Genomic DNA, 121,896 nt, shown 5'->3' with positions numbered 1-121,896 from the left:
AAAAACTTAGAATACGAACTTGTCGAAAACGAACGATAATCGATAGGTAACGACAAATTCCATCGAAACGATAAACTTAGAATAAGCCCCCTGACGCTCGTTAGTGTCACCCTCATTAGTTCCTTTAAAAAAAAAAATAATAATAATAATTTTAACACCAACCAGGCGAACTGCTTCAGAACGTTACTTGATTCCAGTAATGATAATCGACGAGAATGGGAGCGCGGAGCAGCTGGGAGTCGCGCCCGGTCTAATCGACCCTAGCTGGCAGCGTGCAGCGTGCTTGTTTTGTCTGCCAGATTGAGACGGGTGACAGGAGTGAGGGGGAGGGGTGGACCGTGGGAGGGCGGGGGGAGAGGGGGGAGGGGCACGGCCGGATGCTCGCGTCGCGCGGCCCAGTGCACGACTTGCAGGCCAGCTGCTGCAGCCATGGCGAGCGTCACGGCGGCGCTGCAGCCGCTGCTGCTGCTGGCGACTGCGCGCGCCAGCTCCGGCCTGTGGGGCAGCCGCACGTCGCAGCCCGCCTGCGTCGACATCCCGCGCAACGTGTCGCTGTGCCACGGCGTGGGCTACCGCCGCATGCGCCTGCCCAACCTGCTGGAGCACGACTCGCTGCAGGAGGTGGCGCAGCAGGCCGCCTCGTGGACGCCGCTGCTCAACGTGGACTGCCACCCGGACACGCGGCTCTTCCTCTGCTCGCTCTTCAGCCCCGTGTGTCTGGACCGCGCCATCTACCCCTGCCGCAGCCTGTGCGACCAGGTGCGGCGCGGCTGCGAGGGCATCATGCAGAAGTTCGGCTACCCCTGGCCGGACATGTTCCGCTGCGACCACTTCCCCGTCGACAACGACATGTGCATCGGACCGCAGGCCAAGCGACCGGGTGAGTCACCAGCTCCTCGCGGTGTTGTTTATTCCAGCGAGGTGATTCAGCTATTCTTTTTCAGGTTTTTCATGGTTCCCAAAATAATTCATTGGTTGCATTTCATGACGTAAGTCACTTGCTGGTATTCCACTGCTGGCCCAAACACATGCAACAAAATAACGTAAAATTGGTTTGGTTTAGCCAGCTAGTACTATGTACCGCAAAAGGATTGTCTCCTAATAATCTGTAGAAATGACGATTATTTGATTTTCCGCCGAGCTATAGTTTGCTAAACAGTGTAAATTCTGATACGTCTACGAACCTGCAAAATTCGTTCTATTTTCGTAACAAGTAAATACTGCATATGCGTGTGCACTTCAGTTTGTACTGTCACTTAATGATAACGCGAATTCTGCATCTCTCAAAGGATAACCCGAATTTCGTCACTCCTAGAGGAACTATAAGCCTATAACATGCACTTACAGAACCTTGGCCGAATAACGTGCTACCAGTTCAGCAAGATAAAATTTAACACCAGCCAATTGACAAATGTCAGTGGCTTGATTAGGTCTATCAAGACACAGGAAAATAACACGAATTTAGCATGTCCCTATGTATGGAAGGAAAATATACTTTTTCAACTCAACAAAGTTGGTTATTTTGAGGCGAATAATATACTTTCTTTTATAAAAACAGCTTCGTCTTCATTGGCCAGTTCTTTCGCTAGTAAGAACCAGAACATGTATGTTAAAAAAGAAAAGTGATGTACATCAAACTTAACAGTCACATTTTACCACATAAGTCACCAATTCTCATTTTTGGTAGTCGCGTTCCGATTCACCAAACTGTGTTCAATAACCTGTGATTCAATGTAAACGGTGATTCACGTGTACAAACATTTTGCCGTCTTGACCGTTGCCAAAATGACGTCACATTGTTGTAAAAAAATTAATTAAATTAAAAATATGTTGTACTGTCATACCGAGATGTTTCAATGCTCGCTATACAAATAACCCCCTGAAGATGGAGACGACCACGACAGTTACAAGGACCGCACATTGTCTCTTTTTTATGCAGTAGAGATGTCCCAAGTTTAGCTTTTACAAATTCCTTTGTTGATATTGTATTCTCCGTTCGCTTATTGTTCTTATGCCTGCCTACATGATTATCCTCCTTTTTTATTTTATTTTAATAGGATTATTTACGTTTACACGTGCCACCAGGAACATGTTTATAAACAACAAAAATTCTTGTAACAAACAAAATCTGTGAGGATGGGTTCGAATGTTCAATATTTTGAATGAGCTTGGAATGAGAGATCTTGGGACTGTGCTCAGATGGTCACATGCGCACTAACACACAACTTCGTTATTTAACCACCAAATCGAGGTAGACTAGACAATGCAAGTAAACAAAAGCATACAAGGGAGTCTTGGCTTCCGGGCTGGAGCTGTGTTTGCTGTTATAACAGATGTTTCGCCGTGCCTTTCAATATAGGCATCTGGGCGTTGCGTAGAACTATAAGCCTGTGGTGAATGGAAGCTGAATACCCTACACTATTTAATAGAAAGCCGCTATCACTTCATCACATGTTGAGTGTTGGTTCGTCTCCGCTTGCCTGCCTTTTGCTTCTTTTGCGTTCGATTGTCCTGGATTATCCGACTCCCGGGAAGCCGCAACGATCCGCAGTTTGACAGTTGACCACCCCTCCCTTCCACTCCCGCAATTTCACCCTAACCGCGGTGGACGGTAGAAATAAAACAAGTTTCAAACAAAGTCCCGAGCTATTAGTGAATTAAGTATGCTCCTACAAATCGGCATATTAACAATCTACACAGCCAAACATATTTTGTGATGTGGTCGATTTCTCTCACTTAGTGGAGAGCTCGAACACGTCATGATTTCCTTGCAATCAGCGTTCACTTGTTTTGTCACTCATCGTGACAATAAGTCTATGTATTTGTTCGCAAACTAAACAGTTGCATGAAAATGTACCGTAATAATATCAACTGTAGGCTATATACTGCGTCAAAACACCATTGTACAATTAACAAATTTTGACAAATTGCAGATATTTTTGAATACCAAATGCATACAAATACGTGTAACGGGACCATGTGCGGAAGCGAAACGAAAATCAGTGCGTGTCTATCTTCTGTCTTTATTTCCGTGACGACAGGTGTGACACGCAAACAAGATATAGTATAAATCATATTTATCAGAAACTTAATGTTGGAAAATGCGGCTGCGTCCCGCTTCAAGCAGACAAATAAATACGAACTCACGTAACTCTAAACATTTTTTTTGTTACAAAAAAGTAGACAAACGCCTACGTCACCACCGCTCACAGCGCTCGCTGCATAACTGTGTCTCGAAACACTTATTTTAAAACATCCCTTGGTGTGACATCAACGTTATCAGAAATTGTAGGGACGATGAATATTTCTAATAGAATATTGAGCTCTAATTTGGTTGGTAGAAATAGTTCCGCTTGACTTTTTATAGGGGAGAACGACCACAAGGTCGTCGAACATGCTTTCACTAAGTGCATCTTCGCCCTTGTGACGGGAGGAATGGGTCCTTGGTGGTAGTATTGCGTCCTTGCGCTCTTGTGCACCCAGTCTTTCAAAGGCGGTGGATACTCAAGCAAGCACAAAATTTTAACTTTTGAATGCTTTTTAATTTTTCGTCAGGTACTCTAATTTATTTCACTGTATTATCTGGCTTCAATTTTCTTTTTAAAAAATGGTTAATTGTTTTTAAAGCAATTGGGCTATAAAACCTTTGGTTTGGTACCAAATACTTTAGAAGACAACATTACCTATATGCATTTATAATAGTCAAATTTTAAAATTAATACATCTATAATTTTGATTATTTTTTATTTCAAACTTAAACTTGAAAAAGTAAACTAAATTAAAACTTCAACTTTCAAAAATTGTAAAACATTCGAATGGTAAAGTTCTTAAATTTGATAGTTACTTACACGCCGTTTTATTTCCAAATTATATTTTTGAGAGTATTCTGGCAAAGAGTAAAAAATCATCAGGGTGGGTGACAGGGTGACACCGCCTACAGTCCTACAGAGATGAACCGTCAACGGAAAGAGTGCGTGCTGAACTGATTAAGGCTAAAGTGTAGCTTGGCTTCTGGGTTGTAGCCAAGCTACTTCAGACAATGGCCGTGAAAGCCTGCGAACATTATTGATTATAGGCTACTTAAATATATACACACACACGGGACAAAAATACTTAGAACCGTATGAATTGAATTCGCTTTACAGTACTGACTTGCTGCAGGCCTTTTGAACGTTCGCAACTAAAAGAAGTTTTTTTTTGGTAATATCTCGTTCATTTTTTCTCAGGATAAGAGCAAGAGCACGCCAATAGGGTTTTCGAGATTATTTCTTCTATAAGAGATTACTATAATTAAATATTCTCCAAAACTACGTTTTAAAAGTTTTTAAAGTGTCCTGCAGAAAAAATAAGATTTAACTATGAAATTTGGAAACACCCCTTCTGTACTCGGTTATTATAGAAATGCGCACTTTAAATACTGGTATCACAATACGTCTACGCGTAGAGAGAAAGGTCTACGCGAGCCAGTGACGAAAGCGAAGATGCGCTTAGAGAAAGCCCATATTTCGACCTTAGACCTTGTATGTAGTAATTCTCCACGGTACAAGGTCAACACACGTAAAAATCTGAGATTAGGAAAAGATACAGATGAAGCATGGACCGTCAAAATTGAAGTCTTTTTTCATCATTTTTTCTTCAGATTTTCACAAACCAATATGTTTTGGTATCAGCAGTTATAGCCTGCTTTTATTAACGACTGTAGTTAGGCTGTTCGGAAGAAAATTAGATCAAAATATTACTAGTTAATTTATTTATACTTTTAAGTCCAAAACGAATCTTCATGATACATATATAATATGAGTTGACAATTTCCTCCAATACAGGCACAGATGATACATGTGTAAACAAATGGCCTCCATATTGGTACGAGTAGCTCACTGAAATCCCCTCCCCTTTTGGTTTCATCCCCCTCGCCCAGAATCTGATCCTATGCTCCATCTGTATATTTTCGTAATCTCTGGTAAAAATACGGCACCGTTTCAAACTAAATATGGCGTTGTTGAAGACGCGATACACTAAACGCAACCGCGTTAAAGTTTTTTTTTGTCTGACATTAACTTCATCAAATCAGAATCCAAAACGTATCATGCAAAGATGAAAAAAATTTCTAAATATTGAATCATGCGCACTGTTTAAAAATACAGTAAATTTACGAAATTTGAACGAATAATCTAATAAAAATAAACGAAGAGTTCGTAATCATTTCAAATAACTGATTATATGTAGATACTTTGCCGTATTTTGTTTGACATCCCCGTTGTTGTTTTTTAATTCGTTCTAAACAAAGATAAACACATGATTGGACAAAAGAATATTGTTCTTGCTGTAGAATTAACCAGTTATTAAAGGTTTTGCTAATATACCAAGAATATTCTTTTGGATTAATGTTCAAAGTAATTGAACTCAGTGTCCATAGATTTACGAAGTTCCCTTGATTATTTGTAAACAGCGTTTTTCGTAAATTGGAGGTGAAATTTTTTAACATTGTGGTTTAGCAGTGTATAAGTGCAGGTTACCAAGTAGGCCTACATATATGATTATACATTGGGACATTCGATTAACTACCCTTAGTTTAAAAAAAAGTAAAAAACACATGTTAAATGACTAAAAAGATGTAACCAACATAACTCTACAAAATTATTATTGTCGGTAAAATTATGTCCCAATACCGTTGCAGTTTTCCAATTGGTTTGTTTCATATCTCTTACGTAAGCTGAAGCCACACTAGTTTATTTATTGTAAAGTTTATCGTTTACCATTTATCGTGAACTCGGTTGTATTTGGGCCTTTATTTTTCGTTTTAGTGAGTTATTAAAATTATTTTAACATGTATTTCAGACACGCGTTGCTTCTTAAATGCTGTTCACACGAGGGCTTCGTGTGCAAGTAACAAGTGCAGATGTATCAGCCGAAACCCCCAGAGTTCATTAGCGCTCGACATAACAGGCCAGCAGATTGTCGTGTGAGTCATTGGGTCAAACTTTGCAGTTTGCATAGTAAGGTTGAATGCGATAATGCCTCCTGATTGTTCCGGGGTCAGTTTCTTACATTTAAAATTCTGCGGTGTGTTTGTGTCTCTACCATCAATAGTTTCGGCACCTAAACACATGAGTTTAATATCCTCGCGGTTAAGGGGGTGCCTCCCATTTCAGGTCAAGATGTTATTTTTACAGTAATTACAGATAAACTTGTAGACTTTTTCAATTGTTTAACTTTCACGAAATGAAAAATATATGCAGCGCATGCTTTTTGCATAATTAGTTGCCAAAGTTACATTTTTAACGTTTTTGGGTTGTACAAATAAGGATAATTTAATTTATTGAAAAAATGAAACGTTTTAGATATAACTACAATGCCACTGGCTACTCTAAGAAATGGTTTGAATTTCTTTCAGAAAATATTGATTAATTTTACCTGGCATTTCAAAATTCTCAAATTTGTTACGATTTTGACAGCCAAGAATCATGAAATGAGTTTTTGTGATTGAAATGCAAATCATAACATGAAGTAGCCAGTGGCATTGCAGTTAAACCTTAAAAAGTTTCAGTTCTGCAATAAATTAAATTCTCCTTATTTGTACAACCCAAAAATGTTAAAAATGTATCTTTGACAGCTAATTAGGCAAAAAGTATGCGCTGTATAAAATTTTCATTTCGTGAAAGTTAAACAATTGAAAAAGTCTCAATGTTGAACAGTGATTAATATAAATATAAATTCATGACCTGAAATGGGAGACACGCCCTTAAACTTACGATCTGCCGTAAAAAAAAAAAGTTAACTTTCGCGTAACTGTTCATTAATATACTTATTAATAAAAAAAATTAAATAAGGAATTTTTTATAAACTTTATTTTACAGTTCTTAAATAAAATGTTTGATTAATTAGTTCGATTTTCCGAATACGTGTAACGCTTGTAATAAATTATTTTTTTATTTTATTTATAGTTACGTTCCGTCGACCATGAATGAGCAATTGCTCAATGGTGTAGAACATGTCAGTATATACAATACAATACAAAATAAAACATAAATCCATAACATAGTAAGATAAAAGTTATAAACAATATCATGATTAAATACACATATCACAATTAAAGGGGTATAGCATACATATATTATACACATATAATATTAAGGTGTCCGTACACAAAGATATTTTAAACATAAACACACAAGTATACACATAACTATTATATATATATAAATAAATATATATATATATATAAATATAAATAAATAAATATATATATATATATATATATATATATATATATATATATATATATATATATACAATTCAGATGTTAACACACAAGTTATGATTATCAATACAATTTAAAAATTCATCAACAGAATAAAATGTTTTTGAGATGAGATATTCTTTTAATTTATATTTAAAATTTTTACTTTTACTTTTACATAGTTGTTTTAAAGTTAATGGAAGATTATTAAATAACTTCAAAGCAGTATTATATATGCCTTTCTGCTGTAAAGTAGTTCTTGCCCGAGTTATATGCAAGTCATCACATTTTTTAGTTTCGTATGGATGTATTGCTGAATTTGGCTTAAAAATATTCAGATTTTTATTTAAAAACACTAAAACTGAAAAGATATATTGACTTGGCAATGGGAGAATATATAGTTTATTAAAAAGTGGTTTGCATGAATCTCTTTGCTTGCTATTACAAATAATCCTTATGGCTTTTTTTTGTATTATAAAGACTTTAATAGCTTCCGAGCTCTTTCCCCATGAAATTATACCATATTGCATTAGTGAGTGAAAATACCCGAAGTACATTAATTTCATAACCTCAACATCAACTTTCCCAACCATACAGCGAAGAGCAAAACATGCAGATGTTAGTTTATTACATAATACCTCTATGTTCTTTTTCCAATTTATTTTTTCATCAATTATTAATCCCAGAAATTTCGCATAATGAGACTGATGTAGATTTTTATTTAAACAAGAAATATTAATATCTTCATACATTTGGTTTCTTGTTATGAAGTTAACAAAATTTGTTTTATCAAAATTTAAAGTTAATTTATTAGTAAGTAAAGTATTGTACAGCGTATGTAAAGTTATCTCAACTCTTGTAGATAAGTGTTTTACAAACAACTTAAATACATATATATATAAATATCTTTGAAAATTTAAATATATTGTTTTTTGTTTGAAATTATTAAATAATTAAAAATTTAAAGTCTTGAAATATTGGTGTAATTCCAGTGTTTTACACATTAGCTATGTACACTTTCTCTAAAGTTATTATCAGGAGTTTAGTTTTTAATTTTCTATTTAATAATTGTTTTAATTGACTACATAATATTTGTTTGGTGTTTGTAAAATTGTACATTCTTAAACACTGCTTTAAAGAAGCTAGAAACTATTTTTTTAACTATTACAAATATTATTTTATTGTGTTTTTTTAAGAAATATATATTTCTTCATTCTAATAAGTACAATCCATTAACTGAATTCAGTGAACTAGTTATAAGTGAAAAGAGTAGCTGGGTATTTTTTTAATTATCGTTTCTAACGATGGTAAAAATATAGTTTTTAATCCTCCTAATGGAAAGCTTGAGAAAGTTGACTGTTATTAATGTAAATTTAATTGAAAAGCTAACGAAAACATTACTAAAGAAAAAAAAAATTATTAGAGCTACGATTATTTTGAAAATTATTTTCGTGACAGGCTAAACTCGTTTTATTTGTATAAAAGTGAGCACAAATGATCAGTACACATTCAAATAATCATTTAAAAAAATAAACGGTGGGCGGATTCACCTGAAACCTGTTTCAGTCAATAGAGAATCTCAAAGTTTTTTTTAGAAGTTACAGTGACTCAATATGCGCTTCTCGAGTTACGCGGCAAACATCGAGGCGGTATTCAAACTCGTCCCACACTTTGTGCAATGTGTCGGCGGTGGGGAAGCCTAAGATGTACATCAAGTTCTGTCCTTGCCCGAACACGCCCGAATATTCGTACTTCGGCCAACCTCGGGTTTATTTAAATATATTTATATTTCTCTGTTTATTTGAATGTAGCTATACTAACCTAACTAACCGTCCGTAGTGTTTTAAAGTGTTTTAATGTAGCTAACCTAACCGACCACTTTTAATATTTGAATTAATTTTTCCTGCGCAAAAATAAAACAAATCCCGAGGTTGGCCGAAGGTGAATATTCGGGCGTGTTCGGGCAGGGACAGAGCTTGATGTACATCTTTGGCTTCTCGTCGGCGGTGATGGACTCAATCTCAGATCCGGCAAAGATAGCGGCAGAAGCGGCACGAACATTTTGTCATTGACATAACCCCACAGAAGGAAATCACTTGGGGGTTAATTCCAGTGATCGCGGTGGCCACATTCGACGCAAGACAACTTCCAGGGAGACGTGTGTTTAGATTCTCCCTTCACGTTGAATAACAGTCACTGACTCCCTTTTCGCTAACTGAAGCACGCACCAACTCTTCTGCTGTGCGGTAGCCGTCATTATAAACACTAGCTGCTTATAGCGGAGGCATCCTGCCACGAACGAATCCGAAACATCTTTCAGGTATTCTCCATTAGCTGAAAGAAGTTTCGGGTAAAATGTCCACACCGTTTAGTTTATTGATTTTTTGAATGTGTACTGATCACTTGTGTTCACCCTTTATAATGAAGCCCTTGTAAGTATGTTCGTTGGCCGATACCAAGATCAGCTGCTCTTCGTCCTCTGGACTGTGTTGCACATGTTTGGGTCGATACTTCATCTCGTTGTTTGACATTCGCTCAAGGTCGTCCAGGCCGCCAGGCGTGTCCGTATACTACATATTGACTGCATATTGGTACGGAGCCTGTGCTCAAGCTTTTTAGTAGGCCTACATAGAAGGGTTTTACTTCACTCATTGAACCGTTTATTTTCCAACAGAACTGTAGGAACGGCGTGTCGTGGCAGACGCAACTGGTGCTTTGTTGAGGTTGTAACACATCGCATCGCTTTGCTTGTCCAAGTTTACCTGTCAATAAAGTTGGTGTTTGAGATTTTGATATGTTCTGCGTCTGATTACTACATTATATTAAATAATTTTAGCAAATTGTTGAAGTATTATTTGAAAACAAACGCATGTGTCAAAGTTTGGAACGCATGATTTTTACAGTTCTGATTGCCAAAGTAAGACGGTGTTAGCTTCATGCGTAGAAGACAAAAAAAAAGTTTTTATTATTATATATATATATATATATATATATATATATATATATATATATATATATATATATATATACGTAGTCTATGAGCGTGTCAAGAGAACTGTAATTCAATAGTGAAAGGAAATTATATGTTCGACATGTGTTTCAAGTCTGAATTCTATTCAATAAAAGTTATTTTTTAACTGGTTATATTCTTATAAAATAACAAAATATGTATGATGCTGCACGAGTCTTTTTTTAAATTTGTTTATTTTGGCACAATGTTCAGTGGTCAAAGTCCGAATGTTTGCTGCAACAGTTGTCAAAAACGTAATACCCAATCTTTGAACAAAATGGACTTCGCTACAGAACGAATCTGCGAAATCCTCATGCCTCTGCTTATTACATTACTGTGAAGATCACACAACAAGCCTTTGACAATACCATAAATTAAATCATATTAATTTTAAGTATTTTTATGTTTTTATTTGAATAAATTATTGGATTTTTATATTTTATTTTTACTTTAGGTAGGTATTAACTTTGGCTGGTAAAAGCAGTAAATTTGTCAGTTATCTTATTTCGAAGCTTTAAATAAATATAAACCAAAATAACATAATTTTGAGGCAGGCACGTTTTTATGTTACAATTTTGCAAAATAAAATAGAAAGAAAAAAAAGTTTATTTTCAAACAGATATTTATGTACACAAGAATTTCTATGCCACTTTAGTAAAATTACTTTCCATTAAGATTGAAATAAGCTCTTTGGTTTTGATTTAATTTGTTACATTAGTAGTGTACAATGGCCGGTTCTGGCCTTGGTGGTGGTGCGTGGAGGTGGACTCGGCCACGGTCGCGACCTTGGCTCGATTCTCAGCCAGTGATAAGAGTAACTAAAGCTTAAAATAAATTTTAAATTCTGTTTCTCATTACCTTTCGTGGAGTTTATTCATCATTCTCTCTACGAAAAACGACTATATACAAGATACCTGTCCGACGAAATAAATACATTTTCTCTGTGCCTACCGTGTTAGGCGTATAGGCCAAGTGTCTTCGGACCACGAGGCCAGATAATTACAATGTCAGGCGTATAGCCCAGATGTCTCCCAAAAATAAGGCCTTCTTCGTCGATACATGCTGTATATTTCAAAAAGTATAACCTAGTTCAAACAGACAAGACAAGAGTCGCTGAATCTGAACTGCCAGAACTACAGTATTGATAAAATGAATTACAAGAAAATAGGACAAATAACTAAGCAGATTTTACGCTTACTTTAGGACCAAAAATCCTGAAAAAATGTTTTATCATGGCCAAGAGGTCTGAAACATAAAATCATCAGTCCTGATTACAGCCTTGACTATGCGAATTCAATGAAAAGGACGCACATTTTGTACAAACATCAACTCCTTACGGACACGATCTCATCACAAGGATACGATTTCATCACAGGGATACGATCTTATCGCAAGGAAACGATTTCATCTCAGGGATACGATCTCATCACAGGGATACGATCTCCCCACAGGTATACGATCTCCCCACAGGTATACGATCTCCCCACAGGTATACGATCTCCCCACAGGTATACGATCTCCCCACAGGTATACGATCTCCACACAGGTATACGATCTCCCCACAGGTATACGATCTCCCCACAGGTATACGATCTCCCCACAGGTATACGATCTCCCCACAGGTATACGATCTCCCCACAGGTATACGATCTCCCCACAGGTATACGATCTCCCCACAGGTATACGATCTCCCCACAGGTATACGATCTCGCCACAGGTATACGATCTCGCCACAGGTATACGATCTCGCCACAGGTATACGATCTCGCCACAGGTATACGATCTCGCCACAGGTATACGATCTCGCCACAGGTATACGATCTCGCCACAGGTATACGATCTCGCCACAGGTATACGATACAGGGATACGATCTCGCCACAGGTATACGATACAGGGATACGATCTCAACTCAGGGATCGATCTCATTACAAGGATACGATACCATCACAGGGATACGATACCATCACAGGGATACGATACCATCACAGGGATACGATCTCATCACAGGGATACGATCTCATCACAGGGATACGATCTCATTACAGGGATACGATCTCATCACAGGGATACGATCTCCTCGAAGGGATACAGCACTTTAAACGTCACTGAAGCCATAACTGTAAACGTAATTTGTGTGTACCGCATAACTTGTAAGGTTTCCAATGAATTATGGTAGCAATCAATTTGAAATTTTCGTCCTACTCTCAGGGTGAACTCGCCATTAAGATACGTCTCCAACAGTGATGCCAACTTGGGTTTTCCCCAAAATATGGGGGTAAAAATAAAAAAATGGGATTTTATGGGGAAAAATATTTTTAGGGGGAAAAATTAATAATTTTTTGACTCAGAATTTTTTTTGTCTAACCACGTAAAATCGAGTCTTATATGGATGTCTCTGTTCCTTATGGTCTCAAACTTAACAAGCTAGACAGTAGCGACACAAGAAAAATAAATATTACAAAAAGTAGCATGTGGCCCTCTATGATTCGATTGCTGAACTAAATAGTGTCATTTCAAGAATGTCAAAGTGAAAATAAACAAGTTTTTTGGGCAGTTTCATGAAACATCGATGCTTCAAATTCCTTTTCTGGAATGAAATTTTTTTTTTTTATGATTAATCGAACGGCTCCTGTTCGATTAAAAATACTGACAATTAAAACAAAAATAGTGAGATGTAATTTTTATCACATTTTTAGTTAGGGTATTTTAGTCTGAATTTAGGGGATTTTAAAATAGGCTTGGAGGAAAACATTTCGGGCCAGTTGGCATCACTGGTTTCCAATGTTAACTAACAGCTCCGGGGTGAGCCCAGGCACCAGGTGTTTTGCCCTCTGCTTCTGCCCCCCCCTCCCCCCCCCCCCCCGAACTTTCGATGGCGCTGGGTCATGTAGCATGCAGAGTACAGGGTGTCTACTGACCCTGGAAAACCTGGAAAACCTGGAAATATCAGGGAATATTGTAATCAGGGAATAATCAGGGAAAAATCAGGGAATTTTTTTAAAAATCAGGGAATTTTTGTTTGGTAGGTTGTAGTTGGCAATACAATTTTTGTTTATTGATCAGCTTGCATTGACGTAGCATCATGTGTATCCGCTCCCATTTTTATTTTTGAATGTCAAAAAACGAACAGTTCCCACGTCCATTTTCTTTTATTTACCACCGGATTTGGAAGTGGCAACATGTCACTTGATACAAACTGGTTCAAGCTAGTCTGTTATCCTGCTGACGTGACGTGCTGCAGCATGTGCTTCCCACGTTCAGATTATACCGACAGGTGCATTTAATTATAAGTATCTATGGATGCCCTCAAAGTAAACTGGACATTTTTGTTAGCTTTGAAAATACATATCACACACACTTTTGGTGAAGATTCGCCATCGTTGCTAGAAATTGGTAGCTGTGGGCTTCATACGGTCCATTGTGCTTTCAAAACTGGAATTTCTGCTACACAATGGAACGTTGTTAATTTTTTTAGGCACAGTTACTATTTGTTTAAGCACGTACCTGCAAGGAGGGCAGATTACATTAGAATAACTGGATCAGAGCTTTTTCCCAAGAAATTTTGTGCAATCAGATGGAATACTGCAGTTGCTGAGCGTGCCATGAAACCGTTACCCCACCTAAAGAAATTTGTTAGTGAAGTTTCTATTTCATCTCTCTTTTTCAGTGTAGTGAAAGTGCTCTTGAAGATAATCTTCTAGAAATAAAATTGACATTCTTCCACTTTTTGGCATCAGAGCTGGAATTGTTTCTCACAATGTTCCAAAGTGAAGTACCCATGGCACATTTTCTCTATGATTCACTGGTAGACATTTTATTAGCTTTGGCAGGAAAGTTTTTGAAACCAGAAGTACTGAAGAGCTTTAGGGAGAAACGCAATGTATCTCGATTGGATGTAGATAACCAGGAAAATCTATTGACTGCTAACAGTATCAAGTTGGGTTATGCAGTACGCCATGCCATCAAGAAAGAGAAAGTACCAGAAAAGTCTGTCCTGTTGCAGAAAAATGATAGGACTTGTCTAAAGGTTATGGTAAAAAAACTTCAAGAAAAAAGTCCCCTGAAGTACAACCTTACCAAGGGAATTCCTGCTTATGTCCGTCTGTGGCTTTAAATTCGGGTGTGAGGAAACAGCGTGTGAAGTACAGTTTAGAATGTTGTCTTCAAAACAGGTGGCTATCAGGACAAGAAGCTGATAACATTGAGTGATCATGGAAGAGGATTTTCAGTGAATTCTAATCTGCTGACTGAAAACATGCAGGAAGAAATACTGATCGCACAAAGACAGATGTATGACTTTGTTCAATGTTCTGGAGGTGTAGAGCATGTTGATATCACCAAGTCCATGTTACAGTATGTAAGAAATGCTAGTTGTAGGGGTAAGGAAGCCCTGCAAACAAAACAAAAAGAAAAGGAAGCTACAGACAAGAAGAAGGCAGAAAAAAGAAGAGTTGAAGAGGAGATCGAGGCATTGCAGTTGAAGGCTCGAATGTTGGATTTGGCTCGTTCTGAAGTAAGTGCAATAGACGCAATAGTTGAGTCACTGCGAAATTGATGGGAGCTTCCTTTTACTAATGTTTCTTTGCAAAAGGAAGTGTGTGAAATATTTGTAGCAGCATGTTTTATTTGCCATCAATTGAGTCACTTTGATCACGTCTGGAAGAAGGTAATTTTTTTACTAATTTAAGTAAGTTGAAATACTTTGAAACCCGTCAATGTAATATTATGCAGTTTTTTTTCAGTTTCTTGGAATGTCGTAATTGTGTTAAAGAAAACCTGGAAAAATTCAGTTTTAGACCTGGAAAACCTGGAAAAATCAGGGAATTTAATTTACTAGATCTGGTAGACACCCTGAGAGTATTAGGCATAATGCATTTCAGTATGATTGCTGAAGTTCCGAAGAGTGTGAGACTGCTGGACAAATAGGTGTAAAGCGCACCGAATATAGTCGCAGAGTAGTTCTCGTGGTTCAGAGAGTCTTGGTTGGTATGCCTGTTACTGAGCCTATGGTAGGTGTGAATCTGTAACAAATCCAGACTGATCACTCTCTCTGCCTAAACTCCTCAGTGAGGCAGACAGTGACCTCATCGTCAACTCAGCTCTCGAAAAATGCCATGTTTGGGACTGCAAAAGTCAATAATTGAGCAGGACATTGAGATCATTGCTATGTTACTGAACTGGCCAAAAGAGACACCGACAGTCAAAGTGGTTTGTCCTGGGCTGTATTCGGCAAGGGGAGAAGAAAGCCTTGCAGCATCTGGAAAAGACCGAAATTTATGATTTGGTCGATGATTTAAACAGCTTGTCAGTAGCGAAATCAGAAATACTTACAGCAGGAGAGCAGTTAGTTGTTAAGTTTACAGCTGCAAGAAATTTCGTACTTGTTTAGTGAATGGAAATAAGTAAATTCATTCTAAAATAAATTCTGTATCTTAAAATGTTTTACCATTGTTTTTAATTATCCTATGTTCCTCAAGATGGTGATAATGCCCAATATGATCGGTACAAATGAAAACTAACCTTATAATGTAGTTTTCCAGGCTGTATATCATGTAGGCTATAAAGCTTTATTTTATTTCGTTCTCTGTTTAAAAATATTGGATTTTATTTGAAATAGGTATACAATGTGTGTCACATTTTAAAAATAAGTTTTGAAATTTTCCAGAAAGATACATCCACAGTAACAAACACACAAGTAGAAAACTGAATATTTTCTTAAAATGTATGCGTTGTTGACACGTGAATGTCGCTGGCGTAATCCCAGATCCTCCTCCGAGCGGGGTGACGGCAGTGTGGGAGGAAGGGGAGGGTGTTATAGCTGGCAGACGGGATGCTGGTATTGTGTTTGTGGAAAGGGCGGATGGAGGCAGTTGTTTTTAAGCAGTGTCAACATATGGATTTTTTTTTCTTGGTTGTGTACGTAAGCGTTGGTTGTTCGTGGAGAACTTGGAGGCGGATCCAGAAGCTAGTGAAGGAGAGGGCGCTTGCTAAGAAACAATGTTTTTTTTTCCTTCTTTCTTCCAGAATATGTCTTTTAATCTATGGTTTGAGGTTAGAACGTATGTCCCTGAACCCATTTCTGGGATGGCATTAATGTTTTCTTGCTCACACACTGAAGTACGTTTTTTTTATATTAAACGAATTTAAAATATGAAGTCCAGGCTGAAAGATTTCATGGAATTAGATTTTAAAATCTCAGTGAATAACTTATTTGGAGAAGTCTCTGTGTTTTTTTATGCGGGTTGATATATTTTTCATTTTGTTATTTATTTAATTTAATCGCAGTATTATAACAAACGGGCTTACATGTGTTGCTACACGAGGTCGATGTGTAAACCATGCTTCTCAGGGGCGAGGTATTCGTGAGAGCAGGTATTTACCACGGGGCCGGACAGTGGGCGAGGCTTTGATACACAGTCCGGTCGCTTTGGACTTTAATAAATGGTTGCGTACAGACACAATGTTTTTATCACGCACTAAAAATATCCCGTCAACTGTATTCACCACAACAGCGGAACATTTAGTCCACCGCGCCGAGCTTATATGTGACATTGAAGAGTAAGGAACGCCTATTGCCAACACAAACATTCGTTTGTGTTGCAAGTATCGCGCGTGACTCGTGCGGGCCGCTGGTGCTTCGTGCCGCTGGTGCTTCGTGCCGCTGGTGCTTCGTGCCGCTGGTGCTTCGGGCCCCTGTGCTTCGTGCCGCTGGTGCTTCGGGCCCCTGTGCTTCGTGCCCCTGTGCTTCGTGCCGCTGGTGCGTCGGGCCCCTGTGCTTCGTGCCGCTGGTGCTTCGTGCCGCTGGTGCTTCGGGCCCCTGTGCTTCGGGCCGCTGTGCTTCGTGCCGCTGGTGCTTCGTGCCGCTGGTGCTTCGTGCCGCTGGTGCTTCGGGCCCCTGTGCTTCGTGCCGCTGGTGCTTCGGGCCCCTGTGCTTCGTGCCGCTGGTGCGTCGGGCCCCTGTGCTTCGTGCCGCTGGTGCTTCGTGCCGCTGGTGCTTCGTGCCGCTGGTGCTTCGTGCCGCTGGTGCTTCGGGCCCCTGTGCTTCGGGCCGCTGTGCTTCGTGCCGCTGGTGCTTCGTGCCGCTGGTGCTTCGTGCCGCTGGTGCTTCGGGCCGCTGGTGCTTCGGGCCCCTGGTGCTTCGTGCCGCTGTCGCGCGCGGCAGAGTGATGATTACTGCGGCCGAACATGTAATACGGAGACACTCCACGATTGCAGACGCCTGCCAGCATCAGCAACAATGTATCAGTTGGTGCTAGACTAACGAGCTAAGTACACACCTTATCTGGTTTATTTTCCACGTCCTCATCTTTCCTTTGATTTTTTCCTGTTGTGTTTTCTCCTGTACACCCCTCCAAGGAAGCATGGATGACAATCACAAAACGAGTTTAATTTACACAAAAGCATTTGCCAAAAGTAGCCCCACTCGCATGTTATCATAGGTATTTAAACAAGATGGAAAAGGGTGCTGAAGTGCATGGAGTAAGAGCACGGTTAAATTAACTTCCTGATATTCGCATCAAGTATGAGTCATTTTAAGAAGAATTAGAAATTGGTGAAGGAATCGATGTGCATGCTGAATTCAGGGGAACTTTCGAAACATTTTATTTTGGTATTAAGACAGTGTGGTGCAATTTATCAGCTAGTCAAAAGATCGTTCACATTCAAGTATGCATTAAAAAAAAATTAACAATGGCAGTTTTCGTCATCCGATCGTAAGAATGATGTGAGGTTTCAAACCACTACATTTCCTAGTTCCGGTGGTGAGGTGACACTGTCTCATCCCTTCTATGACACATTAAGCAGTTTTATAGTAAACAAGGAAAATATTGACAACACACAGACATTTCATTATTTATTAAGTTCACTCACTTTAGATGCACACAAAGGATTGAAATCTGCCAGTCATCAGTGACAATTACCCAGATGCACAGGATTTGACTTGCCTTGGGTATAAAAAATTCAAGTTTGATTTTCACAATGTACATTAAACATTGCTGAACTTGCCATCTGTAAACAGACAATAACAGACATACAGTTGCTGACTAAACAAGCTGTGAGCAATGTGATTGCTACCTATGTCATCGCCATAAATGTACCTTTGCACGAGTTATTGATTTCGCAGTTGATACGGCAGCTGCTGCTGCTGCTACTACTACTATTGTTATTACTACTACTATTACTACTACGATCACTACTACTATTACTACTACTATTACTACTACTACTATTACTACTACTATTACTACTACTATTACTACTACTATTACTACTACTATTACTATTACTACTACTATTACTATTACTACTACTATTACTACTATTACTACTATTACCGGTACTACTGAGGGTTTAATGACGTAAATTCCAGACACTTTAAATATATTTAATGAAGAATTGACATCTACAATTGTTCATTAACGTTATTACTAATGCAAACAGGGCCTACAGTCGTTAAATAATACATAAAACATAATATATCAAGCGTAGTATCCAGCCACTCCATTGATTCTTATCTCAAATCCCAGCCCAATCCACCCCAGTCAGTTGTTAAGGATCCTGGTCTCACGACAAAATACGAATAACATCTCTGTGATACACACATGTACTCGAAGTAGCGGGCGCGCTTCCCTAGCTTTTTTATGGGAGCACGCGACTTTTTTCAAGCAGGCGTGGTTCCTTGACATTTGTCTTAATGTGTGCATGTGCTTTCTTCTGAGCACGTCCTCTCGCGGTCATCTACGCTCACAACACCACAATACTTGCATCTCAACCCAATACTGTGAGTGTGGCGGACAACAGCAAGCTAACATGTGAAGTTTGTTCTGATATTTACTTAAAGACTGTAACTGTTTTAAGTTTAAGAACGACCACAAACAGTTGGCAGTGCAGTATGTAATTAATTAAAAGCTGTTAACATTGAGCTCTTTGATAATATGATCAAATTATCAGTTAAGTTATTTGCAAACCGTCAACCGTGCTTGTTTGGATTGAAATGTGAAAGATATTTATAAAAATCAAATGTTGTAACTTCGTGGCATAACTTACTTTAAGGAATTGTTCATTAAAACTATGTTTAACATAGTTTTTATTTCCTGACTTGTGCACAGGTATATTTATTTGACAAAGTTATTTCTGGGTTAATATCTAATATCTCGTGTTCTGGCATTGCTCTACTATAACTTTAAAGGCTAAAACTTCATTATTAGCAACATAAAATTAAAAATTTCCAATGAATTATTTTAGAAACGTTAATTTCAAATGACTACCGCTAAAAACAATCATATCAATGCTCAAGATCTGTCACGAAAAATTGTGCCCGCAAGTGCATCATGTCTCAACGTTGCTGTACATTCCAAATGTTCTAAATCATTATGCTTGATGAATTTTATTTTAAAGTATTGGTATCGTGAATTTTAATTTATGAATAGTAGTAGGTAATTATAGTTCGTTCTGGCACAGGGGCAGGGGGCGCGGGATTTCGGGGATTCGAGGTGGCCATCTTGGAATATGTAACTTCCGGCGGCCATCTTGGATTACATCCCTTCCGGCGGCCATCTTGGATTACGTCTCTTCCGGCGGCCATCTTGTATTATGTCTCTTCCGGTGGCCATCTTGGAATACGTCTCTTCCGGTGGCCATCTTGGAATACGTCTCTTCCGGTGGCCATCTTGGAATACGTCTCTTCCGGCGGCCATTTTGGAATACGTCACTTCCGATGGCCATCTTGGATTACATCACCCCAGCAGCCATCTTTGATTCTGCCATTTAGTTTTCTAGAATATTCCACCGAATTATGATGTCACTTCCGCCATATTGAAAATCCTCAAATATTAACTTAGAAAATCGGGAAAAATTTATAAAAAAATATTAATGAAAATTTTAATTTAAAAACTTGACTTCGTCATCGAGCTCCTCACTCCTGTGCGTTGCACTTTTCGTTACGATGCCATCATCAGGCTCCCCACTCCTACCCATGCATTATAGTCTGCTGGAGGCAGCCATCTTGTTAAGTGGAGACCGCCATCTTGATTTCATCTGATGGATGTCGTCATCGGGTGTGGGTTTCTAAAGTATGTTAGTTTATGTAAGGTCGAGTTTATATTTCCTACCAGTGTTGTTATGACCCTAATACACCAAAACATTCACAAATTTTGTTAAAATAAATCACAAAATCCAGTCATTTTGTTGTTGTGGCCACCATTTATTTTTAAAGACATACAGTGTATGTAGGGATGTTATGAGCCTTATGACAAACAATTAAAAAAAATCCAGTCATTTAATTGCTGTGACCACCGATTTTTCTTAAAGACATGATCATTTATAGGTTTTAACTAAAATATATGTCATCAATACTATCGTTGTGGATGCGATGGTTTTAATAATGATAATTTTATTACTCCATCTTGGTGGACTAGAAATTTTTCAGAGTCCTCACAAGTCCGTGTTTGCGTACTCGTGTTTTAAAGCTGAATGGAAGCAGATATTTTAATGTTTGCGTATAATTTCATTCTTTTTAATATAATTAACTTGATGAATAAAGGTTATATATTAAAAGTAATAAGCAGTATGTAGCTATAATCATATTTATTGAAATAAGCTCGGACGCTACAAAAACAAAATTCTCAAAAAAAGAAAAATACATACACATCAAACAAAACTAAACAACAAAAACTGAAACCATATAGCAAAAATGGAAACTATAGAGCAAAAATGGAATCTTTACAACAAATGGAAACAACCACCACCCCCACAGGGGCGTAGCCAGGGGGAGGGTTTTAGGGGTTCAAACCCCCCCCGAAATATTCAAAATATCTCATTAATATATACTGAAATATTAACACTTGTTCCACGGTAATTGCTCACTATTACAACAATGTTTTGAACATGCCGCGCTGCCGCCGCACGCCGCCGATTATCCAATGACACTGCCCGCATCATCGTATTCGTTTGGTAACCTTAGACTTGATTTCGTGTTGTAACCCGCGCCGCGCATGCATCCGTTGCGTGCAATCAGCTCGGCTATCGCCAGTCTCCACCGATCCCTTGCCACCGATCACTGAATCTGTGTACCGTGTACTGTGAAGTGTGGACAATTGGACATAGTTATTTGTGTGATCATTGCTCTGGCTGTGATTTCACGTCGAGTAACTTAAGTGGCCACTGGCCATATTACAGGAGTAAGTAAATTGTAATCTTCTTTACTTACTATAAAATTAATTCGCTTCCCGCTTTTGTCTGGTTGTCTCTATAGCTGTTAGTTTGCAACTCTGTACGCCTAGATCTTCTAAACTACTCAACTTATGTTAAGGCTGTAAGGGTATATTATCGTAATATACATATACACCTTTAGAGAAATTCGAAACTTCATTCGGTGAACAGTTCCAGTCGCCGAGAAGCCATCGTGGATTAGAAAGTTGTTTTGTTTACATCAAATTTTTATTTTTTTTTTGTTTGCTGATTTCGCTTAGAAAACTTTGCTAATTCTATTTTAATATTAATTATATAAGAGTAAAATTACGTTTTTTATAACCTTGTGTTTTGTAAAACTATGAATCAGTAACGGCTTTGTTTGGAGTTTCGGGCTCGCTGCATGTGACTGGTCCTCGTCGCGGCGGGCGGCATTTCAAATGTTTGAATAAAGCTGGAATCACAATACCACGACGGCTCCGACACGACAGGTCCGACAAGCTCAATAGCCAATGAAATGCAATGTCACCGTGACGTCACTCCGTCAGAAAACGCACCCCGACGGCCCGCAACGAATAGATTTTATTTCTAATTCCGTCGTGTCGTACGGCCCGACAGAAAACAAAACGGCAACGGAAAGGAAACAGTACGGAACTAAATTTCAAAAATATTTACCTACTTCGTAATTTTGTTTAACATGCGAGTGAGTTTTATATCTTGCCTTCATCTGTTTGTACAAATTTAATCGTGTTTATGGTTAAAGTTGTTATTGTAGATTGGTGAAGTTTGAATTTAATAATGAATGAGTTTAGCGAATAACTAAATATTAATAAAGTTAAGGCTGAATCTATTTTGTAAGGCATTAGGTTGAAAAACTGCCATAATTATCCTAACAAATAGCGAGAAAAAAGCATGGGCTGTAATAGCATCATCTGTTTCTCTTTCAATTATTTTTTTAAACGTCAGATATACTTTATTTTATGAAAATAATTTGTTTGGAACGATTTGCCGACAGCCAAATCAGAAATCGTCGGGTTGAATATTGTCGTGGCATTGTGACCCTAGGCTATTAAATCTGTCGTGCTGCAATGCTGTACGACGGTTTGTCGGGCCTGTCGTGTCGGACCCGTCGTGGCATTGTGATTCCAGCTTAATAGTGCCGCGGCCCATGGCATGCTGAGACTTTAAAACATCAAAAAGTTTTGATTTGTTCCTTTGAAACTTTTAGCGTCTCCCGCATTAGGGGAAGCTTAATTTTGAACAAATAATATGTGAAAAGTGGTTTGTTATGCCAAAATACAGTAAAACAGTGCGGGTTAAGTGAAATTTGGCTGCACAAATTAATGCAAGAAATTTCATGATTCGGTGACGTAAATATTTGTAAGCTATATTTGGCCGTATTATACATGCATATTATAGTAGAGAAAATTCTAGAAAGATTTGTAATGATGTCGTAAAAAAAGTTTCTTTTTTTTTCCATATTGAATGTTAATTAATAGTATACATAGCAAATGCAATGTTCTTTAATGTTATTTCTGACGTGATAATGTCTTATACCTCGATGAACGCTGGCTGCACGAACGAAAAAGTGTCCCATTCCGTTTGAGCCGAGTGTTTCCATTGTCGTGGTTTACATTGTTTATTACAAAAATAAAAAAACCTTAAAATTAACGAGTGCGAATAAATGTTACATTTATCGAAAAAAATGTAATTTACAACTTACTCCTTCTTTGTATTATACAAAATAATGATAATTCAGTGATATAATAATTCAATTCAGTTCATAAAAGTATGCAATTTTTCATCAATGTTTTCTTATGACATTATCACGTAAAATTACCGTCCATAAACTGACATTACAGACAACCATTTAATTGGGTAATAATTTATATATTTTTTTACTATTATGATTACACATGAATGGATGAGAGACATCACTTTATTTTATTTTCCTCCCTAAAGACGACTCGCGCGGTTAGCACATAGCACTGTTGCTGTAATGTACTTAATGAATAATTTCAGTTACATTAATTTTAATATTAACTCTTATTATTTAGTTGTAATTTTTATTTTTCTTTCTAGGTACGAGTTTCATGTTGTCGAGAAATGGAGGGAAAAAAAAGAAAAGGCGATAAGTTTAAGGGTATGGACTACTGGAAAAAGTGGTGTGGTCAAGCGGTTTCCAGTAAGGAAACACATTTGGCTACTGAAACTACAACAAGCTTGCGCGCTGCTGGTAATGAGACTGTGGTGGCAAGTGAGCCTTCGACCTCAGTTACAGAATCGAACGACAAAGTCGAGTCAGTGGCACCTGTGACCTCAGTTACAGTATCTAACGACGAATTCGAGTCAGTGGTGCCTGCAGCCTGTTTAATGGGTACGACCAACCAGCCTACGTTTATTCAGGAACCGACCAGCTTGCCTGTTTCATCATCATCTCATCCTGTAGCTAAACTGGACGTTGGTTTTTATTCGAATCAAGATGAAATGGTGAATGAATATATAAAAGTCCAAATTTTAAAAGTCCCTTGGACCCCACCCAAAGATTATAAGTTTCCCATTTCCACAAAACGAAATTTGCGCTTTCAACTTAAATGGATAGAGAGATTCCCCTGGTTGTCATATTCTGAATATAAAAGTGGAGCATTCTGCAGAATTTGTGTTGTAATGGGACGTTCACTTGAAGGTAAAGGCAGCCATCAGCGAATTGGCCAGCTTGTAACCGAGCCATTCTGCAAGTGGAAAAATGCATTAGAAATATTTGAAACTCATGCAAAAACAGGATATCACAAGAGAAATTTGGAACTTGCAGAAAACTTTCTTAAAGTAACATCTTTGCAGGCTTTTTCAGTCAGTGAGCAGTTGTCTTCTGAGAGAAAGAGGCAGCAAGAAGAAAACCGAAAGAAATTAATCCCTATCGTAAAAGGAATAATTTTTTGCGGTAAACAAGGCATCCCATTAAGAGGTAAAATAGATTCTGGGCGGATTGTACCAGAGCCTGATCAACCACTGCAGAATGATGGTAATTTTCGGGCACTGTTGCGGTACGGAGCTGAGTCTGGGGATAAAGATCTTTCTGAGCATTTGGCCACTTCTCAGAAGAATGCTCTTTACACAAGCCCTCAGATCCAAAATGAAATAATAGACATTTGTGGTGAAATAATTCAACATAAGATAATCGAAGAAGTAAAGAAAGCCCGATTATTTGCTATTCTCGCTGACGAAACTACTGACATCTCGCGTGTGGAGCAAGTCTCGCTGTGTTTGCGATATGTTGATTTGAAGGATGTTGAACATCATAAAGTTAAGGAGATGTTTCTCGAGTACATTCCTACTGTTGATGTCACAGGATCCGGCCTAGCAAATCTAATTATTACAGCTCTGAAAAAGCATGGGCTTGAGTGTTCTCATGTGGTTGGTCAAGGTTACGATGGGGCTGCAGCTATGAGTGGGTATTTGCACGGGGCCCAAGCTTATGTTCGTCGAGAATGTGCTCTTGCTCTTTATGTACACTGTAGTGCACACTCTCTCAACCTTGCAATTGCTGACTCATGTTCACAAGCAGATATCCGAAATTGTGTTGGGATTGTACAGTCTGTCGGTTCGTATTTCAGACATTCCGCTCAACGCACTGCTGTTTTGAAAGACAAAATTCGAGAGTTGTTACCCGCCGATCACCAAAAAAGCCTGCTTGTAATGTGCGAAACACGGTGGGTCAACAAGCATGAAGCTGTCATGAGATTCAAAGAAATTTATCCAGCGATTGTCAATGCTCTCGAAGAACTCCAATCTAGCCATAATAAGGAAACATCACAACAAGCCGTCCAAATGCTTAACACACTTCGATCTTCGAATTTTGTGATGTCCTTAGTGATTCTTGAGAAAGTCATGAGCTATACATTGTCGTTATCCAAACAGCTGCAAACAGCTAACACCGACCTGATTACAGCATTCAGCCATGTGGATGATGTTATTAATACCTTGCAACTTCTGAGGAATAAAGTTGATGACGAGTATCCTCATATTTTTGAAGAAGCAAAGGTTTTGCTCGAAGAAAATGGCGGTATACTGCAGATGCCACGCATAGTCGGAAGGCAGTTGAACCGCTCAAACATTCCTGCGTCTGATACATGCTCGCATTACAAAATAAATTTCTTCATCCCATTCCTTGACCATACCATTCAACAATTGAACGAAAGGTTTACGAAGCACCGTAAAGTAGTGACTGCACTTTCTGGTATCTTGCCATCAAATTTCGCAGCCAGTTCTGAAATTGAAGAGGCAGTTTGTATGTACTCTTCAGTGCTTCCCGAAAGAAGTACATCTGTAGTCAAAGCAGAACTAGATGTGTGGAAAGCAGTGATGACAAACACCTCCCCTACTCCAAAATCTGCTTTGGAATGCCTAGATAAGTGCGATCAAAAACTATATCCAAATGTTTACACATTGCTACAAATTTTGGCTACCATACCTGTTTCCACTGCTACCCCAGAAAGGACGTTTTCAAGCCTAAGGAGACTGAAAAACTACTTACGCAACACAACCAGTGAAAACAGACTGAACGGTTTGGCTCTTATGAATATACACTATGGGGCAGAAATAGATGCGGATGAAGTAGTGGACATATTCAAAATGAAAAACAGAAGAATAATTCTATAAGTGTAATTGTGTATGCAGTATGCACTTTCTATTCACGTGTATATTAATGTTGCATTGTTTTGTCATTTTATTTTGTAAACCCCCCCCAAAACTGAAATCTGGCTACGCCCATGCCCCAAACTGCCAAACTGTTTACAGAAAAAAAAAATTTATTCGTCTTTTCCGATATAGCCGTGGGGGTTCGTGCGGATGCCGTCTTCACAGATTAACCGTTTGTCGTCCTCGCATGTTATGGCCAGCTTATTGCTTTTTTGTTTTATAGTTTCCGTTTTTGTTGTAAAGTTTCCATTATTTGCTGTATAGTTTACATTTTTGCTCTTTAGTTTACATTTTTGCTATATGGTTTCAGTTTTTGTTGCATAGTTTTGTTTGATGTGTACCTATGTTTTTTTTTTGAGAATTTTTTTTGTAGCGTCTGAGCTTATTTCAATAAATATGATTATACCTACATACTGCTTATTACTTTTAATATAGAACCTTTATTCCTTAAGTTAATTATATTAAAAAGAGTGAAATTATACGCAAACATTAAAATATCTGCTTCCATGCAGCTTTAAAACACGAGTACGCAAACACGGACTTGTGAGGACTCTGAAAAATTTCTAGTCCACCAAGATGGAGTAATAAAATTATCATTATTAAAACCATCGCATCCACAACGATAGTATTGATAACATATATTTTAGTTAAAACCTATAAATGATCATGTCTTTAAGAAAAAATTGTGGTCACAACAATTAAATGACTGGATTTTTTTTAAATTGTTTGTCATAAGGCTCATAACAACACCCCTACATACACTGTATGTCTTTAAAAATAAATGGTGGTCACAACAACAAAATGACTGGATTTTGTGGATTTTGTGATTTATTTTAACAAAATTTGTGAATGTTTTGGTGTATTAGGGTCATAACAACACTGGTAGGAAATATAAACTCGACCTTACATAGACTAACATACTTTAGAAACCTACACCCGATGACGACATCCATCAGAAGAAATCAAGATGGCGGTCTCCACTTAACAAGATGGCTGCCTCCAGCAGACTATAATGCATGGGTAGGAGTGGAGAGCTTGATGATGGCATCGTAACGAAAAGTGCAACGCACAGGAGTGAGGAGCTCGATGATGAAGTCAAGTTTTTAAATTAAAATTTTCATTAATATTTTTTTATAAATTTTTCCCAATTTTCTAAGTTAATATTTGAGGATTTTCAAGATGGCGGATGTGACGTCATAATTCGGTGGAATGTTGCAGAAAACAAAATTGCAGAATCCAAGATGGCCGCTGGGGTGATGTAATTCAAGATGGCCGTCGGAAGTGACGTAATACAAAATAGCCGCTGAGAGACATAATCCAAGATGGCCGCCGGAAGTGATGTCATACAAGATGGCCACCAGATGTGACGTATTCCAAGATGGCCGCCTCGAATTCCCGAAATCCCCCAGCCACTGTGCCAGAATGAACTATAATTACCGACTAATAGTGTATAAATATATCTGTGTTAGCTTTTAATTTTAGTTCTGTGTTTGTTTCTTGGTTATAGACAATGAGTGTCAGGTTTGCAGCCCAATTGAGACATACGAAAATATCCTCTACAATTTCTGCAGTGCAGATTTTGGTAAGTTCATGAATACACGCATAAGTCTATTTAATAAAGTTACCTTAGTAAAAAACGTTTGGGTAAATTTTTAAAGTCACATTTCTGTTGCCAAATGTGTAGATTATTGCAAGTTCAAAATTGTAACTTAAAACTAACAAAAAATTTTACAACTAGATTTCTGCTGCATTATAAGAGTAATTATTTCACATTTACATATTTCATGCTTGAATTCTGAATGTTACTGTCTTGCTAGTGGTTTAAAGTTTACTTTACAACAGTTGTAGGTACCATGCAAGTGTGCATTTAGCTCAAAACGAAACAGGGTCAGAGGGATTCAGCCTCTTTCAACAATAAACAATAACAAAAGGAAGATTACATAACAGATGACAACAGTGTCTCCATCTCTTAATTATGTCTTTCAAGGTGTTAAAATACCAACAACCAACCTACCCAACATATGTTTCAGTGATAAAGTGTAAGTAGGGGGAGCGTATCAGTTCTTGAGCACACCAAACATATGAAAATTTGTAATACATCACCATCAAACCCTCTCCCCCTCCCCCATTTCAAACAAATTTATTCTATTCTCCCTCCCTCCACTCCCTTTCACCAGAGACATGCCCCTCCACCCCACTCCCTCTACAATAATATTTTTTGCTATTGTTTTTCCTCCTCACTTTTACCAGAGTACATGCACTATCTGCCCCTCCCCCTCATCAAGTCATCAATCCACTTTTTTCTATTGGTTTCCTCCCTGCCCCCTTTAACCAGATGACATTCCCCTCCCCCTTATCGCAGTGACAACACCTTTATCATTATTATTAATTCAATTTCTGTTATGATTGATTGTCATACCTCGAAGGTTAACTCCACCCCTTTTTTCCCTCCCACCTTAGCCCTCCCTTCCCACTCTCCATCGAAACCCTTTTTTAAATTTCCCTCTCATCCCTTTTGAACATATTTCACAAGTTGGGGGGGTAGGTGTCAGTAGTTTTGTTGGCTAACTTGGATGTCGCCATCTAGGATGACATCAGAGGTAGGTGATAAGTTGGGAGGTAGTTGATGCTGGTGTGTGTTGTTGGGAATCTTGAATGACATCAGAGGTAGTTCAGAGTATTGCTACAAGGTTGCACCAGAGTGGCATGTTGTTATTTTATTTTATAAAAATCTGTTTACATTGACTGGGATTCGATCTATGATCACTGGAGATATCTCGAGGTTAAAAAGAGAGCTCCATTGAAGAGTAAGGAAATAAATAACATAGAAAATAGGAATGGAGGGGGAAGAAAAAGAGCAGGTGGAATAATGAAGCACAAAATTAATTTTGTTGGTGTTCAAATTAACTGGGGGAAGGAGAGGAATAAGTATCTACCAGGAGTGCTAGCATCTTTAATACCAGATATGGTGGCCTAATGGCACCTCAAGTGATGTCAAAAGTTTCAGCTAGGAGTGTTAGTGGCATCCATCTTTAACTAACAACAATGTTACCAGAGCATGCCATACTCGCACATCAACAAAGTATTCCATTTAGTGCATGTGATGTGTGAACAAAACTTGTATTTTCCATGTATGAATACAACATATCTGTATCTCTCTCCTACTACTCTGAAGATGACCCCTAGTGGCCATGTAATTAATTTGTTTGCTCCCCGCCGAAGGTGGTTTTATCATAATACGTAAACCTCTCGTCACCTGACCACGAGTTGTGGTCTAGGCTCCAAGTAATACAGACTCAGCCATAAGGCCTTCTAGTTTATCCCGCACAGGGCGAAACATGCACCACTGAATTTACCTTCATTTAATTCGCCTGTGGGCATCATTCCCACGTGGCACGAGTTTCAGGGGCTTTCCGCCCGGACATGTTAATTACTGTGTGAATTGTCACGTCTCTAAGAGCCCGGCATTCAGCGGCTAGTGTTTTGTATTTGTGACTAGGGTCGTGTAGTGTAACAACCATATCGCGACAAAAACTGTGTTCAGGGATAAGTGTTTTGTAATTGTGATGTTACATAAGCCCTGAATATAGAATATAATCATACCACAGAAGACTCCTCAATCGGCGATTAGTTTTTTTGCTTTTTGACGTGATAACGTCATATAAATCGATGAATGCCGGCTGCACGCACGAAAAAGCACGACTCATTTTCACGTTCCGCTTGAGCCAAGCGTGCAAGAGCCGGCCAACCACCGTGCGAGAAAATCTTCTATAATATCAAACAGGTTAAGGCGGGCTTTTTAACTAATTGTTCGTGATTATATTTAAACAAATTATTTAAATTAAATTTGCAAAAACTGTAAATAATATTTGAAAATTCAAAAGTATGCACTTTCTCATCAATGTTTTCTTATGACGTTACCACGTAAAATTCTCGTCCGTAAACCGACTTTACAGACAACCCCCCCCCCCCCCCCCCCCCCCCAACTTTTTTTTTTGGTTAGGACTTATGACACGCAAAAGTCATCCGGTAACAGACACTGCACCGACTCACATTTCCACATGTGAACACCGTCATGGTTCTCTATGACCGCACCTCGATCTAGGACTCTGGCCTAATTAGTCGCTAGTAGCGACTTAAGGTGTGTCGGGACGAGTTCCGGCTCCAAGATCGATCCAGTCCATGCGCGGAAACAACGCCATGTAGAAGGGCTGTGTACGTTATAAATACTGTTCTGGGAAACAATTTTTCACTCCGTACTTAGCATAGCGTCCTGAGGGGCTTACAGCTCGAGGAGTTTCTGCCGAGAGTCGAACCTGCTGCCTCGAGCCACCGAGCCACCGAGCCACCGAGTCATGTGGCCAGAAACTACCCCCTGAAAAGAGCCTTGTGTATTAGTGCATGCAAACCCCGCTAGTTGGTGCAGGGGCAAATACCACCATTGCATTAGCTGAGGAATACAGGATGACGTCAACATGTTACTCAAAATATTTCTAGAAGTAACAATCTCCAAACCATAAATATCATGCTCTGTTAATTAATAACATCACACTTTGGCAGCACTTTATCAGGCTCCATGGTCGTAAATCCTTTCGCTAAACGAAGCATTCAAATATTATCTAACATTCATACCAATAATAATTGGAAAATTTGCTTTTAATTGCTTTATCAGGAATTAAAGTTGATATTGCTAAATTTGTGAAGGAAAAACATTGTGAAGTGTCCCATAAAAACATAAATATATATATTTTTTAAAAAGTTTTTCTTCTCCAAGTATTAGAGTATTACATAAATGGACATCCGGCAGCAGGAGTAAGAGTAAGGTGCCATGTGCCGATGTCCGCCATATTGGATGATCTTGACCTTAAAATTGGCCAAAACTGATTCAAAATCCCCCAAAATTGACACAAAGTTCACAAAAATAACCCAAAATCAGAAAATTAAAATTTTTCGTTTTCTAAGGGAAATATTCCATAATAACTTATATAATGCAAGTATATTTTGTTTTAAAAGAACTTAAGTGTCCCCAAAGAGGACTAAACCCCCCATTTACCAGCCACCAGTAAGTCTCTGAATCCTTATTGGATTAAGACATCACCACTACCATAGTGGTTTAAAGAACACTCCACCATGTTTAATTGTGATTTGACATCAACATTTTTTTTTTAACTTTACACGATTTCGTTTTCTAGGACTTTCTGCCATCTTGGATTCTGACATTTTTAATTATGATGTAATTTCCACCATACTGAAACTATTTAATTAATATCCAAAAATATCCGAAAAAATTAAAATTTATAAAAACATTTCATTTAATTTTTAAATGCACATACATCGTGGTTTGGAGTCACATGTTTGAAATTAGTTAGGGGCAAAAAGAATAGCGACACATGCTGCCTCCACAGAGGCTACTGGCAGATTTATCTGCCACCACCACCAGGCCAAGTACTATGACAGTTTCGGTAATTTGAGACCTCCACCAGAACTACGCCGGTACCAACGCGGGACTATGTTGTACTAAAATTACAAAATAGAACAGTTTCCTTTTTTTAAAAAAAAAAAGAACTGCGGTCACTTTTGTCTTAATTTAAAAAAAATTAAAAAAATTTTCATACAAAAATATAAAAGGCATATGCTAAATTAATAAATGATCAATCATGTAGGTATATAACACTTACTTTTAAAGGTCATAATTTCGAGCTTCGAGCGGTTCAATTCCTGCCTTTAGAACTGGAAGGAAAATTGTGTATTGGACTGGCATATTTTTAGACATATAATGCCATACAGAGAGTATTGATGAAGAACTGCAAGATCTGCTTCCTGAAAAGTGATGGGACCACTTAGAAATACAATTACCTGTTGGGTATTACGAAGTTTCTAACATTGCAAATTATGTAACTTGACCACTACAACACTATGATGAGGTACGGCGACTGCAAGCCTGCTCTTTAGAGAACACATCCATTAGCTTCAGTAATTGTCAAATGTACAACCAAAAATTCCTGCTAGAAGTGGGATATTCATCTCAAATGCCTCATGAATTTGTGAAAGCTCTGTTTCCAATTTACTATCAAGTTTCTTTTTTAAATATCTTCTTCCTGTCCTTGTTTTTATTTTTCATACAAAATGTCCTGTTTTTATTTTTGTCAAAATGGTTTGTTGACCATAGCATTTTCTGTGATGGAACTTTGGCCTTTTTTCATTAGATTTTTTTTTACTAATTTATATTAGAGAATGTGGACATAGGTACATGAAATAAAAATATTTAATAATATCTTATTAAAAATTTTAAAGGTAGATAATTAACTAGTAATAAATGTGTTTATTAGAACTATAGTCAAAGTTGTATTTTAATTTAGTCATTGTTGCATTATACAGCATGTGTTTACCTAAGTATTGTCAAAAATAATGTTTATTTTTTTTAATGTGTTGTTCTGATATAAAATATTACTTAGAACACTCTTACCCAACTCATTTAGTTTCTTACATTTGATTTCAGTTCTTAGAACAAAGTTTCATCGTATACGTAAAGCATCACTCCTTTGTAAAAAGGCAAAAGTTTTGAAAGGATATTCTAACTTCAGTCAAGAACTAAGGTCACGTGCTATTTCCCTCCAGCCTTCTGACATTTGTTGTGAGAAGAAGTCATTAAATACCAAGAATGTATATTTGGTTATGGGAATAGCCACAAAAAACAAACTTAGTCCCATATTCATCATGCCTTGGTCTAAAAAAGTGAAGGTAGGTATAAAGTTTAACTATTTTGTTTGTAACATGTAGGAATGCAGGAATTTTTTTGTATCATGTAGGTATTTTTGGCTTGGCATGTTGTCTGCATCTAATCCAGCTAAGGTGTGTGAAAGTATCATTGTACTAAATTCAGCAGTGATTTTTATGGATGTGCATAAATTTCAAAATCAACATTAATAATGGCAGGATTAATTTAGAGCTTTTTATGTTGACATTATACTAAAAACTAACAAAAAATAAATACTGATTCTCCTTTCAAGAATATTGCTATTCAGTGAAACACACAAAATAAATGTTAAAACTTGATCTGCAATATGCTATCTTTCAAATTTGCATTGTAAAAAAATCAAAACTTTCAATTCTGGTAAAGGAGCCTTAAGAATCTGTTACTGAAAATTATATCATTGGTTCTAATAAGCCTTACTTTAAAATAAGTTTTTTTGTTCAAATGAAATTCGAGTTAGTTATACGGTAACATTATTCTTGATTATCAATAGCAAATTAAAATAAGAGTGAGAAATTTTAATGATAATTTCATTTTTTATGGGAACTGTAATTTTGATGTTATTTTTCAACTTGTTCTAGCTTTTCTGCATTGGGAATGGATATTAATGTTAATTGTTATAAATAATAAAAGTTCCTCGACTGTTGGTAGGCATGTGACAAATAAATAAAGAGGCAACCTGCATTTTTAGTTTTTTTTTGCAGTGTTTTCAAACTGCTTATAGTTTACTTGTTTGCAAATCATCATATAATTTCCAGATTGCAGATAGTACCACTATCTGATCTTTCAACCATTCTGCTGTTTACTGAGCACATATTTAAATAAACTACTTACCTGAGGTTACATACAACACTTACTACTCTTTGAAAGCAATTAAATGTTAATTATTTAAAAATAGGTGTACGGTACATAAAAGGTTTAAATTAAATTGAATACAAATAATAAAATATTCTTCTTATTTTTTAAATTTAAATGTTCACACAGGCCTTGTTCACAAAATAATATCCCTTTGAGTGACTTAAGTTTTCACATGCTTCTTGCATGCCTAAAGTTAGGTAGCCAGTTTTGGTTACTTGATGCAAATAAATTTGTATTCTCGTTCTGTATTGCCTCTTAACTGACTTAGTGTTGTGTTCCATACACACCTGTTTATTACTTTTCACAATACTTCTTACAGATCAACGCCATCACCACACTTGCGCAACACAACTGTCTCTTAGCCAGTACTGCCACACTGATAATCATAATATTCCAGCACTTCTCCACATATACCATAACATATCCCACACTATACAATTGTAATTTTCAAGCAATGCTATTGGAAAAATATGCTGTATTTTTTTTTAAGTCTGGCACCTCTCCTTCCCAAATTTTTTTTAAATGTTTTCTCTATTTGTAATATGATGTGATAGCACTATACCACACAAAACCAGCTAGCTAACTAACTAACTAACTAACTGACTAACTAACTAACTAGTAGGCCAGTACACTGTTCTGAGATTGTTTGGTAGGTATGGTTGCATTGGAAGGTTTTAAAATGTTTTCCATAATGGTCAATCTAAGAAATGACTGTTGTTTACTGTGAATTAGGTTGAGACGTGTTAAAAACAGTCAGAGTTGTATTTTACATATTTTATTGCCAAGCTATCCCGAGACGATACAGACGCGCGGCCATCTTGGCTTGCAACTAACTACAAAACAAAAACACAAGTACTACTCTAGTCACAAGAGGGTGATACATATTACACAGTATGTGTTACAATATAATATTAAGATTTAATAACCAACACCCTCCCTTAAATCTTAATTTTATCTGCGATACCCTTCCTCAGGATCAACATTTACATTTACCCTTTTATGAGACCAGTGCCTTCAAGACATTTTTCATGTTTATATTTACATAGGGGTTTTGTCAGGAAATCGGAAACATTTTTTTCACTAGGTACATAATTGACACAGATGTTACCATCCTTAACATGTTGTCTGATAAAATGATGTTTTATGTCAATGTGTTTTGACCTCTGGTTTACAATATTATTTTTTGTGAGTTCAATAGCTGCAGTGTTGTCACATAGAACTTGAATGGGACCTTTCGCAACACTTGGATCTATTTCTGTCATTAGGGCCTTCAGCCATAAGGCCTCTTGGATGGACAACGACACACTCATGTACTCTGCTTCACAGGTTGATAAAGCTACAGTTTTCTGTTTCTTACTACACCAGGAAATAACAGAGTTCTGAAGTTTGAAACAGTAACCTGAAACTGAGTACCTACTGTTGAGTTTATTTCCCCAATCAGCATCACAATACCCTACCAGATCACTTTCACCCTTTCCATCATACTCCAATCTGTAGTCCAGTGTCCCCTTAATATATCTTAAGAGTCTCTTGACTGCAGTCCAGTGAACTTCTGTGAAAGAGTCATTAAACCTACTCAACAGACTTACCGCATAGGTGATGTCTGGGCGAGAAATCTGTGACAGGTACAAGATACTCCCTATCGCCTCCTGGTAGGGAATCCTCTTCAACTTCTCTTCATCTTCTGCTTTTCTCTGCTCTGTGAGGTCCAATCCCAGGTCCAATGGTGTGCTTGCTGGTTTCGAGTGTTCCATGTTGAATCTCTCCAGGATGTCTTGAGCATAGCTCTTCTGTGCAATCCATAGCTTTCGATTTTCTTCATCTCTTGATATCTGCATTCCCAGGCATTTCTTTACCTTTCCCAGGTCTTTCATGTCAAAGCTTTTCATTAGCTGTCTTTTAAGTTGTTCAGCTAATTTGTGGTCATCATAAAATATTAAGAGATCATCCACGTAAACTGCGACAATCAGGGTGGTTTCATTGTTCTCCATCTTGTAAATGCATGGATCAACTATGGATTGCACTAAGTTCGATTGTATTAAGACTTCATGCAGCTTTTGGTTCCAGCAGCGGCCACTTTGTTTCAAACCGTAGATGGATTTTTTTAGCTTCCATACTTTTCCTTCTTCACTTTTATGCACCACTTCAGCGGGAGGTAGTACATAACAGTCCCTGTCGATTTTTCCGTACAGGTAGGCTGTGACGACATCCATGTGGTCTATGGACAGTCCCATCCTTGCGGCAAAAGCAAAAAGATACCTGATTGAGGTATATTTTGCCACTGGGGAGAAAGTCTCATCATAATCTCTCCCAGGAGTTTGGGCACACCCCTTTACTACGAGCCTTGCTTTGAACACCTTTTTGTTGTCTTGTTCCTTTACTTTCAACACCCATTTCGTCTTTAATAATTTCTCGCTTGTGGGTAGGTCGACGAGTTCAAAGGAATCATTTTTCTTTAGAGAGTCCATTTCACTTTTCATAGCTCCTTCCCAGTCTGTTTTGTGTGGCCCATTCATTGCTTCTACCAGTGTTGTCTCATGGGTGTTATTGCACTTTGTGAGGTAGGTTTCATGATCCGGAAAAATTTTTGGCTTTGCTTTTCGTTGGGATTTTCGCAACACAGGTTCACTTTGTTCTGTAACTGTCTTTTCATTTTCACTTCTATCTTGCAGATTTTTGAAGCCACGGAAGGGCTCATCTCCCGATACACTTTCTGTTTCCTCTTGGTCGGTGCTCTCCTTTGTGAACACTACAGGATTATGTTCGATTTCTTTTTCACTTGTTTTCCTTTCTAGAATTTCCATACCTTGCCTGTCTTCAAAAAACTTTACATCTCTTGAGATTATCACTCTTTTTGGATTTGTAGGATTGATTAACTTGTAGGCCCTTGACTCTTCGCTGTACCCTACAAAGATACATTCTTCACTTTTTGAGTCCAACTTGGTCCTGTTTTGCTTTGGGATGAGCTTCATTGCTTTACAGCCAAATGTCTTCAGGTGTGATATGTTTGTTTGTCTCCCAGTCCAGACCTCTTCCGGTGTCTTCTCTTTTACTGCTTTTGTCGGGCTTCTGTTTTTAAGGTACGTTGCGGTGTTGACTGCTTCGCCCCAATATTTTCTGTCCAGGCCACTGTCTTCTAGCATGGTTCTCGCTTTTTCTATCAGGGTGCGGTTCACTCGTTCACTGACTCCATTTTGCTCGGGTGAGAAGGGAGTTGTCCTCTCATGGATTATGCCACAGTCCTTCAAAAAACAGTCAAAGTTTTTATTTACATATTCTCCCCCATTATCTGTCCTCAATGCTTTTATTTTGTTTCTAAGCAGGTAAGTGAAGGTCTTTCGACTGAAATCATCAGTGAATGTTAGCACATAGAGGGCACCGCCCCACGTGGGCGTGCTCATTGGTCCGCAAACATCTGAATGTACTAATTGTAGTACCCCTTTGGATTGAATCCCTACGTGTTTGCTATAGGAATTTCTACACTGTTTTCCTTTTACACAAGCTATACAGTCACTGTCTATGTCATCGCTGAACCTCATCCCAGTTGACATGCTCCCGAGTTTGCTCATGGATTTTCTGTTCAGGTGCCCTAACCTTCTGTGCCACAAATTTCTTGGTAGACCTACTGTTGTATCTTTTCCGTAAATGTAATGATCCCTTAAGGCGTTACTTTGGTTTCGAGTGCTTATGTCGTGAAAGTTGCACTTCACTTTGTAAATACCCCCTTGATTTATAGCAGTTGTAATTACATTTCCCTTTATTTGGCATTCCTCATACACCCTGCACTCTTTGCTATCAAAAAACACTTTCAGTCCCTTGTTGGTCATCTTGCTGATAGACAATAGGTTTGCTGATAACTCTGGTACATAGAGAACATCTGATATGTTGACTTCACCCTTAAGTTTGACCAATCCTGCACCCTCAGACATAATTTTATTGCTGTTTGCAACAACAATTTCTTGTGTGTTTTCCTTCATGTCTTTTATCCAGTGCTTGTTCATCGTCATGTGGGATGTAGCTCCCGAATCCACTATCCAGTCTCCTTTGTCAGCGGTCACTGATGATAAGGCTGCGATTAGGGTGGTAGGTCTGTCTTCTGTCGCATTTGCCCTTCTAAAATGGTAGTTTTTCTTCATATGGCACTCATTTGATTTATGCCCTTTTTTGTGGCAGTTGAAACAAACAATGTGGTTTTTGCATACGTCCGCTTTGTGTCCTTTCTTGTTGCACTTATAACATGTGATAGTTGCCGAATCGTCTTTCCTACCTTTTGTTGTCAATGCGGATTCCTCGGGGCGATGTGGTTTTGCTACTTTCTGGATAAGTGTTGATCTTATATAGTCTGAAGTAGTTTTTACTCCTGTGCTCTCCATTGCCATTATCATTGGTTCGTAATCTTCTGTTAGGCCACTTAGCATAATGACGCCAAGGAATTCATCATCGATCTCGGCATTTATGGCTTCTAGCTTCTGCGACAGGGACAGAATTTCGTTCAGGTATTCTTCCATACTGCTGAAATCTCTCAGCTGTATTCTGAATAGTTTTCTTAGTAAGGATAACCTCCTTGTCAGCCCTTTGTCTTCGTAGGTGTCTTCTAATTTGGTCCAAACTTGTTTAGCTGTTTTGCAGCTTTTTACTATGGGATATAGGCTTTCGTCTATCATCAGGCAAATCTTGGATTTTGCCTTTTTATCCCTGGTTGTGTCTTCCTCGGCGCCATTTACACTCGGCCACAAGTCCTCTGCGGTGAGGTACATTTCCATCCCAAACTTCCATGAACTGTAATTTTCAGTTCCTTGCAGTTTTTTGATGCCGGGTAACCAGCTAATTTGGGTTTCCTTTGATTTGTTGTTGGCCATAGTTTGTGATTTTAACACACCCCGAGTGTTCGGACGTTTTTACAGATTTTCGCGCTTTCCCATTTGTAAAACACGGCGTGGGTCGGCCACTTTCACACCCCGATAAACTATCGCACCGAGGAAAAATGCATTTTAAACTCTGACATCGCCTGGGCCCATAACCTGTTGTTTACTGTGAATTAGGTTGAGACGTGTTAAAAACAGTCAGAGTTGTATTTTACATATTTTATTGCCGAGCTATCCCGAGACGATACAGACGCGCTACCATCTTGGCTTGCAACTAACTACAAAACAAAAACACAATTACTACTCTAGTCACAAGAGGGTGATACATATTACACAGTATGTGTTACAATATAATATTAATATTTAATAACCAACAATGACAACTATTTTATTCTCTGTGCTATTAGAATATGTATATTGGGAATTCTTATTCTTAAACATCTCTTATTTATCACTGCTTGTTCTTGACAGGATGTTGAAGTTCTTCACAAAAATATCACAGCACTTATTGACTATATACTAATTCACCAAAATCTATTATGACACATCAGTTGCATTTCTGCCCGTAATATGTGAATGCTTCATGAAGTCCAGTCAAGCTGCTTAATATGTACTTTGAATATCCCTCCGCCAGATGGCAAATTCAATATGGCCAGGTTCTAGTGAAACTGTCAAGCTGTCACAAATGCAATGACATAAGTTACTTTTACACCAAATATTACTTTACTGCTCATAAATTTGACGTAGGTAGCCAGACTTTTCTTAACTATCCCTTTCAATAAGTCTTTTAAAGTGTAGAAATTCTTTTCTTGTTTACTGCCAGCTGGACAGGGTGTAAAACTGGCTATGTTTGCTTTTAATTATATGCAGTTATGGATCTTGACTTTTCTCAATGATTGATTAAAAAGGTGTTGAGATAAGCCTGAAAGCACTAGATACACACATAATATTTGCAAACATTCTAGGTGAACAGTGTTTGACATGAGTAGGTACATGATCCATTTAAACCTTACCGAGTTAAAGAATATAGTTGCAGTCCCTTGAAGTTGAAAGACATGAATAACATGTACAATGAGCATTAGCACATCAGGGTGTGTCCTGCAAATTGTTTGTATGCATCCACACATTTATTTTTTTAACATATTAGGCATCCACAAAATTTTATGAAGGGTTCAACTGAAGAAGATTTTGTAATTATCAATGATCTCCATTATTCTTAATATTGACAGTAATATTAAATCTTCATTTAATTGGTAACTTAATTTAGATTTTTTCCTTTCTTTATAAAGGAAAGTATAAAAATAACTTGAGAAAACACCAAACAAAAAGTTTTAAGACCAACTAGAATGAACTAACACCTGTACAAAAATTAGTTGCTAAGGTGTCACAGTAGGTTATAATAAAGAAATAAAATTATTAGGAGAGTGTAAAATAACTATTTATTAGCAATTATTAAAATATATAATATTAAAAAATACTTAAATAAGTAGAGGCCCTGGCATAATACATCAATGTTCACACTACCAACACCCACTTTCTGATTCCACACCTCCATAGGTTTTATAAACCACTCTCTCTAATGCATCACACACATCATGTCTGTCACTTCCATATTCAGGGTGATTCTTTAATTAATTTACAATCTGTGGAGTAGGATTCCTTTAATAAAAGTAAGAATTATACATTTCCTCAGAAAAGTGATTCGCATAAGTGACTTACAAGCTCTTGATAATCTCATAATAAAATGGTTTACTTTCAAAATGTCACAAAACCGTTAGAGATAAAAAAATGTTATAGGTAGAGACCTGGAAATTTTTTGAGTAGCAAGTCTTAAAATTCTTGGGTAAAATTATGGAATAAAAAAATGGGTGCATGTACTTATGTACGCGCGTGAGAAGTTATACTTCTTTGGCATCATTAAAAAATAGTTTTTAATTGCATGCAAATAATTAATTACAATAAAATTATAAAAGGGCTGGAAAAAGATAGTTAACTCAGTAAATAAAGTTCAGTTTAATTTTGAAAAATTAAATGAATAAAATTTTGAGAATAATAAATATGACGTAATTTGTACTAAATATTATAAGATTCTTAATTTTAAATATTTATTATTGATTATTTAATATTTTAAAAGAAAAAAATAAATTTAATAATAAATTCAAAACATTTAATTTAAGTTTATTCATTTTTTTAAATATTAATTATTTTCTTAGTTTAATATGTATTCTCTTTTCATTTTTATCAAAATTTTTTCATAAAATTTGTTCATTTATTTTTATAAATATTTATTCAATTTAATAACAAATATTAAAAATTAAAATTTTAATTTGATGTTCGAGTTTAATTTTTATCACAATTTTTTTATTAAATGTTTTTTTTTTTTAATTTATTTCTTTTTTTTGTAAATATTAAATAACCAATAATAAAATTTAACATTATTAATTTAATAATATTTAGTATTAATTATATTAAATAATATTTTAATTTATTTCAATAAATAATACATACAGATAGTTAACCTCAATTATATTGGAGCATATGAAAAAGTATATAAGGACAATTTTCTTTTACTAATATTTACGAATAGTAAATAATATTAATCAAAATATTCAATTTAAATCACTACTGAATATAATTTATTAACACATATATAATTCGCACTTGTATGAAACTAAAAAACGTGTTGTGAATGTAGAAACTAGAAACATGTGGATAAATATTATAAATATGAAAACAGTGATCAGAAGTGATGAGCGTGCCAACATGCGTGACTAATAGAGGTTCTATTTCTATTCTGTTGGTAGCTTTTTTTTGAGACTTAATGAGTGGTTTAGGGGGCAGCTTCAACCTGTTAATTTTGTGTTACAGTGATGCGCGCGCATCTTAAAATTTCACTCATCATTTTTTCATAACACGCCTAAATAAGTATAACTTAAAAAAGTAAAAAAAAAAAAAAAATACCTACCGCCGTGTTTTGATCCACAGCCCTTCAGCATATTGACCGTGCAGTATAACCACTGCTCTGACAGAAGGTTACGAGGAAAATGTGTATTATATTGATGTAATACCAAAATAATGTTTTTTTTTAAACCTTGAAATTTACTCTTTACTATGACTATTTTAGTTTACCAAAATAAATTCCATGGTAATTTCACTATCATAAAGTTTCATTTGGCACACCAATACGTTTGGTATGTCCCCTAATGTGGGTTTATGTTCATACACGTGGGTCCGTCGTCTTCCTGTGAAAATGTCGTCACATGGTGCGCGCGCAGCTTCAACCTGTTAATTTTGTGCTACAGTGATGCGCGCGCACCTTAAAATTTCACTCATCATTTTTTCATAACACGCCTATAGAAGTATAACTTCAAAAATAAATTTCTGTGGTTTAAAAGACATATATATCAAACCAAGTGCCACATTAAGTTATATAATATGTTAAAATAAGTAAAAATAGATTAATTCCACTTATAGTATACTTACAACAAAATATTTTCAGAGAAGCCAATTTTAATTCATACTTATTAATAAAAGAAAAGAGAGATTTAATTTATATCCATGAAAAAATTAAAGGGCCCTTTGTCTTGCAAAACATACCCTTCTTAGCACCCCTCCCCACCAGAACCCAGCCCATCAGAATTCTGGAATTATTATTGTCATTGGGGACATGGAAATTGTGGCTGGGAAAAATGTTGTTGACTTGGGTGTAACTGCTGGGGCTGGCGAGACCAGGCTATTCAAGAAGGGCATATGAAGAGAAAGGGGTCGGCCAGCGCTGGACGAATAAGAGAGATGGTGTAAAGTAACGGTCATCTACTTAGTTATCTATCCTTCCTGCTTGAAGGTGGCTTCTACCATACACCAGTGATGGGAGTTTATTTTGATCCCTTTTAAAAATATATTGATGCTTATCTAACAGGTTATAATAACAATACTTATTTCATTTATGTTAATAAAACACTGTGAACGAGTGCTAAATAGTTTCTCAAATGCTAGTTTGAAACTGAGATAAATAGATAATCTCTGCCTTCCACTGCCACTTGATAACTACGGTAATAATCTTCTGCAGTCACATACCATAATTTTGGGGTATAGCATACAATCATTTCTAACGATTAATTCCATGTGGTGTACCACAATATCTGACACAATGTATCATTTTTAAGTGACATGGCCGCGGCCTAACTGTCCTTATGCTAAGCGGGGGTTTGCGTCGATACATGTACTGAGATTAATTTGTGGGCGCCACCGTGCAAGGGGCACGGACCCGGGAGATACTCTTTTTCAGGGCCGTGACGTCGCCCATGTGAGGCGTGATTTTGACCCCCCCTAAAGTGAATCCTAGTACTCGCCACTGTTCCGCTCTCAGTGTCTGGTATGCTCTTCACCTACGCAGTGGGCTCTTACGGCGTCCCACACGCCGTCACACTATGGATGTTGAAATACAAATAAAATCGTATGCTCTGGTTTACTAGTTGCTACTTCGTCTACACCTTTGATTATATCACACAACGCCTGCGGCACGAATCGGTTCACGGGGTGCGACCTGACCACGTGGTCACGCTCTACAATTGGGTTATTAGCATAAAAAGGACCATAGTGGTCACTCATACAATTATTTAAACAGTCCCCCCGACTGAGAGAAGCCCTGAGGAATTACGAACGAAAGATTTCAGATGATTAAGATTTAACAGAATTACTTAGCAGTGCAGGCAAGCGGTGAGGTCCCCGGGGTACTGATGTGTCTGCTCTCGGTCGGTGCTGGCGAAGGACAGGGGTGAGCTCAGGGCTCTGCTAGCCTATCATGGCGTCTTCACGCTGAACCAATTACTGTTATACCTATTTACGATTCCGTGCCACAGGAAGCTACAGGTCAAACATGAAACACACTTAATAATTATATTACACCTAATGCATGATAAAAACTATTAACTAAAATTACAAAAATTTATTATTAATGATAACCAGCTCGGCTTCGGCGGACTTCAGTTCGCCTCGTGCATGTTCGGTACGACGTTTCGTTGTTTATGCCTTAACTAAATATTAATTACTTAAAGTACATAAAACACTCCCGGCCGATCTGCCGTCACACGCCACTTGGGGAAAAATAAGCAAAAAAGAATTACAATATTTATCCCTAGTTAAAGGGGTGTGGTGCACTGCTTCTACAGCGCCCTCTTGACGTTCGTGGCACGCTATTCAAACACAACCACCCGGCTACGTACTCAAGACGGGGCGGCTGCCAGTACGGGAAGTGTGGCGGGGGGTGAGGGGAAAGGTGGCGGATGCTGACCAGGTTTCTGGGGCGCAGGCCCGGTTGACGTCATAAGGTTTGATTTACCATAGTTGTCGTGCATTCGCATCTATCTATTTTATGATTAAATAAAAAATTAAAAACTAACCTTTTGTGGAGATTCATGAATAGATACAAAATTTTGTGAATAAAATCATTTAAAGAAATTTGTGAGTGATTTTTGAGTCAAAAACACTTGAAGACATTTTTTATTTGCAACAAAAGACATTACCTACTGTTAAATAGTGTTTGGTGATTTTTCGCAAATTCACGAGTTGTGATTTTTCTGGGTCTCTAGCGATAGGTATTAGAGCTTTATTGAATGGCACCTCGGGTCCTCCATTGAATAAAAGGGAGCAGCAACTTTCTAGCCACTTTTAATTTGTTTAAAGTGCACTGTAAGATTTGTAATGAAATTGTGAAATTTATAAGCATGGTTCACTGACTGCAGTCTGCAGTCTGCATCAAGCAAAACAGCCAAATGGCTGCCTTGGAAGCCTCTAAATTGTACTGGTATGTAGCAGTTTTACTTATTTTCCAGTTCCATAGTAAAATTGATGTTGCAGTGTAAGCTGTTGAGGTGTTTCAAGAAGTGGGTCAGGTCAGGTTGTCCTCGCTAGGGCTACATATAACAAAAGTGTCATCCAAACATCTGTATCAGCATTTAGGTTTCTAAGTGCTGGAATAAATCACTCTCTTTTCTAAGTTGGCCATTACTAATGCATTATGTAATGCTAGTAATGAAGGTATTCATATAACTTTTCTTTTTTTCGTTCTGTGCATGTTTGTTAGTATTATTATGCCTGCAGCACTAATAAGAGCACATTTTTCTTTCAGCCATTCAAGAGAGCTGTTCGCATGTTCAGAAAAATCAATTGTTCTGATCCGAAACTTGTGTCAAGTTCTGTGATGGTTGGAGATACATTTCAGGGCACTGGTTTAGCCACAACAGTTCCTAGCAGAAGAAAAGTTACCAGTGCACATTGATGTAGTGAATAGAAAGTAGTAAATTTATCCAACATTAAATTAATTTATTCCATTAAAATGTAATGCTGAATTATTTCACCCCATCATACTAATAAAAGAAAATAAGATTTGGTGCTTTATTAAAGAAAATTTTGTTTAGCGAATAATATACTTATTAAAGTAAAGGGTGAATTTTGCAAAAAGTCTCGGCATGTCTTATGGTAATATTTACCATCATATATTTTGGTTAAATTCTTTCTGTTAACATTTGTTGTAGAAATCACATTTATTTCACTAAAATATACATTTTTTTAATTATTGTAAACATAATTATATTAAATGAAGACTCCAAACACAAAGATATCTTTCTTGTGTCAACTTTAGTTGCATATATTTTGTAACATGCTCAAACCATTTCTTACATCTTACTCATAATTGTAAGATATTTTGGTTTTTCAGGACTGTGGAACAGATTCTGTTGCATTCTCCAGCCAATAGTAAATCATGTCCAGCATATGTATTCTGTTTGATAATGGGTCCATTTTCCAGTCATAAGAGTTTAAGTTTAACTCTATATGTTTAGTTTCAATAGAAGACATAAATTATTTTGTGGTTCTGCTCCTTTTGAAAAGAGACTGTTTTGGATAAAAGTTATGTAGTTTTTTATTTAACGAATGTACCCGAATAACACATTTACAAGTTTCCATAAAATGTGTGTGGGAAAAGCATAGTGCGCAGCTTTTTCAAAACTTGACAACACCGCATGGCACTGCTGCACAGCACAAGTTCCATCAAGCTCAAAGGTTGGTTAACCTGCTATTGTTTAATGAATGATGGACATTGTGCATGTTGTTTGTGTTCATGTGAGAAATATGTTGCAATCTTGCAATAATTACTGATTGCAGCTGCAATCATCTTCTTTTGCTGAAAAAAACCTAAAATTATTAAAAAAGCTCTGTAAATAGGAAATCGTACTGCGGGAAGAAAGTACGTCGTCATGGAAATTACGTGACTGGAGGGGAAAAAAAATACCGGTTTTAGAGTAGTGATGTAGTGCAATAAAATTTTTTATTTGAAATGTGAGCATTGGTTGCATGTGCTTCTTCAGCAACTTCCCCATTAATTTTGTTATTATCTTTGTAACAAAGCATTCATTTTGGTCATTCAAGGCTGGGATGTTAATGGCGCTTCAATGCAGTAAAAACAACAGCTGTGGTCAAAAGCCATTTTATAATCATGACATCTTTTCCTCATATCATGGCAAACATTTTATCATTCACATTTCATCCCTAAATAAATTACTGCCTGATATCTTTAGAGATGTGTATTTGCAAAATGATTTTTACTGAAAATATTGATACATTTAATAGTAGTCTTGTGTTAAGATTAAATAGTGCTTAAACAATAACCAGTGCCCAGAATGTTATTAGGTTTACAGGAAATCTTAAAGGCAATTATAATATAACATTAAGTAATTATTCAAGTCCTGAATAGACATTTAATAGAAACTTGAAATATTTTCACAAGTTCTGTTCTTAAAAGTTTGGTACAAGGCATATTATAAACAACAAATAATTTTGGTTGTGGTCAAAGTATTAGTTGTGCAAGGCTTCTTCGAGGGCGCGGCTTCTACGGGCAAATATGAACTTTCTCCATAGCACTACCACTACTATTAAATAGTAGGTAGATAGGTAGACAAATGTACATCCATTTCCGATTTGATGTTGTAAGGTAGAGAAGCAAAGCTTTTGATTAGGTCTTGTTTCAAACATCTAGCTAACCCACAAATTATTATTTTCAAAAGAATAAGAAAAGGTACTAAATTACTAAATCTACTAAATGAATAGAAAAAAACAAAATATAGGAATATTTAGATATGATACCCAATGACTATCTCAAGCAAGAACGGCTGTAGAAGAACTTGTTTATGATGGAAGGTGAAAAGTAAATTTTGTGAGAAATTAAATGCATCTGAAATAAAGCCAAAAATAGGTATTACCAAACACAAGATCATCAGTAAAACAGATAAAAATGGAGATAGTAAATGCAGCAGCATATAAAAAACAGGGCTAGGCACCTCTGTATTTGTAATAAAATGTGGCCGACAAATAACTGCATATGCTTGATTGCATGTAAAGAAAAAATTTTTGACTGACACAAAGGTTTTTTTGTTGAGATAGTCATGTCACATGGGTATGCAAGCCTCTACCATGCTGCATAAACACTTGCTATGAAGTAAGAAGAGGGCATTGTGAACATATGCTTGGAAACTGGTTATCAACTGGCAAGTGAAATGTCATATCTGTGTTATTGTGATTTAAATTACAGCCATCATTGCTGATTCCAAGGAAATTGGTTAATTGTGTTACCCCATTGTTATCATTATAAACATAATAAAGGCATTTACCGTGATAATTGTGAGTGTTGGAGATTGCTCCAAGAAATTACTCACATTTCTTAATCTGCAATAAAACATAAGTTATTTTGATGGGGTGGTTATCAGATTCTGTACCCACATTTTTTTCACATTTTATTGAATATTTTATTATTTAGTAAATATAATACAATTTTCAGCCATCTACACACTTGCAGAAATAATAATAATACGGATTACGAACCGAGGCAGTGGCCGTTACAGGGCGTACAAGGTTTTCGTTATTTATGTAAAAGTTGAATTGTGGCAAAGGAAATAAATACTGACATTTTAATGCTTACCTACCTTTACTGTAGATTTTCAAACATCACCTTAGGCAACAATGCATTCAACCGTAGGCATGTGAACTGCACACTTTGTGTTCTTCACCTGTGTATGCTCTGCACAAGCTTCATATAGGTGCATTTTTATGCATCATCATAACTCCATTTGTAATGGTATTACACTTCATGTTAATATGTTTTTACTCCTTTGTTTATTACAATTCCATCACAAATCACCAATGTATAATTTAGTGCTATAAACTCAACTGCATACTTATATTCACTTACAAATTAATTACTTTGTTATGTTAGACTTACCAATTTCTGCTATAAAATGTACATTTCTGTTTTGGGATTTATGTACAGCTTCAGAAGCATTTGACCTACAGTTGTTGACTTAAGCTATTTTTTACTAGGTACTGCTAGTTTTACACAACATACGGTACAAGGTATACACCGTTACCATCGAAATTTTGACTAATCAAAGAAAAGATCTGAGTTTTAAAAATTACAAAAATCAATTTATTAAAAAAAAAGTATTATATAAATATTACAGTTTCAGTATCAATCATTTTATGTGTTTTTATTATTAACAGGAATGTATCACAATTTAATAATGAATCTTCACATAAGGAACAGTCGGTGGCAAAAAAATAGGAATAATTTTCCTAGAACTAATAATACTAATTTTGGTGGTTTCAGCCTGATTTGGTCGTTGCTGCCATTGTTTGGTGGTGCTGGAAAAAATAAAAGAAAAGCAGTTAGAATTATTTGAAAACTTAGCCTTCAATTACAAATATATAGTTTATTGGTACAAATTTTTTACCCATGAAATGTATTAGCATACAACAGAGTTAAGTACAGAAGTCAACAGTCTGCTGTGAGAGCCAGTAGTGGGTGGTTGTGTTGTTCCATGCTATACAGGCAGGTTAGTTAAAGTTTCATAAGTTATGCCTCATGTGGTAGAATATACCATCTTATACATAAAATCACATAGGATGTGTACATGTTTTAAGAAAATGCCATCTAACAGTTAAACATGTTAACACATGTGAGTAAAAGGTGAAAAAACAAAAATAAAATGGCATTAGATTTTCATACGTGGATTGAATCTAACCGGCAACTGACAGAAGACGAGCTAGTGGCTATCCAACTGGACAGAAGACAAGGTGTGTATTCATAAAACTTGCTTCCATGAAAAACTGTGGACACATTTTTCCTCAAACAGGTGGGTTATCTGTGCTGTATACGGCAGCAGTTGAATTTTTACATTTAAACATTGACATCTGTGACAATAATGTATCCCCCACAGTTGGCAAAAGATGACTACATAAAAATATGGCTATCGTTTGGGTCAAATGATAAGAATATGGTTCACGATGATGGCTGATTAGTTTACAAATGAAAGAAAAAGGTAGCATGATCCAATATGATGGGCCACTTTACAAGAATGAGAGTACCTGACTGCATACACTGGCCGTTGTATTGGAATGACCGAGCATATACATACATAGTTGTAATTATTGGAGAAAGTTTGATAATATTTGTAACTTTCTTTCGTAATATCCATTGATATATGCCTTCAGAATACATGCGTGTTCAAGGACTTGATAGGAAAATAAAAAGTATATTAACCTCTAATGTTTATTGGGGCGATTAGGAATATGGGGGTGAGAGGATCGGGTCTAAGACTGAAAATTAAAGGTTTTTGAGGACCCAGGAAATATTTCATGTAGTCTCAATGGAGAAAATCCAATATGATGGACACCAGTGGTGAGTGAGAGAACACAAGCACTTTGCCTTTTCGATGGTGCACATTAAGAAAGAAGTAGAAACTCGTGGATTTATATTACTTGAAATTTATCATCGTCTAATAAATGCTGCTTTTCAAATAAAACAATGGAAAATACAGGCAGTCATAAAAACACAATAACTAAAGTTACTATTACAAATGAGGAATTGTGTCTACACAAGATCAACTATTGCAAAAGTAGATCATATTTTGGTTCATATTTAGAGCCTAAGCCACAATGGTGTGAAATTCTCCTTTGATTACTAAAACTGTCTTTCAATATTCTGATAGCTGATCCTAAGCTCACTTTTCTAGGTAACATATCTGCACCATTATATCACACCAGATGAATATAGATGCAGGGCTTCAATATAAGTACACCTACATCCTCCACTCCCTAACTGTCCACCAGCTGGTTAGCAATTATAGTTAAAATGAAAAAGAATAACATCAAATAAAGTTTCCAGTGGATTAATGATTTCATCTGGCCCATTTATACATCATAAAGTGTATAGATACACAGAGGGGCGGGGATGTGGGGGCGATACAACCCACTCAAAATCCTAAAATATCGATCATTCCCACCACAAAATGTCAGTTAACCGCCACCCCCCACACACATACACACACACAAATTAAATTCTGCTTACGCTCTGTCATAACAGAGTTTCCATTATTGTGTAGACTTACTTATAATTTATGTTATAAGACCATATTTAGTTATTTCCGTTGAAGTAAATTGATAGAAAGAAAGAATTCGATATGATGCCCAGTAAGGTAATTTTTACGAAAATAACAAATATCTATTTTTATCTAACATAGCTTTTTAAACTAACAAAATTTTTATAAACAAATACTTTTTTTGTTAAACAGAAAAGCTGATTAAATTTTTACCTAAGCATGTAAATAACCATATATTAATTAAGATATAATACAGATAATTAGCAACATTCTTTTAAGTTCCGTAATATATTTCATACCTGTGATTGGCTTCCAAGGTGTAGTTGGCTCTGGGCTAGGAAGATATTTATTACTTGGCATTGTGTAATGTGGCTGCGTAGATCTGACTGTGCTTGGCTGATTACCAGAACATGGCCCTGGAATGATTGGAACAAACTAATTAGTACTATTCACAAGTTGTAGATTTACACTTTAACGACCTACTTGATGACTTAGCCATGCACGGGAGTAGAGTTTTACAACTTATATATTTTTGGCATGATTCAGATATTTTTGACATCAATTTAAACCAAAATTGCATTGTGCATTGAAAAGAGATACACATAGCTATAAAAGAAAAGTAGAAAAATTATTTCATGTTATTTGTTTCTGAAGGTTTTTTTTTTTCAATATTTAAATGCTTGCTTATAGAGTTATCATTAATAATTTTCATATATCTTAAAGTACGTACTATTCTGTCACTGCTACACTGAAATTACTCTTTAAAAATATTCTACACATACAAGTATAACTCTGTCATGAAAAAATTAGGAGGTGAAAAACTGTAGAGCAAACAAATTGTTAAATAAGTTGCTGTTCGCTTAGTAAAGTATTGACCAGGGACAGGAAAGTTACTTTTAAAATGTAACTCAGTTACAGTTACAAATACTCCATTGGAAATGTAACCCTGTTACAACTACAAGTTACACTACTGAAAATAAACCAGTTACAGTTATAGTTCTGAGAAAAGTAACTGTAAGTTACTTTAACAGTTACTTTGTGAAAAACTAAAAATGTGATACGTAGGTAATATTGTTATAATTAAAAGCTAATAAAACATATTGTCTTTACTAAAGTATGTTTATTTAAACTGAAAAATTTAAATAGGTCTTAAATTACATTGAGTAGTTAGTTCACACTACAAAATTGTTCGCAGCACCACACAACAAGCACTTCACAATAAGGTTATTTTTATCACTCGACCGAACTTCGAAACAATTAGAATATGAAGGCCACGGCAACGAAAATTCTGGACTGCTTTCTCGGCTTCTCGCTTCATTAGATTCTGTCATTGCTTTCGCGCATGTGCACAGGTAGGTTAATTAATTAATCAGCATAGCAGTAAACCCGCATGTCGCAAATATTAAATAAATGACAATCAAAATACAAGCGCAGACTAGCCAACAGCAGTTTTACAAGTACAAGCAATACCATCGCAAATAATATGCTTGTCGGGATTTTCGTTCTGGGATTGAAAAAAATCAACAAATCATTGTTCGTTCAATAAGAAATACATTTAAAAAAATGTAACGCAAGAAGTAACGACAATTATCGTTACTTTAAGGCAGAAAAATGTAATTCAGTTACAGTTACAGAAAACTTAATATATTGCGTTACCACGATCGTTAACATAAATAGTAACTGTTACAAATAACGTCGTTACTAGTAGCGCATTACTTCCAGTCCCTGGTATTGACACACCAATTTTCTGGTTTTATAGCCAGCCATGGAAATGTAACAAAAAAAAGCCCTGATGAAAAAATACAGCAAGCACTCTTTCTACTCAGTATTGTGATAACTGCAATTGTTTTGTATCATAGCACTGAAGGGCCCTCATAGTCAGGAGTTTTATTAGAGTACATACTTGAGACAGGATAATAAATGTAATGCTCACTGGTGCTTCTAGCGCGGTGCAAGGCTCTAAACTGGCGTGCAGTTGTGCATAGGGGAAATGTACAATTTGCGTGGTAACCATAACATTATATGGTGGAGAAATGAAGGCCCTTTTATTGCTTCCAAGAATCTGTACTGGGTATTTAATACCTAAAAAATATGCTGAAAAAAACACATTTTAGCCATTTTCACTCTTCTAAAAATACAGTGTAAAAACAAAATACGGAAACAGCACTACTCATCCCACTTGAGTGTATTCTTAAATGCTTTTCATAAAGAGAAAACACTCGGATATCTGAAATAGTTTTCAAATTGTGTGGTTTTTTCTGATGCTGAGTCCATCGTATGTGCCCTCAGTAGGCAGGGCCCATTAATTTAATGGCATTTATAATTTGTATACATATGAGCATGGGCAACATAAATGAACAATAGTATGTAATGCAAGGATTGTTTATATCAGCAATTAATATATGGCTGTGAGTATGCAAAAAATAATAATAAAGTTATTTTTTTAAACGTACCTAATCTGGTAAGCTTCATGCCATAGAAAAGAGGGTCCACATCTCGTTGGCAATGACTTCCAGCCTCTTTTATAGATATCTCAGCATCAGATGCTATAGATCCCACAAAACATTCGAAGGTTCCCACATCTTTGCGCTGGGTGTATGTATACATGTGGCCATTTTCTTCCCACTGTCCCAGACATCGATATTCTCGTCCTGAAAAAAAAAAACTGCAGTCATTTTTTTTCTCATAACAATATAATATAACATAGGGTCCTTAATTAATACATCATCTCTGAAACCATTTAAATTAATGAAATAGCATATTTTTAATGGACTACCTTCTTAATATGCTACTTAACACATTTGTTTCAGTTCTGTTAAACACTCAAATAATGTTTATAGTATTTTGGCAATGTACTTTGAAAATGATTTTTGTTAGGTGTGCGTGAACGGCTTGTTCCAATTTACAGATCCAAATGTACAGTTGCAGAATTCTTAATTATATTTCAATAAATAAAATTAGAGAGCAGCCTTTTTATATTATGTGTAACATAGGTAATTATTCAAGTGTAATAGGGTTTGGAAACCTTTTATTTATTATTTTTAACCTTTTTGACTTAAGTCATAAACAATATTAACTTTTTTTAGCCTTAGAGCATTAACTGATCTTATGAGATCACTTTCATGTGAATAGGTGTGTATATTTATGCCCTATTATTAACCTTTCTCCTGTTAGTTAATTGTTGTAATTTCATATTGAGAAGTTTCTCTGTGTATACCTAATTTAAATTTTTGTATCAATGGTCAAAATCGGTTGAAAGATCTGGAATGAAATCTGAAATAAATTCAAAAATAATTAATGTATTGAAAAAAATTGTGACAAATGTACCTAGTTTTATTTCTTAAAAATAAACTTCAAAGTTAGTTCCAGATTTCAATCATTAACCCTATTTGTATTAAATATGGTACTGAAACAATTCCACATGAAATATTTCAATAAAAAATTTGAATTAAGTCAACATTAAATTTGTCTTATTAAAATTCAATATGATCTACATTACATAATGTGCAATACTATCTATATCCTAAATATACATCCCTTTCTAAAAAAAAATGTGTAGAACAAAGAAAAATTTATTTTTAATTCTTTTTATGGTAAAAATTTCATAAAATGGCTATTAGTAATTCAAACATATTTACCTCATTTGGATTTATTATGGTATTTGAACCCTTTTATTAAGCTCATTCCAATTAAATTAGTATTTAGCAGTTTTTAAAAATTTTCTCAATAAAACGTTTTTAATTATTATCAAAGCGCAACTTTAAATATTTATTTAAGCCATAAAAAACATTTTTTTTTTTAAATACCATTTAAGAATGATCCTTTCGGTACGGTTGAACAGTCGACGTGTTTACTTTCAAAGACAAAGAAGTTGTGTGACAAAGGTTGTATGTTATACTTTTACTGTTGCAAGATGGCTACCCCACTGAATATTGTTCTTCGAGTCTTAATATAAAATCCTTTAATATAAGTTTTGTGTCTGAGAGACATTATTTAAGCAACGAATCGACGATAGTAACAAGTGTCTGAAACTTATATAATTTTGGAGCAAAATCATTTTTTTTTTCAAGAGTTTAATGCATGTCCAATTCAGACAGAATTTTGAGCTAGCCGAGGTGGTCTGGAATTGGTACATTATGAATCAAGCTCAGCTCTCTATCTTAGCCGTCTTGTGAATTGATTTTTATTATGTGATTTCCAAAGTTACTGAGAACAAAGTTAAAAGAAAAAAGATTTTAAGTATTAATATGCTTACAATGTTAAGTAAATTAACCAAAAACTAACACTTGCCACTCACTATACATGTCTTGTATTTACATCTTTTAATAACTTCAAGTCTGGAAAAAGAACCGGAGAAGAGGGGTTGTGACAAGAATTGTCAGCACCGGGTATCACCTGACCTTGCTATACCACTGACATGGGGAGAGCACCACTTAGGAAATTCACTTTAGAATGAAACTTTAGGGTGTTACCCTTTTAAAATAATAAAGCGCTCTGGCCAGCCAATTCTGAGGAGAAAAAAAAGCATAAAAATTTATACACAGTTTATATATTTTATAAATTTCACTCTGGCCAATGGCACAGCAGCCTTGGTGGTAACGTACTTGCTTGCCGCCCAGTTGCTCAGGTTTCGATTCTCGCCGACGGTCACTTTTATTGATGTGTAAACATCTTAGCTCTTGGTACAAGACATTTGGTGGGAGTAAGTTCGTGTAAATGGAATGGAAGTCGATGAACAGAAACGTGAGACAAAGATGGCAGACCCACGTGTAGCAACATGAACCCATATATAGTCACTTTCGTAAATATTAGGGTACATACCAAACATATGGGTGTGCCAAATGAAACTTGATTGTAGTGAAACTACCCTGGTAAATGTTCAAAAAACTATAATAGTCATAATAAAAATTAATCACAAATTTTAAAATACCTAAAAAAACTGGCATTACAATGATTATAATACATATTCTCCTTCAAATTTCATAAAGCTTAGTAGCACAGCGGTAGAGTGCACACTTGTTAATCTCAAGGAACATGGTTCAAATCTGTCACTGGAATTTTTTTTAACTTTTTTTTAATAATATAATATTAATAATTAATAAATCAGCTCAATAAGGTAAAGGTTTGTTTGTAGGAAGTATTTACAAACAGATTTCAGTTGTTCAAGCAAAAACCAATATACAAACATATACTTAGTGATATATGTGTTTAAAAAGTTTAAGGCTAATGTTTTAATAATGCCATAAAAATATGGTAATGTATAATGTGTGCAGAAAATTTATAACTAGTATTAACTGTTTAGTGAATTTTATCAAGAGAGGCAGTATTTTAAATAAAATTTCTTGTTTAAAATCGGGTCAGAAGCTATGGAGCATTTATAATAGTTTAAAATTTCTGATTGTTTCATGCTGCTCTGCTATCTGCATTTGATGGTGGCAAGCAACATTTACAATTCAGGTAGTGAATTATAGTTGCAGGTGCACAAAGTATGTATGTGATTCGTATCCAGAAATTTTGCTATTTGAAAAGCAAATATTTTATTTATCACTGTGCACATGTATCACATCGCTGTTTTATTGGTGATTTATCGGTTGAGCGACTCACTGATTAGTGGAACTGAGAAAGGAAGATATTTTATATTCCCAGAGTTTCAAGACAATGTGGATGGAGCAGTGATTTTTTTGGTACTAAATGAATAGGCACAGGTTAAGGTAAGTTAGTCAAGATAAAGCTGAAAGGTTTGGCTTGAAGGATTTTTACCCATTCCTCTTCTAAAACGAGATGCTGTATACAAAACTTTTAATTGTTGTAAATTATAAAATACCATCTACTTAATATCAATTAAAATAAAATCTAAATATGGTATATTACGATTTTTAACACTTTTGAAAACCAACCTTCAATAAAAATGATTGTAAGTGCAGGTATGGCATGCATTCAGTAAAGTTAGCTGTGTTGTAATGTTTTTAATTTGGCTTTAACATCTCATCGAAGTAGTCAGGTCGACCATTAGTTGTTGTGTGGTCATGGACTGAAAGGTCACGATTGGGCGATGGCTCAAAAATAATATAATTATGTAGTTGAGAAGCCAATTTTGCGGCTGTGGTCCGAGTGATGCCAATTCATAAGCATTTTCTGACTTTTTATTTAGAATTCGTTAACTACAGTCGTATGTGCTAAGCCTGGAACGAGACGTTAAATTTTGTTTCCAGTCGTCGGTAAGTCCTTGGCTTGTACCGTGAGTTTGTATTTAACCACTGGATTTTAATATCAGTAAAAAAATCTTAGTTTTGTAAGACATTTTGGTACCATTTAAAAGTAAATTGTTGTCTTGAATAAACTAACCTTTTATGAGTTATTTTGTGTATAATCTGGAGCAGTGTTGTTGTAGGAAAATGGTGGCCATAAAGCTAGTGTGGATTTTCGTAATGGATAAATAAAAGCAGTTAAAATCAGTCATTGTTCTCGAGAGACTTTACTTTCTCCATGAATCATTTGGAGCCACATTTTTTACGAGCAGTATTTTTGAATCCAACTAATTCTTTAAGTGTTTTTATGTAATGTGCAATATAAACCACTGTTGAACTAGCCAGAGGTTTGGATTGTTACCAGCTGGGTACATGTGCCCTTAAGCCACATGGTGTCGCCCATGCTGGTGTACCACTAAACCCTCGACAGCAGGATGGTCTTATTGCACACATAAATTTTGTGTAAAAATGAACTACAAATTTTAATATTGAAACAAACAAGAACCATATCACATCTATTTTGCTATGTTCATGCTACCAGTGCTTCAGCCAAGCCAGAACATCTACAAGTCTACAAGTGACATGCAATCGTGAAAAATGCTAAACTATTAGACAATAAGCTTTTTTTTTATTGCTGCATTGTGCAAAAAAGTGACAGACTTTCGAGTGCCTTACAAAAAGCTGCTGCAAATAATTAATTTCACGTTGCTTAGTATAAAGATAATTGCACTACCTTCTATTTCAGAAGTAACTTTTCGAACAGTAGGACCCAATCTGAAACTTAACAGCTTAAGGACATAGAGTAGGGTGAGACTAGGGGGAAAGGGACAGGTAAAAGTTATTTTCAAAATGTTAGTTTTGTACAATTTTTATAACCTGAGTTGATGAAGTGTTCATGAACTGCAGAATTGATATGATTTTTAACACTATTGTAATTTCCACTTTGAGTATATATTTTTTTATATTAAGCTTCATGATCAGCATCCCCTTACAATTACATGACAGATTATTCTTGGTTTCTAATGGAAAATAAAGTTCCTGAAAACAAGACATAGGATTTTAATGAAAGATTTTTATTTCACTGAAAAAGTTTTTTTAGAAGAATCTTTTTTGGAATAAGTTTTTAGTATACTGTTAATGTTTTGAATTTTTATTAGTCTTTTGTGTATGTGGTGTGTAGATATATTTGTTATTTTTAGTTCAGGCCTACAACTTATAGCTGACTGTTAGGCTACATATTGTTCTGTGAAACTTCGTACAAATTTGTACCTGAGCCATGTTTGAGGTGATTAAGTGCCATTAGGAAATTATTGTTAGATTGCTAGTTTAATGGATATTCCATTTCTTTTTTTAAAATATTTCTGAAGATGGATTATATTATTGAATTTCCAGGAATGTTGATATTTGTATTTGATGAGTGTGCATCAGTAAAATATACAGAAATAACAACTGGCTTGTATAGATATTAAGAGCTAAAAGAAATGTATGACTATTAATTTCAACATATGAGTGATATGATAAACCAGTCTATGTTTCATAAATTTTTTTATTTTTTGTATGCATGTACCACTATAATTATCTTACTATTAAAGTAAAGTAGTTTTATTAAAGACATCAAAGCAAACTAAGGTCAAAAAACCCATTCTGCCCTTATTTTATGTATGTAGTGAATTGTTTAATGCAATTTAAAAAGCTTCCGTTCAAGCTGTATGTCAAATATTTATACGAGTGTCGAACGAGTATTATGAAGAACAATAGCAGCTGCAGAGCCACTATTTTTATATTAACATATTAAGTAACATACCTCTGAAATTGGAAGATAAAAACTGTAAATTTGGTAATGGGAAAATACATTTGATGCTGAACAATAATGTGGGTAACAAAATTTCTTAACAATTAGGAGTGGTAATGCTGGAATGGGAAGTCATAAGGGAATCTCTGAAGTTGGAATTCTTGTCGCCAACTTGTAGAACATTTCACCCATGTCTTCATGTCCCTATAATATCAATCAGATTTATAAATACTCTGCAATATAAAAAAATAAAATATCTTTGAATAGCTTCTATTTGCATTAATAATTTTAAATTATACATAATTTTTACACAAAAATTTTAAATAAAATCATTTGAGATGAATATTTTCTTAGAAAAACTACAGGGTTTAAAAAATGTATTATCATACTTGTGAATTCGTAATCATTTATATTACTATAAGCTAAAGGTGACACTGGTGTACACATCACATGCCTCTACGCATCTATGCACTGGCACAAAACTGGTGTACATTCTTTTCACCAATACTGTACCCCTATGAGACTTGTAAGCAGTTAGCCTTTAGTTTTTCAGAGAAATATTAAAGATGAAGGCACCCTGCATGTACATAAACTACTTTAAACATTTGATGGTTACAAAGTTTGTAATAATGCCAGTTTTAGCTCTTTTCACTGTCCAAAACATACACAACTCAAAACTAAAAAAAATGTATATAATTTTATATAGGCTTGAGTAATGAGTCTTAATCACTTTCATATTTAGGCACCTTGTATTAATCTTGGGTGGTTTTTAAATGGTATTTTAAACCTGAAGTTTGGCACATAATTTCACTGCCCAGCCTGGTGACTACCTTAACAGAAGACCCATGAAACCACGGCAGCAAACAACATTAGCACATATGATAAAAATAAGTTTTAAAATCTAACTACATAGAAAAAATCTTTACTGTATGGAAGTTCAAGGCTCACTATTATGAATGTCAGTGAAACTTACACATTAATAGAAAAATATTTTCTCAAATTAAATTACTATTTACCTACCTTCGTATATATCGGTGCCAGAGCAGTCAGAAACAGAGTAATACATAATCTCTGGGGATTTGCAATCTGATGATAATTTTGCACACAGTCCTGTAGCATCCGGGATGTAGCCTGCGTATTCCCCAGTGACAGGGCATGGAGACTCCTGCAGTCTTTCCACTCCTGCAAAAATTGGAGAAGCAACATTAAGACTAGCATACAACATGTAAAAAGGATAATAAAAAATTTCTAAAGAAGAAATAATCTAATTTGTTTTTAAAAAGTTACTAAATCAAAAAAATACATAAAAATTTATTAGTGGTATTCTTCCTTTAAAGGTTGCTATCAACTAGGTTCACCTTATTACTACTGTAACCCTATCAAATTAGGTAGTTGGAAAAAATATTTGCTCAATCATCATATGAATTTTAATTTACGTTTTATAATGCCTAGCATAAGTCCGCAACAATAACAAACAACTAAATCAAATAAAATATCACAGTGCAAAACAAAACAATACAGATCCAGTAGTCAACAAAAATCCTAGCAGTTAAATAGACATCAAAAAATGAATGAACAAATGAATGAATGAATGAATGAATTGAGGCTTAACATCTCGACATTGAGGTTGTTAGAAATGATAGGGAGAGATGTGGATGGAGCAGTGATGGAATGAAATGGTGCGGAAAATGGGAGTCCACTGAGTAAACCTAGCAGCTTAGGGTAACATCCACCACTTTTCGCTCTCGCATAAATTTGGCTTTAACCCAGCAGGGAATCAAACCCAGCTCATCTGGGTGGGAAAAGAGTGATCTGACCACCTAACCACTGGGGCATCCAACATTATAAAAGAGGTAATGTCCAACCAAACTCAGCAACAGTATAGGTTAAAGAAGGATTGAACACCACATGTTTATGCACAGAGGCTTATGGCTATGGGACCTCCAAACACTTGGGAACTGACTTAGTGCTAACATTTGAATGATGCCAGGGTCCTGGAATCAAACCTGCAACCCTTGTCATATTATATTTATGCGTTATCAATCACAGTCACCGAGGACCCTCAGTAGGTAACAATACATACAGAGAAAATCCCTACACTGGTTCACTGAGTACCTAACATTTCTCAGATAGCAAACTAGGCTTGATAAATAAGAAATATCAGGAAAATCATGATGAAATTATCTTAATTTTAGTAGTATGACTATTTGATAGCTAATAGAATGTAAATGATGTGATCAGAGATATTTTGAAAAAATACAATGTATTAGTTATCTTTACATCACCAGATTAAGAAATTAAATAAAATGAATCTTAAAATTAAAAAAAAATTTTATAATCAAACTATTTAATTCTTTGAATCTATCAATTTTGAAACAGAATTTAGGAAAAGTAGCTTAGATGATTTTGACCCAAAAAGTCTATTTATTGCTGGGTGATGGTTGTCCCTACCTCTAAGAACAAGCTCCCTTGGCACAGACATGGCAATGATGGGAAGTTTTACCATTGCAGTTTTTGCCAGTTTTGGGAAAAGAGACTTCATGTCCTCCCAGATTTCAATAGTGTCTCTTTTTATTGGTGTAACAGGAGACGACAGGTACAGCTGAACCTCTTGTTTCGCTAACGGTTCCAGCAGATGTTGATGAATTATTTTTCATGTTTTTGTGTCAGCTGCCTGTGGTATTTTCAGATGTAAAATTCTTCCGAATATTCTTTATTAGACTCATCAGACTAGTCGTTCTTAGATTTTGGTACATTAAATTCTCTTACATATTTATTCAACTAACTAATTACTCTTGATTTAGCAACAGCATCTTTAAAATTCATGAACTTAAATCTTGGGTCAAGATTTTTTGAAATTGCCAGAATGGCAGAATGTTATATGTTATTTCACCTTCTAGCCGGTTGCTTTTTATTTTGGTTTTAAATTGAACAATAATTTCACTCCCAGGATTCATATTTTCGACTGCATCCCGAACACAATTGACTAATGGGATTTCCTCACTTACAGTAATGTAACTGTCCCCTGAAATTTCTTTAGTTATTTTTTCAAAACGTCATAGCAATTCCACTATTTCTTTGACACTCTAACTTGCTGCTAGAAACCATTGGGGGAGCCTCAGCTCTAGTTAAAAGTATCACTCCCACAATTGACACCAACTCCAAGAATCATTCTAGCATATACTAGTGCGAACATCAAGCATCATTTTTATAATTTGACCTCCTTTTAATTCTGTTTCTATCTGTCTTTTCCATAATTTGTCACTTGCATTGACACACTTTTTAATACACTTGACTATATCTCCAACCATACTTATCAATTCAGTACAGTTATTTGCATCATCAAAGTGATTGTAATACCCACAATTTATTTATTTTTTATTGTTTCGGTCCAAATGACATTATAAATGCAATAGTTATCAGTATTTTTATGTACGTTTTAAAAGATCACTCATTGACTCAAACTTATCGCCAATCCTGTTTTTTTTATTGTTTCTTGACTTGGAAGCTTTTTATGCATTCGGGTGCGTAGTTGTATTAGAACCAGGAAAGACAATGCTTGTCAATGTACTGGCAACTGTTTTTTTCTGGTGAAAGCAACACTGGCATGTCATCTGCGCTGCACGATTTTGTCGAAGAGTTGACATTTACATCTTGTTTGATGTTGCTGGAAGAGCATCATTCCTTAATTCACTATTGGCAGCCGTGGCGGCAAATACTTCTAAATAACCAGTGATTCTATCCTATTACCTCTTGACCTCTCGTTAAGTAGTTCTGTATCTTCCCATTGCAATTGCGAATGTACATTTCCAAAATGACCACGAAGATTGGTCAAACTGCTGAAGTTTTTAAGTTGTTATTACATATCTTGCACTCAGCTTCTTTGTCCATAGTCTTGTTAAAATATAGCCAAATCTTAATTTTCAATTTATTTGGTGGCATTTTTATATGTAAAGAAAAAAACAATCAATTTTAGAATTTTGTTTGTAGAATAAACTTAGCTTAAATAACAGTACATAGTTATAAAAAAAGTATTCTTGTTTCTTCTTATGTCTTCAAGTGTAAACAATATTGGCACATATTTTACTAAATAAATGCATTTCAAAAAGAAAAACAAGTTATTTAAAAAGCAATTTTAAAAAATCGAGTTTAATATTTTATGTTTTTTTTTTTAAATTCATGTAAGAGAAATTGGGGCTACATACATATGTATAATAAATGTATATTTTTGTATCTTTTTGTATAATTGAATATTTAAAAGTGTGAAAATAAAGTCTTGATGAATAAAGATTGATGCTAAGGTAGATGTTTATGATTGCTACATTAATGTTTTCAAAACATCGATGTATCGTTTGCAACCCTACCTCTCCCAAAGTTGTGGCTTTATGGCCTTTAAGAATTTTAAGGGTAGAGTCACAGTATTGCTTAAGTTAGTAAGCTTGCAGACTTGTTGCATGGAGCCTTTTATCAAGCTTGCTGCAGGCTAACATACTTGCCATAACAGCTTCCTGCAAGCATGCTATGGCCAGTTTGCAGCAAGTTTGTCATGTGTCAACTATTTTTCATCAAGCTTGATGCATGCTTGTAGGCTTATCATAGCAAGCCTGATTCAAGTTAGGGACAAGCTTGCCACAAGCTTACATGGTATGTGGGATAAAGTCCTAAATGACTGAAAGCAGATGATATAAATAAATTTCAGAATCTGCAAGAATAACTGAAAACATTACATAGGTAAGATTAGGAACCATTTAAATAACTTAAATGGAACACTTTTTACATTTCTCCTTAAGGACTTAATTTATGTGAAAAATGGATAAACACTATATTGAAACATTAAAATACTTTTGTCTTCAGTGTTGTAAAAAATACTGAAGATTTTCATCATAGCCTGTAAAAAAATCTCATAAAATCTCATAGTTGACCAAAATGTAACGAAGGTTGCTAAAACATGCTGCAAATAACTGAAAGGTTTAAAATTAGAACTTAGTATATGTGGACATTTGTTGATAAATGCAATTTCTGACTAAAACAATTTATCTTACAGTCACCCTTTTTTAAGCCCTATATGATGAAATGTGTGGTTTTCCATTGCATCGGCTGGGACAATTCATCTTTATTTAGTTTGAAGACTACCAAACAACTCTGATTAAAAAAAAGTTCAAAAATGACACTGACAGGGAAAGGAGGCCTGCATTGTTTTTTTTATATTTTCTTGATGACAGTTCAAACAGAAACTTTGTTCTTTCAGGATAGAAGAGGAGGCCAAAAAAGACCACATACTTCCTTGGGTGATCCACTGGTTTCCTTGAAAGTTTACATCAGCACAAAGACTACCATTGTAAAGTGTTCTTGACTCACCACCTAAAAACAGAGAACCCAGTTGACAGTATGTTTACATAGATTATGCTCCTTTTGCACAGTGTGTTTCTTATAAGAAGCTTGACGTGTCTCGGAGATTAACCATCTCGCCTCTTGTGAATCATCTGCCATTTTCAAGTTTTTCCACCACATGCATTTCCTCATGAGCTCACCAGGTTGAAGACATTATAAGATCTGATTGATTATGGAATTAAAAAATAATTTTTCATGTCAGAATCCAGTATGTACTTGCATATGCTGCAAAACAGCAAATAAAATTTTTTAACATTTGTACTTGGGAGTTTTTGACAGTTACCTTTAAATTAATTTTTTGTGTTTGCAATTTTGACTGGCTGAACTGCATTTTGTACTTAGGCATGCCTTTAAATTTATTACTAGTTTAAACTTTTAATAAAAATTTGATTTTCCCAACATTTTTTTTTTTAGTTCAGACAAAATATATGTAGTAATAAACAATAATTTAACACGTAATAAAGAACAATAAACTATATATTATCAGTCCATCAATTTTAAGTTATCAGAAAGAGTCTAAGAATATGAGAGTTTTTCATAAATAAAAAATTTTAAGTAAAAAAATGGTGAGGAAACAAAGGAACTTAAGTATATATAAAAGTGTTCGCTAGGAAACAATTCATAATGAGAGCAATTTTATAAATCCGCCTTTAAAACTTTAAACTCAGGAGGTGTGTTAAAATTAAAAGCAAGTTTTATTTTCATCGCAAACATGCATTACACATACATAATTACTGAACTCCACTTCAAAAAATTATTTTTCTTGAATTTGGATAGTAGATGTAGATTTTAGATTTGGCACATATAAGCTTTATCGGAGTTAATTTGTCATGCAATGACTTCCACTGGGTGAGCTCCAAGGTAAGACACTGTGTGGCAAAAAAGTATGAGAATTATCAAATGTTAACGACAGGTAAGTTCAACATTTTTCAGGATTTTATTTCATCCAATAAAAAAAACACATTGAGAGAAAGAAAATACATCAACTCTACGAGTTCTCTAGTGGATAACGTATGGCTAGTAGCAACTCTACAGTGGATTGTAGTTTTAAGTGGCCTCCGTTGCCACTGTTTGTTGTACGGAAAGCTTTATAGATGATGCCTGTCACAGTAAAAATATGGTTACCAGAATTGCTTTATATTATTATTTACACTTCTTACACCGACACATTCCTTCACTCCAACTGCACTTGAATCATGTATTTATATTGATTTGAAGAGTGTTGTATTTAAGAAGACATGCATTCAGACTCAAAAAGTTTTCTTGATAATCCTATGTATATATGTATATATAACCATTAATTACTAGTTTTAAGTTTTAACTACGACATGCCTTAGTGATTTCTTAGGGCTAAGGTAAAAGTATGATATTTCATTGTGATGGTTAGTGTACTTCAATATGTTTCAAATAATTTTACCTTACTTAGAATTTTCCAAATCACTATAAAATCTATGAGGTAGGCCTACTGAGGTTTCCTCACTTGAAGTGAATACATAATATGATTTAAGCTAAGAAATAATTTTACATTTATACCTATATCTATATTTTGAAGTTTAGGGAAAAAATGTTGTGTACATTATATTGTTATTCTCTCTAAATATCTATTTTTAATATTTTTTTAGATCCTCGATTTTGTGTGGAAAACGGAGTCTTTATAGCAATATAACCTAAAAATTAAGAACATCATTATTTAATCAAGAATTAGATTAGACTATGTCCAATGATCAAAAACTTAGTACTACAAAATATAAAACGATGATCGCTGAGGTTTTTACTAGACAATTACATAAATTTCAATCAAGAATTTTTGTTTCTTATTTCAGTTACCATAAGCCTATTGTATCGTTTCTAGAATATAATCAAATGATTGACAGTACAAATAGCTTAAATATTGTTGAAGTGAATGATAACTTAATGATAATGATATGTATATGCCAAGGTATATATATCGCCAGCTAGTATTACGTATGTCCGCCATCTTGTTTTCGTCTGCTAGAGGCTGCCATCTCGTTTTTGACTGCTAGAGTGCTCTGCCATCATGATGGTTTGATTTTTTCCCCGCTAGAGTGCGATCTTCATTATTATTATTGGGCGCCCGCCATCTTGAAATATAAGTGACATCTTGTAAATGTGTAACTATTCAGCTAGAATGCATCATTAGTGTACACAATGCCAGAATAGGAAAAAATATGGTGCATGAGTCTTGGACATAACCTCAGAACCTCACATTATTGTTAATGTATACAATAAATAGTCTTCTCTTCCAGCATAAGTACACAATTACTCACCCATTTGAAACTCTAAGACATTCATTCCCCTCCGTTTGAGCCACAAACATTTGTACATTTCTTCTCCACTGAAAAAATAATCAAAAGTACCATTCTTAAAAGTTTTTTTTTATATATATTTAATTTGTTTTTATTTAAATAATTTTAAAGTGTACCTGGGGCACACCAAATACTTAAAATCATTGCCATGCTAACAGCAGTATAATATCTTAAATACTATATTTAAAATATAGGTAATAACATTACAGTTACAAAGGTTTTCACTGTGTCTTAAGAACTAAATAAAAAAAAGCACGTATAATTCAGTACACTTGACAGAAGTGAAACTTCTTTCGCAATTCAAACCTTGACTTATAAGTATATATCATTAGGGGTAAAAAGGCAGAGAGAGAGAGAGAGGCAGAGAGAGAGAGAGAGAGAGATAAAGAGAGAGAGAGAGAGAGAAAGAGAGAGAGGCAGAGAGAGAGAGGCAGAGAGAGAGAGAGAAAGAGAGAGAGAGAGAAAGAGAGAGAGAGAGAGAGAGAGGCAGAGAGAGAGAGAGAGGCAGAGAGAGAGAGAGAGAGAGAGAGAGAGAGGCAGAGAGAGAGAGAGAGAGAGAGAGAGAGAGAGAGAGAAGACAACTTTATAAAAAAAAATTATAGGATTTAAGGAAAGGATTTAAAGTAAATGAAAACATTATAGCTAAGATATATGTTAAATTTTTGAATTTATTTCCTTGATATTTACACTAATGTTTATATTATTAATACATTGATATGAAACATAAGTTTCTGACTCTATAGATTCCAAATTTTGAGTAAAAACATCTATTGTGGTTCCAGATATTGTTTTTGCCATTTCAGAATCATTATTCATATTTAGTTTAAATTTTTCACGCAGAAAGTTTATGGTATCAAATCAGATGAAAAAATTCACATTAAAATTACCACCCAAAATAAGTTGGATTTTATCACATTGTGTGCTTAACACATTCGAGTCTGTTGCTTATGACTGGTTTAAATCACTGAATACTAGGTTTTTTTTATGGTTTTCCATTTTTTTTTATTTAAATAACATATATGGTACTTAAAATACTTTTTACATGATAAAAAACTTTAAATTTTACCATTTTTAATACAATTTAAAACATGATTTTATCTCTTTTAGTTACTGATAATTTATTTTTTATAATAAACTATGTTTTACATAAATAAAAAAATTTCTCATACACACTTCATACTATTCATTGCTATGATTTTTATTTAAATCCAGTTAAGCTAACATTTATTTCACATTTCCAAATTAATACCAATATATGAATACGTAAATAATTTTTAATTGGTTATGTTAATGAAAATTTTGATTTAGTATGGAACTTTTGGAAGCACCCTGGCACGCACAGAGCAAAGCCACAGTCTTCGCACCACCAACGAGTTTCCTTCCTCAGCCGTTTTCCACTGTTGGCTTTGCCTACATCGGAACATACTTTACAGTATCTGGTAGGGTTGAGTTTTTTTTCGGTTGGTGGAATTTTCTTCGGAAAATGTCGAGCAGACAATCGATCTGTGGATGAGGATGATGATGATTGAACGTCTGTATCGGTAGCACCATATGAAGCCAGCTGGTTCCCGAGAGCTCTCATGAAGTTTTCCAAACTTGTTTTGTTGCCATCAGCCCTGATTTTTTGAACAAAATGAATGAATTTATGATTGACATCAAAAAAAGGTGGAAAAAATTTTTTTCCCACCATTTCATTGATTTTCTTTCAAAGGGGTAGTAACTGAGTAATTGATCAACATGATCAACACCAGTTTTGTTTATATTGTAGTCAAGTACAACATCGGGTTTGGTTTTAGCAACTAAGCCACCTCTACCTCTTACAGTGACTTCACTGCATGTGGCTTTGTGCTTTGTGGAGAGGCAGTACACATCACGTGTGTCCTTCCACTTTACAGCCAACAAAGGACCGCACCTGCGAAAAATTGCTTCACCTCTTGCAAGTTCTTTGCATTTCAGTTCAGGTGGCAAGCCTTTGCGGTTTTTTTGTACCGTACCCACAGCCAGGGTTTTTTCATCCCATAACTTATAGACTTGATGTAAGTTTTTGGACATACGCCATTGCTAAGAACTTTTTCTGTTTGAAGAAAAACTAATAAATAAAATAAATAAATAAAAATACTCAAAAAAAAGACAAAAAACACACAAAATTAAGCAAACAATTGCTGTTGTCAACAAGGATATGAACACCACAAAATATTCCGAAACAGGAATATGGTCAGCAAACAAACAAAGAAAAACAAAGAAAAATGTACTAAGAGAACGAAAAAATCCCCACAAATGATGACAACACAAAAATATTGAAACCCAAAATAATTCAGCACAACAGTTGAAGCGAGACAAAAAACATGACAAAACGAAAAGACAAACAAATACAATAGTTTTACCTAAACAGTTTAGGTAAAACTATTGTATTTGTTTGTCTTTTAGTTTTGTCATGTTTTTTGTCTCGCTTCAACTGTTGTGCTGAATTATTTTGGGTTTCAATATTTTTGTGTTGTCATCATTTGTGGGGATTTTTTCGTTCTCTTAGTACATTTTTCTTTGTTTTTCTTTGTTTGTTTGCTGACCATATTCCTGTTTCGGAATATTTTGTGGTGTTCATATCCTTGTTGACAACAGCAATTGTTTGCTTAATTTTGTGTGTTTTTTGTCTTTTTTTTTAGTATTTTTATTTATTTATTTTATTTATTAGTTTTTCTTCAAACAGAAAAAGTTCTTAGCAATGGCGTATGTCCAAAAACTTACATCAAGTCATGCACTCCCATTGCACAAATCTTTTAAAGATAACATAACTTATAGAATAATGTAGGACTTGAATAAAATCTGTCCATGTAAATTGTGGGCGCCTTATGAAAATAATCATGACACAATCTCCGGACAAGACTCTCAATAGAGTTTTCCACACTTCCAGCACCACCAGTATAAACCTCACAGTTTAGGACATATCCTGTATTGGTGTCACAAAGAATATATAACTTTATACCATACTTATGAGGTTTATTTTTTATATAAACACGGAAGTGTAAACGTCCTCGAAAAGGACACATTCCTTCATCAATTGTCAGGTTTTCTGATGGCTAAAGACAGGCCTTACATTGACGGACAAAATGATTGAAAAACGGCCTGACTTTATGTAGAAGGTCGTGATTTTCTTGTCCTCTTGGTATGTAAGTAGCATTGTCATTTATGTGTAACATGAACAATATTGACCGGAATCTGTCTCTGCTAAGGAGACGCCCAGGAAATGGAGTGTGCATTATGTTGTCATTTGACCAATAATCTGTTATCTTGGGTTTCCTGACCAAGCACATGTGAATGATCACTGCAAAGAAGTAATATATTTCTTGAAGCTTGACCGTAGTCCAACGCTGCCACATTGAATTTGGTTTCAATTTTTTTGCCCGTTTCATTTTGTCAATCATGGTACCTGCATATCGATTTGTTTCAGTCTTTATATTTTTTATGACGTCTGTGCCAAAAAAATTAGAGAAACAGGTAAGTTCATCGAAAGTTTCATCAATGTCGATAAGAATGCCAGATGCTTCCTCAAAAACAGGCAGCTGTGGTTGGTTGTCCATTGATACCCAGCGATGGACTCCAGGTTTTTTATTTGCTAGTAATCGTGTTCTTGTATTGGAATCTAAAACGAAAATTGTATGTTTTTTACATTGTTTGCGTAATTTTTTTACTTTTACGTAAATGTGAAAAAAAAATGATTACCAGCTTATAAAGAAATTCAAAGGCACAAAAATGTAATATTTATGAAAGCTGGGTAACTTACCAGAAACGTTACTTGTGCTAGGTTTATCCGAGTGGTCTTGTCTATTCGCATTGCTCAGCTGCGCAATGTGGACTAGCGGAACATCGTCTTCATCTAAAAAATAATAATGTGACATTCACATTTACATGTAAGGGTCCAAGAGCTAATGTAAAATATCTACAATACACAAGGGAAAAAAATACGAACCACTATCAGTACCTGTATCAGGTGTCTGTGATGGACGAGCTTGTAAAAGTCCCGTTTTCTGTGTAAAACTGCTCTTCTGTTTCCTTATTTTTGCAAAATCTTCATCTGTAATAAAAAAAACATCCTGGGTAAGATATGTACAAAAATAATAATTTTTATACATAGGTAAAATAAGTTTCAAGCTCATTCGGCAGGTTTTGAATAATTGCATACAAACCTGATGTGTCAGAATATTCAGACGATGGTTCGTACAAAGAATCAGAACTGCAGTTATCAGCTTCTGAACCAGAAGAAGCATAAAATTCTTCATGTTCAAAAAATTTGTCACTCTCGCGCGATCTCTTTGCCATTTCTACTGCAACAAAACCGCGGTAATTCCCCTGGCACGATTAAACACGACCAAAGCAGCTTCAAACGTAAAACAGTACAGCAGATGCCATCTAGCGGCAACCGATAGTACTACGACGACTGTGGAAAGAACGCCCGGAAATCCAAGCCCGTTTATCGCTCGAGCAAGCACATGTTAGTCCATGAAAACGTGCGCTCGAGTGAGGCTCGAGCGCCGTTCATTGTATTAAAATACTATGCTCGAGCATGGACCCGAATGTGTTAAAAGAGCTGCACCACTGTGACTATATGCAAGTAACTGAAGGTGTAAAATAATAATTAATTAACAATAAATATTATTCACTGTTGAAATACACCATAAAGAAAAACTGTACATGTTAATGTTTCTTCAAACAATTCTGCAATTTGGAATACACCAAATCTCTGAATGAAATATGAAATTCATAACAGGTAGTGCTATCTATGCAGGAAATGCAGGGACTGTCTCAACAGCGCTCTCTATGCTGCTGGTTAAACAAGGAGGAACACAAGCATGCTGGTAGCAAATATAAAATTCAAGGCATTCAAAGTTGACTGTATAGGAGACCTACTATATCTATTTTCTGAAACAAGCGCATGCGCACACACTGTCTTATTCTTTCGTTCATCTATCTCTCTTGGTTCTATTTTTTTTTTTGGCAGGGACAAATAATTGCACAAAGAGGAGAACGAAAATGAGCCCAGCAATATATATAGCATAGTGCTCTCTTTATATCTCTTTGGCAAAAGTACCTAGTCACTGTCCTTTTCACATTAGAAACATTTCACAACAATGTTTCATGAAAAAGTTACATTAAAATTCGGCCTTGAAATTTTACTCTCATTGTGTCCAAAGAAGTTTCACTTAAAAATTTAATCATGAGATAGTATGTAGGCTAAATATAGAGCAGCAGTTATTTGATTTTTCTTTTCATGTACAAAATTCAGAACTGTCTCTGGGGCTAGGCAAAAGTCCTCTTATATTCAGTATTTCTTGTTGTTACTAAATTTGAATGATTATGATTCAACCCAACTTTGATCTTCTGTTAATCCTCAAATCATTTCCAAAATATACTGTTGTGTTTATAAGAAACACAGTGGGTGTGAAGGACATGTTGCTGGCAGAAGGTAACCAGTGCAGACTCAGTGGATGAGACAATGGAGTCCTGGTTAGTTTGCTTACAACACTGTGATTAATAAAAAAATGAAGAATGATGGAAATACAAAGAATAAAACATGGCACAGTCACACGAAGATTACAGGACCTACAGTTGTATGTAATTATCACCGGGTACAGCCGGTGATAATGTTTTCAGCAGCACTCCTTGAGAAGATAAATATGTTTGTGTATCATTGATTCAAGATCAATGGTTGAGACGAACAAGCTAAGTAAATTAATTCTAACAGGGAAGTCAGTTAAACCAAGTGCATTGAAGGTGGAAATTTTGCATAACATAGTCGGTGAAGAAGCTTTTGAGTTGTTTAATACCATTATGTATCTAGTTTAACTGCAATTATTCTGTGCCGTTTATCATAATATTTGGGCACAAATTTTGAATTTTAAATTTAATTTGTACTTTTTAAAGAAGGAAACCAAATAATAAATTTGCATTTTTAATTAAATTTAATTTTGTTTCCATTACTGTACACTCCGACGTAATCTTGTGCAACCCAGTGCACCTGCGCTTATTCGCAGGCTTTAATTAGATACTGTTTGCTGACGATTGGCTATCGCTGTATCTCAGCCGCGGTTCGCATCGCGTTTTCTCCCTGTAACAGAATGACTTTTCGTGCTAGCGAACGCTAACTCAAGCCCACTGCTAGCAACTTTCATTTCTCGGAGGCAAGCATAGGTAAGGGTTTTGCCAGCACTTACTGGACTAAGTTACAGCCCCCGGCGACGCCTCGGGACGATTCACATTACGCCTTTCCCAGGCGACTTAGCAAATTTAAACCCCCCTCCCCTCATCGCCCACCTGTGGCTTCACGAGAACTTCCACTCGGAGCATCGACCCCCCAGTGAACCCAGGCGGGGACTTTGTCTCTTCAAGGACTTTCGCCCTTGTCAAAAAGAGGCCCCAGCGAAGTCTAGCGGCGGGAAAAATCCCTATCCTTGCTCTGTGCGCTGGTCGCGAGCGCACTCAGTGCTCTCTAGCGGACGTTTCGGTGACCCTCCAGGCAGGTTCTCATCTTGGCCGCCAGAGCGCACTACTCATCTCTCCCATAAGAGACAGCTTGTCATAATCGACCTTGGCAGCAGTCGCAGTGCGATTGCGATCTTAGTTCGCCGGCGACTTGCGTGAGAGCGCTGCGAGTGTTTTGCAGTCTGCTTCGCCCCTTCGAGCATTTCCGGACACCTTCGGGCAATCACCCCCCCCCCCCCCCCCCCCCCCCCGCTTTCTTTGGATGGGGGCAGTTACTTTCTTTAATTAGGCACCCCGACACCATTTTTCGAAGATTCGGCGGGCAGCATCTGGTCTGTGCGGACCATGCGTCGCGATCCGCGAGAGTCAATCTCCGTTGTTCGACCAAGACTCGACACTAAGTCATGTAGTCGCCAACGTCAAGGCATAGAGGCCTCAATTTTCTTATTTTTAAATTTTGCTGACCGCAATAGTTTTTTGCTAATCTAAATTTATTTCATTGTCTCTCATCATGACTACCGCGAACTTCCGTGCCGGGAGCTGCCTTTTCTGCTCCTGGAGCCAGCCTACTTGACTTCACCCCGCTGTTTTGGGTAAGTGGTCGTCATACCTCCCCTCCCCCCCTTTTTTTGCCTTTCCCTGGGCATAGTCTTGCCCAGGCTTAGCCGCCTGTTAACCAGTCTAAGTAATTTGGGACTTTGGTTGCAGGCGGGGTCGTAGTTTATCTCCAAGTTTATCGCCAAAATTAGCTCCAAGTTGAGCTTCGAAGTTGAGCTCGAAGTTTATCTCCAAGTTGAGCTCCAAGTTCAGCTTCAAAGTTTATCTCCAAAATAACTCCAAAATTAGCTCCAAGTTTAGCTCCAAGTTTAACTCCAAAGTTTAGCTCCAAAGGCTGGCTGCAAGTTTAGCTGCAAGATTAGCTTCAAGACTCCAAATTAGAATGGAACTTCACTGTCAAATTAGCAGTCCGTGATTCGGCTCATGCAGTCAGGAGTTTTCTCCCCTCTTCGGTCGAGATACAACTTTCTACACAAAATGATTCCTTCTGGACTTTAATCTACCGAAACCTCCGGTGCCAGGACACAGGATATAATTAAATTTCATTTGAAAAGAAAATTAAAAAAACAATGTTATTGTTTCTTTCTTTTGAGCCTGCGAGCTAACTTAAAACCAGTGTTAAGTTCAAGAGGTATGATTGTTTTACTTTTATATGTATTTTGTTGCCCCGGGGCTCCCTCCTTTTTGTGATTAATATATTTTAATACAAGTGTACCTAAAAGATACAAAAAAAACTAAGTAAATTATTTTAGTAAAAGGGCAGTTATATAAATCAAACCAACAGTCTTGTTAACTCATTATTATTCATCCTCAATCCACATAGCCTCCTAGAGTTCCTATAGGAGGTTATAAATAAAATTATTTTGTACGACGTCTGGGCACCTCTGTGATTATTGTTGTTGTTTTGTTTTCTGGGCTGACGCTTCCAAGGCCTTAATTTATTTATTCATTTTTGAGTGTTTACCTGCAGCCCAGCGTACGTAACAATTCACACATAAAGTCGCCAATACCTGCTGACCAAAATTCCTACACTACACTTCTATATCCTTAATTTGTATAATACACTACCAGTTTGTTCCTAGTTTAATGTCTTTAAAACGTTTGCTGTGCCTCCCTTCATTTAGGTGGACAACTAAATCTTTCACTTCATCAGAGAGGCTCCTCCTGTGCTCTAGCTGTTGTTACAGTTTCAAATCCTCTGAAACCCTCTTCTTCCTCAATCTCTTTTGAACCAGTACTTCCAGAGGGTGTTCTTTCTCTCTCATGCCCTCTTTATGGTGTTTCTCTTGGGTGGTTTTCCTTTTGTTGTGCAATCCCCACCCCATTCTCAGGTGAGACCTTAATAACTTCATGCAAGGCACACTGCCTTAAATGGTCTCTGTGACAAAATATTATCATGCCACCTAACTTAACCCTAAGTGACTAAGCTCACCACTTCTACACTGTAACCAGGAAGCTACTGTAGCCGTTCCCCTCAAACACTTCTTACTACCACATTATCTCTCTCACCTCCAATGGAGGTTTCATAACCCCCCCTTGGCAGGGGTAAAAATTTCAGGGAACTAAGGGAACCATTGGTTTCCCTACTTTCAGGATGGACAATATGCCTTTTGACGTGACAACGTCTAATAAATCGATTAACGCCTGTTGCACGGATGAAAAAGTGTCCCGTTACGCTCATTGTACGCTTGCGCCGAATCTATCTCTCTTCCACTAGATTGGAACCACCATCGATTTGACTTTTTCGAGGCACATTAAACTTGAAACACTCCCATTCGTTTCCTACTTTTCCTATCATTGTCCTATCTTTAACAGAATAACACAGGTTGGAAGAAGTTAAATAGCAAACATGTATAAAAGATATAGTTAAAATAATCTCTTCATTAAAGTAATAAACATATTTGAATTAATGAGTGCAAATAAAAGTAGATTTATCAATTAAATTGTAGATTTAATTTCACTCCTTCTTTGTATCCATACAAAATAGTGATAATTCAATAAAAATGATTCAATTTTATTCATAAAAGTATGCAATCATTTCATCTATGTTTTGTTATGACGTTGTCACGTTAAACTATCGTCCGTAAACCGACTTTACAGACCACCAATTTTTTTAAATTAGATTTTGAATCTGTTATTCCAATACATTATTTCAGTACAATTCATAGTTTTCAAACACAAACACTTAATTTTCGAGAAAACATTCTTTCTTCACTCAGCTCTTAAATGTCACGATCCATTGTTTGTTATCCGCTTCTTACCCTGAAACTCAGAGCTCGGCTATCTTTGTGTGTTCCAGTTGTACCCGAAGCCATGCAGCCAGACTCAGGAAGCAGAACAGCGATTTGCTTACCTTGCGCCAACAATGAACGTGTTTGCAAACCAATAAATCTGTTGTTAATGACTGGCATGTTGTAAAAACATTGTCTTTATAACCACTTATTACAGCAAACATCTTTAAAATCCTTAATACACAAATAGGATTGTTAAAAGGTAGTGGAAAATGTAAACTTGTGGCATGTGCCCCATTTTCATTGCCCTAGGTAATTTTTAAGATGGAATTATTTTGGTTAAGCCATTCGTATTTGTTGTAATTTATTTGGTTACTAGTCGCTAATGGATTCTGATGTTTTGGCTGTATGTTTCATATTTTATTTTTTTAGATGGTTTATTTACTCTTTAATTTTGCAGTTGGTTGTTAGTCTCCAACTGAACGCCAGAAGCTTTGAGAATGTGTCACCTGATTCAAGTTAATACTTAATTATTTTAAAGTGTTTGATATAATTTTAATAAAGTTATTTTTAGTATTTTATTTTTGATTAATTTGCATACATGATCTGCAATCTGAATTTCCTGGACTCCTTTTTAATAAACAGTGGTTAAGGCAGCAATAAAAATGTGAAAGTAAATAGTGTGGACCATGAGATGAATGTGCACAGCAACTCTAGTGTCCCGAGTAGTAATGATTGAAATAAGAGAGTTAAGTTCAAACTGGATATGGGTTCTGAGGTAAATCTCATTCCAGAGGTGATTCTCAGGAAAATTTACAAACCTTTCAAGATTAGGAATACCAGTCAAACATTAGAGTGCTATGGAGGATTCAAGATCAAACCAAAAGTTATTGTGAGTCTGTGATATGAAACTAAAGGTGCTGCTAAATATTTGGTTTTTTGAATCGTGGATGCAGATAGCACTCCAATATTGGGGTTAGATTCATGTGTGTGCTTGAACATAGTTCAGAAAGTTTATTCTATTGAATCTCATGAGGCAAAAACTTGTGGTGAAACCACTGGAGCATTAAATACACTATTTTAATATGTATTTTGAGAACACATGATCTAATTCTAATATGAAAGGTTGGGAGTGTAATGTTCAAGAGCTGGCAGTGAGTGACATGTGGGCAGAGAGTAAAGGGACAAATATGGTAGTGTGTGGTGCATTGGACAGTGTATTACATCTTGGAGATATTGAATAGAGAACATTAATAATCAAACTGATAACAAATAAAAAAATTTTAATTATTTTAATTGTTGTTGGATGCCAGCATCCCTCCAAAAATGATAATCTGCACATGCCAATGCAGATGGCTTACCACTGAGTACGTGTAAGCACAGGGTATCTTTCTTCTGTGCTGAGATTAGATCCCACACACTGCATTTTGTACGTTTTCATATCAACGTGATCATTGATGGTCGCAATGCTGCCTTCAAAATAGAGATTTTCCCAGTGTCCTTGAGCCCAATCTGGAAACCTGCAAAACATAACGCACTGGTTAGAACAGATTACAAAAAATGTAAGTAGAAACAATTTCTTAGCTTGACCGGTAGTGTACAGAGTGACTCAGAGAACTCAGAATTTTTTTTTTTAGAAAAACCCATACTATTTTTTATTTAGTTAAAAAAAGTTTATTTGTACCACAATATTGGTACATCTAAGAAATTTTATGAACATCAGATGAATTCCGGCCCTCTTGCTTGTATTATCAAGTAAGTGAGTCATGTGCAAAGGTTTTGATCCACTCTTTCCAACATATTCTATCAATATTAGCCACTTGTCCCCCAATAGCATTATTCAGTATATCCAGGGTTCGAGGTTTTAATTGAAACACATGTGCAGTGCAGTAACCAAAGCTGTTTCTAGATCGGGGTGGTCAGGGCGAGCGGGGTGGTGGGGGCGAGCGGGGTGGTGGGGGCGAGCGGGGTGGTGGGGGCGAGCTGGGTGGTGGGGGCGAGCTGGGTGGTGGGGGCGAGCTGGGTGGTAGGGGCGAGCGGGGTGGTAGGGGCAAGCGGGGTGGTAGGGGCGAGCGGGGTGGTAGGGGCGAGCGGGATGGTAGCAGCGAGTGGGGTGGTGGGGGCGAGTGGGGTGGTGGGGGCGAGCAGGGTGGTGGGGGCGAGCGGGGTGGTGGGGGCGAGCGGGGTGGTGGGGGCGAGCGGGGTGGTGGGGGGCGAGCGGGGTGGTGGGGGGCGAGCGGGGTGGTGGGGGGCGAGCGGGGTGGTGGGGGCGAGCGGGGTGGTGGGGGCGAGCGGGGGTGGTAGGGGCGAGCGGGGTTGTAGGGGCGAGCGGGATGGTAGCAGCGAGCGGGGTGGTAGCGGCGAGCGGGGTGGTGGGGGCGAGCGGGATGGTAGCAGCGAGCGGGGTGGTGGGGGGCGAGCGGGGGTGGTAGGGGCGAGCGGGGTGGTAGGGGCGAGCGGGATGGTAGCGGCGAGCGGGGGTGGTAGCGGCGAGCGGGGTGGTGGGGGCGAGCGGGGTGGTGGGGGCGAGCGGGGTGGTGGTGGCGAGCAGGGTGGTGGGGGCGAGCGGGGGGTTTGGTGCAAGCAGGGTGGTCGCCCCGGGTGCCACAAACTGGGGGACACCTTGTCATGGGCACAGATCAACCATTTTACTGCTTTTCGAATAGCCCTGGCCCATTTCACAAAATAATACGAGAATCATCGTTCTAGCCTTAAAGTTATTCAAAGTATGATATGAAACTTGTTTTCCACTATGAGCCACAAATTTACCTATTACCACCCATACAATGATTCTATCTACAACCACCGGGCCGCACCAAGATCGATTTGTTTCCCCCCTCCCTCTCCCCCAGTCAAGTAAATGTAATTTTATGTAATGCCAGTTAAGGGGCAGGATGGGCAACCCTTTGGAGCCTCAACCCCCTTCCTCTTCAATCCACTGGCTACTGCATTCAATAAAACGTGTGGATTTTTAAATTAACATTTTATTTTAATGATTATAGAATTAGTAGGGTTAAGTGGGGGAATTCCAATCACTTAAGCAAGATGTCGCCTTATGAAACCTTCCAGCTAATCCCTTCCAACCAACTTACTTCCAATGCAGAAATTGTGTGGATTCTGTAGTTTCTCAGAAAAAGGTAGCTTTCTGAGGACTGTCATTGTAATCCCATAAACAATTTTGACAGAAGAATTACATGATCTGCAATCTTCCTAAAAATACTTTTGAAACATTACCTGATTTTAGTCGGTCATGGAGTGTTACATAGGGAATTCTGTAGCATTAAGCTGCTTGCCGAATTGATTTATTTTTCCTTCTCCTGCTTTGATAGTTGCAAACAGTGTTTCAGCATTTCATGATGCTTTTTGTGTTAGTGTTCTATGCCAAGGCATCTGTGGAGTGTGCTACATAATTGTATTAAAAAAATTGTATGTTATTGACATTTATTATTAAAATACTTTTTGGAGTAATTTCAATCAATCGGGGTAATTCCGATCAGCATTGATCGGAATTACCTGAGCTACAAAGTTCGAACAAACTTGCATCTTCTACAGCTGACAGAAAGTTAAAACAAAATCTGAGTTCATTATTATATTTATACATCCTGTTTACTTGTACGAAATTACATATACATACTTTATTATCTACATTAAATAATATGATTCAGATTTCTTAGAATAATTATCGACGAAATAAACAAAACATTCTAGTTGCCATCTCTATGCAGCCAGTATTGCGTTACCTTTCAGAACGTGCTTCATTTATCCTCCGATAGAGCTTATCATCTTACAAGCGACTTAACTGAATCGAGATTTCACAGATCGATAGGGATCGGAATCACCCCTATGATCGGAATCCCCCACTTCACCCTACCATAAAAAAATAATTTACATTTAATGAAAGGAAAATTACCTGCAATTGCTTTTGGTAACCATTTGAGGCCAGCTTTTCTCTGGAACTGCTGTAAGAGTTATAACTTCATAACCTTTTGTAGAGCTATGTAGGTTTGTGGAGCACGTGGAATCACTTGAAAATGCCATGCTTATCTTGCCAGAACCATCTTCTTCATGATATATCTGAAAGCAATCATAACAGAAACTGTACAAGTGAACTTTTAACTTAATAACCAAAATTCTACTGAAACATTTCAAAAATTTAATTTTTAAAACTGTTCTATCCTCCCGCCTTATAGAAATAAAACACTATGTATGCTCCTGGTGCAGAGGGAAGTTGGTATGTCTAAAACATCCACATCTTCTATGTTGAATGCAAGCAAGTGAATAGTGTGCATAATCTTACTTAAGGGCTCCGCCTACCTGGTCACACAGACGGTGCGCAGAGCTTCAGGAAAAACAACACGATTTCAAAACTACTCAAGATATCCGAGTGGGATATGTTTACGAAAAGCATTTAAGAGTTCGCTGAGGCCCGAAAAGTACTTTTAATTTTGTATCATGTTTTTAAACTGTATTTCTAGAAGAGTTAAAATGCCTAAAACGCATGTTTTCAGAGTAATTTTTAGGCGTAAAACAACCAGTACAGATTATTAAAAGCACTTAAGGGACTCGTATTCAGTGGTGCACCCAGGGGGGGGGGGGGGCGGGGTTAGGGGTTTCAACCCCCTCCGAAAATGTGAAGAAAAAATCTAGAATGGAAAAAGTAAAAACATTCCCAGTCCCAGCAAAATAGGTACGATGGTCTATGGGCAGCGCTCAATGTACCAAACTTTGTGAGATATTTCACGTCAGCGTATACATTATGGTGTCGCCAAACTACTATGCTTACCCCTGCAGCGCCTAGCAATCTCTACCCGGCACCCCCTCCCCTAATCATTATCCCTCGCTCTGTTAGTCGATGCGTTTTCATTTTCTCTTACTCAGTCTGTTTTCGGCTATCGTGTAACATTAGGTACCGAAGATTGTGAGAACTGGGCAATGTTCTTCTTCGCAAGTTTTAGAACTGATGTTGATAGTGAGTGCTGTATCAGAATGTCTAAACGTAAGCATGGTTTTAATTTACTGAACTACTTCTCCAAACGACCAAAGCCAGGAACTAGTTATGATACTGAACATGAAGGTAAGCGGCTTGCAGGGAATTGATAGATTTCTCATTTGTGTGTCAGCTACTATACTGTATTTCAATTAATTGCCCATTTTTTTATGTTGCTCTTCCGAGAAAAGTGCCTGTAAACACAAACAGGAGAGCACAGACCCTGTTTTTTTTTTTTTTCAAGAAGACGGGAAGTATTAGGATTAAGCACCACTACCACTACAATGGAGAGGGCGGACGTCTTTCTCGGAAGAGAATCGTCAAAACACGGACAACTTACATGAAACACAGTAAACCTGCAGTTCATGATGATGGGTAGATCCGTGGCAGGAATGCAGGTTGGACAGAGGCATTTGTGATATCATGTGGCTCTAGTCGCCAGAGAGCATACATTACTGTGCAATACAAAAACATTAATTAGCATTTCTAGACGAATAATTCCTACCACAGTGCAGGCACGACCCAATGATTGCGTGCATGTCTTCACAAGTATCTCGCTATGAGTAAACAACTGTTGCCCTGCGCACATTTTCCAGGAAATGGTCTGTCAGTACAGAACCCAGTCCCCAACTCACCCGTGCCCAGTGCCCAAGAGCGTCGCCAGCCGGTAACCTGCTGGGGGAGGGGGGGGGGGGGGGGGAGTTGATCTATTGAGCCATGCTTTAACAGTAGATTATAGCAGTGAGATGGAATACTTGGAATGGAATAAGTGAAATCATTCGAGTTTCGACGTACGAGACTCTTGCTTGATCGTTCAAACCAATAATATTGCCTTGTCGTGAATAATAGTTTTTTTAGTAGTGTTGTTTAATAGTGTACCACGAACATTTCATTTAGCATGTCTGCAATATGTATCATCAACTGTATTTGACAGAACTGATGCAGCATTGTTAAATATGAGGCTTTCGTTTCCTGGAAGGACAGACGGAACATTAGAACAAGTCTATTTTCATAATTCCTTCAAATGCAGTGACACAATTCTTTTACTGATGCTGTGTATTGATTATTTACTTTGCTATGTATTATACTAGATTAGATTTAGACAAAAAAAGAGTATTCCTGAAAATTAGAGACTTCCAAAATTACTATAACCAGTAAAAGATTTATAATATATTACATTTTAAGTGTGTAATGTGCGAACTTTAACACAGAGTGTAAAAAATTGTAGTTACTTCATTTCGATATATATTTTTCCTTTCCTTTGGCTTCGGGCCTTCAGTAGTAAAGATTGGTGATCGCAGATCAGTGTTATTGTAGTATTACATTTGTAGTCTGCTACCGTGAATTACTTAATTTTTTTTTACAAATTAGTTTGTGTTATATAAAAACTAAGAATTGTTTGTGCGCTACGTTTATCTCAATTTTTGCATAATTTTGGACTGTATTTCTGCAGTTTTAATTAGACATTATATGTGTGAATTTTATACCCTTTGTTTTTACTCGTAGAGTGAACTTAATTTGTGTGTGTGAATGCAGTAAAAAGCAAACCATCATTGTCAGTGATTTAAGTTGCACAGAATGTGGATTTTAATGCATGCTATAATTCTCATGGTATTAAAATAATACTGATTTTGAGCGGACGAGATCCTGGGTTTGATAATGGTATCTTAGTTTGATTCTTGTCTAAAACAAAATTTACCATACTAAAAATTATTTTTTCTACCAGCAGTATATTCAATAATTAGATACAAAAACTTCTTAAATAGCATAAATTTTCACCTAGAAATCCAAATTTTCCTGGGAGAGGACCCCCGGACCCCCTCTTTATTTTTGAAACCGGTGTTTCTTCATAAAAAAAAACAAACTTAAAACACCCCCCGAAAAAAATTCCTGGGTGCGCCTCTGCTCGCATTACACCTTTATCTTCATTTATTGGCCATATAATGTTGCAGTCACCGCTAAAATTTCACAGTTATCCTGTGCACGACGAGAAGACTGCGGTCAGTTCAGAGCCTTGCGCTTAGAGGCTACACCGCGCTAGAAATACCATCGAGCGTCACACTAATCATCCCGCCTCACTAACACACATACACCCCTGACGAGGCAGGCCCCTTAATATTAATGGAACCTATTTTTTTGTGTATTGTTAATCCTATGTTTATTTACTGTGACGTTTAGATAGATTGCATTTGTATATTTCTTATCAAAAGAATATTTATTTGTATAGGATTTTGACATTACTGATACAGAAATGGCATAATACCTATAACATTATATTATGACTGTCTTCACTGCAAAAATTTTATCAAAAATGTTATACATGTTAAAAAAATATATAAATATTTGGTAACTGGGTGCATCATTGTTGCTGTCATAAAATTTAAGTTCATTTGTTACTATATAATATGCACAATTATCAGCTCCACCTCAGACAAAATATTCAAAATATAAAAAAGTCATAACTTAATAAATAGGCTAATAATGAATGTACAATACAAATTAAGTTAAGGCACAAGAGGAGAATAAAACAACTCTTTTTCAAGTACATATACTTACAGCACATCTATACTGAGGTGTCTGATCACCCATTCTAGTGTCAATTAATGCCAAGTAGTGATTGTTTTCAGCACCAATCCAATGACCAAGACACTTGAATGTTATATCTGTAAAAAAATACATTACTGCATAAGGACATAACAAACAAATGAAGAACATTAAAGAATTATTTTTGACTTTGAATTTGTTAAGGTAACAAATTCAATAAAGTCTGTAACATTTTAAATATATATATATATATATTACCATGTTGTGCACACAGTTTTACCAAATATAATATGTATTGCCTTTTATACACAAGTATTTAAATTGTATATTTAAAGATAAGAAAAATATTTTATCAGTGAGATATTTATTATTACCATGATTATCAAATGAACATCCTCTAAAACGAAGATTGAGTTCCGATCCGTAAGGACAATTATCGAGTTCTGATACTGACTTTGGACACTCTAGGACATTTTCTAGACCATCGTCAACGTTATACGTATAGGTGAAACGGCCACTTATTGGGCAATATTCCTGTAGAACAGCTTTGCCAGCATAATCATGTGTTTCTGGAACAAAAATTAATACATTGAAACTAAAATTCTAGTTATGTAACACATCATTAGCCCAATCACAAATATAGGAATGAACTACATCTGAGCAAAAATATAAGTTAACACAAAAATGTTAAAACATATTACACAAGTCACCTGCTAATTCATAATATATAACTAACTTGGCTACATTGATACCTATACACAACCTTTGTACAAAATGAAAAGTCCACTTAAATAGAAAGTTTAGGGATAAAAGTCATACATATAGGAACTGTTCTTTTCAACTCCATCACATTCACCATGTGCCCTTTAGTCGCATATCTCGCACCTTACCTACAGCTCTCTTTTGCAATCATCAGTGAATGCCGCTTCACAGAACATGCAGAGTGCATCTACTGTATTTCTTCTGCCTTTTCTCCCATTGGAAGTTCAAGGGGTGACTCTGGTATAGCATAATCTAAGGCACCCAATGAATAAGAGTCACTATCAGAACTTGATCCTTCAAATGCCAATCTATTTTTCTTCTGACGCCTTACAGTTCTTGTGTGCTGAAAGGCAAGACCAGATGTAGACGGTCGAGTCTGAGTTAGCCCAGATGTTGAAGGTTAACATAGAGCGACACCTACACAACACGTCTTCCTCAACCTGTTCTTTATAATTATTATTGTTTTGCCTCTTTTTCTTTAATTGCCATCTGTAAGGTGGTTTCGTATAGGGACACATTAATTACATTTGAAGATGGTAGTTTTCTTCCACATTTTGATTTATGTTTGGGTCGAGGAAGAGGCTAAATATCCTTCGGTGAAATAAGGGAAGGCTTGTAGCCAACTTGAGACGTAGGGCTAATGGCAGTGGTCGATGCAGTTGGTGAAGACTGCAAAGGTATGGAGATAAAGGATAGTGGAAAGTTTTACATTGATGAGATGCTGGAGGCTTGTCTATGTTCATTAATCATTTCGGCAGCTTGTTGTGCTGCAAGAAATTCTGATTCCGGAAAATATTTTGTGGTTACACGGCCAGATACCAATCACTTGGAATCCGTTCATTGTAATAGATCCCCTTGTGCATTCTAAGTGGTTCTTTCCAAACAGACCTGCAATGTCAAATGGTCCCAGACATTTCTCACCATGGAATAGTTCTTGTCGAATGAACTCGCTGCAATACATTTTCAATGGCTCCATAAATATCCTGTCTAGAGGTTGAGGTTTGTGTGTAATATGGGCTGGCAAAGATAGGATGAGAATGTGATTGTCCCACACTAATCTGATAATGTCCAGATTTTTCATGTGTGAGTAATACCCAGCCAAGATTAAGAGGACATGGTTTTCTTGGGTTTCTTTTGTCAATGAAGTGTTGAAGCCATTGGGTGAACATCGCTCATGTTCTTCCAAGGGAAAAAAAGCATTGGTGGAACAATCGATCCACCCGCAATCATGGACCATATCACAGAAACAGATGAACCGTGTTCAACAGCACTGAGTGCGCCAATCTGACGTTTTCATTTTCACCCACATTTTGCACTACACTGATTCCAGTTGCACACATATTCCACTCTTTTAGCCATCAAATTGTGTTTTTTTGTAAATGTATTCTACCAAGTCAAAGAATGAAGATGTTTATTCTTGTTACTAACTTCTGCTTGCAAATACAATGATCTAGTGGGTTCTCTTAGTGACAAGAGTGTCTTATGCCTACAAAGGAAATTATCGAGCATGCTCTTTCTGTGTGGTCTTCAAGAAAAAGTTTCTGTATATTGTTGTGTACAGCCAGCTGTAAGACCATCCTTCTCACATTCTGCCTTGTAAGACCATCCTTCTCACATTCTGCCTTGTCCGACCATCCTTCTCACATTCTGCCTTGTCCGACCATCCTTCTCACATTCTGCCTTGTCCGACCATCCTTCTCACATTCTGCCTTGTCCGACCATCCTTCTCACATTCTGCCTTGTCCGACCATCCTTCTCACATTCTGCCTTGTAAGACCATCCTTCTCACATTCTGCCTTGTAAGACCATCCTTCTCACATTCTGCCTTGTAAGACCATCCTTCTCACATTCTGCCTTGTCCGACCATCCTTCTCACATTCTGCCTTGTACGACCATCCTTCTCACATTCTGCCTTGTAAGACCATCCTTCTCACATTCTGCCTTGTAAGACCATCCTTCTCACATTCTGCCTTGTAAGACCATCCTCCTCACATTCTGCCTTGTAAGACCAAAGAATATTGATTCCATTCCCAATTGGTAGCTCTTCTTCCACACACTCAGGAAACACTGGTATTTTCCCCAATATTTTTCATTGCGATAATCTTAGGATTTCTCATGACTTCAGAAGCAAGCCTCCTCAAAGTTGTATTTGCTCTCATCTTCTTTTCTCGCACCATTCTCACAGCAACTGCCATCGTCTCCTTATTCCAGGTTTTTCGGTGTGTCTTAGCTTATGTTCCAATGACATTTGTAAATTAAAAAATAGGCGAAATGGGAGAAAGAAATACACGCAAATTTAATATAACTACAAATATTGGAATTCTTAAACAAACCCTAAAAATTCAAAAATATAAAAAGGGAGAGAAATATTCTTATAGGACATTTAAGAAAAATAAATTGTTACCACCATGAGAAATCCTACTAACTCAAAATGCATTTTCTTTTCTGTCCTTTCACAAAAAAATCAACTCGTCATGTACAGAGAATCCCCGAACACTTTCTAAATTAATGCATAAGGGAAAATAAAACAGTAACGCCACTGTTTTTAAACAAGCAAAAAAATTAGTAAAATTGCTAATTATATTTAATATTTATTCACATGTTACATATTATAGTATACTTGTCTACATTATCCATAACGATTCTGTAGAGTAGGTCATTAAGTTATTTTCATAATACTAAATGTCATTATGATTTTTGTATTTAGCCTCTCTCTTGTTAACAATACACTTTTTGGAGTTTTAAAACATATGAAGCGATCACAAATATTAATATACAATAAGAAAATTTTACAGTTCGTAAATATTTTTTTGTAAGAAACAGACCCACAAAAATGCATGTAATATGGTCCCCGGGTCGAAGGTTTGTTTTACTTGCAGTCCCTTTTGCTCCCTAGGAGTTGTAAGAGTTAGGAGCAAATGAATCTAAATCAAGAGAGTTGGTAACTCTTATATAGGCGAAGAAAACAACTTGAGGTTTTTTTATGTGGCACAAGTGCAGATGCCTTGAAAAATACAATTGCGAATTAAGATTCATCTGAAGGTGAAACTGCTTAGGCAATACCTAATATCGTGCCACAAATTATGAGAGCTTAATCAACATATGTTGTATGTGTTTTAATGTAATATCTTCAATACAAATGTAATCCGCATAACTTGTAGTAATTAAATAAATACATGTTTACAAAAATATTTTATTCCAAATATTATGAGATATAAATATACGATCATCATTGTCCCTTTAATGTGATACATAATTTATTCACTGTCCTAAAAATATAGAAGTAGATGATCGGGCCAAAATAACCATCAGACGACTTGCCCTCATAACTCTTCCTCGAGAGGAGAAGCATCAAGGGCAAGACCTGCGTGACCTGAGAGCAGCTTGCCCCCTCGAGTGAAACGGCCATCCGCCATACTATTTCCGGTAAGTAAAACGTGCAACGGAGCCCTAAGAGTTAAAAGGTCAAAAAGAGACTTTGAGCTACATGCAAGAGTTAGAGTTGTATCCAGGCTAGGAACAAAAAAAAGTTGGATCTTGTGACATTGGCTTTTGCTGTAAAAGGCCCAGGAAATATGCTTCCTCTGATATTTGTTTTCCCTCGTGTTCGATACCAAGAACACTTCATAAGAGATGGTCCTGTGGGTTCAGTGGGCACTGCAAACCCATCAGGATGGATGCAAGACGAAGGCTTTCTGCTATTCCTAAAACACTTTAAAAAGTATGCCAACTGCTCCATCAATCACAAGGTGTTGCTGGTTGTTGACAACTCATTCTTCACATATACACATCAACAGTCTTGACTACTGCAAGGAGAATGGCATCGTCTTACTGTCTTTCTCACCGCATTGTTCTTATAAACTACAGCCATTTGTTAGGTGATGTTTTGGTCCATTCAAAAAAAGAATAACTCTGCCTGCGATGCTTGGAATCGAAACAATGAGCATCTAGGACATTCCAAGCGTCGTGGCTACAGCTGCACCATTAGCATTCACCTCAAACAATATCCAAGCTGGATTTCAGAAGACCGGTATTTATGCTTTCAATAGAAATCTTTTCACTGAGTTAGATTTTGCTCCATAATAAGTGACAGATTGTCCAAACCCTACTACCGAACTAATGATCAAAGCCCAAAATCACTGTCACTACAACACCCAATGAATCTGCCGAACAGGAGAAAGAGTCTGTCAATGTTGAAGCACAAAAACCTGCCACTGAGCTCGATGCTGAGCCACCCTTAGGAAGTCCTACAATTTTCGAATTTCAAGCAAGTGACATCAGTGCTCATACTGTTCTTGACTTGCCTCAACCATCTACAAACAAACATGATTTCTTTTCATCAGAAACAGCCGGGTCTTTTCCTAAAGCTCCACCATGGAAAACACTCAACAGAGGTAGAAAGAAAAGGAAATAAATAATATACACCGATATACCAGAAAAAGAAGAAATAAGGAAAGAAACTGAAGAAATGATCGCAAAACACCGGCTAAAAGAATAAAAAAAGAATCTTGGAAAAATGAACAAAGAAAACAATCATAGTTGTCTTCAGATGAAGAATCTGAAGAATAATTCTGCCCAGTTTGTGTAGAAAGTAGAAAGTTACGGCCACAGTAGACCAGGAGAAAGAAGACGGGTGCAGACTGTGGGCACACAAAGGTTGCACAGCAGGTGATCTAATTTATTTGTGCCATAATTGTGAATCTGATTAATGATTAGACTTGAGTGATTGGACTAATTGGTAATGTTAATTTGTTATAAGTTAATTAATATTTAAAAAAATATTTTAATAATGTTGAGTCTTAAATAAGTTGATCTCATTGAGTAGGTAGCTCGCTAGTACGAATGCATGTTTTCTGCTGTGTCCGTTATTCGTTACCAAATTAAAACATTTGTGTTTATTGATTTTATTAAAAAATGTTAGGTTAAATTAATATAGGACAAAATATTTTTATAATGTTGATTTATCTCTATGTTGAACTCATTGAGTAGTTCACTAGTAATAAAAACTATTTTCTGACTGAATGTTTTTTCCTAATTAAAACTAGCCAAGTGAAATAATATTAAATAACCTTAATGTGGCTTATAGTGATAATAAAACTTAAATAAAAAGCAATTATACTTATTAATTAGGTTAAAAATATATTTTATTCAAAATAAATCTACTTTACCTCATCATATACATCATCAATGCTACCTTGGATTAGTTTAAACATTTGTCGGATAGTTGAAAACACCTCTTCCACACACACATTTTCCAAGGGTTTCTTAATAGCTTCCACTTATGTTAAAGATGTATTTTAAGCAAAATAATTAGTGCTATCATATAGCCAAATAGTCTAGCTATAATTAAAATCCATTACCAAACAGATGGGGTATAAAACAGAGTCACAGTAATGATTTTCTCAAAAACGTTTCAACTGACCCCAAACAGAAGATAGAGCACTTCATACTAGGCATGGTCAGCATCTAAACAACAGAGGAAAACAACACATTGCATCATTGATCTACAATCAGTTGTGCAGTATACAAAATAAAGTACATGTCAAACAGTGTACCTTTTTAGATAGATGGGTAATAAGGGAGAATAACAACGATGTGTTAGATAAAGAAAAAATAACCTGTAGGGCTACCTTACTCGATAAGTGGGTGATAAGAAAGAAGTCAAATGAAAATAGTAAACATTTTTTAGGCCGGGAATATGTACAAATGAAACCAGTCAATGCCAGATCTACAACAGACTGACCCCTGAAAGTCATCTCACTATTTTCCATCAAAACATTCGAAGTATTGTAAATAAAGTTGACTTGTTTATTGAAGCCTTAGACATGTTTGAGGTAGAAAATAAGACTAAGGTTAATATAGTATGTCTATCTGAACACCATCTAAAGTCTATTCAAGTTCCACAAATTAGAATTCCAGGATTTAAACTGGTGTCACACTATTGTAGGAATAAATTCTCGGGAGGCGGAGTATGTATCTTTATACAAGACAACATCAAAACCGAAACTGTTAATGTTGATAAATATTGTGCTGAAAAAAATATTGAATGTACTGTAGCCTTAGTGAAATTACTTTCCAAGAGAGTTCTGATAATTTCTGTTTACAGATCCCCAACAGGAATATTTGAGATATTTTTAAAGCAATTAGAACTGCTGTTATTAAAAAAGATCAGGACAAATATTGAAACTATTATTTGTGGGGATTTTAATATAAACTATTTAGAAGACAGTCATTATAAACAACGTTTAAACTCCTTATTAGGATCCTTTAATCTTACTCCCACTGTTCAGTTTGCCACCAGAATACAATCAACTTCTGCTACTATAATTGACAATATATTTATTGAAAAACAAAATTTGGATAAATATATTGTTATTCCACTGATAAATGCGTTATCTGATCATGATGCTCAGGTTATACAGCTGCACAATATTGAACTTACAATGGAAAAAAGGAATAAACAAAACAAACTTAAAAAAATAAGGGCAATAGATAACATATCAGTAATACATTTTATAGCTGATTTAAAAAAGGAAAACTGGATTAATACATCCACTGATAATGATACAAATTTACAATTTAATTTATTTCACTCAACCTTCTTAAGGCTTTTTGAAGCAAATTTCCCTCCAAAATTAGTTCAGGTGAGGGAGGGATATCAAAATCTGTGGTTAACCAAAGGCATAAAAACGTCGTGTAAAAGGAAAAGAGAGCTGTATTTGCTTTGCAGGACGTCAAATGACGCTGTACTCAAATCTTACTATAAGAATTATAGCAAAATACTAAGCAGAGTCATTGATAAAGCTAAGCAGTTCCACCTTCAAAATTTAGTATCAAAATCAAAAAACAAGGCTAAAACTACTTGGGATATAATTAAACATATGACTAGTAAAAGTAACAAGCCTAAGTCAAACTACCCTATTACTGTAATAGTAAATGGGAAATCGTTAGTAGAAGCAACAAATGTAGCAAATGCTTTTAACACCTACTTCTTAGAAATAGTTGATATGCTATTCAAAAATCTGTCGACAAAAAATAACCCCATAAAACTTATGCAGCAAACTCTGCCTAGAAAAACGTGTAATTTTGTATTTACCCCCACAACACCTACAGAAATTTGTGAAATTGTACACTCTTTAGCTCCTAAAACTTCTACAGGCTATGATCAAATATCAAGTGTACTACTCAAGAAATGTATCAACAAGATCAGTGCCCCTCTTAGTAACATATTTAATAAATCATTTTCAACAGGTATCTTTCCAGAACGATTAAAATTTACCATTGTTAAACCTCTCCATAAAAAGAATGATGCGAATTTAATGTCAAACTACAGACCCATTTCACTTATATCAACATTTGCTAAGATAATGGAGAAATTAGTACATAAAAGACTGTCTAAATACCTTGAGTCAAATAACCTATTGACTAAAGATCAGTATGGATTTCGCAGTGGTAAATCCATTGATGACGCAGCGTTTAAATTAACATCAATAGTACTAAAATCCCTAGATAAGAGAGAGAAGGCTGTGGGTCTTTTTTGCGACTTAACCAAAGCTTTCGACTGTGTGGACCACAAGATACTTCTAGACAAACTGTATCATTATGGTATTCAAGGCACTGAATTACAATGGTTCACATCCTATCTAACTCAACGATATCAACAAGTAGCCATAACGGATCAAGACAACGGTGAAATATTCTCGGAAGTAGGTGTAAACAAATGTGGTGTCCCACAAGGGTCTATTCTTGGTCCATTGCTTTTTATCTTGTATATAAATGACTTGCTTGTTATATAGCTGATAAAGCTAATGCAGTTCTCTTTGCTGATGATACCAGCATACTTTTCACTCAAGCTAACCATGAGACTCTAACTAACAATATACATGAAACGCTTCGCAACTTAAAAATATGGTTCGAAGCAAACAAATTAACATTAAATCTAGAAAAAACAGCATTTCTTAAATTTAACACAAGCTACGTGCAGAATAATGACTTGCAAGTTAATTACGGAGTTACAGTCATAAAGGGATGCATGAATACCAAATTCTTAGGTCTTCATTTAGATAGTTGTTTGAATGGGAACACACACATACACAACATTATACCTAAACTAAATGCAGCCTGCTTTTCATTACGTACTTTGGCTCATTATATGAACCTAGAGTCACTTAAGCAAGTATACTATGCATACTTTCATTCAATAATGTCATTTGGTATAATTTTCTGGGCACAATCTTCCCATAGCAAGCACATTTTCATTATACAGAAGAGAGTCATCAGAATTATGACGGGAGCAAAAAAACTGGACTCTTGCAGACCATTATTCAAAAAATTTAACATTCTTACTTTTCCTTCACAATATATATATTCTACAATTAAATTTGTAGTAAAGAATTTTGACTACTTTTTAAAAAGCTCAGATGTGCACACATACAATACCAGAAATAGAAATGACCTCCACTTGCCACTTAACAGACTCAAGCTAAGTCAGAAGGGTGCAATTTTCTCAGGCATAAAACTATTTAATAAGTTACCTGAGAGTCTGAAAGAGCTAAGCAAACAAAATAATAAAAAATTCCAGAAGAACCTTAAAATATTTCTTTTATCTCAGACATTCTATACAGTGGATGAATTTCTCACATACTAACTGTTTGACATTTTATTCTACTTCTTGTAATACAATAACTTTTATCTCACATTTGATATTTAGTATTGTATAATATAATAAGAAGATCCACTATTAAAAAATTAATAAATCTGTCAAATATAATAAAGTCTCAAGCTAAATGTATATGTGAAATGGTGTCTAAATATGTAATCAAATACTATACATACTTTTGTTATTCTTTTGTACATAGATTACTGTATTTATGTATTGCTGTGGGTTTATGTGTAAGCGCTGATCTTAGATATGTTATTTTTTAATGTATATAAAACTGACATGTTCCATATCCCAGAACTCCAGCAGTTTGTAAGGGGTCTACGGAATGAAATGAATAAATAAAAAATAAAATAAAACAGAAACTATCAAACTCTGATCTCTGATGAAGATAAAATGTTAACAGTTCTTGTTTTACACAATAAACGTGAATTAGAATCACATTTTACATACCTTGCAAAACTTTACAGATCAATTTAAACTTTCCTTGCCTCGCTGTTCATATAATGCGACACGATTGGATTGCTGCGACATCTGCCTGTTGTTGGAGCTTCACGAAGAGATAGTTAATGCAAAAAGCAATACAGTGCAGTACAACACTGCCTAGGAATAAGATGGTCCATATCATCAGCGGGGCCCACATTACCACCTTTACCTCTAACATTATTTTTGAGAAACACCATTGCTTAAATACCAATACAATTTTGTTGTTATTCTTATACCAATTTGTAAAAAAAAAATATGGTGGTGTAAGAAAAATCATACAACAACTTACTATAGAGTAATATCTCCTTAGATTTTCTGACACTTAAAGCTTCAGAATTTGGGCATGTTTCTTGAGCAGCATCTTCGTTGGTGTAACACTTGTCCAAACCTTCTGTAAATACCTCAAGGATATTTTGAGAACGTAGTTTTAGGTGAAAACAGCGGATACAGTTTGCTGCTCCAGAACTGTAACATAAAATTAAGTACATTTACACTTCACGCATTAGTATAATTTAGTGTTGTTTTCAGACCAATTGTTTATAACATCTGAGGCAGCACGGTGAATGAACAAAAATGTTGATCCCAGGTGAATATCATTGTGAATAAATAAACCAAATGAGTAAATGTTTTATGTTGAGTCACAGCCTAGTCACACCCTCCATCAACTCAGAGTGGTGTCATCACCCAACAGTCATAATCTGGTGAAGTGTGTCCCATCTCGGTCTAACATAAGTTGATTTACTGATAATTTATCTGAAAGGGCCACTTATGACGGTGATATAGCAACCTCTATTTCCATCAAACTCTCAAATTTTGTATGATTCCAGGTTTGTCTGTTGGACCCATATTGCACGAAGATCTCTGCAGAAGCATGTAAATAGAAGCTTGTGAAGCGGTGCACCAGCCTACAGTATCAAATTTAGTCCCAGCCGTCTATACTGTGCGAGGCAGTGCAATGGTAAAACATTGGACTTGTGTTCGGAGGACCTCAGTCAAATTGACTCGAAATTCCTCAAAATGCATTTAATTTTAAATTTTATAGGGAAGATTCCCGTTTTGTGGGAATATTTTTACATTTCTGTTTACCACAACTGTCAATGGCTTGAAATCTCCACAAAGCAGCTTAAAACTACAGCTGCTAAGTCTCAGGCTTGATCTCAGCTGATAACCTACATATCAGGAGAAATTTGACACCCCCATCTCTTTTCAATATTAAATAACAAAAATAAATTTATTTTATTTTAATATTGTTAAATATATATATATTTAATAAAAAATGAATATATGTCATATAGTTTGTGGTCCAAAGTTTGAATCTGTTGATTAAAAAAATTAATTACCTAATAAATAAATAAATATATATATACATATATTTAAAAATTGGAAAAATTTGATTTGTAGTAGACGATCCAATTCCTACATTTTCATGTGAAAATGTGTGTATGTGTGTACTTAATAAACAACAATGCCATGTAATGATTATAATCGTTTGTATCTGGTGACATAGTCTTCTCAAAACTGGTCTCCTTAACCATACATTTAGCTGCTGACACGCTTCCACAGGAAGATAAAACCTAACGGTGTGACAAATTGGGTTGCCTTTCAACCAGCATCGAGGCTGGCTCCTCCACGCACCGCGGAACCTTCAGCTATCGACTACCGCCGCTTTCATCACACAAGTGTAAGTCCATCTATCATATTACAATTGCACCGTGGTTAGCCCCCAAAACTACTTCTGCGCCAGTCACCCCTTAAGTGCTTCAAGTAAATGAGTTACAGACTAGTTATTACTATGGTGTTTTCACCCATGTGATCTTTTTGTATTTAAAACTTTACAGCTTTTAGTGTTCACTTCACGTGTATGTGTTTTGGCAGGATGAGCCAGACTCATGTTAGGGTAAATTTTGCATTCACATGGCCATATAAACATGCGGAGGCCATCATGCTTTAGGGTACCTACTTGTAAGTGTAGTCGCTTTCAGACGATGAAATTCTGTGTATCTCAGTCATTGAAATCATCATTAACGCCAACCCGTTCATTGCCAGACGGTGACCATCAATACATGTCTCGACAACTAACGGCTTTAGAGCCATGATAGGCCAGGTCAGACAAGCAGCATATGTAAGAGTGCCTTACTCTTACCAGAACACCCATATTTCGTTAGAATAGTTCCTGTGGGGCTACAACACCCTGGGGTACATCTACTGGGCCACAAACCTGCCACCTACCAGCCACAAGGTAACATCACGCAATGAAACCACTTGTGCTCTACCTGTGGACTAGCACACAGGCATTCCGCATTATGTTAAGATGCGCCGCGGCACAACATCCAGTCCATGCTGTAGGCGGTAGGACAACAAATGACGCCCAGCTTTTGTGGCGAAAAAGAGCAGTAATTCGCCATTTCCTATCTTAAAAAACAACTGGTAGTGGTTCGTGTAGGGCAAGAGCAGCAGAACTCCACGGCTTTGTTTGCCCTTGAAAAGGGCTGGAAAACTCGTGGGTGACAGAGATGGCATGCCTAACAGGAACAGTAGTGTATAAATGTTGGTCTGACAACAGGGTCTAGGGAGAGGAGCGAGGAGTCGACCGCCATCATGGATTGTTACGTCACGACAGCCATCTTGAATGATGACGTCACCTTTTCACTTTTCGTTACGTTCGGCGTATTGAATTCTGATGTCATGGCGGCCATATTGGATGACCTTGACCTTGACCCTGGCCACTATCTTGAATTCTAGAAATTTCCGCCATCTTGGAATCTAATGCACCAATCCCTGAACATTGCATGTTTAGTTTAACCCACCATCTTTAAAATCAGTATTTATTGAAAAAAGTAATTAATTTATAATATTAAAAAATTAAGTAAAAATTTTAATTAAAAATTTTTTAGTAAAAGGAACTTTGTATTTTGAAAATAGTCCGCCATCTTGAAATTCCGTAATTTTTAAGCTAGAAAAACTGAGGAAATTTTTGAATTTATAAATAAATTATTTAAATATGATTTTATTATTTTGAACATTGACCTTTGACCTTGACCTTAACCTTTGACTTTTTGAACTTGACCTTGTCCGCTATCTTGGATTATTATGCAATTACCGACATTTTGAAAATAATATGGCACTGTTGCACTTTTTCATTATGACAGCCATCTTGAAAATCCGTAATTTTTATCAGAAAAAATCCAAAAAATTTTAAAATTAATAAAATTTTAATTAAAATTTTTAATCAAAAAATATTAGTAAAAAGAACTTTCGCCATTATGAAAATTGTCCGCCATCTTGTAATTCGTGTACTTCTTAAGCTATAAAATAAAATCAAGGAAAATGTGAAATTTATAAATAAATTATTTAAATACGATTTTCTTGATTTTGAACACTAACCTTTGACCTAGACCTTTGACTTTTGACCTAGAACTTGACCTCAACTGCTATCTTGGATTATTACACAATTACTGACATTTTGAAAATTAGATGTCAACATTGCAATTTTCATTATGGCTATGGCTGCCATCTTGAAAAATTGTAATTTTTAGTTATAAATACATGGAAAATTCCAAAATTCACAAAAAAAAACACTTGTTAAAATAATTATTGATTCGATCTTTCACAGTACTTGGTTCGTATGTTGACCAGTGCAAAAATAGATTATTTCATATTTTTAAAAAATATATTTAATAAATCATGTTAAAAATCCTAAAAGCCGCTTAAGTTCCTCATCTACCAGCCTCTAGTCAGCCGTTGATGACATAATGACCGCCATCTTGGAAATTCTTAATTCTTAACCTAAAAATTCGGGAAAAAAATGCCAAAATTCATGAAAAAACAGCAATTCATTTATTGATTGATTCGAAAGAACCCTATCCGCGGTTCAATACCAGGCAGCACATGACCTGTTAAAAATGTTGGCCGAGTATTGAAAAAAAAGGCCTCGTGGATCCGATACGCTTGGCTTGTATGAAGATTTGTTGTTTCTTATTATTCGTGGCGATGTCTTATTTTTTTTGTGGCATATTGCCTGGGTTAGACGCTGGTATATGCACAACAAAATTTTTTGCAAAAGTTTCTTTAGTAGGCTCGTTTTCTACTCTCGTTCAGTTTTTTTTACTTTGAAGCCATTCCAAGTACGAAGTACCTAGCTTGCATCTCTCGCGCGCGGGATCAGTGTTCATTTGCAGGTGCCGGTACAGCGTGTCTCGTCTCTAGCCTTGAGAATGTTTTAAAAACTTTGTGGTTAACGAGCTTGAATTGAGGTACTTTGACTAGTCGTACGTGAATTCTTTTACCTTCACATGTATTGGAAGTTATTTTTTACGCAAGACAAAAGGTGATATTGATGTTTTTTTAGTTATTGTATCCCGGACCTTAGACTTAGGGGAAGGTTTGGTAAAGTGGTCCAGGAGGGTAAAGTGGCCACCTTCTTTTTAAAAACCACCCAAGTAGCGCCATATGTCAACGGCTTATGGAAATTATTCATTGGCCAACGCCATATTTCTCCAGTAAACAACGACGCGCTCAGTTCACGCGGACAGATTTTATGACAAAAAAAAATGGTTTTTGTGGTCTCTGAACTAAGGCAAATGGTTCAAACAATATAATAATTTACTATGTTCAATATAAATTTTAAAATGTGATATTTTATCAGTTAATCCCTCTAATGAACTGTTTATTTCACGGTAAAGGAGGACAATATAACCTGATTTGACATTTGAGTCTTTTTTTTTTGTCGCATTCCATTTCTGGTAAAGTGACCTAGTAGGCACTTTACCCTTCTTAGTGATAATTTTTCCTGTAAATATAAATAATATTTTGTATTGTTTCAGCAGCAGACTTGGGATCCCGTTGTGATGGAAAAAGATATAAGTGCTGTGAGAAACAAAAAAATGAGCTTCCTTAAGGCTAGCAAAGAACTCAAATTTCCTCGATCGACGTTCAAATGACGTATAAAATGAATAAACAATGAAGTTGTCGAAAATATAAAAGTATAGGGGTCTCGCCTTCCTTTTTTTGTTCTGAGCAAGAAGGAGAATTGGTGCAACACATTTTAAACATGGAAAAGCGATTTTAGGGATTAACTTTGCTGGATGTAAGGAGACTTGCCTATCAGTTGGCTAAACGCAATAATATAAAACACAATTTTAACAAAGATACTCAAATGGCTGGAAAAGTATGGAGCTATGCTTTTAGAATACGTCATCCGGAACTGACATTCAGAAACCAAGAAGCAACCTCTTGCTCGAGCACAAGGTTTCAATAAAGTAAGTGTCATGGAATTTTTTGACCTTCTGGAAGATAAGCATAAACAGAATTTAAGTCCATTGCAAGAATTTGTTTTTAAGTTAAAGTGAACTAAAACAGGAAAGTTAGTGGGAAATGAAAATATGTGTGTGTGCGTATAAATAAATATATGCATACACACACGTTTATCCTCCTTGTTTATGGAATGATACTGTCATGGTGCACTACCTTCCTCTAATACAGCACAGCCACGGTATGTCTTGTAGAGTCAGGCCGTCTGCACAGGAAGCTACTCAATCAAAACTGAGTACTGACGCGAATCACTAACCTGATTGTGCTGAGTCACTTGCCTGTGTAGTTGGACGGGACACGCGGCATTACTAATTACTATCCCGTTAGTAACGCGTTAGTAATCAGTTCCAGGTAACGAAGCTGCCCAGTCACTTTTGAGTTGCGTCACCCAGTTTATAGTTCGTTCCCTGCCGCTACGTGCGTAATTAAACGTGTTTATTCTTTTGTTCCCAGAATGAGTGAACAAAAAGTGAGTATAAAATTGATTCACTGCATAGAAAAAATATCCGGTTTTATATAACTTTACCGTTCCAGGCTACTCAAAGAAAGACGACACTAAAATGGCATGGAGTGAAATTTCAAAAGCAGTAATTAAAAAAGGTATGTTCCTTGAATGATTCTTGCAATGCGAAGATCACAGTATCAGAATTGACTGATGCATACTAGGACCATACCAGGCATTGGCACCCCTGTTTTTCCATGCCCACTATCAGTCTGTTTGTGTCTGATGACGAGAACAGATGTCAGTTCCCGAAAGGTCGCAACTGTTTGTCTTGGGAAACCTACTGTGTTCGTCTGTGAGTCATCGTTGTGCTGTCCAGAATATCTGTTTTTAGTATCATAGTTGCGTCCGTCTGTTTTGTCGCTGTGTTGTACAAGGATATTGTTTTTTCTGTATGTTCCGTTCTTGTTACAACTGTCTCGTCGTTATCAGCCCATTGTGTTCGTCTGTGCTGTGATATTTCCTCTGACTTATTCCTTCCCCGGAATTCTCTGTAGGCTACTGTCTATGCATTCATAAATTTGACATCGGCTGCTTTCGGCTGTTTTTTCTGTGTCTTTGTATAGTCATCTTTCTTGTCCATCTTGTGGTTTCTCTACAACATACATATTTTTCCTATATGTTTTGGACAGTTTTTAAAATTTTCAATGAAATTGACAAGATTGTGGACACTAGGATAGCAGACGATGAGGTGCTTGATACTACTGCACTATGTTGGGGGGGGGGGGGGAATAAATCAATTTGGTGGTAGCGAATACTAGCAGATGACTAGAGAATCCAAAATGGCACCATTCAATATGGACGCTGAGACCTAACACTAGCGGGAGTAATACTTATATGCTTTGGTATAGGTGGTGGGGGTCAGTCTGTTGGCAGTAATCATGGTGAAAGTGTTATTTTATAAAATCAACCTCGGCATGATCTAACTTCGGACTTCGGACTCGACGTAAGTGCTTTTTACTAACATTTTTATCAGATATTTTTTCATACTTTTTAGAATATCTTTCTAATTTTCTGGCTGATTTTAAATTTTTAATATTTTTATGACCTCGTTGGGTTCTAACTGGGACTCCGAACTCATTGGCATAAGTGTGTTTTTATTAAATTATTTTTTATAGTTTTTAAATAATCTTTAGAATTATTTTTTTTAATTTAGTTTAAAAAAACCGTGATCTAGGTGTTGCCTTTCACTCAGGTATCATATTTCAGTCGAAGTCAGGGTCAAAGATCAATATCTAGTCTCAGCGGCGTTAAAATGAATTTAATTTTTTTTTTTATTGTAGACTTCAATCCATTTTGACGACATTTGAAGCCACGTGAATTTTTTGTGGAATAAAACGGGACATTTTATTTAAAAGATAAATAAATTTTCCATCATAATAGGGAATATTTGAGGTCATTTCGGGTATTTTGAAAAGTGTTTGAGAACTCTTGAAGGTCAAGATCACCAAATTTGCGACAACCCACTCAGGTCATTGACTCCTTCCTCTTTCTTCACCCTGAACCTTGTGCCAGGACCAGCCAATACATACCACTGAAGATTAACCTCTGATTACTTTTTTTTCTGACTGTCGAGTGCTTGGTCGTCAGAAATCGTTTTCACGGGCCGGAGTTAGTTCTTCTGCAAACCAGCCTCTCAACCGTGGCTTCTTTTTATCTCTCCGCCACCCTTCTCCAGGCATTCAGCATTCCGTTCCACCCCAGCTATCATGTGCTTCCACGGTTCAACAAGTTTCACTTCTGGATGTCGACGGCACCACAGACCTATCACGCAAACCACATGGTGCATGGGCCCAATATTGGCTTAACACTTGGCGTCAGGGCTGCCAAAATCAGCTCATGTAAGCACTGACACAGAGAAGCAATTTTGTTGAAATTGTTAAATTTAATGGGTGATTTTACATAGTATACATTTAAATGTTTTTTTTATCACTTACTACCAAACACTTTCTGCTTTAAGAACTGTGCGTACTAAGAGCTATGTGGGTTTATAACCTCAAAATTTTGACTTATATGAGCTTGCTGTCGACAATACATTAAAACTCAAACAAATCATGCGCCACGACATGTTATTTGACGGTTATATCGGCACATTGTTTCATTTAAAACCGGGACCATAATTTTGTTACTGCGCCGCTATGAATACGCACTCTACCCCAATGTTAATTATACAGACAGCACGGGCTACAAATAACACACATCGTTCCACTTTAGTGCAAGTACAGATAGCAAACCTATAGGGCATTCTAGCTAATATGAACCATCTTATGAAAACCATAGTCTGCTAATTAAAACATAAAACTAAACCCATCATAGCCTACCTATGCCCATTTCAGTTAATTACAACCTATGACACGTAGTTTCATATTTTCATCGCCTTAAGAGTTCTTTAAAAAAAACTAGGATTTTTAAGTACTCACTAAAACGCAAAATAAGATCACACACACATTTGACGTGACGCGTCGAAAGTATTTTTGAAATTACACTTCCGGGCTGTTCCGAGCGAGCAGCACTTTGTCTTAAGCCTAAGCTCAATTCGAAAAAGCACGCAAACAGCGTGTAAATAGCACTGGTGCATACACACAGCACAGAATTCTAAGCTACGTTCGCTCACAACACAGCAGTTCAAAACAGTCCAAATGCTTCGTGCTGATAAGCCGTGAGCAGAAATCGGCATTCAGCACAGAGAAAAGTTAGAAGTTCAACAAATTTATTTCAGCTATTCACGTGCTATTTTCCTGTTTGACCCGTTCCAATGTAGCAGCTACTATATGATTTAGTTCATTCGACTTATGTGTGCTGAGCGTGTGCTGTTGTGAATGTAGCCCAGCCTTTACTGCGAAGGAACGCAACCATCGAGACGTCTGGTCCCCACAGTGCTAACGTTAGCGCCTGGAAGTAGGCAACACGTCGTACGCCTGGATAGTTAGGGGTTGCCTAGCTGCCGGTACTAAAGAGCGTTTTCTTCCGCGTGTTAAGCGACACGTCAGAGACATTTAAATTCTTTTGTTTCAGAAATGCTCTAGTAGTGAAGTATTTTTTTTATTTCATGAAAATCAGGTTGTTCCTGTTTGGAAACAAGGCGCATTGAAGTGAATAATGGTTTTCAAACAACCATTATTCGTGTACAAGTTCAGGCGGACAAGAGGTACAGTTCAAGATTTGCGTGAGCTTTCATTTATACAGAAATAAAATTGTAAGCCTTAATCTTCAGAGGTGAGCTTCAGTGATGAATTTACAGTAATAACACTTTAAAATGCAATCTGGTTACAGAAAAATAATAACCAACATATGTCCAAAATAACTAGTGTGGGTCTTAAGGCATTGGAGCCGAACCTCTCGGGGTACCAACTGTGTGATAATAAATGTGAGCCATGCCGAGGAACTGCGCTCGAACCCAATACCCTCGCCACATGAGTGCGACCCGTAGGCGATCATGGCCACTGACAACCCGAAAAATATCATGAAAAATGCTGAAACAAATGGAAGATTCTAACCCAATAAACTTAAACTGGCAATATCAACTACAATTTCGGCACGTTATTTACCAAAAACTCGGCTTTAGTAAATTTGTACCTTCCAAGTATTAAGTTTCTGGTAAACATTCACAAGAAAAGTCGTCTTGTTGAAACTTTTTCAAGTGATCCCTGTGGTTTGTGGCTTACATTTACTGAGCGAGAGATGAGATACATTACATAAAACGGAGAAATGTGTTTATATATTAAAAGTAACACATACAGCAAAGTTATACAACACACGTTTAAACATGAATCTAACCAACGGCTTAATTTTTTTTTCAATTGCAGATAAGTAATGAAGTATTGTGAATGTGGATAACATCACATTGTTTTCTATATTTGAAGTAGGGCTTCTACTCCCATTTACAAAGATAGTATTGTCACCCATTTAGTCAAATAGATTGAGAATCTTATTTTTCAATCATAATTATAAATTGTTTTCTTAATATAAATATTAATGATATATTTTTCAATATTTTATAATAATGACATAAAATATTTTTTTCCTAAATTAATTTCTGAAAAGGAACAGCTTCATAAGATTAACGCACTATGTCCTGACTCCTGCGTATCACAAAATGGTAAACAATCTTAAGCCAAACTTTACCTGCGTTAGGTTTCATCAATACGTACATTCAATTTTAAAAATCATATTCCCGACGTTTTTTTAACAATTTTCCTTTTGCAGCCATAATGAATTCCCACAATCCAGCTGTTTAATTTAATTTTGGCCAAATTTGAAAATTATCTTCCCGGTTGCATTGTGATGTTTATTTAACAGGCTCACATTAATATGAAACGAGGTAGCACAGTGGTTAGTCACTGGTCCCGTGTTCCAAATAATCCCGGTCAGAACCCGTTCCAGCCATCCTGACTGACTTTCCATTGGTTTCCGAAATCACTCCAGGAAAATGCCAGAATAGTTATATTGTACATGATGGTCAATTTGTCCTCTAATAGCCCGGAATGGAGGTTTTCTCAGTTTCCGTCTAATAACTTTGTTATGTATGTAACGTTCGATATAAAGTTTTATGTAAGCGACTTAAGGTGTGCGCCGAGAATATATAATGATTGATTTGGCTGATTTCTGTCCTTGAGACAGTTTAAGCCTCAATAGAGAATTTTAATTTTTTCTAAGGAAAATGTTTTTGAGGTTTTTCGAATTCAAAATTTTCCAATTTTTGAGGAAAAAAACGGGAAATTTTCTCTTAAAACGGGCGATATTTTCCTCGAAATAGGGAAATTTCTAGGGATTTTTAGTAATTTTTGAGGTAATTTGACACCAAGATGGTCACCATGACGTCAAAATCCAATATGGAGGACATCGGCTCAGGCTCCGGACCCAGCCGCAGGACATACTATTATATACTACTATTGCAGCATATTATACCATAATAATAAAAAACACCGTAAACTGTTTCGAATAGACCACGTTTGGCAGTGGGGACAGCACAGTAACAGTAAGGTTGATGATCAACGGCTTATCTACAGAGTGTGTGGCAAGCACTGAAAAGACACAGAGACCTGGTAATTTATCCTCCTGTGCCTAGAATATATATGAAATTAAAATTTATAATTGTCCATGGTGTATACCACTCGTTTGTAGTTAAAACATATAATACTCATGTTTTGAATAAGTTAATATCGATTTAATTTCGTCCAGTTTCTGCCATTCGTAAACTTTACGAAAAAAAACCACTAAGGTTTGCCTGACAAGTTGCAGGTGGCGCTCCCCTAAAATACCAAGGTTCACGACAGTCTGCAAAACACTATAATCTCCTCTTACTCTCGCGGTTGAAAGAAAGGGGATCCAACACACGAAATTCGCGTTGTTATTTGGCGACAATATGGAACACATCTAAGTGCAGATCCTGAATGATGATCAGGGAAGGGTCAAATTAAATTTTCTAATTCAATTTTAGAATTTAAATATTTAGTACATTTCGTGGATCAAAAACTTCCTGCAGTTAAATAATACTTAAGTAAGTTTGGCGAACTGTGACAAGGAATTACGAGAAAATTTAAAAATTATTCATTGTTGGGGGTGGGGGGGGGCATGCTATCCCCCCCCCCCTGATTCCGCCAATGGATTATCTATGTCTACTCTAGTGAGATTCTGAGATTCTTGTCATTGGATGACGAGATACTTATGTGACCTCCTGAAGGAACATAATCCATTGACAACACCTACAAAAACATCTCACCGAATCACGTGCCAACAGGACAGAACGTGAAATGCAGCCAATTGCCAATTATCACCGGACTATACACACGCTTGTTTAGTCTTGCTTGGGACCAGAGAATAACTCGAAATCTGCAGGTCTAAACTCATGATGTTAGTGCTTTACAGCCAATCTAAACTATTTTTTTATCTACTTCTGGTAGTTATTCCCAGCAACAATTTCCAATATTCCAACTTGAACATGGTCTGACTTAACTGTTGACCTACTGGGGGTGTGTTTGACTGAAAGGCAGGCAGGCAGGCAGGCAGGCAGGCAGGCAGGCAGAGATTATGGAAATACAGATGGAGCATAAGGTCAGATTCTAGATGAGGGGGTGAAGCAAAGAGGATTTCAGTGTACTACGCGTACCAATATGGCACCCGTTTGTTTACAAATGCATCAGCTGTTCTTGTATTGGAGGTTAAATTGGATAAAAATGTCAACACTTGTATTATGAAGATTCATTCTGGACTTTAAATACACATAAACAGATTAACCAGTAATATTTTGATTTAATTTTCTTCCGAACAGATGAACCACGGTCATTAAGAGCTGATAGGTACAAATGAAAACCAACATCCGCCATATTGGATGTGAAAGTCAGAAAACAAATGGGGGGGCGGGGAAAGGCTTAACGTCTGACGTAATATCTGCAAGCAGGACTCGACCTGCGAGCAGGGTGTTCACAAGGAAAAAATATTTCGTACCAACTTAGGCGAGAAAAAAGTACTAGATTTGAAAAAAAAAAGTACCGTAAACCGGGGTTACTTTGGCCCTGGGGGTCTACTTTGGCCCAAAACGAAAAAAAGATTGTAACACATTCTATTTGGATGAAACGCCGTAGATTGTGTTATTTCTATGTCTGTCCGCTAGGTAGGATCATCGATCAAGGAAATATACCCTCGAAATGGTTATCACTCTCTCCGCTAATTGGCAGCACTGTCAGTTGCGTAACAGTTAGTTAATTGCGTGTTTCGTGTTGCTGAAACTTCTGAATGTGAAACTTTAACAATACCCACTTTGGCTTTGGTAAGTAGTTAATTCGAAAGTGTCATATACATATTTGTACCCTATGTATTGTTTATATCGGTAAGTGCGACAATTTTTTTATATCGGTTGATGAAAACAATGGTTGCTTTTTTCGTGTTAAAAGGGGTTACTTTGGCCCACTTTCTTCGTGGGCCAAAGTAGCCCCAACACTTTTATTCCACTGCACTATATAACATTTTGTTCGGTGTTTGTACTTGTAATTAATTTTCAACAACTCGCGACATATATTATAATATTGCACTCGACACACACATACGTACTACATTTCAAATTCAAAATAGTACCTGCATTTATAGCTACTGGTGAACATTTTCCAATACGTTTGTTTTTCAGAAACTGTAATTAAGTGTCAACTCCTGAGGTGATAAGCTGACTTAAAACCTTTATTTCAGTTTCGTTTTACGAACGTGTGATTTAATTAGTAGAACAGAGATGTGGTACAGCTACACTGTTAACAACTTCCATTAATTAAGATACATTGTCAAGGCTTATTTAAAAAGACAAGGGAAAGTTGTGCCAATATTTCAAAACAACTTTCCAGGGATCGACTTAGTGAAGTCATTTTTGCGAAGACATAGTCAGCTCACAGTCAGATTTGTTTCGAACATTAAAAGAATTCGTGCTGCAGTGAATGAAGAGACCATAACTCAATATATTAGCAACTTAGAGGAACTGGTCAAAGATATTCCTCCTGATAATATTTATAATTTTGACGAGACGAACCTGACCGACGATCCTGGACGCAAGAAGATCATATGCAGAAGGGGCTGTAAATACCCAGAAAGAATAATGAACTCGTCAAAATCAAGTACAAGTCATGTTTTGTGCGAATGCATCTGGACAAACAGTTCCACCCTATATTATATACAAAGCAGAACACTTGTGGTCCACGTGGACCGAGGGACGACCCATAGGAAGCAGATAGGACGAAACATGGATGGATGGACCTAGCAACGTTTGAAGAATGGTTTTTCTCTCATTTCCTTCCTATTTTGAAAAAGCAAGAGGGACCTAAAGTTGTGATTGGTGACAATGTTCCCTCCCATTTGAGCCTAAACATTTTAAAATTGTGTCAGGAGAACAACATTCATTTTGTGTGCTTTCCACCAAACTCTACTCATGTAAGCCAACCGTTGGACGTTGCCTATTTCCGACCACTTAAAGTTAAATGGCGGAAAACACTTGCTGTTTGGAAAGAATCTGAGTGTGGGAAAACTGAGAGCATCTTACCCAAAGATATGTTCCCCAAGCTGGTAAAACAAGTGCTTGATGAACTTCAAAACACTGTATCTGCGAACATAATTTCGGGATTCAAGAAAGCAGGAGTGTATCCAGTTAACAAAGAAGAGATATTGAAACGTCTTCCCCAACAATCAACAGCAGTCAACCTGGATTTGGTGGGAGAAACATTCATGTTGAAGCTACAGCAAACAAGAAATGACATTGTTAAGCCCAGAAACACCAAAAGAAGTAAACTGAATGTGCCATCTGGACAGAGTATTACTGAGCAGAACATCACTCCACTGGAACCATCTTCTGGTGGCAGTAAGATGCCGAAAAGAAATGAGCCTAATAAAAGAACACATAAGAAACAAAGAAAACAAAAGAAACAGGACAAATCATCATCAGAAGAAGATTCTGACAATTTCAGTATTGCATCAACAGGGCATAGTGATTTCAGCTTCTGTAGCAGTGAATGTGTATCAGAATATGGAACCTTTGTACCATTAAAATCATCACGAAACAAAAGAACTTGCCAATCTGATGCATGTGACGATGCCAGTACATCTGTGCAAGATGTGACGCAACAGGTTTCTGTAAATGACTGTGTGAAGGTGGGAAGTTTTGTTCTTGTGCAGTGGGATGGACACACATATCCTGGATTAGTTGTAAGTGTAACCGATTATGGTGCTACAATTGACTGTATGTAGCCGACCAAAAAAGCCTGGAAGTGGCCAAAAAATAAAGACAGCCTATTTTACAATTGGCATGATATTGTGCAATGCATCGAACTCCCGAAGATGATTAAAAGGGGATATTTCTCTGTTAACATATAATATAGTTTGAGATACTGTTGCCTAAGTCTTTGCAATTAATAATTATAAGTATAGGCAGGAATACTGTTATGTTACTATTAAAACAGTGTTTTGCTTACTCAATTTACATTTTACATGTATGAAGTTTGCCTTAAACAACAAAAATCAAGGCAGAAAATTATAGTTTTAAAAAATGTACCATTTCTATTTAACTTTCTCTTTCAAATCCATGTGCTACTTTGTCCCAAAACAGGTTTTTCTTGATTCTGTTAAGGAAATTGTGAAGGTGGGCTAAAGTTACCCTAACAAAGGGTCAACTTTGGCCCAAAACAAAAACCAAGCTGAACTTTTAAAAAGGAACACAGTAATACCTAATGCCATATGCACGCAATCCCAAAAGCCTAGAGAATATGATGGTTGCTAGCAAAAGTTCATATTGATTTTCATTAAATTTCGGCAGCAATGTAAAGTTAAAAATCTTAAAAAATGGGCCAAAGTAGCCCCGTTTTACGGTACTAAATTATAATTTTTTATGGTTTTAACAATTTAGGAAGTTATTATGGCATTGCAATGCTTGAACTTAAATATCACACACCACACACACATAAATTCCATAGTTTTTAAAAATAATTACGCTTAATAATAAAACATATTGGAGTTACTGTGATATTATTATATTAAAGAAAAAAAAGTACTAGATCTGGGCGTAAATGTACTAGACCACTAAAAAAAACTTATAAAAGTACTAGATCTAGTACGAAAGTCCACAGTTAGTGTGGACACCCGGCCCGCGAGCGGCGAGCAGTTGGCAGCAGTGGCGCGGCGCGCGGCAGGTCTCGCACGAGTGGTTGCCGCCGCGCCCGACAGGGTCGCCACGGTCGAGCGCGGCGCTGCCGTGTCGCCATGTTGGATACGTGCCCACATTTTCCATAACCTTCGAGATCACCTTCACGCGTTCGTGTGTGTGTCGCTCTCTGTTCGAGTTCAGCGACATTTCACATTCAAGAGTTTCCGCTTCTGTGCATTAAGTGGGCTGAAGAACACGATACGTCTTCACGCTATCAAACTTTCCTTTACAGCCATGTTTGAAAGTGAAGTCTGAAGCATTGTGTGAAATCTAGCTCTCATGTTCCTCCATCAAACATAGTTTAGAATTCTGTCACACTATAAAAGTTTATACATTACTAGCTGTAGTGCCCGTCGTTGGCGGGTTGGTTACCCGTTTTGACGCAAAACATTCTGATGCGCTGATGTTAGCAACTGGTTACCATGCATGATTCTTAGATATAAAACGGATACTATTTGAAGTGACATAGCCCTATTTTATTTACTATTATTTATTATTATTATTATTTTAAATAATGAGAGTAGTCTCCGAATTCGATAAGGCCACTGGTTTGGCCGTAGTAACACTAAATATCGGCGAAGAACATTATCCATTGGTGCAGCAAGCAATTAAAACCACCATCTTCATACGGTGAAAGATTTGGCTGTATTCTTACGATCTTTTCAGATACCTATTAAAACTATGTTCATGCAAACCTTCAGTTCTAAGCACTTCAATAGTTTTTGGGTGAAAGACTAGCAGACTAGATTTTGAATGAGCCAGCTAAAAACTTTTCAATTTAAACTTAACTTCATAATTTTAATAGATAATCGCGGTGCTGTGTAGTAAATGGGAACAGGTAGTTATTTTGATGTATTAATATATTTAAAACAAACGTAATTTTAAATAGGCTAACATTAATGCATGAAAAATAGAATTTTCTGTGATCTTATAAAAATATTCATATATACAGACAACATTTACAAAAACATATTTTCCCTGCAAAACCGATTTTATCAAAATATCTTCATTTCTCAATTTAAATATTCTTTGAGACTGAAACGTCCACATTATCTGCTTCCGCTTGGCAATTTTTCAGAGTGAATAGTTACGTAAAATATCCTACAATTATTTGAAATTATTGTATAAACAAAATATTTTACAGAAGCTTTGGTGCCATTCAACATTTGAAAAAATATGGCTCTGCTAGTAACGTTTATGATTATGTCATAACCGTCAGATTTATTCACACAACTTTATCTGCAATAAGTAATTTTATAAAAAAAATAAGTGTGACAGGCATTTATACCCTTAATTAAATATTTCGCCATAAATACGTAAATATGCATAGCATTCAAATAAACTTCCGGACAATTTTATTTTTATTTTTACCTTCCATAAAGGTAACATAAATGTAAATAGAATACTTTAAACATTTACTCTATTTTGACAAAATGTGTTTTAAATAAATATATGTCACCATTTTTCAATACAATGTTGTACTTAACTTTTAAACTTTTGTTTAGTATTTTTGATTATATTCATTGGCATAAAACTAACACTAACCTAAGGCCCTAAATTACATGGTGTCCATAGCTTCAAAAAATTAACTTTGCATCATAAACACTTTCTGCAGCCAAAATTTTTTACCTTTTATCATACGTAAGAATAACAATAAAACATCGTTGGATGTGTCACAAATAAACCGTACTTTAAAATATAATTTTGTCCACATAGCTAACAAAATGTTTGAAAAGAAAATCTGTAGTTACTCATTACCACTATATTCTCAAAAAAAACTATTTTTTCTGGATATTACTTGATTAATTCTACTACTTTATTTTGGTTCTTAATAAAACTGTCTGAAAATATAAATCTCATCAAGTATTGATTTTAAAAAAAGTATCAAGGTTTTATAAAAAAAACTTTATGGGTGCTCCGTGGTTTTTCAATAATTTTTGATAAAACATATTAAGGTGAAATGTGCCTAAGATTTTATAATCTGCAAAACTTCAAAAATATGCAGCAGACAAAAGTTTATAGTTTTAGTCCTTAAAAAATGAATAAAATTACATTAGAATTTTTAAACATCGGCCTCATTTAAAAAATATATTTTATTCAAACTTAAAAAACTAATAAATTAAAATTTGTTTCAAACCATTTCAAAGTATTTTCTCAGTGGATACTTATTTTAGTGATGATAAGTTTAAAACACACTAGCAATGTACATAACATATCACTTAAATACAGTTATTAAGTGCCAACGTGCTAACTTGGCCGACTATTATCTGTCCTGTGACCACCATTTAGAGATTTGACGAGTTGCGTAGATTTCGAATGCTTGATAAAGAACAAGCACTCGGGTCAATCTGCAAATTGACTTGAATTCTTGAATTAAATAATTGAACGTATCTCAAGTGTTACTAAATAATGGTTACGATTATGTTTGTACCGCTTACCAAAATAACATATTGTTAGGAGTACAACAGAGACGTTTTAAGGTATGAGATCGTGACTGAGCAATCACTTACGTGAATGTATGGCTCTGAAATTGCATTTCATTATGACATTCCTGAAAACAATTTTACGTGCCATTTTATCCAACCTCAAAATGTATTGAGACCCCTTGTGATTTTGTGTTTATATATATATATATATATATATATATATATATATATATATATATATATAGTTGTTACGCATTACTGACTCACGATTCCCCGACTTTTCCAGTTTTTCCACACAGATTTTTCTTTAAGTTGAATACCAAAGATCTGAAGTTAAACGACTTTGGGAAACAATAACTTGAACTATATACTATATAATATCCATTACATACGATAAAACAATCTGAAAAGATATGACATGTCTACGCAATCGCAGTGTAATGTTACCTGTCCGTTAGCATGACATTGCTGCCAACACGCTCGTGGCAGCGTCCCCATATCGGAATGGATTCTGCTGTGATGCTGATTTTGGAATACTGTACGTGAGCGTTAGATGGTACCACTGAAGACTGCATGACGAAATCACCTTGCAGCTCTACGGGGAAGTAGCATGAAGCATCACCTGCAAAATATAGCATTATCCAATAAAGTTTTTAACATGCATCCTCTCAGTCTTAAATAAGGACAGTAAATGTATTATGACCAAAAAAAACTTCTATAACGCAACTGTAACAAGCCACTTAATAATTAAATCTTGCTTCCTTAGCAAGTATTTGTTAGCCGGTATTGTGTTCGGTTGTATAATGCTGATCATAAGATGTTAACTACACAAAATGTATTGAGACCTCTTGTGATTTTGTGTTTATATGTAGATATATATATTTAGGTTTGTGTGTGTATATATATATACATATACATGGTTGTTACGCATTACTGACTCACAAATTCCCTGACTTTTCCAGGTTTTCCACACAGATTTTACAAATATTCCAGGGGGATTAGGGTAAAATAAAGAAAACACTGTTTTTCATCAAATATATTTTTCTTTAAGTTGAATACCAAAGATCAGACGTTTGAGCGACTTTGGGAAACAATAACTTGAACTATATATGTACTATATAATATCCAGTGGCGTAGCCAGGATTTGTGTATGAGGGGTGTTAAGAAGCATGGCCCCCCCCCCCCCCCCCCCCCCCCGTATTAAAGCGGGGGGTCCGGGGGTCCTCCCTCGGGAAAATTTGGATTTTAGGTGTAAAATAGTGCTATTTTAGCAGTTTTCGGTACTTAAATTTAAATATTGTAATGGTAAAACTTTTATTAATTTTTTAATAAAAAAAAATTGTTTGAGTGATGAAGTAAGAAAATTATTCAAGATATTTTAATCAATCCAAGTACCTTGTCCATGTCCACTCAAAATCATAAATCATCCTCGAAGCTCGACAATACAAAAAAAAAAAAGGAATAAAAATGGTTGGGTTTCGGCAGAACTGGCTTATTCCTGGAAACAATTAGCTTTAGCTTGAAGAATTACCCAGTCACCACCTGCTTATAATTACCACGCTGGTTAAATACAGTAGGTGTAAGATATTTGAAAGCTTGGGACCCGTTACGGCGTCACAACCTTATAGCTTCTGCTCGCGACAGGGGTAGGGGAAGGGAAGGAGAATCGGTAGGGCTCGCTTACTCTTCCCCTCCAGTGCAGCGGCCGGTGATAGCAGTAAGACACCCAGGCTTTTAGCTAACCTGCTTTCCCAAACAAAATACACTTAGTTTTAGTTAGGTTAGGAAAAAAAAATTGCTTTCAGATAAGAATAAAAATGGTGGCTTGGGGGGGGGGGGGGGGTTAGAACCGCTAACCCCCCCCCCCCTCCCGGCTTCTCCCCTGGGTGGAATGAACAGGTTAGAGCAGGTAAACAGGTGCACTATGACTGCCGCGATAAGTTTCCACTTATTTTCTTATTTTTTTTCCGCCGCGACGAAGCGGGAAGCGGGGCACTATGGAGGAACCCTTTCTGTCGCAGCGACTTAAAAGTCGCTCTTGATGGAACCAGTGCTTTGTAACTGATCCATGCACACGATCGACCCTTTTTTTTTTATCGCAGCGACTAAAAAAGACGCAACTGGTTCCGTTTCTGTCGCGAGTCGCCGCGTCCGAAAAAAGAAAGTCGCCGAGCGATCGCCAGGGACAATAAAACCCGCGTTTTCCTCTGCCATGCATTCCGCCATACCATTCATTGCCGTCCCTGATGACCATGAGGTCGACGACACGTTAAGGGGCCCGCCTCGTCAGGGGTGTATGTGTGTTAGTGAGGCGGGATGATAAGCGCGACGCTCGCTGGTGCTTCTAGCGCGGTGTCTCCTCTGGACCGGCGCGCAGTCTTCTCGTCGTCACAGGACAACTGTGAAATTTGAGCGGTGACCGTATCATTATATGGCACAGAAATGAAGATAAAGGTGTAATGCAAGTCCCATAAGTGCTTTCAAGAATCTGTACCGGTTGTTTCGCGCCTAAAAAATTACTCCGAAAACATGCGTTTTAGCCATTTTAACTCTTCTAAAACTACAATTTAAAAACTTAATCCAAAACTTTTCGGCTCTCAGCGAACTCTTAAATGCTTTTCGTAAGCAGACCCCACTCGGGTATCTCGAGTAGTTTTGAAATCGCGTTGTTTTTCCTGAAGCTCTGCGCACCGTGTATGTGCCAGGGTAGGCGAAGGGGGACGCACCACAACGCCGAAATACAACGCCGAACGTACAATAACGCCGAAAACCATAACGCCGAATGCCAAATTGACTACAACGCCGACAGCTAGAAAACTGCTGTGTACCACAACGCCGAAATAAATTAACGCCGAAAATGTCATTGCAGGACTGCCACAAAGGTTAAGTAAGGTTAGCACACAAATTCATTCAGTTGTTTTTCATTTTTCTCCTGTGCGCCCCCCCCCCCCCCCCCCCCGGCAGCAACGTTTTTCGGCGTTACCGTATTTCGGCGTTGTGGTACACAGCAGTTTTCTAGCTGTCGGCGTTGCGGTGAATTTGGCATTCGGCGTTATTGTACGTTCGGCGTTGTGGTAACGACCCCTTAAGAGGCCACTCCAGTGTTTCAGGGACACTACGCAACCCGCGTTAACCTCATAAGATTCAATGCTATTTTCATTTTGCTTATAACTAATTAACTAATATAGATTTCGAAATGATGCTTGCTTAATATGTAAGACAACGATGCTCTTATCAAAGCCCCTTTCTTCAAAAACGTGCATAAATTATGGTTTTATACTAATCTTTACTAATATGAATAAGTGTATTGTCTAGGTTTGAACCATAATTTATGCACATTTTTGAAGAAAGGGGCTTTGATAAGAGCATCGTTGTCTTACATATCAAGCAAGCATCATTTCGAAATCTATATTAGTTAATTAGTTATAAGCAAAATGAAAATAGCATTGAATGTTATGAGGTTAACGCGGGTTGCGTAGTGCTGAAACACTGGAGTGGCCTCCTAAGCCCTAACTCCTTCATCCAGTCATTCCGGAGCCACGTGTGTGATCTCGTCATCGCCGTGCAAGTCGCTACCGGCCGCGAGGAATGCTGGGAGGCTGTCTCGAGGAAACGCATGACGGACCGCGCGTCACGTTTCGCGGAAGTCTGAATCGGCGCGTGCTACGCTGTTCCAAATCACCGTCAACACGAAGAATCAACGTCAAACCAACCAAGATCTCTTCAACTTACGAGTAAAGTGTTTCTTTGTAAACAACATAAACAGTTACGCAGAACGATCAAATGTGTTTAACTGAAGACTTTTAACAGGTTTTAAGAAGGTTTAGAAACTACCAATATTATTCTCATGAGTTTATATTTTAAAAAAATAATAAGCTCGGTACCCGGAACGTAAATTTACTAAGATACCTGGAAAATTATAAACCCGGGTTCTTCATTCATTTAAAGTTAAAAAAAATGTTTAAGAGTGTACTCCAACCTGACTCGGCGTAACAATACGAATGGCTACGAGGAGACCCATTTAGTATGATATTGAACATTTACCTGTTTTTCTTCGTAATCGATACACGAAATTAGTCATCTAAGCAAACTAAAAAAAAAAAAAATTCGTCATGCTTTTGAAATACGACGAACGCGATGTAAGTTCTCAAGAAATAAAGTATTATTTAAAAAAACTTGACTTATGTGTAGGTCCACAAATAAAAAACACTGTGTATCAAATCTGCATTGGAAAACTAGGGATTTTTTGTTAGCATGTGGAGTAGCAGCCATGAATTTTTTTGGGGACTTTATAACATTTCATTTAGCTAATTAATATAACTGTGGTAGGTTAAAGAAAAGCATGGCAATAATGTTTTGTTTTCTGTATGTTTGGTGTAACACGCAGTAAATGTAAATTTCACGCATATTTCATAAAATTTCTGACCATTGAATTAAATTCCTTGCAGCAAGCACATCGATCAATACTAACACAACATGGTGCCTTCTTCGTTTTGCTAAGTCAGCATGTTAAATACGTAATGAAAAATTCCAATTAAATTATGTTTATCATATTTAAACGGAATGACAATTTGAAAGTTAACATTAAGTTTCAAATGTGTAAAATAAAATACTTTATGTTAAAATATAATCGACTAGTAGAGTTTTTATTTAGCCAAGGTTCGATTTAGCGTATGGCACCTGGGCGAATATTTTAAGTTTTACCTTGATTCTATCGTGAGCTTTAGATGTCAATTTCAATATACTGACTGGAAAAAAACAATCAGTTTTACCGTTAAGTGTTTAGAATGCTATTCTATGTGCTCTATCGGTACGAGGGTCCGCTCTCTCGGCAATGTTCGTGTCCAACGATTCCCCAATACTTCTCTTCTGTCTTCACCAATCGGGCGTTCCAGACAAACAACATGGCGACACTAAACAGCCGTTATTTATTTCAGCTTTGCGCTTGCAAAATGGTAAGCTACTGTAAAAACGTAGAACAGCACATATTATGTAATATTGATAAGAAATAAACATTTTGTCTTCGTTTATCAAGTTTCCCGCTGTATGCCTATAAATTATTATATGTATTCATACGTGTACAGTTGAGTTATGGTATTCGTCCTGCGAAAAATTTTAATGAAATTTACACATTGAACATTTTGCTTAAAAAAAATGCAGCATAAACACTTGATTACTATTTTTTTATGTCTCAATGGAATTAAAGTTCAACAGTGTCTATTTAACAAAGATAATGCTTGAAAATACATGTTTAGGCTAGCTGACGATCCCTTAAGTGCTTTTTGAAATTCCTGCCATTGTAATTTTTGTAAAATGAAATTCTTGGTCTAAATAAATCTGGCAACACTACTCTCCCTCCCCCCCCCCCCTTTTTTTTACTACGCTTATGACACTTATTATTACAGAAACAGGTTCCTCTTTTGAGTAAGCTTCTCTGCACTAATACCTGTGCCTTGTTAACAGAAGTGTAAACAAATATACACAAAAACAAACAAAACACAAATCTGTTTAAAGAAAGTCAGTATCTATGTGAATTTCAACAGGTTCAGTGTCGTAAAATTTCAAATGACAAGCAACATTATAAATAATAGGTAAATTAATTCAAGATGTAGTTTCGGACATACGCCCTTACTCATTAAAATGTTCTCTTAGGAATCATATACTGTGTTAGTCTGCGCTATCATCGTTGTGGTTTTCAAAATATCTGTTTTTTCGCTCAGCTGTTGCTTACGGTGTTCGCCTGTGCTGTCGTCACTGTTTATTCACATCGCTGGGTTCACCTGTGCGTCTCTGTATAGCCGTTGTTTTTTCAGTTTTTATCTTTGAAAATGGAACAGAAATATTCATGTAAACTTAGATATTTGTCAAGTTGTACATTTACATGAAAATAACTGTATCAATACAAAATAATACCATATATGCTTTGTGTTGTCCCAGTAACTCCAATATTTAAAGTAATTTGCGAACAGTCGTTTGAATAGCTTTCCAGTATTAGCTGCGCGGTAAAACAAAACAAAGCCAAAAGTTTCTTGCTTTAAAACCAAATAAATAAAATGTTTATACAACAACTTCATGCTTTTAAGCACACACATATTTTAATTCAACACACTCTTTTAATATCTAACATTTTTTTCAAAATAACTTTAACATCGACAATATTTTTTTACTAGTTTATATTTCTATATAATTTTTGTACAGCGGGACTGTAAGTTTGTTTGCAGGAAATCAACTAAAAAATGTCCAGACTAGTTATACAAATTATATTTCGCTGTTATGAAATTACATAATTCATGCTGAACGAACAACATAAGAATACATAAATTTGTTCGTTACCGATGTTAGGTGCTACTACTGCACGTGTTAATGACACACGAAACTACAGTAAACACGTCGAATAACATCATGTCAGTGTTAAGAAGACAGCAAGTATCCGCTCTACCACTCTGGTTCTGGGGTAGAGCGCCTGCCTTGTGACTTGTAGGACCCGGGTTCGCGCCCCGGCTCCTCCAAGGCGGATTGCCCAGACAAAATGGTGGCATTTTCTCTGGTAGGAATACAATCCCTTGTAACAAGTCAGGCTACCAAAGAAACGGTGGGTGGAACAGAAAAAAACCTTCCAGGTGGCTTCCAAATGGGGAGCCCGTTTCTTTTCTTGGGCTCCCCATGCGGTGGCCATTCCGGGGGTTTCTCCGGGGGAACGGAGTTTTGCAAAAATATATTTTTTTTAGTTTTGTAGCGTTTTAGTAACTGCAGCATTGTCATTCCACCATGTTATAAATAAAGCTCAAACAAACATTTAAAACATTTGAAAAAAAAACTGCTTTTGAACATAAAATATTTTAATTAGGTAAGTGTGTATCAGTCAGTGAGTGGTTGTATACCGATTTTGTGTGTTCAATAATGTATCGGTATATATTTTTTGAAGTATTATTGACAGTTAAATTTTAGTCACGAACTATTGACCAATACCATAGTTATGTAGTATTTTAGAAGTTTTCGACGAAAAAATATTTATAGGGACATGAATTTTATTCCTAAAAATATTATTTCTGAAAAACCGCATCGTTTTCAATCAGGATAATCTTTGATACCCACACGTATTATATTTGTTTGTGTTAACCAGTATAACATGAGCAAAACCATTGATACTTTCCAACACAATCTTATGATTAAAAAATTATCAATCTTTGCCCTTGCCAAGTAATACATATATGTTTTAATTATCTTACAAATATATACGTTTATCAGTCAAATTTGCAAATGCAATTTCATGGTATTAAGTGATCAGCAAAGTAGTAGTTTATCTTTAAGTACTCTTTAATATTTAATAAATGATATTCCAACTGTAATCAGAATTTATAAAGAAAAGATGCTGATAAAAAATATATATTTGGGAAATATGTTTGAGTAACTATTCCACAAGATATTTCAGCTGTCCAGATCTGATTTTCAAGTTAACTACATCAATTACGATATCATTTATTGTATAACCTTTAGTAGAAAAAAAAACAATTAAATTAATCAGAATTATCAGCTAGTAAGTAATGAAATCTTTTCAGACCTTCAAGTTACATTGGATGCCAAGCTTTTTTTTTCACCAACATGTAGATAATACTATTAGCAAAACATGAAGATCTTTAGGTCTTATTAAATTTATAACTTTCTCTGCATCATCTAATTTTAATTAGAAAAGGATTGAAAGTATGCAGAAAAAAGTTCTTAAATTAATATTTAAAAATTTCATGTATTTAAATTATTTTGAACATGCTGCATTCTTATATAAACTATTTGCATTTTCTATTTATTAGGCGTTCAATCAGTGATGCACTTTTTATTATATACATTTTATTACCATTTTTGTTGGTTCAAACACAATATCTGGCTTTGGATTACGAATTCCAAATTGCAATTACAGAATTATTGACACTTTTAAAAACCATTGTTAACTATAAAATGTGTAAAAAATTATAACTTTTTTAAAATAATATAGAAACATTCATTGGTAAAAAAAACTTAAGCAAAACGTTATTTTCTCTTTTGTAATCTACATATTTATTTTGTATTCCTACGCCATTTTAGTTTCTGTTTAAGATTTTTGTGAAAACCAAAGTGAACAATTAGTTAACATGAACTTTATCAATCTTTATCTATCTGTGTGTTGTGTTGCTTCGTGTTTTGGTGCAAAGTGATTGATATGTATCAGTGTATGTCTTGTGTTTTGTTGTTTATAGGTGCTGTAAGGTACAAAAAAACTGAACTTAAATTTGATCTGACAGTTTTAATGAAGCAAAATAATATGCTACGCATAGTAATATTTTTTATTTTCTAATATAAATATACTTTAATTTTTCAAAAACATTACATAAAAATATTTTCCTGGCATTTCAGCATCTTAAAAATACATTTTTTAGACTTTAAATAATTTAATATGGATATTAAAAACCTTAATATTTTTTTGTGTTCTATGACCCTAATAATGAAAACATTACTTAAGAAAACCCTTTAATAGATGCGTTGGATTTTCACTCATTAAATCTGATCTACAATTATTTTAATTATTCCAGTAATACGAGTAAGGCCGTTTTTCTCATTCCGTAATAACGTGACATAATGGAAAACAACATTTTTTTTTTTACAAATAATCGTAATAAGAATACAGTGCTGCTCCCTATAACACATCTTTGGAAACATTTGTTTCTACTAGTGCGCGATATATGCGGTGATTTGTGATTGCAACTAAGACAGTTCGAAGCGTTATCTGTAAGCTTTAAAGTTAACCTGAGAAACACTACTTCGAGAGCAATGCTGCTGTACTCATTCCATGGAGTGTATAAGAAAATATGGCAAAACTCCATCTCGTTATGGTACTTTTTCGCCTTTTTCGAAGAGGCCAGGCGGAATTCTGCCAGTATGGCAGTCTTACAACAGGCCTTTAGTATGACGTGAGACCAGAAACCAACATTTCTACGACTCACTGTTTGCATTTTATTTCACATGCACCCCAACACTTCTGTCGAATCACTTGGTGCGGAGATCAGGGTGCGTGATCTGTGGGGTGGATTGGGCACAAAAGGCCAGGAGAGAAAGGGAATCACTTGGTGCGAAGGTCAGGGTGTATTCTGTGTGGTGGATTGGGTACATGGTACCCTTAGAGTGGGAATCATTTGGTGCGGAGGTAAGGGTGCGTGATCTGTGGGGTGGATTGGGCACATGGGACCTTGAAAGTATGGAAATCACTTTTTGTGGAGGTCAGGGTGCGTTATCTGTGAGGTGTTTTGGGCACACCAGACCATGAGAAAAAGGGAACTAATTGGTGCGGAGGTAAGGGTTTATTATCTGTGGCGTGGATTGGGCACACGGGACCGTGAGAGAAGGAGAATATCTTGGTGCGGAGGTAAGGGTTTTTGATCTGTGGCGTGGATTGGGCACACGGGACCGTGAGTGAAGATGAAGTGATCACTGTGTCACCAAAGTACGCACTAACACATTATCTTTTCGTCCATATGTGATGTAGCTTTGCTTTTCGGGCAATCCTTTAAGTTAAACGCGATTGAACTCTTATGCTAAAGAACTATAAGCATTTATTATAATATGTTTAGTTTTAAGAATCTTTAATTTTATTGGTTTATATTTGGTAACAAAAATGATTATATGGCTGAAATTAGTCAATTAACTACAATTTAAAAAATTCAATAAAAAATTCTTAATTACTTTTGGATTTTAGTTTCCCGGAATTATTTAAAAAAGAGTGTTTATCGTACAATCACAGTTCAAAATTCAAGGTTAGTGGTAGGAGTCACTATTCTAAATATAGTTTAAGATCTTGAGCGCCTAGAACCCATCAGTAGTATACGAATGTATGTCCGGAAACAGGCCTCAGGCGGTGGTGCTGTGGTGCCGACCGCCATCTTGGATTTGTGACGTCACGGCGGCAAAAATTCCTCAAAATTCCTCAAAAATGACTCAAAATGACTCAAAAATTCCCGTTTCGAGGGAAAATTTCCCGTTTTAGTCCGTAAAAATCCCAGAAGCTAGAAATGTCCTTAAAGAGGCTTAAGCATCCTTAACTCAAGCCTCAGTTAAGCCTCTATCAGGACTTGACCTTGACCTCGACGGCCATCTTTATCCGGGGACAGGCTTCAGGCTGTGGAGCCGAGAGCCGAGCCACATCTCTGACGTCACGCCCATCTGTAACGTCACGTCGGCCATCTAGGATAAGCGTAACGGGACACAGCGTAACGGGACATAACGTAACGGGACAAGTAGATCACGGCGGCCATCTTGGATCCGCCATCTTTAAATCGAGCGCCCCACTCATTATGATGAAATTTTCGTCTCTGTCGTCATATTGATTTTTTTCTGTTCCGATGGAGGCTGCCATATTGGATACCGTCGACTTTGTTTCAGCTGTTTGTTCCTAGATAGAGCCAGCGTCGCTCTTGACTTTTTTCTGTTCCACTGGAGGCCACCATCTTGGATACCGTCGACTTTGTTTTCTCGAACATTCCGGCATTGTGTTATCCGCCATTTTGAATTATGACGTCACCGTTACAATTTCCGTTACGGCCGCCATCTTTAAATTTATTATCCGATTTTAATGAAAAAAATTAAAAATTATAAAAAAATTAAATAATAAAATTTTTAATAAAATATTTAAAAAACAAACATTTACGACACGGAGCTCGGAGTCCTCGGTTCAAACCCGATGAGTGCAAAAAAATTAAAAATGGCGACCGATCCTTCCCCCGCGGTGGCTGCAGGCATACTGACTCCCACCACTTTTTTTTCAAAGCATATATATCGTCAGGTAGTATGACGTCATGTCCGCCATCTTGTCTTCGTCTGCTGGAAGCCATCATCAGTGTATCGTCGGCGAGAGTGTGCTGACGCCATGTTAGTTTAATTCTTATCCGCTAGAGTGCAGTAATCATTTATTATTGCTGTGACACCCGCCATCTTGTCATTTGGCCGCCATCTTGAAAATCCGTAATTATTTAGCTAGAAATTCGGGAAAAATTCCAAAATTCATTAAATAAATTTGTAATCTATATACTGATTGATTAGGTCGAATAAGGTCCTTGGTACGATCTAGGACGATGCAAAAAAATTAAATATAACATCAATTTAACATAATAGTAACAGGTTCGAGGAATTAAACACCACAAGTTCTTTTACAAACATAATATTTATTACATAATTTCTATTCTACTACAGGATCATTTGCGAAAGCCAGCAATCTTATAATCATTTAGTTCCGCAGCGGTGTGAAATGACTAATTCTTAGCTCCAATCGGTTTATACTAGACAGAGTCCAGCCAGAACCTTTACAGACATAGTCCACCTCTTCTTGACAGAGTTTCTGGATACCGTTTTTAACAGTTTGCTTCACATCGTTAGAACTGTAAATTACTGCAGCCGATGTCTTGAATGCACACTTCTTTACTTTGTCATCGAACGGATATGGCTTTCCATATATACAGT

At 36.3% G+C, this 121,896-nt stretch overlaps 1 protein-coding gene and 1 long non-coding RNA gene across 10 annotated transcripts; one reads left to right on the top strand and one right to left on the bottom strand.

The window, feature by feature from the left end:
* The first annotated feature begins 354 nt into the window (after window positions 1-354).
* Window positions 355-93,717, top strand: LOC134529757 (secreted frizzled-related protein 5-like). 9 transcript variants are annotated; one of them, XM_063364159.1, is made up of 4 exons: window positions 355-880; window positions 27,644-27,718; window positions 32,636-32,877; window positions 44,744-44,951. In XM_063364159.1, exons 1-4 carry the CDS (start codon window positions 430-432, stop codon window positions 44,891-44,893), a joined length of 918 nt encoding a protein of 305 aa, XP_063220229.1. In that variant the 5' UTR covers window positions 355-429; the 3' UTR covers window positions 44,894-44,951. The 9 variants fall into 9 exon arrangements, with proteins under 9 accessions (XP_063220229.1, XP_063220232.1, XP_063220233.1 ...); XM_063364160.1 differs by lacking the exon at window positions 44,744-44,951 and adding an exon at window positions 63,331-64,603 and having other exon boundaries at window positions 395-880; XM_063364162.1 differs by lacking the exon at window positions 32,636-32,877 and having other exon boundaries at window positions 389-880.
* On the bottom strand, window positions 48,069-63,455 carry LOC134529759 (uncharacterized). The gene is made up of 5 exons (XR_010074697.1): window positions 63,363-63,455; window positions 59,103-59,264; window positions 52,496-52,693; window positions 50,342-50,458; window positions 48,069-48,306 (listed from the first exon to the last, which is right to left on the bottom strand). It is a non-coding gene; the product is annotated as an uncharacterized LOC134529759 (long non-coding RNA).
* Window positions 93,718-121,896: the final 28,179 nt, after the last annotated feature.

Source organism: Bacillus rossius, chromosome 2 (genome assembly GCF_032445375.1).
Source record: "Bacillus rossius redtenbacheri isolate Brsri chromosome 2, Brsri_v3, whole genome shotgun sequence".
Classification (NCBI taxonomy): Eukaryota; Metazoa; Arthropoda; class Insecta; order Phasmatodea; family Bacillidae; genus Bacillus; species Bacillus rossius.
The sequence above is the reverse complement of the archived record's forward strand: the minus strand, read 5'-3'. Positions and strand labels throughout refer to the sequence as shown.

Coding starts and splice junctions, on each gene's coding strand:
- LOC134529757 (XM_063364159.1), top strand. CDS start 430: ATGGCGAGCGTCACGGCGGCGCTGCAGCCGCTGCTGCTGCTGGCGACT. Junction 881..27,643: donor ACCGCAGGCCAAGCGACCGG/GTGAGTCACCAG, acceptor TCTTGGTTATAG/ACAATGAGTGTCAGGTTTGC. Junction 32,878..44,743: donor CTTGGTCTAAAAAAGTGAAG/GTAGGTATAAAG, acceptor TTTTTCTTTCAG/CCATTCAAGAGAGCTGTTCG.